The sequence below is a fragment of the Nycticebus coucang genome, chromosome 7 (assembly GCF_027406575.1).
Source record: "Nycticebus coucang isolate mNycCou1 chromosome 7, mNycCou1.pri, whole genome shotgun sequence".
NCBI classification, from domain to species: Eukaryota; Metazoa; Chordata; class Mammalia; order Primates; family Lorisidae; genus Nycticebus; species Nycticebus coucang.
Window position 1 is genome coordinate 116,930,794 of NC_069786.1, and position 144,179 is coordinate 117,074,972.

A 144,179-nucleotide genomic window follows, 5' to 3' on the forward strand; every position below is an offset into this window, starting at 1 on the left:
AAGCCCCATGATTGTGGGGCTCTCTCCTTGCTAGGACTCTTCAAGCCCTCCTGGCTGTGCCACTAATGGGCATTTGATGTACATGTGACTATTGGCATTCATTTTTTTTTACATCAGCTTTTCTCCTTGGGTCATGAGTGGATGCAGGGCAGGGAATGCAAGATAATTCCTCTGGAGGGAAGGAACGCTATAGTCCTCCCTTTCCAGCTGACAGCTTGCTCATGTTAAATGCTTAGTGAATGCTTATTGAATGAATAAAGAAAATCAGTGGTAAGGTGGCCAATCACAGAATTACAGCTCTTCTCAGAGCTGCGGCTACAGGTCTTGCCGTCCCTGGCCTGCGTCTGTCTGTGCTGTTGTGTGTTATCGAACCTTTTAGAGTTCACCCAGGTTGTCTGCAGCCTTTGGCTCCTGTGCCTTCTGAGGTGGGCAGGGTGGTTGATTAGGTCCTAAAATCAATCACCTTGTGATGCCCAAAGCCAGAAAGTCACTCCAAAGGTCTGACTCCAAGAAAGGTGCCTTTCCAATTTTACCTTTATTTCATAGTCCATTGGGGCTGCTGTCACCAAATGTCATGGACGGCGGGGCTGAGAAACAATAAAAATTTATTTCTCAAGATTCTGAAAGCTGGAAGTCATTTTATGAAAAAGATACCTGCACTTGAATGTTTATTGCAACACACTTCACAATTGCAAAGATGTGGAATCACCCCAAGTGCCCATCAATTCATGAGTAGATTAACAAAATGTAGTATATGGATGTATACCATGGAGTACTACTCAGCCCCGAAGAAGGATGAATTAGATGTATTGCAGCAATTTGGATGGTACTGGAGACTATTATCCTAAGCGAAGAATCTAAAGAAAAACAAACACCACATGTGCTCACTATTAAATTGGAACTAACTGATGAGCGCACATGTGCACAGAGGGAAGTAAAATAAAGTGGAATTCAACCAGAAGAGTGGGGGATGAGGGGATGGGTAAAAACCTATCTGATGGGTGTGATGAACACTATCAGGGTGATAGGCACAATTATAACCCTGACTCAAGCATAACAAAAGTGATCAACGTAACAAAAAACATTTGTACTTCTGTAATATTATAAAATTAAAAAAAATTCTGAAAGTCAGAAAGTCCAAGATCAAGGCAGATTTGGTGAGGACCCAGTTTCTGCATAGATGATACCTTCTGGCTGTGTCTTCATATGGTGGAAGGGGTGAGGGAGCTCTCTGGGGCCTCCTCCATAAGGGCACTAACCCCCTTCTTGAGGGGTCTGCCTCCCAAATCCCCACCTCCCAACATCATCACATTGAGGATTAGGTTTCAACGTATGAATTTCGGGCGGACACGAGCATTCAGATTATAGCACTGCAGTGCAGCTGGGAGCTTAAATCTCATACCCAGGTATTAAGATTTAATTGGTTGTGATCCCTCAAACTTCCCAGGTGGGTCCATCCTGCCACCCTGACTTACAGCCACTCCCTAGCCTCATGCAGTGGTGGCATGGGAGTGTGGGGGCTTTTGTGGGCTTAGGCTCTTCCACCCACTATGAGTATGATCCTGGATCAGTGATTTAACCTCTTTGAGCCTCACTTTTGTTGTCTGCAAAATAGGGGTAATGATATTACCCAGCCTCTTGGAAGGCTGAGAAGATTGAATGAGAGTGTGTGCAATGCTTGCTCTTCACGTGTCGTAAGTTCTCAGCAAATGGTAACTGCGGTGATAGTTGTTATTGGCTTACGACAGGTAGGTGTGAGGGTGGAGGGCAGCCTCTGGCACTGATGCCGGCCCTGTCTTGACTCACCTCTGTGTGGGTTTCACGTGGGTCTGGACCCAGCACATGCAAACACCACGTGCCAGCAGAAGGCAACATGGCTTTCCCTAGCCCCTGGGCTGCAGAGGTTTGGAACTGTAACAAATCATTTACCATTTAGGCAGGAGGAATGTAAAAGAAGGGGCTTGTGCATTTAACACACTTTTACTTTATTAAGAATCTTCACAATGTGAAATATGCTCATACAGCCACTTTCCGCGGCAGCTGCATTACCATTATTTTCTGCACTCTGAGGACAAAATGAGATTAGGTATGGGGAAGAGGCCAGGGTAGGGTGAGCGTTCAAGTGCTGGATTTAAATCCAATTCTGTAAGTTGAGCCTCTGTTAATTAAATATTATAGGATTTGGAGGCAAGGGCCTCTGTGGCTTAATCCAAGGTTTCTCCAACATCTGGGTCATTGGCAATGTCACTACAGCTTTTATTCTAACCTTATCAAGGGAATAGTCAGGGTGAGAGCTAATTCTTAATTCTCACAATTGCTTGCCTTTAGAGCACCAAATAGACCCTCCTGCCAGTGGACCTTTCGTGGTCACAGGAGACCTGAAATAGAAAAGGTTTAACCCTTTCTGATGATTAGACAAGGCATGGGAATACACATCCCTGGTATCTTTCTACTCTGTCCAGATGAATTTCAAACAGGATAGCTCAGAGGTCAAAGAAGGATGCACATTTAATTACTCATTGCAGCCACAATCTGCTCAGCCTGAGCAGGAAGCAGCACCACAGTCACCGGGCACATATTTATCAGGGTGTTACGTGCTAGGCCCTGTGAATAGAGCAGTGATAGAGAACTTGGCCCCTCCCACAGGAAATTCAGACCTTAGCATGCAAAAATCTGTAATAAAAGATAGTACTGTGATCAGAGCCTTAAGAAAGCAGGGTGGACACTATTCTTAGGCTGACCTAATAGCCATTCTCAGCCTCCTCCTTCTTTTCTTTGTCTACTCTAGAGGCCAGGGGAGTTAAATGTTCATTTCTTACCCTTCATCATAACTAGTTGTGGTCAAGATGCAGTTTGGAGTCATGAATTGTATGTAGAAGTCTGCTAGTGGGTTTTTTTTTATAGACAAAGTTTTGCTATGTTGCCCTCGGTAGAGTGCTGTGGTGTCACAGCTCACAGTAACTTCAAACTCTTGGGCTTAAGTGATTCTCTTGCCTCCGTCTCCCCAAGTAGCTGGGACTACAGGCGCCCACTGCAATGCCCAGCTATTTTTTTTGGTTGTAGTTGTCATTGTTGTTTGGTAGGCCTGGGCTGGATTCAAACCCACCTGCCAGCTCTGGTGTATGTGGCTGGTGCCTTAGCCACCTGAGCTACAGGCACCAAGCCTGCTAGTGGGTTTTGGGAAAACTTGTTCTCCTGACTGAAAAGGAGAAGCAGCTGGTCCTGCTTCTTCTCTTCTTGCCTGGACAACAGATATGATGGCTACATGTGTGGCAGCCATCCTGCAGCCATGAGGTTGGGAAGCAGGTTCACTAACAATCATCCCCAGGGGAGGACTCCTATTGCTTGGAGGACACAAAGACTGTCTCTATGCCAACCACTAGGACTAGGAATAGGAGTCCCAACATTTTTGCTAACTGCATCCTGGGCTGCAGGTTTAGCAGTTGCCTGAGTCCAGTGAGGCAAAACAAACACGTCGCAAATCACATGAGGTGAATTTATGACCTACAGACAGGCAGCAGAGGACAAAACACTGGGAGCTCATCCCCCAAGGCTCAAGAAAGATGTATGGAGCAGATGGAGTCTTGACTGTCTGTATCCCACTTACACGGAAGTTGAGGGACACAGAAAGACAGCCCAGCCTGGGTTGCATGACTCACAAAGCAAAGCTTGAATGACATCGACATCCTGCTTCCCAGGGTTGTCCTGGGCAGTTCCTCCCTCATTCAAGGTATGGCAGTCCCCAGAGGGAAAAGGACTGGACTTTTGAAGGTCCTCCCTGTCACAGGATTTGCATTCCCAGCACATAACTATGTTATTCTGAGAACTACATGCAAGGAGAGTGGGGAGGGGCTGGGCTGGCAAAGGCTGTCTGGGAACTGTCCAGTGGAAGTGACAAGTCTAAGACAAAGGCCACTGTAGAGGTGCCGTCCCTGACATTGTCAGGCCTGCGAATCAAAGCCGGCAGCTGCCTTCCTTCAGGCTGATTATTATGTGAGAAAAATGGTTTCCTATTTATCTAAGTGGCCATTAAGCCAGGTTTTTTATTCCCTGAGGCTAAATGATAGACACAGAAAGTACAGGTAAAGTGTCAGGGAGCTACTGAGGTGGGAGAGGCGAGTTGGCACAGGAAGGATCAGGCGCAGAAGAGGTGGTGGCATCTGGGTTGGGGCTCAGAAGACTTCAGGGTTAGCTAGGCGGAGGTGGGAGGAGAGCAAAGGCAGCCTGGGGAAGTGACAGAGGGCTAGGAAGGGAGGTGACTCAGTTCGCTCTCAAGTTGCAGAAACTAAACCCAAACCAGAGTGAACAACAAAGGGCCATTTATTTTACTCGTGTGATTGGGAAGCTCAAGAAGGGACTTGCTTCAGACATACCTGGACCAGGGAACATACATTTTATTGGCGGGAGTTTGTCTCTGCCCTTTGAGTGGCAGAGAAGATGGTGGCAGTGTCAGATTGGCATTCTTCCAGCTCAGAAACATCTGTCTAATGAGAAAGGTTGGACTCTTAATATCCCTACATCAGGCCTTGGCAAGACCACCATTGGCTTTGGTTGGGTCACTCCAGATCAATTCAATGCAGAGAGCCTGGGCAAGGTGTCCACTTTTGATGTCCCTACCATGTTTCACAGCCCCAAGGGGCCACAGAGAGTGATGGTGAATTCCCCAAGGGGTCAGGAGAAGACAGTGGGTAAAGCATGCCGGGTATAGACAGAAAACACAGTCTTCGATGAGCAGGTGATTCAGGTACAGCTAGAAAAGGGTGGGGTGGGGACTACTGGATACTTGTCCCAGGGTCCTCTGGTCTGCTGGAGCTGCCTCTTACTCTGGGCTGAAACACGGGAAATGGGAGCCAGGGCAGGGCTTGCCCTGCTGTGCAGTCAGCAGCCACCACAGGGGACACTGCAAGGTTCCTCACGAGGGCTGCTTCTGCCAGACAGTTCTCTCCCAATTATCACCCTTTTTTTCCTTCACCTGCCTGCCAGGTGGGCACATGACTATCTTCTTACTATTCGGGTTGATTTCTCTATTTTTCTCTCTCCCCTTTCCCCACTTCTTTGTCTCTCTCGTTAAAGCAAAGAACACAGCAGGAGAACTGGGAAAGCAGGCAATCCCAGGCTGGCCTCGCTATTTCTGGGCAGAAAGGGAACCACCTGCAGCGTAAGCATCCGTGTGCTCTGGCCTCCCACCCTGCTGTTGCTCACCGCCCCGCAGAAGGATCCCTCCCGGGGAGCCAGCCTCTCATATCCCCGAAGCCCTCCCTCCCCAAGGCTTCAACAAGGGAAACAAAACCGACCAGCCCAACACTTGCCAGGGACACTCAAGCTGAAGTAATCAGGTAAAGAATGTAGCTTCCTGCACTCCGGAGAGGCCCTTCACTCACATGCTGGCAGTCTTTGTTTCTGCTCAATCCCTGCTCCCTGCAACTCTGAGTCCTGTCCAGAAACCTCCTCCTTCCCGCATTCCTCCCACAGCTGTTGACCGAGCTTCCATTAGGTACCAGGCACCTTTTCTGGTTCCATTCTTTTGCCAAACAAAAGCTCCCTCAGAATGTTTGCCCGCCAAATGCAGCAGGCACCTCTTAGCTGCTTTTGGAGAGACACGGCTGAGTTTCTTGCCCCTTTCTCCCCTTCCTCCTGCCTTCTGAATCTAATCTTTTCCTTCTTTATTCTCTAATTCGTGTTCTTTTTTCTCTTTATGACCCCTGGATCCTTATTAGCCTTTGGGAAAAAAAAAATCCCTTTATATTTGTCTGTTTTTTCTTCCAAAAAATTTATTTTTGGTAGTGATGGGGTCCCAGTATGTTACCCAAGCTGGTCTCAAACTCGTGGTGATTGTCCTTGGCTTCCCAAAGTGCTAGGATTATAGGTGGAGCCATGGCACCCCACCTTGTTTTTTTTTTTGAGACACAGTCTTACTTTGTTGCCCTCAGTAGAGTGCTGTAGTGTCACAGCTCACAGCAACCTCCAACTCCTGGGCTTAGGTGGTTCTCTTGCCTCAGCCTCCTGAGTAGCTGGGATTACAGGTGCCTGCCTGTTGCAATTTGGCCAGGGCCAGGTTCGAACCCACCACCCTCGGTATATAGAGCCAGCGCCCTACCCACTGAGCCACAGGTACCTCCCTACCCCACTTTTTTTTTTTTAAATATATAAAAATCTTTTACTGATTGACACTTGCCTTCCTATGTATCTCTTGGTGCTTAGGCAACTACTTCTATTTGGAGAACAGCAAAGGTAGAAAGAACAGGCAATTTTGGAGCAAAAAGAGTTTTAAGTCCTGGCACCATCACTCACTATTGTGACCTTGGACAAGTTACTAAACTCTCTGAGGTTGTTTCTTCGTCTGTACAATGGGTATGATATTGTTACCTACCCTATAGGTCTTTTTTTTGGGATTAAATGAAGTGATTTGTAGGGAAAGTGTGATAACTGCTGACACACCCTATGTGGACATTTCATGTGCTTGGACCTCACGCACATGGACTGTGCCGATGGTAACTTTAGTCCTGACTGTAGCAAAGGGATGTTCCCACCTGTCCTGGGAACTGTTCTGTGTGTCCAGATTTCGAGATTTGGGGAATCCCATCATTTCCAGCACTTTCCATCCTTGCTCCAGAGGCAGATGTTAGATGTTGACTGAGCTGTTTTGGCATTAATTACTCCTTAACATTCAGGGTTTTATGTTTCACAATGTCTGCACAGGCTGGAATTTTAATCTCCCTTCTGCCACTCCTAGTCTTCTTTTGGAAGTGAACTGAAAGTCACATTTTTAAGATTCTGAATACGTGACCCAGTGAGCTATTTGGAGCATTGGTTTGCTGCTGTTTATAGGCCTGGACTGTTGGCCTGGCTTTACCTGCAGCTCTGAATGCACCCGCAGGGCCTGGGCCTCCCCAGAGTCGTCCTGGCTCTCTAAACTCTGGTTTTGTGTCTCTTGTGGTCTTGGTTCCTGATTTGGACTGGGCATGGCTCAGATTCCTTGGCTACTGACCTGTACATCCCATGACTCCTGTCCTGCCTCTCCTTCCACAAGCCAGTCAGTGACCATGCAGCCTTCTACCTAGCCCACGCCTTTCTGGAGCTTTCTAATGGGAAGGCTCTGATGTACCTATTCCTCTCTCTCTTTTTTTTTTGTAGAGACAGAGTCTCACTTTATGGCCCTCAGTAGAATGCCATGGCATCACACAGCTCACAGCAACCTCCAACTCCTGGGCCTAAGCAATTCTCTTGCCTCAGCCTCCCGAGTAGCTGGGACTACAGGCGCCCGCCACAACACCCGGCTATTTTTTGGTTGCAGTTCAGCCGGGGCCGGGTTTGAACCCACCACCCTCAGTTTATGGGGCCAGCGCCTTACTGACTGAGCCACAGGCGCTGCCCACCTATTCCTTTCTTAATGTTAAGCAGCACCACTCTCATTCTTTAAGTGGGAATGAATGAACTCTGACTGGATTCTCTGTGCTCTAGTGAGACTCACCTTATTTACCTGTATATAAAATACATTCCCACTGTCTCCCAAATATGTAAGATATATATGTATATAGATAATGTACATGTCATAATATGTTGTATAATACTATTTACATAACTTATACCTAATATATGTTGCATTATACAATATGTAACTGTTTATTATTAATATATATGCAAGTTTTCCCGTGACTCTAACACATTGGCATTAAGGATAGTTGAAAGGCTGAGAAAATAGGTAAAATAACGGGGAATGCTGCCCCCTCGTGGCAGAGCTTGGCAACATACATCTCGGTAAAGGTAAAAGTTTTATATCCTCTTTTTAATCAAAAATTAAACTAGAGACCATACAGATGAACATAAATTTTGTGTAATTTCCCTATGTTAATACATATTTAAATGTATTTTCACTGCAAACCGTATTCATAAATACTAAGTATTTTCTTCTTAGCCTTGTGATTTTATTCTTTTTAGGGATGATGGACTATCACTGTGTATCAAAAAAGGTTTTATAAAAAATGGATTTACAATATGTGTACTAGATTTATTTGAATAAAATAATATTCTCCCTTAAATTTTATGTATTTATTTATTTTTCAGAAAAACTTTCTGCCAAATTGACATGTCTCTTCTTCCCCTGGGCGTGTCCCCACCCTGGCTGACATGGCTTTGTTTCTGTTTTTTACTGGCTCTGAGAACTGCTCACTAGATGCTTCTGTGAAGTCAAGGGTTCAGAGCAGGCCACCTCCAGGTTGCTAGGGAGCTTCTCCTGGGATCCAGCAGGCAATTGGGCAGCTAGGGCTGGCTGTGGGATGTGAGGCCTGAGATGCTGGTAGGAGACTTAATGACCCTCTAGCTGTAAATTAGATGCAGGACACGGGAACAGTAGGGCGCTGTCAATTGTCCAGGGGCTTGGCCACATGGAAAATATTTAATCCCTACAACACCTTACAGGGGGTGGGCGGGCAGACTTTTTCTGAAAAGGACAAGAAAGTAAATATTTTAGACTATGAAGTCTCTGTTGCAACTACTCAGTTCTGCTGTTATAGTGCAAGTGAATGGTGTGACTGTGTTCCAGTGAAACTCATGAACATGAATATTTAGTTTTGTATAATTTTCATGTGTTACAAAATATTGTCATGCTTTTGATTTTCTTCAACAATTTTCCATTTTTTTTTATTGTTTGATATTCATTGAGGGTACAAAGAGTTAGGTTACATTGATTGCATTTTTCGAAGTCCCTATTATAATTGTGTCCTGCCCACTTCAATAATTTTTAAATGGAAAATCCTACATGCCTTGCTGACAGTACCAAGACAGGACACAAGCTTGGAAGTGGCCAGAGGGCCAGAGTTTGCTGACCCTTGAGTGCTCCATGATCCCTTTCTAGCTGATGGCAATTTTTTCTAACCAACATAAATAGATAACAGTTTCCTGTATAAAACACAGTTCATAACTGGTTAACATTTTTTGTCCATCTCAAACAGGCACATATTTATTTAGGTGTTTGGAACTGCTTGGCCTAGACTGGTCCTTTATTTTTTCCAAAGAATTTGTTGATTGAAAATTTTCTTTCAAAAGCAACCTTGAGTATGTTTTATATAGGTCTAATTGAGAACCTTTGAGGCCTCACTTAGTCACCTTTTTCCATGTATACACCTCTGTCCATTTTCTCCTTTGTTCTTCCTAATTAGCTGGTGGTATAATTAAACATTTCCTCATTTAGAGGTTTTGAGTCCTCACTGACACGCTTAATCACCTGTGGCCCTCCTGTGGCTACCTCTATTTCCTTTTGAGATGGAGTGCCCAGAACTGAAAGGCAGTCAAGGTCAGGCCATCCGCATTTGTATTACATACCAGCTCGCCATTACCATGGAGTTCACTCCTTAATACAGACTAATAGCTCATTCTCCTCACTGACCTCCAGCGAGCACCGAGCAACCATCTCCAGTACCGGCTTTGTGGTAATTTCAAGATCTTTTCTTTGGGAAGTTATAACTAATTCAGGGCCCATCAGTGATCATAAATAGTTTAAATTGCTCTTTTGAGTGTGAACTGCCTCTCAGGGGCCATTTAACTTACTGATTGTCCCCTGACTGTGCTTGTTCGATGCACAACCTCTGTCCCTGCTCTTATTAACTTTGTTCCCATAGCTCACTTTGGTCCAGTTGGGAGAGGTGGAACTTGTATGTGGGAATGAGCTTGTGCTCAGCTATTGACCTACCTAGCAATGCATTAGAGATGGATTTGATCTAATTTAAAGTTTTATATGCCCAAGGAGGCTGCCTCTGGAGGAATTTTGAGAGGCCAAACAAACTGATCCTGGAATTATGGTTAGAGGTGGTTTGCTTCTGTTCAGAGAAAATCCAGGAATTTTATTTTACCCGAAACTTTCTCAGTTTGGGGGTTTTACTGGGTTTTAATAATTTCCTACCTCTGGAGAACTTCTTTTTTTTTTTTTAATTTTTTTATTAAATCATAACTGTATACAATGATATGATTATGGGGCATCATACACTCACTTCATAAACCATTTGACACATTTTTATCACAGTGGTTAACATAGCCTTTCCGGCGTTATCTCAGTTACTGTGCCAAAACATTTACATTCTACATTTACCAAGTTTCGCAAATACCCCTGTAAGATGCACCACAGGTGTGATCCCACCGATTCCCCTCCCTCTACCCACCCACCCCCCTTTCCCACTTCCCCCTATTGTTAAGTTGTAGCTGGGTTATAGCTTTCATGTGAGAGTCCCAAATTAGTTTTATAGTAGGGCTGTGTACATTGGGTATTTTTTCTTCCATTCTTGGGATACTTTACTAAGAAGAATATGTTCCAGCTCCATCCATGTAAACATGAAAGAGGTAAAGTCTCCATCTTTCTTTAAGGCTGCATAGTATTCCATGGTATACATATACCACAATTTATTAATCCATTCGTGGATCGATGGGCACTTGGGCTTTTTCCATGACTTAGCTATTATGAATTGGGCTGCAATAAACATTCTGGTACAAATATCTTTGTTATGTTGTGATTTTTGGTCTTCTGGGTATATGCCCAGCAGAGGAATTACAGGGTTGAATGGCAGGTCTATTTTTAGATCTCTGAGTGTTCTCCATATATCTTTCCAAAAGGAATGTATTAATTTGCATTCCCACCAGCAGTGCAGAAGTGTTCCCTTTTCTCCGCATCCACGCCAACATCTCTGGTCTTGAGATTTTGTGATATAGGCTAGTTTCATTGGAGTTAGATGATATCTCAGAGTAGTTTTGATTTGCATTTCTCTGATGATTAAAGATGATGAGCATTTTTTCATATGTCTGAAGGCCGTGCGCCTGTCTTCTTCAGAGAAGTTTCTCTTCAAATCCCTTGCCCAGCCTGCAATGGGATCCCTTGTTTTTTTCTTGCTGATGCGTTTGAGTTCTCTGTGGATTCTGGTTATTAAACCTTTGTCAGAGTTATACCCTGCAAATATCTTCTCCCATTCTGAGGGCTGTCTGCTTGCTCTGCTTACTGTGTTCTTAGCTGTGCAGAAGCTTTTTAGTTTGATCAAGTCCCAGTAGTGTATTTTTGAAGCTGCTTCAATTGCCCGGGGGGTTCTCCTCATGAAATACTCACCCAGACCAATTTCTTCAAGGGTTTTCCCTGCATTCTCCTCTAGTATTTTTATAGTTTCATGTCTTAAGTTTAAATCTTTAATCCAATGAGAGTCTATCTTAGTTAATGGTGAAAGGTGTGGGTCCAATTTCAGTCTTCTGCAGGTTGCCAGCCAGGTCACCCAGCACCATTTGTTAAATAGGGAATCTTTTCCCCACTGAATGTTTTTAATTGGCTTGTCAAAAATCAAATAGCGGTAAGTAGCTGGATTCATCTCTTGGTTCTCTATTCTATTCCAGATATCTACTTCTCTGTTTTTGTGCCAATACCATGCTGTTTTGATCACTATCGATTTGTAGTAAAGTCTGAGGTCTGGTAGTGTGGTTCCTCCTGTTTTGTTTTTATTTCTGAGTAATGTCTTGGCTATTCGAGGTTTTTTCTGATTCCATATAAAACGAAGTAATGTTTTTTCAAGATCTTTAAAATATGACAGTGGAGCTTTAATAGGGAGTGCGTTGAAATTATATATTGCTTTGGGTAGTATGGACATTTTGATAATGTTGATTCTTCCTAGCCATGAGCATGGTATGTTTTTCCATTTGTTAACATTTTCAGCTATTTCTTTTCTTAGAGTTTCATAGTTCTCTTTATAGAGATCTTTCACGTCTTTTGTTAGGTAAATTCCCAAATATTTCATCTTCTTTGGCACTACTGTGAATGGGATAGAGTCCTTAACTGTTTTTTCAATTTGACTGTTGTTGGTGTATATAAAGGCTACCGATTTATGAATGTTGATTTTGTAACCTGAGATGCTGCTGTATTCCTTGATCACTTCTAGGAGTTTTGTAGTAGAGTCCCTAGTGTTTTCCAGATACACAATCATATCATCTGCGAAGAGCGAGAGTTTGATCTCTTCTGACCCTATATGGATACCCTTCATCGCCTTTTCTTCCCTAATTGCGGTGGCTAAAACTTCCATTACAATGTTGAAAAGCAATGGAGACAATGGGCAGCCTTGTCTGGTTCCTGATCTGAGTGGAAATGATTCCAATTTAACTCCATTCAATATGATATTGGCTGTGGGTTTGCTGTAGATAGCCTCTATCAGTTTAAGAAAAGTCCCTTCTAGACCAATTTTCTTGAGTGTTCTGATCATGAAGGGATGCTGGATATTATCAAAAGCTTTTTCTGCATCAATTGAGAGAATCATATGGTCTTTGTTTTTTAATTTGTTTATGTGCTGAATTACATTTATAGATTTACGTATATTGAACCAGCCTTGAGACCCTGGGATAAAACCAACTTGGTCATGATGTATAATTTGTTTGATGTGTTGTTGGATTCTGTTTGTTAGGATCTTGTTGAATATTTTTGCATCTATATTCATTAGTGATATTGGTCTATAATTTTCTTTTCTTGTTGGGTCTTTTCCTGGTTTGGGGATCAGGTGATATTTGCTTCATAGAACGTGTTGGGTAGTCTTCCTTCTTTTTCTACATTTTGGAACAGGTTGAGTAATATAGGTACTAATTCCTCTTTAAAGGTTTGGTAGAATTCTGACGTGAAACCATCTGGTCCCGGGCTTTTCTTTTTAGGGAGGTTTTGTATAGTTGATGCTATTTCTGAACTTGATATGGGTCTGTTCAACATTTCCACTTGATTCTGGTTAAGTCTTGGAAGGTGGAGTGCTTCCAAGTATCTGTCAATTTCCTTCAGATTTTCATATTTCTGAGAATAAAGTTTCTTGTAATATTCATTAAGGATTTTTTGGATTTCTGATGAGTCTGTGGTTATTTCGTCTTTGTTGTTTCTGATTGATGATATTAGAGATTTTACTCTTTTTTTCCTGATTAGGTTGGCCAGAGGTTTATCTATTTTATTGACCTTTTCAAAAAACCAGCTTTTTGATTTATTGATCTGTTGTATTATTCTTTTGTTTTCAATTTCATTTAATTCTGCTCTAATTTTGGTTATTTCTTTTCTTCTACTGGGTTTGGGGTTGGAATGTTCTTCCTTTTCCAGTTGCGTGAGATGTCCCATTAAGTGTTAACTTCCTCTCTTTCCGTTCTCTTGAGGAAGGCTTGCAGTGCTATAAATTTCCCTCTTAGAACTGCCTTTGCAGTGTCCCAGAGGTTCTGATAGCTTGTGTCTTCATTGTCATTTTGTTCCAAAAAATTGGTGATTTCTTTCTTAATCTCATCTCTGACCCAGCTATCATTCAGCATAAGGTTATTTAACTTCCATGTTTTTGTATGGGTATGCAGATTCCTGTTGTTACTCAATTCAAGTTTTATTCCATGATGGTCCGAGAAGATGCATGGAATAATTTCTATTCCTTTAAATTTACTGAGGTTAGACTTGTGATCTAAAATGTGATCAATTTTGGAGTAAGTTCCGTGGGCTGATGAGAAGTATGTGTATTCAGTTTTGTTGGGATGAAATGTTCTGTAGATGTCTGCTAAATCTAAATATTGGATGGTTAGGTTTAAATCTAAGATTTCTTTGCTCAGCTTCTTTCTGGAGGATCGATCCAACACTGCCAAGGGAGTGTTGAAATCTCCAACGATTATGGAGCTGGAGGAAATCAAGTTACTCATGTCTGTTAGAGTTTCTCTTATAAATTGAGGTGCATTCTGGTTGGGTGCATAGATATTAATAATTGAGATCTCGTCATATTGAGTATTACCCTTAACAAATATGAAGTGACCATTCTTGTCCTTCCTTACTTTTGATGGTTTAAAGCCTACTGTATCTGCAAATAAAATTGCACCACCTGCTTTTTTCTGATTACCATTTGCCTGAAATATGGATGACCATCCTTTCACCCTGAGTCTGTATTTGTCTTTTAAGTTGAGATGTGACTCTTGTATGCAACAAATATCTGGCTTGAGTTTTTGTATCCAGTCAGCTAACCTATGCCTCTTTAGAGGACAGTTTAAGCCATTCACATTGATGGAGAGTATTGATAAGTCTGGTGGAATTTTGGGTATCGAGTTTTTCCAAGGTCCAGTGGACATTTTTAATCCTTTCGCCAGTGTGGAAGTTGGAGTTTGATCCGAAGTTTCTGAGTGAGTTTACTTTTGTGGTATAGGATTGGGTTGGTCATTGTGGAGGATAGGTCTGAGAACATCCTGAAGAGCTGGTTTACTTATGGCAAATTTTTTCAACATATGAATGTCATTGAAGTATTTAATTTCTCCATCATAGATGAAACTCAGTTTAGCTGGATACAAGATCCTGGGTTGAAAGTTTTTTTGCTTTAGTAGATTAAAAGTTGATGACCAGCCTCTTCTTGCTTGAAAAGTTTCAGCAGAGAGATCTGCAGTTATTCTAATATTCTTACCTTTGTACGTTATAGTTTTCTTTCGCCGGGCTGCTTTGAGAATCTTCTCTTTCATGTTAACTTTAGTGAAACTAATTATGATATGTCTGGTGGAGAACTTCTGAGATAAGGTTCTGGCCAGTTGGCTAAACTGATTTTTTTTTTTTTTTTTTTTTTTTAGCTAACTCCAATTGGTAATTATTTGAGACATTTAAACGTGAATGAAGTAGGTAAAATTTGAATATAGGTTGCAATCAGATAATAATATTGTGTCAATGACAAATGTCCTGAATTTGATAGATGCCACTGCAGCTGCAGCTACAGAAGAGAATGTTCTCCTATTTCTAAGACACATGCTGAGGGATTCAGGGGCAAAGGGACATGATGTTGGCACCTTATTTCAAATGGTTCAGCAAAAAGAAGGAGAAGGAAGAGGAGGAGGATTAAAAATAATGTGTACAATAATGTACACTTAAGCACACACACACATATATGTAGAAAGATAAAGTAGATATGGCGAATATGCTAATAGTAAGTTACTCAAATAAAGGGTGAGAAAGGGTGAATCTAGGCAAAGAGTATATGGGGGTTCGTTTATAGTATTTTTGCAACTTTTTTGTTCGTTTGAAGTTCTTTGAAAATGCAAAGTTTCAGTAGCTGGGCAGGTGGATCAATAGTCCACCTGCTCTGTGGTAAGAGCCAACCCACACTCTGCTGGTCACTGCGTCTGAGACGTGCCCACTGCCGCTGGCCTGGCCCTCCCTTCCCCACAGAGCCCTGTGGTGTGTGCTTGGATTTAATCACTACTGGCCCTGACCCAGTGAATGCTCCTGCTCTTCTGGTCCCTGTCCCCTCTGGTCTGCCACAACCCAGTCAAGAAGTCATCAAACATGGGCTGAGCAGCAGGGTGGGCCAGCTGCCACGGCAGGATCAGGGGTGTGGGGAGTGAGCAGACGTCGTCTCCATCCTCCAGGAGCTATAATATAATGGGAAGGGTGGAACCAAACAGAGAATCGCAAAAGGCAGCAAAGTAGAAGTGCGGGTTTTCTTTTTCATTAAATCATAGCTGTGTACATTGATATGATCATGGGGCATCATTCACTAGCTTCACAGACCATTTACCAAGTTTCACATATACCCTTGTAAGATGCACCGCTGGTGTAATCCCACCAATCCCCTTCCCTCTACCCACTTCCCCCCTCCCTCCCCTCCCTTTCCCCCTTCCCCCTATTCTTAGGTTGTAACTGGGTTATAGCTTTCATGTGAAAACCCTAAATTAGTCTCATAGTAGGGCTGAGTACATTGGGTACTTTTTCTTCCATTCTTGAGATACTTTACTAAGAAGAATATGTTCCAGCTCCATCCATGTAAACATGAAAGAGGTACTAAGTCTCCATCTTTCTTTAAGGCTGCATAATATTCCATGGTGTACATATACCACAATTAATTAATCCATTCGTGGATCGATGGGCACCTGGGCTTCTTCCATGACTTAGCAATTATGAATTGGGCTGCAATAAACATTCTGGTACAAATATCTTTGTTATGATGTGATTTTTGGTCTTCTGGGTATATGCCCAGTAGAGGGATTACAGGATCGAATGGCAGATCTATTTTTGGATCTCTAAGTGTTCTCCATATCTCTTTCCGAAAGGAATGTATTAATTTGCATTCCCACCAGCAGTGCAAAAGTGTTTCCTTTTCTCCACATCCGCGCCAACATCTCTGGTCTTGGGATTTTGTGATATAGGCTAGTCTCACTGGAGTTAGATGGTATCTCAAAGTAGTTTTGATTTGCATTTCTCTGATGATTAAAGATGATGAGCATTTTTTCATGTCTGAAGGCCACGCGCCTGTCTTCTTCAGAGAAGTTTCTCTTCAAATCCCTTGCCCAGCCTGCGATGGGATCCCTTGTTCTATTCTTGCTAATGCATTTGAGTTCTCTGTGGATTCTGGTTATTAAACCTTTGTCGGAGACATAAACTGTAAATATCTTTTCCCATTCTGAGGGCTGTTTGCTTGCTTTACTTACTGTGTTCTTGGCTGTGCAGAAGCTTTTTAGTTTGATCAAGTCCCAGTAGTGTATTTTTGAAGCTGCTTCAATTGCCCGGAGGGTCCTCCTCATAAAATACTCGCCCAGCCCGATTTTTTCAAGGGTTTTCCCGAAGGGTCTAGCCCAGGGAGGTCCAACCTGTGGCCCATGGGCCACATGCTGATGTTGTGAGGACATGTTTTGCCTATCTGTGGTGTCCAACATCTTGAAAAGTATGCACAGTGCGTGCGACGCCTGTCAGCAGAGTGCTCTCTAAATCCATCCAAGTTGTAACAACAAAAGATACTGGATCTCCCTCTGTTTTTATGGCTGAGTAGTATTCCATGTGATACACATACCACAGTTCATGCGTCCATTCATGTGTTGATGGGCACTTGGGTTGTTTCCACATCCTTGCAATTGTAAATTGGGCTGCTGAGAGAAAAGCTCAGTTGAATTTTGGAAGTGGGGAGAGGGAGGGGGATGGCAGGTTCCCTCTCAGCAGGAACAATGTGAGGGTATATGGCACACTTTCTGTGTGAGGGATAGAGCTACTACTTACTTTGCCTTATAAATGCAAACAGTGTGGCCTAATTGTATAGATCCGCATACAATTGGAATTTTTTTTTTTTAAAATTCTTTTTTTTTTATTGTTGGGGATTCATTGAGGGTATAATAAGCCAGGTTTACAATTGGAATTTTTAAAAAAAGTATACATGGACCTTTTTTTTTTTCTTTTTTGCTAATTAACTTTCAGTTAGTGTTTTCGGATTTAACATGTGGCCCAAGACAACTCCTATTCTTCCAGTGTGCAGCAGAGAGAGAAAAAAAAAAAAAAAGCTTGGACACCTTGCAATCCATTTTGAGGCTCAGGGAACCCTCCCTAGCAGAAGTGGTGTTTGAGCCAGAGTTAGCATAGTAAGAGAGGGTGCAGGGGTGCTGGGGCCAAAGGGACCAGCCTGAGTGTGAGACTCGTGCTCGCTGTTGGTGGTGTTGAGAGAAGCCCAGCTTGATTGACAGGATCTCATAGGCTGCTTTGATGATCTATTTTTCTTTATTCTGAGAGCCATGGGAAAGGGTAGGAAGACTATCATAATAAGATTTGCATTTTTGAAAACAAGCCTTCCAGCTGCAGTGTAGAAAATGGATTGGAAAAAAGCATCAGCGGTGGTGGGAAGGGAAGCTAGGAGTCTGTCACAGTGTCCGGCCAGCAGTGATGCTAATTCCAGACCAAATGGGCTGATAGAACTGGGTACATTTCAGGGCTATGTAAGAGGTAGAGTTGCAGGACTTGGTGATTAATTAGACTACCCCATTCTGACACTCTCTTAATGAAAAATTTCTCTATTTTTCCTTTCCCATTGTGAACATGTGAGGACATGTTAGATCTGGTTGGGAAATAACTTTTTATTTTTTTTAAAACCACAAATATATTCATTTATAAGGTATTGACTGTCTTGCTTGTGTATGCCTGAGATGAATATTTTTCATATGAAGATGATGATGGTTTACCTTATCCAATACAGTTGTGCTAATTAGGAGTTAGGACCTACTCAACTCATCTCACACGTGCTGGAAATTTAAGCCGTGGGAGTTGGAAATTAATGTAGTTTTCAAATAACCCATTGCACTTGTGAAATTGCAATTAGACAATAGATTTGCATTGGAAGATACGTGTTTTGACAGGAAAGAGGCCCTCTGTGATGCAATCCCAAATGCTAACAAATAAATGCTGTTGTACTTTTCCACACCAAGGATGATTTGCAATAAGAGTAGTACATGGTTCTCTTTGATTTATGGTATCCTGTTAGCCGTGGAATTACTTAGCAAAATCAGTTTGGCTTGATGTAAGATTTTTTCCTTGCCTAGAGAAAATTTGAGCCTGAAGAAAAGAGGACATTAATTTAGGAATAGTGGAGTTATCATTGAGTTATCAAAATAAATCTGAGGACATAAATCAATTCTACTGCATGGAGAATGCTAAATCGATAAGTCCAGAAAGACTTTATTGATTCTACAGCCATCACTCAAGCCTTCTTCATTAGATCCCTCAGCCGTATGTTTAATTGAAATGATAATGTAGATAACGTGGGGTAAATCCACACATCCCGACTTTGATATGAGGTTGTTCAAGGTAATGAAAATAATTGGCCAGGCTTGGCTCTCTCCTTCAGAATCAGGAGGGCACAGGTGGCAAGACTTTACGTCACCTTCCTGTTTCCGGGAACTTCTGCTCTGGGCAGATGCCGGCTAGACAGTTTTAAGTCATTCCTTCTAATTTCAGTTTAAAAATCTGTGTGAACAAACTGATTATAATATTAAGGGAACATTTAAAAGTTACTCAGAGTATCACCCTAACATATTGGCAACTATTGCACTGATGGTAATTCCTTCCTTCCTTCCTTCCTTCCTTCCTTCCTTCCTTCCTTCCTTCCTTCCTTCCTTCCTTCCTTCCTTCCTTCCTTCCTTCCTTCCTCTCTCCCTCCTTCCTCTTTCTTTTTTTCTTCTTTTTTCGGGGGACATAGTCTCACTCTGTTGAGAGTACAATGGTGTCATCATAGCTCACTGCAGCCTCAAATTCCTTAAACGATCTGCCTGTGTTAGCCTCCCAAGTAGCTGGGACCAGGCCTCACTGATTTTTAACGTTTTTAGTGGGATAGGTTCTTGCTATGTTGCTCAGGCTGGTCTTCAATGCCTCCTGCCTTCCCCCCCCGCCCCCCCCCTCACCAAAGTGCTAGGATTACAGGTGTAAGCCACCATGCCTGGCCTTTTAGTATCTATTTTATGACGCACCTCTTTCACTTAAAAGATGGTGAGCATGGGCGGCGCCTGTGGCTCAGTGAGCAGGGCACTGGCCCCATATGCTGAGGGTGGTGGGTTCAAACCCAGCCCCGGCCAAACTGCAACAAAAAAATAGCCGGGCGTTGTGGCGGGCGCCTGTAGTCCCAGCTACTCGGGAGGCTGAGGCAGGAGAATTGCCTAAGCCCAGGAGTTGGAGGTTGCTGTGAGCTGTGTGACCCCACGGCACTCTACTGAGGGCCATAAAGTGAGACTCTGTCTCTACAAAAAAAAAAAAAGACTGTGAGCAATTGAGGGTAAGTAAACTTGTATTTTCTGCTTATTTTAAAACTTACCTATAGATACTTCCTCTTGTTCCATTTTTTTTTTACAGCTAAATCAGATATTTACTGTGTGCTAGTTGCTTTACATATATAAATCATATATTTAGTCTGAAGATAACCTTAAAATGTAAGTAAAATGATTATTCCCATGTTACTAGTGAGGACACTGAGGTTCAGGGACATTAAGCAATTTGCTCAGGTCATACAGCTGGTAAATAGATAAGTAAGATTTTAGACCTGATCTTATTTTTTTGAGACAGAGTCTCAAGCTGTTACCCAGAGTAGAGTGCCGCAGTGTCATGGCTCACAGCAACCTCTAACTCTTGGGCTCCAGCGATACTCTTGCCTCAGTTTTTCTATTTTTAGTAGAGACGGGTGTCTTGCTTGTGCTCAGGCTGGTCTCGAACCTGTGACCTCAAGCAATCCACCCACCTTGGCCTCCTGGAGTGCTAGGATTACAGGTGTGTGCCATCATGCCCAGCCATTTTTTATTTTTATTTTTTTAGAGACAGGATCTTACTCTATCTCCCAGTGGAGAAAAAATGATCTCCTGCCTCAGCTTCCCTAGTACTTAGGACTGTAGGTGCATACCATCATGCCTGGCTGCTTTAAAACAGTTTTTTCATAGAGATGGGGATCTCACTCTGTTGCCTGGGTTGGTCTCGAACTCCTGGCCTCAAGTAGTCCTTCCACCTCAGCCTCCCAAAGTGCTGAAATTATAGGTGTGAGCCACCATGCCCAGCCTCTACTTACTTCTTAGCATTTTCATGATGACCACTTCTTCCTCTTGTTGGGTGCTTAGAGGTTGATAATTTTTTGAAGTTGTAGGAAACATCATTAGGAGGATTTCCCCAAGTTGTGTGTGAGAGTAGCCATCCACTTCCACGCATCCCTGACCCAAGAGGGACGTGAGCCTTGTGGATGCGCCATGCCATCTTCTGAGTGCACCATGCGAGGCTCTTCAGGAACTCATGACTTTCAGGAACTTTGCTGTTTACATTTTCTCCTAAGCTATGGAGGCAGAGGAGTGGGAGCAAGATTTCATCAAACCATAAATTAAAGGCCTGGGTACCATTCTGTGCGACTGCCGACCTTGTCCTCCCTATTTTCAGGCAGGCAGAGTGTTGCACTCAAATGTGATCCAGAAATTATTATGTTTTTGCCCGCTTTTCCTAAACCAAGTATCCCCCACATGATTAGCACAAAATTATTGAGGTGTCCTCTAGCCCCCTGGCCAGCCATCTTCCTGTGATTTATCAGCTGACCATTGATTCCTGGTAGAAACAACCTGATGAGATCTTGGGCTCAGGCTATGCTCAGGGTTACTATGACTCTGCCAAGCTCAGTAACCCTACTCCTCAAATGGGTGGGAATCAGAACAAAACAAAATAGTTGTTTAGGTATAATTGTTGGACTAGGGAGACCACACAGATGGATTAACACTGACATTTAGGAGGAGCCTTCAAAAGCATCCAGAAGCTTCCCCAGAAGCTCTGACTGGTTTCTCCAGGTCTTAACCACCATTGTAAGTACTCAAGTTTGGGGCTCAGAATCGGGCAATTTCCCTAAGATCTAAAGCCCAGGTACGTGAATGTCTTTCAAAAAGTTGTAGCCCAGACAAGTTTTTTATTTTTTTTTTGAGACAAAGTCTTATTCTGTCGTCCTGGGTAGAGTGCTCTGGCGTCATGGTTCACAGCAACTTCAGTCTCCTGGGCTCAAGTCTTGCCTCAGCCTCCTGAGTTAGCTAGGACCACAAGTGCCTACCACAAAGCCCAGCTAGTTTTTCCTGCTTTTAGTAGAGACAGAGTTTTGCTCCTGCTCAGGCTGGTCTGGAACTCCTGAGCTTAAGCAAGCCACCTGCTTTGGCCTTCCAGAATGCTTGAATTACAGGTGTGAGCCACTGTGCCTAGCCTGGCCCCCACAAGTATGTTTTTGGGTAGACTTCAGTAGTATCCCAGAGCTGGCTCATACTAGCTCATCAGAGCTGATTGTGAAGTTTTCAGGAATTTTATGAACCAGTTGTTAAAAACAGCCATCGTTAGAAATTAAAGTTATATAAACTTAAATAACATTAAAAAAGGCAATAAACACACATAGCTCATCACTTCCTACTTATTCTTCATTTTACTATTCTCCATGGTCTTGAGGTTACTTATGTCTGTTCTACCAGCATGGTGGAAATAGTATATCACGGTGAGCCATTGCCATTTGTTCCCAACTCTGCACTCCATGACATCACGTTGGTAGCGTGGACTCAACCACAATGGGAAGAGTTACACCTTGGAAATCTGCGGATGCTACAACTTGGGTCTGATTTATTCTCTTGTGAATTGTCTGGACTTAAGAAAATGTGAATAATGCATATTTAAACATGTGTCACGTCTGTACCTATTATACTGTGACTAGTCCAGAAAATTGAGGAAATTCTCCCAATATTTGAATAGATCATCTGATACAGACAACATGCGTCTCCATTATTTCACTTTCTTTTTATTTGTTAAAAAGAAAAGGAAAATGTTCATATTCATGTTGTAACTACACTTGTTTGTCAATTGCAACCATAGATTGAGTACAGGTATGAAAGAATTTGGGAAAAATCAACAAAGTGTTGTGCCAGAACCTACTGGCTATGGAATTTATAATAAAGAGTATTGTATAATTTATTTGTAAATTGGGGTGCTGCACCTTGGCATATTCCTGCTGTTCTCGTGTCACTTAGAAGAGTTGGGGGATTTTCCTCTTCAATCTGTATACTTGAGAATATCACTTTTCCTTTTAATTTTGGCTTCTTTCAGTCATAGAGGACCCTATAAATGATCACATTCAGCCAGCTGGGGACATGTAAAGAGACGAACAAGGGCTCCCTGCAATGTGAGGCCTTCCACAGAGACAACTGAAACCTAAACAGAGGACAAAGGTAGTGGCGCTTTGTGTCATTTTAGGTCTCCTGTGTATGAAGGTCTTGTTCATCATAAAGAGACATGTTAGAATTTTTGCATTTGCATTTATCTAAGTAACAAAAGCCATAGACATTTACATACTTTATTATTTACAAAGCACATCCAAGTTTATTAGCGTCCTTTTCTTTTTTTGAGACAAAGTCTCAAGCTGTCGCCCTGGGTAGAGTGCCTTGGTGTCACAGCTCACAGCAACCTCAACTCTTGGGCTTAAGCGATTCAGTCCTCCCAAGTAGGTGGGACTACAGGTGCCCACCACAATGCTTGGCTATTTTGTTGTTGTTGTTGCAGTTGTCATTGTTGATTTTAGGTGGCCGGCGCCCTACTGACTGAGCTATGGGTGCTGCCCTATTAGCTTATTTCATACTTGCAAAGATTTCTCTGTTTCTAGCACTTCACATGCAGCTGCAAAAGTGAGCTATTTATCGCAGCCCCTTCCTGAGATACTAGCTGGCTCTCCAGGACATAGTGGCCGCTGGATGTGGTATTAAAGGCTCTTACTTGTGATTTTCTACCCTCTTTATTATATCCAATCTGCAGTGAATTCAGAGCAGAAAACAAAGCCCCCAAAGGGATTATTAATGGTTTGAGTGGAAAGAGTAATCCCACTCGCCAAAAGTAAGTATGATATAGTTATCTTTGAATCTAGGTCTTCCCAAAGGGCAGTGGGGGTGGAGGGAAAGCCAGAGGTCACAGAGGGGGAGACCAGTTGCCTCGGACATTGCGGAGCAGGTTCCTGACCGTTTTCTAAATTTGTACCTGTTCTAGCTTTTCTTATACGGCAGATTAACACAAACACATTGATGTTACGATGAAGGAAAACATCACCCAACCCAATTAGTTTGTTTTGTGGTTGTGATCCACATGGTAGCATGTAAGCCTTGTTCTGGAAAATTCTTCATAAAGTAAGGTATGAATTACGACAAAAGCATGTGGCGACTCCTTAGTAATAGTTCACGCCTGTTAACAACAATTAGGTGAGGTACTGCAGAGTTTCTGCGGCACACAGGGCCTTGGCTATTATTCAGTTAGTATGATTGATTTTTCAGAGCTATGTGGGGCCTCCCACACCTGAAAAATGGGCATTTGGGACTAAAAGAACTGATCTGATGGTCTCTGATGATCAAGCTAAACCAGGCTGTTATCAAAATTTAACTCAACTTTATGCTGCACGAGCTCAGATTGTCTACAATAGCATCCTTGGCACGCTAGGGAATGAAAAAATTCAATTTCAAAAGTAAATACAGTTAGAGAACAAAAACAGTTCAGAGGACAGCTTATACATATAACAAAGGCCCAACTAATTAGGGCCCAACTGAAGGTTGCAGAATTGAAGCCGTGGTTTATGTGGCCAAGGTTGCCAAATTTATTTCTCCAGCAAGATTTTCTTTTTTCTCTTTAGTTATTGATTACCTCTGCAAAGGAGAGAATATTGACATGTGCAGAAGACTGTAACGAGTTGAAATAGTTTTAGATAGAGTATTTTCAGCAGTCTCCGTGTTCAGATTTAAGTGGAACCACTGTGGGTTCTGAAATAGCCTCTGTAACCAGTTTCATCACAGACCTAATCATCCAAACATCATTTTCTGTAATTTGGCTGAAAAGCAGCAAGACAGCAAAAGCTTTGGTCCTTGAAAAGGATTTACCAGCCAGCCAGCTTATGGTTATTAAAGATGCTCTTACAACATCTCCTCCCCTGTCCCTTTGCTCCAACCATGATGAAATGAATCCAGAGGCTTGAATCAAGTATGGAGGTGGCAGGGGCATGCAAAGGACCAGACCGGATTCCTGGGGGAAAACAGGTGGGTTAAAACACCATTGAACAAGGCTTCACTGTCCTACATAAGTTCCAGTCTCAAAGGATTGAGAATTTGAAAACAGAGTCCCTTTTTTTCACAGGACATGCACCCTCAGGCCATATTACAGTGGAAAGAACTCAGCATAGGTTGGGGGAAGACCTGGCTCCTGGAGCTTCTCATTCACACGGGTCTTGGACAAGATCCTTAATGTGACCCTGGTTTGAGGCTGTGTTTGCTTTCAGCCCCTTGCACTCACCCCACCCCACCCATGTAAAAGCTTTCCATTTTTAAGATTCAGATTCTTTGAAGACTTTGCTCTCACATCAGGTTCTCTTAATTTTTTAGGCTTTGGATTTTTAGCAAACATTATGGTATTAGGAACTATATTGGGGATATTAAGGAAGGCCAGAAGTTTTTGGAATAAAAAACCCCAAATGTAAGGAAGGTCCTATCCTTCATTATCACAAATCAGCTTGCATTTCCATTGTGATTATTATAGCACTAAATTTAAAAAACAAAGCAGATGCAAAACTCACATGTTACCCAAGTGTCTGCCTTCTTCCTTTCCTCTAGTGCAGTGGTTCTCAGCCTTCCTAATGCCACAATGTATTGTCATTGTTAAAAAGGTGTCGTGACCCATAGGTTGAGAACCACTGCTCTAGCGCATTGCTCTTTGCCTGCACCTGTGGCACTGGCCTTGCCTTCCCGATTGCCTTGTGCTCCCCTCTGTGCTACGTCTCAGGACTGTTTCCCCCCCTCATTCACCTGCTTCATCCTCTCCTGGAAACCACCAGTCGTCTTCATTCCCCCCACATGCCAGGGACAAAGCCCAGGTGGGTGAGTCTGCACCAGAAGTCTGGAGATATCAGAGGGGTAGTTGTGGAGTAAGACAGGGGACAAGTGTCATTCAAACATCACTGTTCCTAGCAACTTATCAGTGAACCCCACTGTGGTGGTTGTGTGGTCACAGGGGGAAGAGAATGACCAAATGGGGGGACACTTAGCAGCTCCCCTTTCTTCCCTGCTCTTTCTGTGGTTGGAGGGAGAGGGGATTTCAGGACAGGCAAAGGGAAGGGAGGGAGCTGTAGAAAGCAAGTCACCTGTTCACAGGTTGCACGGAGCTGGTCTGTTAGCAATAGTCCCCAACTAGATGAAGACCTTTAAAAATGACTTTGGCTCCCAACATCTGGCTAAGACAACTGTGCTGCAACATGAATTCTGCTCGACTGGCTTGGTCCAGCCCCACATTTTCCTCTCGTTAGTTCTCTTACAGGTTTGTCTTTGTGAAAACTCTTTGGGGGTGTTTAACCACCTAGTGACAGATGTGGAGACTTAACAACTTTTAGGTCCTTGATTTTCTTGGTGGGATAAAGAGATTCATCTGCTTCAACTTGTCTTCAGATCCTGTTGAAACTCCTTTTTGTCACATCCCCCAGATCATAAGGAAAAGGCAGATTAACCTGATTATTGAGCCTATCAACTCAGTGCTCTTTGTTAAATGATCCCCACCATGGACCACAGAGCAGCGCTTTGCGGAGCTAGCTGGCTGCCTATTACAATGACTTCATTTAATATACTTGCCATCAGTGTCTTAATCCTCAGACAAGTATAACTCTGAGAATCCATGATTAGGCAACGTTGATGGTTAACAAAATTTTCTCATGCCCTGGGATTCATTTTCATTAAGAGTCTAAATTGATTAAAGAAAATTTTGACAAGTACACCTGATTGGCAAGAACTTTACAGATTTTCATGTTGAAGGCCTGTAATAAGTAAACCGATTAAGTGTTCAGCTTGATTTTGTACTTGGATTTTTGCTAGGATGCTTTTCCTATATGGTTTCTAATCTTCAGGTTCCTCTTCTGCCTTACCTGTACTGGGGACCTGTCAGTCAAACTGGTTAGATGCCCTCCACAACTGTGTCATTCTATTAGGGCTATAGACTATTCCTCAGAGGGGTGGTGTAAGGGATGGTTTTCTATCTTCCCTCCTGCGCCAGTCTGGGGTGGAGCGATGCTGGGTTCTTGGCAGTGCCCAGGGCTCTGGTCAGACTGGTGGATTCTGACCTGACTTCCAGCTCCCAACCCTCACTTGTCCCCTATGGGAAGGACTGCCCAACCCAGTGCCAGGCGCATGGTAAATACTCTATGGGTGTTTGAGGAATGATTGAAAGACTCAGGGGCCCAAGGGTCTTAGATTCCAAATGCACAACTTTTATCTTTCTTTTCTTGAAAGCTGTGTTCATCTGGGTCCTTGGAAAAGCAGATGTCAAGACAGGATTGAACAAGCAAGGATTTTGGTTGGGTGTAGTGGCTCACCTCTGCAATCCCAGAACTTTGGGAGGCTGAGGTGGGAAGATAGCTTGAGGCCAGGAGTTTGAGGCTGCAGTGAGTTGTGATTGTGCCCCTGCACTGCAGCCTGGTGATGGAGTGAGACATGGTCTTGAAAAAAAAAAAAAGCAAGGACTTTCTTAGCATAGATGCCTATGTGAGAGAAAATGGGGAGACAGCAAGTCTGGGAGCTGTCAGACTGTGATGCAAGACTGACCCCAGGGAAGGAAGGAAGAAGACAGGAAAGGCTGGGAGCAGCCTAGGCTCCTTGGAGGTAGACCAAGGTTCAGTCAGGCCACTGGAGAGTGCCAGAGCCAAAGTCAGCCCGGCCTCCCGTAGACCTGCCTAAGCATCTCTTCGGGTGGCTCTAGTTCTCAGGGTGCAGCATCTGAGGCCTTGGGGACTGGTGTACCCTGGAGTTGGAGGTCTGGGACGTGAGGCAACTCCCCCTGGCTGCCTCAGAGCCAGTGGCTGCAGCTAAGTCAAATGCCACTGCAAAAAGAAGCAGGGTCAAAGGAACATGACTAGAGTTACCTCAAAGAACGAGGCAATGCACGGACCAGCCACCTCCTCCCACAGAGGGGCACAGCTGGGAGCATTGTGTTGACCCAGCTTGGGAGAAAGGCAGTCCCAAGCATCAGTGTCAATTTCCCCCCAGATGCCCTTGCTGATCCAGGGACTGAAGGTATAAATAACCACAGCTGAACAGCGTTATCTTAAACAAAACTCTCACACCAAGTGGTTTCAACAGTGCCAGGGAGTGAGTGGGCAAAATTAGCTCTCAAGGTCCTGAGGGTGCTGTTTAGAAAGGATCTCCCTGGTGGGGTGTCCTGGGTGGGAAAAGGACAGGGGGTCCTGATGTGGAGGCTGGAAGTTGCAGTTGGAGAAGGCAGGACTGAAGCTTTCTCCCACTCACCCTCTGAATCAAAGATCCCGGGCTCTTCCTAAGTCATCCCTCTTCTTCCTTCTCCCCACTCTGTCTCCCCACGCAGGTCACCGGCCTGCTAGGGCTGCTTTCCTCATACACAAAGCTGACTGTACTGCTCTTTCTGCTGTGGACTCCTCAGTGGCTGCCCTGGTTTCAGGACAACGTCTGAACTCCAGCACAGTGCCTGAAGTTCTCCCTGACTTTCCTCCAAACACCACAGCCCTCGCCCCACTCCTGGGCTGTCACTGACAGAGCAGAACTCATGTCTCTGGAGGTCACTATCCTCACTGACTAGCCTCTGGGCTCTGCTCCCTGATTACTGCTCTGGCCAAGAGACGACAGCACAGTTGGTGTGAGTTTCTGACATTACTGCAGATTTACTGGGGGGAAAGCAGAGAGCTTAGAGCTTGGGTGGCCAGGGTGGCTGTAGGGGGAGCCACTCTGGTCATGGGGCCTCTCTTCCTAGCCCCCCAGTTGGTGGTCCTCATCAAGGATGATGGCCCCATCTCATCTCATTGCCCAGGAGCACCTGACAGTTTGCATACTGAGTCCTGCCTAGGACAGCTGTGCCCAGGAAAAGGCATTCCCCTTCTCTGTCTCAAGTCTGCCTGTTGAGTTTTAACATCCTGTTCTGGGATAACTGGCTTTGGGAAGGGCATGTCCTTTAAGTAGACCCCACACTGCCACTTAAAGTAATTTGCCTTATACTCTAATCAATAGTTCGACAACCTCCTGCATAGACTGTCTCAGGATCTCCTGTCCAGTCCCTCTATGCTCGCACTTCAGCCTGGGCCTGTTGAAATGCTGGCTGTGGGATTTTTGGTCCTAGTGATTCTGATTAAGTAGGTCTGAGGGGCTCTCTGGGGTTCTAATGTAGCTTCAGCCTCCAGTGTGGTTTCTCTAAGCTTGTGTGTCTGGCTCTGTGCTTGTATTTAGAAGGATGGACTGAGGTCAACAGGGCAAGGGCTTAGCTTCCAAAGAGAAATGTAGATGCCAAGGTCAGGAGTGAAGGACACTTACTCACAGAGGAAAGTGAGACTGCGGTGTCATATCCAAATTCGGGGAACTGGAGGAGATCTTGTTATCCGTTTACAGCTACCTCTTGGGTATCATACTTCACGTTTGGAATTTAAAGAATTTGTTTTGCAGACAAAGGAGATGGAATGACTTGGGGAATCAAAATCATGTCTAGGTTTGAGGGTTTTGCTCCAAATTTGATATTCTCTGCACTGAGAAGAGCCCTTCTTCTTGGATTAGATTGAATTTATTTGGTGCAAACACACATTCTCTAAATAACAGTGTAGGTTTACTTTCAGATACACTGCACAAAAGACTGACAATTACCAGGAACAGCAGAGACCTATATTGTAATCTCTGAAATGAAATTAATTAGTAAATTGCTACTGATTTTAAATGAGACATGCATTTATAGTTGGTGTAAATATAAAGCTGCTGAAATAAAAATTTACTGTTTTCACATTGGCATTTTACAATGAAATTTTTAATGAAAGGCAGATTGCTTTATGTAGAACATTTACTTAATTGTATTTGCTGTGGTGGGATTTTTATCTGAATTATCTGGCATGTGAAGGAAAGGAACTAGGTTTTGACTTGAGAAAAAAGAATAATGGGGAGGTTTTCTACAATAATTTCAATGGCTGTACAGAGAGGACTCATCAATTTTATTCTATATCCACTACACAGGGAATTAAAAAAACTGAACATGAGTGTACATCATAAATGTAGCAGTATGCTCTCTTGGAGATTAAACCTGTATTTTTTCCTCTGTTCTAGCAAGAGAGGGTTGGAAAGATAATCTTGGGGAGAATAAATCTTTCAGTCATTGAAAGTACCCCTCCCTCTCTTGCTCCCATTAAGAGTTCTGGGACTCCTGGAGACATGAAGAAAGGTGATGGGGAGTCCTATTTTCCAGAAAAGAGGGTGTGAACAGATATTTTGGGAACAGGGTCTGGGAGGAGAAAGTAATTAGGCCTGAGACAATGCTTTGGGAAGAGAAGGTGCTGGGGCTCTGGTCTGTGAGGCGGTGGAAGGGGAGTCCACCTGGACCTTGGATTCCAGATCCTGGCTTATCATCCTCCAAGCAGGGAGGATGGGAGCAGAGGGATGTTGTGTGATCATGGCCACACTGCCAGTCTCCACAGTGGAGCAGAGGACTCCACTTGGTACCAGTTTCTTGGCTTGTCCCTCCACCTGCTCAGGCTCTGCTCTGAGGCCTCTGAGGGGGGTTCCTGCAGGCAGTGGCACCCACTAAGCCACTCAGGGATGGAGGCTCCAGTGGCCATACTTTGGCGAGAGACTGAAGCATGAAAGTGCCCCCTGGGAAAATGTGGATGGGCAAAAGGCTGGACATGTCAGTTGCATACAGCTTAGTCGTGAGGAAGAATTTTCTGACAATGAGTGGGGTCAGTTATTGTGATAGATCAAGTGGATTTTCCTTAGGGACCTTTGAAACAGGAAAGTCTCATCTGTAGGGGGTGGATTTTGGATTTTGTGTGGTCTTGCCTGTTGGGGAATGGGGCACAGGGGACGGGGAAGGGAGGGCAGTCAAGGATAACAAAACAAGTTTATTTCCCACACTGGGATTATCTGTTTACTCATCTGCTGAAACCTGGATGGGTCCCCTCATTGTCTCCTCCCTCCTGGTTTGTTAGAAATGCCTCAGGACATATTAAAAAAAATACAGAAATCAGGTGCATTATCCTTTATGGTTGGTTTCATAAAAATTAATTACAGGAAAATATATGCTATGACTTATGCTTTCTATCCCGTGAAGAGAGGCATCTTTGCCTGACTTTCTCCTGTGAATAGCCTTGATGGTTCTCCTTTGTGTTGTAAAATGGTATTATAGCCATGCTAGATAGTGGCATCGCATGTTATTACAAGCCTGTTGAGGTTTGCATTTAAGCCCAGTTTGAGGGGATGTGGAGCTCAGCTTTTTCAATCATACAGGATTAAACTTGGCTTTCAAGTTTTTGTATAAAGCTAGTGCTAGCTGGTTAATGTGCATTCTGCCTAACAGTGCGAAGAAAAATCAATTCCATTCAGGGTACTCAGCCAACACGCACTGGCGCTGTTGGACCAGTTTTGTGGGAAGGAACAATGTCTTTCCTGAAGCACGGCTCATGCCCGGTTGGTCTGTATCGGTCTCATCCTGGCTGTCAAAATATTTTGAATATTGCAAGATATGACTTACATCTCTACTGTTTTGCACATGTAGGTTGGATCACCAAGCTGTAACCCAAGATATCTTGTCCAGCCATGAAAATACGCACTAACTGACATGTCTATAATTTATGGGCAACTGATGAAGTGGGGTGGATTTACAAGGTGCTTATCCCCACGCTTCATCAGATGAGGCAACGGAGCACTCAACAACTGAGTTGAAATAGTTGTTTTATCTACTATTCATTAAAAGTCCAATGGGCAGACTGCCACACCAGTGTTGATCATACCTGGGACCCTAGGTCAACAACATCCTCAGCTCATTGCCCGTAGCTCAGTGGTTAGGGCTCTGGCCACATACACTGGGGCAGGTGGGTTTGAACATGGCCCAGGTCTGCTAATCAATAACAACTACAACAAAAAAATAGATGGGCGGGTGCTGGTAGTCTCAGCTACTTGGGAGGCTGAGGCAAGAGAATCCCTTAAACCCTAGAGTTTGAGGTTGCTGTGAACTGTGACACTACCGGACTCTACAGAGGGTGATGTAGTGAGACTCTGTCTCAAAAAAAAAAAAAAAGAAAAATAACGTCCTTCACCTATGGCCGTTTCACCCTGGAGTCCAGTCTAGTGCACATGCTCCTTGGGTTCAGCCTCATTCTGACCTCCATGACTTTGTGACGGTTCAGTTTACAAGGTCAGCTTTCATGGAGTTGGGTGTGTACTTTTACATACGATCATGAAATTTGATCTCTTGGTCTCTTGGAGTCCTTTGTTCTGAATGGCACAGCCAGTCATATGCAGTAGACCAGTCCTGACCTACTATACCAAACATGTAATTATGACTTAATAGTAAGAAGGATAATTCCCATGTAGTGGTGTGGCAGCTATGTGTTGAACATAGGGCTGGGTGGTTTCACACATGGGATCTCATTTAGTGTTTAGAACAACAGCCTAGCCTGTAGGCATTATTTCCAACCTCTTATGAACATACTGTTGCAGGAAGAGGAGGCCCAATGGAGAGAAAGAGCTACCAAACACCATATTTAAGAGGAAAAAGGCTTTTAGCTGGCAGAGCTAATGGAATAGAAGAATTCGACATGGCTGCAGTCCCCGACAGTTCTTTCCAGTGAAAAAGCTCTTATCTCCAGTTAAAAAGTTCCAACACACAGGTATCTTTCTCAACGGTCAGTTTGAATCAAGTAGGACAAGCTGTTCCAGCCCCCACAGAACTACAGGATTGCACAGAAGTGGAAATTTCCAGGTCCCAGGAAGTTAAGTCTATAAATTCCTAAGAGCTGAGTCACCCTGGAGAGGACCCTGCAGTGTATCCTTTTGGTCTCCTTGAGAAAACCTCTGTTCTCCTAGACCTCACCCTTCCCAGGTATCCTCTCACAGTATAAACTGAGGGTCTGAAAGACTTAGGATCTTGTCCAAGTTTACTTGGCCCAGCTGTGTCCAGCACCAAAGCCCACAGTACATCCTTGCCACCATGTGGCCGCCTGGGAGACCCAATGGTCCCACCCGTCCAGTTCATTTTCTAAAATCAGGTCTGAGTAAGTGTTTCATGTGCTCTGACTTGGTATGCAGAGTTCATATTCCTTTAAAATTCCCCTGCTTGCTCCTCTAGTCAAGGTTATCTTGGGCGCAGAAAGTTCTTTAAATATTCCAACCACCTGTCACCCAAGGAATGTTCTGAACCCTGACAAGGGTGTTCCTGCCCTTGCATGAAATCGGCTCTATCTGGTTTATAATTAGAAGTGAAATGATTTTAAATGGCTTCCACTTGGCTTAGTTTTCAAAGCCCTTCCAGTTAACATAGAACTTCATTTAAACAGATAATCAGAGGCGGGGGCTGGAGAGCGCAGTGGGGCATGGAGTGGGGACATCTGCTCTGTGTAAGTCTGGGTCAGGTTGCCCTTCTCATCTGTGACCTCCTGTGGCTGGGAGGGACTCACCCAAAATGAAGATTTTGCAGGAGTATTAGAAGCTGGGATAGAATCAACTTGTGCAAAACACTAATTGGTTTGAATTCTTTCTTAACCTTCAATAATTATTTTGGGATTGATCTTATAATAAAAGCACATTTTGTAATGAAACTGTTTCCCTTTCCAGGGAAGAATATCTTGTATTGGTTACGAGTCCAAATAATTTGCCTTAAAAGGCTCTCACAGAGATAAGCCTGGTATGAGTCTAATGATTTTTCTTAATATGAATTATGCAGATTGGAGAATATGGAACACCACATTTATTCAACAAATTTCATTCCAACCTTTCCCTCCATATCTTCACCCCCCCAGCCTTTATTATTATTAATTTTTAATTCCAAAACTTGGTGGAAGTTGTGAGGGTGAAAAAGTTGTGCAAACTATAGGACCTTGGTCTGAAGTTTTCCTTGAAACTGTCATTGGGTTTCCAGAAGACTAATTATTCTAGATGTAGCTAGAATTTAAGGGCCCAGAGATAATCTTACTTCAGAAATACTTGAGTTCCTAACAAGGCTGCATGGAGCTGCAGGCTTCCCTATGTGAGGATTGGGGTTCCAATATGTGCTTGTGAGAGAGAAATTTTTCAGAACATTGATCTAAGGTTCTAACAACCCCTGTTTATGTAATTTTTTCCCTTCCTCAAACAAATCCAAATTTCTATCCATTCTTTACATGATGATTTTAGGCCCTGTCTTCTTCACAGATTTTTTTTCCTGCCAAGTGTGGTCTTCATTGATTGAGTTAATAAATCTCATTCATTTAAAGTTAATGTTTGGACAGGTAGCTACTCATGCAAGGGATTATTGGTCTAGTATGCTTTCAGGGGTGTCCAACCTGTGGCCTGTGGGCTGCATGCAGATTACCTGAGGATTTGTTTGCTTATTTGCAGGGGAGGATATCATGAAAATTATGCACAGACTTAAAAATTGTTTTTTGCTCATCAGCTTTTGTTAGTGTTTATGTGTTTAACATATGGCCCAAGACGTGGTACAGAGAAACCAAAAGGTTAGACATCCCTGTGGGGCCGCAGAGACCAAATTTATGATCCTTCCCTGAGCAGTATATAGTCTATGGGGACAGAAGTCAACTTTAGTGGGGATCGGAGGGATATAGATAAACATGCAGTTAATAATACTAGATGTGTTTTAAGGTAGAAAGCAATAAAATGTAAAGAAAGATGTATGGAAATGGCCCCTATGAAGGGCAGAGGACCTGTGAAAAGGTGCTGTCTAGTTTGAAGGTCCTTTGACATACATAATGTCAAAGGCTCCATCTGAGCCAGGAGAAATCTGCTTTGGACTTTTATTTCTCTTTCTTTCCTAGATGCTGGGAAGAGGCCTTTCATGGAGGATGTTGACAATAGTTTTCAAATGGGGGGAGGGGGAGCTTGGTGAGCCCCACCTATAGGTATATACCAGAAGGAGGATGCCCCATACTGGTTATGTCTTCCTGCTTAAGAAGATTCCAGAACCACTGAGCAGGGGCCATGGTCAGCAGAAACTTGTGACTGCTTTGTTTAATGTGTAAGTTTAAAGAAAATAAAATAGGGTGGCGCCTGTGGCTCAAGGAGTAGGGCGCTGGTCCCATATACTGGAGGTGGCAGGTTCAAACCTGGCCCCAGCCAAAAAAAACTGCCCCCCCCAAAAAAATCATAACAAAATTCCACAGAAATTTGCTTTTGTGTTTCTAAAAAAAGAGAAAGTCTATACAAAAATCAATAGACAAATGTTCATAGCAGTTTTATTCATAATAGCCAAAGACTGGAAATAAACTAGATGTTTCTTAATGGGTGAGTGGTTACTGTGGTACATCTGTACCACAGAATACTACTTGGCTATAAAAAGGAATGAATTATTGACACATAGAACAATGTGCCTAGTGAGAAGGTCAGTTGCATAGGTTAGCTGTTGTGTGATTCCATTTATACAAACTTCTTGAAATGAATCAGAGATGGAGAATCGATTGGGGTGGGAATCTGAAAGGGGAGTGAGGTGGGTGCATGTAATTGTAAGAGGGTAACAGTAGGGGGTCCTTGTAGTAAAGGGACTGTCTGTGTCTTGACTGTAGTGGTGGATATACTATCTACACATGTAATAAAACTGCACAAAACTAAACGCTCACACACATACAGAGGCACATGTAAAGATGGGAAAATCTGAATAAAGTGGTAGATTGATCAATGTCATTTTCCTGGTTGTGATATGGTACTGCTGTTTCACAATATAGCACAATTAGCAAAACTGGGTAAAGGGTGCATGAAATCTCTTTGTATTATTTCTTATAATTGCACGTGAATTTGTGATGATCTTAAAACAGCTTAATTTCAAAAGGGGGAGAAAAAGACACTTGAAGGCTTCCTTGAGCCTGGGCCTCGCCTCACATTTACCATATTTTCTACCTCCCCCTCCTCAAGGTTTCATCCTAGGGGTGGAGGGATTGAGGGAGAAGCCCGTAGTTTAAGTGAATGGGTTCAGTATTCCTGTCTCTGAGGCAGGAAAGAAGGCGGGGATGGAAGAGATTGGCCAGGTAAGGGTGGGAAGAGGACCAAGAGAAAAGGTGAGCAGGTGAGTCTGGGGGCCTCAGAAGGGGTAAGCGGGACCCCTGGTCAGATGGGCAGGAATGTGACCTAATCTTGGCCTAGAGACTATTACAGGAGGTGAGTCCTGGGGAGGTTCTGAGGACAGAGTTACTCCTGGGTAGGGGGTAGGCTGGCTCTGTGGAGGAGATGGGATGTCATTTGAACCCCGAAGTCCAGAATTAGGCACTTAAAGTCTAAAGCAGGGGTGTCCAACCATTTTTTTTTTTTGTCTTCCACACATTGAAAGAGCAAGAGTTGTCTTGGGCCACACATTAAATGCACAAACACTAATGAAAGCTGCTTAGCAAAAGAAAGGTCCTTTCTACTTTTTGTGATATCCTACACTACAGATAAGCAAAAAAAGTCCCTACACAATCAGCATGTAGCCCAAGGGCCAGTGTGGATGCCCCTACTCTAAAGGGAAAGGCCCAGGGGTAAAGACAGAGCAGGAAGGAATGGGAGAGGATGTGATATGAGAAGCAGTTGTGTTTGGTTGGGCAAGAAGGCTATGTTAACCAGTTTGAGGTAAGCATTCCAAATTATATATAAAATCAGCACATTGTACCCCATAAATGCATCAATGTACACAGTTGTGATTTAGTATAAAAATTAAGAGCAAAAAACAAAAAAAGAAGGGAAGGAGTGGGGGAAAGTGTGGAAAAGTAGTAGATGGGGACCAAATCAGGGTGGCTGCAGAGGCGGGGGTGCGGGGGTGTGTGTGTTGAAGGCTCCACAGGGGTGCACAGCTGGCTTTAGGGAGAATGGTGTGCAGCAGTGTAGAGAGGTCAGATGGGAAGAGACAGTTAGGAGAGAAATCAGGGAGATTTAATCTAGGGGAGAGAGACCGAGAAGGTGAGAGGGGGCGCAATGCAGTCTGAATGTATTAATCAGGATTAATTTCCTCTGCCTGCATCAGGAACTTCTGCATTTTAAGTTGATTTCTCTATTATGTAAAAAATGGCAGTAATAATCAAGAACTGGCAGGGTAGGTGCTAGGACAGCCCGTGAGGGGGGTCCTACTTTCACTATCTCTATTTTGCAGATGAAGAAAATGGGGCATAGGGAGGGTTAGCTGGTTGCTCAAAGTGACATAGTCAGTAGCAGAACCAGGTATCTGGTTCCCGAACCTGTGCTCTTCCCCACTGGTATAGACTGAATATTTTAGTCCTCTCAGAATTCACATGTTGAAACCCAATCCCTAATGTCTTAGTGTTTGGAGGGGGGCCTCTGGGAAGTGATCAGGCCATGTAAGGGGAGCCCTCATGAATGGCATTAATGTTCTTACAGGAGAGACCCCAGAGATCTCCCTGCCCCCTCTGCCATGAGAGACTCTGTGAGAAGACAGCCAGCCATGAGCCAGGAAGGGGGCCTCGCCCGACACTGAATCTGCTTACTCTTTGTTCTTGGAGCTCCCAGCCTCCTCAATCACGAGAAATAAGTGTTTAAGTCAACAGTCTATAATATTTTATTTATATCTGCCCAAATGGACTAAGGTACCCACTACGCTTGTGGTGGCACCAGGTATAAAGAGGGGAACACAGAAATATCTAGATCTGTGTGCTCACATGACTTCTTTTCTCCACATCGTTTTCCTTTCTCTTTGATTATATTGACCTTCTGTGGTGCTCCGTGGGAGACAGTAAAGAAGATTTGCTGAACTGATGCTTGCATGTAGGCTTAGCAGAGCACACGAGGTGCCCACAACCGGTCCTTTGCTTCATGGACAATTTCAAGCCTTGGCCTGGGGTGGGTACTGAGCATTGGCAATGCCAGGGGGCCGGAGGTGGTTCTGGGGCCTGTTCTTCAGATTTCTCAGTCGTCCAGGAAGTAGACTGTCCAAAGCCTGTGTTACCAAATGAAGCGAAGGAAGAAGGAAAAGCCAAGAGGTAGTCTGGTGGGGCCCAAAGCCTTGGGTAGCTCATGCCTGGCAAGGCCTGGATGGGGAGCTAGGAAGGTTGCCCTTTAATGTGGTTTCTGGAGAGTAGTAAGGTAGCTCTGGGCTCCAAGGACTGGGAGGTATAGCTCTAGAAGGCACAGAAGGGATTTTCTTTGTGGCCACATGTACTGGAAACAGTATTCTCTGTCTGCCATTGGTGTTTTGCAGAAAGCATAATTGAGGCCAAGTCCACGCCAGGGCTAAAGACCAAGAATGGAGTAATGTCTACAGAGAGAAGAGTAATTAGCAAATTCCTTAATTAGAGTTGGGTTCCTGTTTCTCCAGTCAATTCTAATCACTTGCTAGGTTTTAACTCAGCTCCTTTGGCCTGCATTGTGCAGACACAGAGCTCAGAACATCAGAACCCAATGATCTTGGATAAAGTAAGTAAGATCTGGTTTCCCCTTCTGTAAAAAGACTATCACAAAACTTATTTCCTGAAGCTATGAAAATGCAAAGAATTAATATGTGAAAATATTGGCAAGCTCTCAAGATTAGTCATTTGCTACCTTCATGATAATAATGCCTTGTTAGTCATTAATGCCGGTTAGTAAATGATTCTGTACTTAAATTTCAGGTTTCACTGAATCCCACTGATTGCCATTTCTCACCAAGGTGCCATTCGGCGCTGACACGTGTGATTGAAGCTTGAAGATTTACTTAGGCACCAAAAGATTGATCTTGACAAAATTAATGAAGTTTCTAAGTTTCTCCTGTTCAGTAGACATTAGCCATCATCCCTAGGATGTGACATCCTTTTCTTATTCTGATAGGAGTTCTAATTTAAATATATGTTTAGAAAATATCTGTTGAAAATCTGCAGTAAGTGGGGGAAATAATGGGCTCTCCCTGAATGAAAATCTCACGCTGGGCGGCGCCTGTGGCTCAGTCGGTAAGGCGCCGGCCCCATATACCGAGGGTGGCAGGTTCAAACCCGGCCCCAGCCAAACTGCAACCAAAAAATAGCCGGGCGTTGTGGCGGGCGCCTGTAGTCCCAGCTACTCGGAAGGCTGAGGCAAGAGAATTGCTTAAGCCCAGGAGTTGGAGGTTGCTGTGAGCTGTGTGAGGCCACGGCACTCTACCGAGGGCCATAAAGTGAGACTCTGTCTCTACAAAAAAAAAAAAAAAAAAAAAGAAAATCTCACGCTGATGTATTAATATATAGTGTCTACATTTTGGGTTGTTATTGAAAATTTTCATCTTCCATTCCCATTCCATATCTCCTTCTTTTTTTTTGAGACAGAGTCTCACTTTGCTGTCCTTGGTAGAGTGCCATGGCATCATCCTAGCTCACAGCAACTTCAAACAAGCTCAAGCTATCCCCCAGCCTCAGCCTCCCAAGTAACTGTGACTACAGGCGCCTGCCACAATGCCTGGACTAGTTTTAGAGATGGGATCTTGCTCTCGCTCAGGGTAGTCTCAAACTCATGAGCTCAAGCCATCGACCTACCTGGGGCTCCCAGAGTGCTGGGATTATAGGTCTATATCTCCTTCTTCTTCAATCCAGATTTAATTGTTAGACACCAAGCTCATCTGTAATTATTCTGTGCTAAAGATATAGGCAGGAATAAGGTGTAGTCCTGTCCTCAGGGAGCTCACAGTCAGGGAGAGAAGCAAACTGGAAAACAAATAATAGTAATGTAACAAGGGCCAGGTAAAGAGGCGACGTTTCCACAGGAAGGAGAAAGTACATACTGGTAATCCTAGAATTCACCCATCACTTATTATTTTTAGCAAAAAGGGATTATTTTTTACATATAATGTAAGTTTGATCCTTTTAATTTTAGAGATTAAGAAGTAATTTGGGTTTTTATTAGTTCTAGTCTCTTCCACTTTTCATCTTACAGTACTTCTTAATCCCTAATTTATATATTACAATGCAAAACATATCATGTCACCTCTCCCGCCCCCACACTCTCTAATGATTTTTCTATGTATTGTTTTTATTTGTCCATTGTAAATTTTTAATGTTTAAATCCTCTATGTTTCTTTAAAATCCAAACTTGCCCCATCAGATTTGCCAAACTTTGAAAGCTTGGCAATACTCTCATTGGCAAGGCTACAGGGAAGCAGGTATTCTTATTCATTGTCAGGGTGGGGGGAATGAAAAAACAGTATAATTTCTATGGAGGGGAATTTGCTAATGGCTGAGAAACTATGTACGCATTTATCCGTTGAGCTAGCAATTTGACTTATAGTAATTTATTCTGAACATATATTTTCAACAGTATGAAAACACAAGAATGTGAAATCATTTATTATGGTATCACTCGTAATAAAATCAATAGGAAACTACCTCAATGTCCAAGCATAAGAGACTGATTGATTAACTTATGGTACTCACAGACAATGGAGTACTACAAAGCTGAAAAAGAATCAAGATGGTATGTATAACTGATGTGGAGTCATTTCTAGGGATATTTTTTTTTTTTTGTAGAGACAGGGTCTCACTTTATGGCCCTTGGTAGAGTGCCATGGCCTCACACAGCTCACAGCAACCTCCAACTCCTGGGCTTAAGCAATTCTCTTGCCTCAGCCTCCCGAGTAGCTGGGACTACAGGTGCCCGCCACAACGCCCGGCTATTTTTTGGTTGCAGTTTGGCCGGGGCCAGGTTTGAACCCATCACCCTCGGTATATGGGGCCGGCGCCTTACCAACTGAGCCACAGGCGCCGCCCTCTAGGGATATTTTTAAGTGAAAAAGTGAAGTGCATAAGGACGTACATAGTATGCTACCTTTGTGTAAGAAAGACGGAAAAACAAGAAATCCCATGTTTGCTTATCTCTGCAAAAGAAACAGGCTAAATCCAGAGACGTTTGAATTTGGTTCCCTACAAGAGGTGCAGTGAATAGGGCAGGATACTATGGAAGGAATAATACTCTCTTTTTGCATAGTTTTGACCTTTAGAAGCATGTTCATGTTCTATGTTCAAAAGTAAAATTAATAAGGATGAAAAAGGGAAAAGTCCCTAAAACTGAAAGCAAAGTGAGACAAATCACCCAATTGCATTTCAAATGAATACCGTAAACATTTTTGAAGAGAAGGAAAGAGAGGATTAATCCCAGTAATTTATAAACACAGTATTTGACCATCTATTCTCAGTCTTAGGTAAAGGAGTAGATGGAATTGCACACAAATCCTGAACTTTGTTAAGTAGACTTGTTTTTTGTAGTGGCACAGAAAAGCAATTCTGAAACGATCTTACACTTGCAAGAATCAAAATGGAGTCACTTATGTTAAAACCCTGACAAGTGGAGCCAGCGAAGGCCATGAGGGTGTGTTCTCATGAATGCCTGATAACAAGAACTGTCACAAAGATTATCGCACCCTTGCGCAAAGTTCATAGACAACACTTCTGCAAGGATGTCTGTCCAGCAACTGCCTGTCCAACCCTGAATACCCTTGTTGTTGATCCTCATAGCCAAGGATAATTGACTCAAAACAATCCTCTTTTGACTTTAGAAACTTCCTGTTCCCTCAACTTTTGTGAATATACACACAGTTTACTGTGGCACATGTATTCCCACTGCAATGCTACTCCCAAATAAAATCATTTTCTGTCATAGCATCTCCTTCTCTGTCTGTTATTTAGTTTGACGTATGTATTATAGGATTGAGCAGACGAGTAAATGTGGTGTTGTTGGGAACCAGGGTTCTAAGAAAGAAGGGATGAAATATAGAATGGGGGAAAGGCAAGAAGGAGGCCCTGTTGGGATGGATTGAAATTTGAGATGTCAGTGTGTAACCATATTCTAAAACACGTATGCATGTGTGTATATAAATTTGTATGAATATGTATGCATAGATGTATATATGTACATTACCTAGCTTTGTCTACTGAAAGGGCCAAGAAAAACAGTAACACCCCAGGAGCAATGAACACACCGAGTACTCAGACTGTCTTCTTGAATTCCATTTCCCACTGAAAGGAATCAGAGCCCCTGAAAGAAACAGCTAATTCCAGGATGGGGACAGGGTTGGAGCAGGGCTTGTAAGTAACCAACTGTAATGTTTCCGGGGTATGTAGCAGATAAGCCAGTAACATTTTGTTGTACTAGAAATTAAGAAAGTGCTCAAAAAAGAGATGGGAGGCAGGATGTGGTGGCTCCCATGTGTAATCCTAGCACTCTGGGAGGCCAAGGCAGGAGGATTATTTGAGGCTAGGAGTTCAAGATTAGCCTGAGCAAGAGTGAGACCCCATCTTTACAAAACCCATAAAAATTAGCCAGGTATGGTGGCATGTGTCTGGGGTCCTAGCTACTAGGGAGCCGAGGCAAGAGGATCACTGGAGCCCAGGAACCTGAGGTTGCAGCAAGCTATGATGACCCTACTGAATTCTAGCCTGGGTGACCAAATTAGACTCAGTCTAATGGAATCATGCCACAAGGACATGAGAACCAGCTTGAAAGGTACCTACTGGCTAAATCTGGGACATTTTAAATAATTAAGTATAATAATGAATTATAAGCCATTCAATGTCAGAATTTATGAGTCATACTGATAATAAATGGATAAATATTTATTTACATGGGGTGAAGGGAAGGCTCTTGCCTACAGTGCAGTGTATGGCTATGTATGTATAAATGCCAACTGGTAAATTGGGAGGAGGTATTTTGCAACTGTTATGGCAAAGATCAAATAAGAATCATCAATGGATGCCAAATGAGGGGGGTATTTAGATAAAGAGCAGGATATTTTTTTGGTTTTAAAGTATCTCCTTATAGATTTTTAGTTCCAAGCGGAAAAAGTAACAATTATACTGTAGAGAATTTTGACCCCTTGACTGGGTGATCAAAATTTGTATGCATGAGACCAGGTGGACATTGTGTGCCTCCTGATACGGCCCCCAGAGAAGGACCCAATGGCATCTACGCAGTAATCCAACCAAGAATGTGCAACCCAAGTCAGGAGGAGACATTAGATAAACTCCGAATGAGAAGCATTCTGTTCAAAATGGAGCAGAGGAGAGCTCTAGACTTGAAAAATGTCATCATGGAGGACAAAGGCAGGCAGGCTATGGAAGCGCTCCAGACTGGCGAAGGATAAAGAGACATGGCAGCTGAACGCCATCTCTGAGCCGAGACTGCATTCTACACTGGAGGGAAAATGCTGGAAGGACATTATTGTGACAGTTGACAAAAAGGGAATGTGGACAGTAGATTATAGTATTATTTCAATATCAAATCTAGTGACGTTGATAATCATGCTATAGTTATGCAGGAGAATTTCTCTATTCATAGGAAATACATGACATATTTAGAAGGTAGAGGCCACGATGTATGCAGTTTTCTCTGTCATGGTTCAAGAGAAAAATATACACACATACATAAATGTATGTGCGTGTATATACATCTATGCATACATAGTCGTACAAATTTATATAATTATGTATATGTATATATGTAGAGAGAGAGTGATTGAGAGAGGGAGAAGAAACAAATACTAATGCAAATGGGCAAACTGTTAGTATTTGGTGGTTCCTTGTTAAAAGAAATACAGGCAGGGCGGTACCTGTAGCTCAAGCAACTAAGGTGCCAGCCACATACACCAGAGCTGGCGGGTTCGAATCCGGCCTGGGCCTGCCAAACAATGACAACTACAACCAAAAAATAGCCGGGCATTGTGGCAGGTGCCTGTAGTCCCAGCTACTCGGGAGGCTGAGGCAAGAGAATCGCTTACGCTCAGGACTTGGAGGTTGCCGTGAGCTGTGACGCCATAGAACTCTACCGAGGGCGATCACCTGAGGCTCTGTCTCAAAAAAAAAAAAAAAAAAGAAAGAAAAGAGAGAAATACAGGCATTCTTTTACTTGTTTTTTGTTCTTGCAAATTTTCTTTAAGTGTAAAATTATTTCCCCCCACCTCAAAAAAAATGCAATCCTGTAAGTCCTGCTGGTTCAGGAACATTTATCTGCCTACTCTTCTGTTCACTGGTTTTGGTTCTGGGACCATGGCTGATGTCTGACCACCTGTTAGAGAACAGATAACATCAGGAATTAAAAAAGCATTTTTTTGTACTGAAAAAATTCCCCCCCTTTTTTTGCAAATGAAATCTTATGTAGAGCCTCAGGTTGTGGAAGAGGTGACAGAGGTTGCTCAGATTGAAGAGAGTATGTGTGCTGGGGGCCTATCGGAGCCTGGTGCACTGTACTTCCCAGGCCAGCTGGCAACCCCGAGGCACCTCCAGGGAATAGAGTTCTTTTTTTTTTTTTGGCCAGGGCTGGGTTTGAACCTGCCACCTCTGGCATATGGGACCGCAGCCCTACTCCTTGAGCCACAGGCACCGCCCGGGGAATGGAGTTCTACAATTGCTGCTCTAAATTAAAATGGCCCTGGTGCAAGTGACTTTGGTAACACCTTAGAATGAAAATGCCTGTTCTGCGATTGGGTGAAAACCTCAGAATGACTTCAGAGAGGTGGACTTGTGCTTTTTGGACAGGGTCTAATATGTGCTTTCAGTGATAAACAACCGGTTTTTTTTTTCTTGCCTCTCCATGAGGCTGTTCTGTCCTTGCAAGGCCTGTGATTCTCACTTCACAGCTGTTCAGCAACAAGCCCCTATGGGTCAAGCCCAGTGTGTGATGGTTTCAAAGAGAGTTGAGTTGTTTCTGAAGAAGTGTGTAAGGATCAGACTTGAGTAAATAGAATCACATTTCTTGTTGCTGCGGCCTGATCATTTGGGATTAATTTTCAAACAGCCATGGTGCCTCGCTGGAGATGGGATTTGTATTTATCCAGCCGTCTTCTTTCCTTTCCTGTCAGGTAGTTAATAAGAGTCTTTAACATAATTGGTGGAGAGCAGCTTAGCATTTAAACAAATTCTTGGCAAACCCTTTTGAAAAGGGACTTAAACTCCCCAAGTTAACTGCTCTGAAAGCTGGAACTTTTATATATTTGTATCTATTTTGTAACTCAAACCCCAGTCGACCTGAAATAGAAGAGTATCATCTGCAGGGAGCCTTGGAATGTTGTTTGTAATCTTCGTAGTGACTTATCTTATTTTCTATAACACTTTTTGCAAAGACTCAAGGCCCTAACTGCTACCCACCCCATAGTTCTTTCCATCAGAAGACAGGACTCCCACACAGAGAAGGGTTGTAAAGTGGAGGACAGAGAGGGCCCTTGGCTTTTATCGCTGTTAATTGGTAGTGACTTCCTGGAGCCTTATGTTGAGAAGCTGTCTAGGGTAGCATGGGGTCTTGGTGAGAATAAATGCCGTGATTGATTTGTGATGTCTGCCTGGGGTGTGACAAGGGGATTTTATTGGGTGAATGCAGCACATGTGATGCTCCTGGCCTAAAAATAACTCTCAGGGGCTCTGGTTGGAAAGAACACACTGTCCTATTGACCATGCACACTGGTCTCTTTTATATACCTTCTTGCTAAACAAGAAACCCTGGCTGTCATACCCTAGATTAGATATGGGAAGAACTAGAAAGCCCTTGCTGAGGCTTTGGGTGTTCTTCCTGCACCTATTTCTGTCCAATGCAGCATAGGAGCCCTTAGTGCTGGGCATGGCAAAATCCAGTGTGCTCTGCCTCCCACCCGTACCTTGTTTGAGGTTTAACCGGTTGGCACATTCTTCTTGAAATGTCAGAATCCTAGTCTTTCTTTTTAAGATTTCAGAACCCTGGAATTTCTTATAGTTCTACAGACTCTTTGATATTTCCTTGTAATTTAAGTGCCAAGAAAAATCAACCCCGGCAAAACCCAACCTCTTTCAGCACGTACCTGAGACATAAGAAACAGAACAGAATTTAGAGACGATTCCTCCGTGAAGCTATGCCTACAGATGGGTGGAGATTTCTCTGCCCTTGAATATCACAGCATTTTGTACCTCTTAGGTTAACTACGTAGTGCTGTTTGGCTTCTTTTGTTGTTGAGTTCCCCTTCATCCACCTCCTCCCCATTAGATGATAAGAACCTTTCAATGAACATTTAATCAGCAAAAATGTTCAAAGGCCAATTATTATGTTTTCCTTTTCTTTTTTCCTTTTTTGTTTAATATTGTAAATCATGCAGTCCTTACAAAGGTAAAGATCAGATTTCTCTCATTTTTTGGTTAATTGAATGTACATTTTATTCTACCCTCTTAAGGATGTAAGAAATGTTACCTTTTTTTTTTTTCTTTTTGCAGTTTTGGCCGGGGCCAGGCTTAAACCCTCCACCCCTGGTATATGGGGCCCTCGTCCTACTCCTTGAGCCACAGGTGTGGGGAACTGAGAAGGCTGTCTGTGTTACCTTTTTCTAAATTTAACTTGTATCACATTCCAACTTCTCCATTCTTCTCAGACAATATTCAAGTTCGAAAATTATTGCTGGTCCTTCCTTCCATCCACCCCTCACACGCCTCGGATTATGCAAAGATCCTGGGTGTGCTACAGTAAGCAGAAAACTCAGGCACAGCTCTGGGGACCTCAGTCAGCTGTAGTCACCAATGACAAAGCCAAAGCCTACCAGGAATGTCCAGTGAGCCAGAAGGCTTTGCTGTTCAAGGGAATTCAATTGCAGCCTGACAGCCTGGTTCTGAGGGTCTGACGCAGCCACTGTCCTTTGAGGTCTTATGTTTTCCTTTTCTTCAACAGTGAAAAGACCCCTTCAAAGAGTTTCTGTGACATTAGCACATATCTGCAAGGTGAATTGTTTCAAAAAGAACTTGTTTTTGGAATTATTTTCAGAGTAAGAATAAAGAGGCTGAGCCAGGTAAATCAGGGCAATGGAATTGCAGCTTCCACCCTTCCTGGCCTTCTCCACTTCTCTGCGTGTTCGGATTTGAGTTACTTTTGAAAATCCTCAAAGACCAGTTTCCTGAAGCTGAATAGCTGGAGATGTTCTGCCGGGAGGCAGGGTATTAAAAGCAGCACTCAGAAGGGTTCAATGTATGTTTTATCCACAAACAGCCCTGACTGAGGAAGACTGTGTGAACGTTGTCAGATTTCCCAGTAATACACCCTTGGATTAGCCAGTGTGACCCTCCCTTCCCTGGAGCAGGTCCCCATCTATACAGTTCTTTTGGGCGAGACACTGTTTATTACATGGACACTTGCCTGCATGTGTCCTAATTTGGGGGCCAGAGAAGTAAACATGAGGTTGGAGGCAAAAATACCTCCACTGTAAGAAGTCAGGGCTGGGAGTGGGGCCCCAGAGAGGGGAGAACTAGGTGTGGGGAACTGAGAAGGGTGATTCAAGCAAGGCTATTTGGAGTGGAGGAGAGGCCTCATTTCTATTCTGAAAACTGTGTAAAATGGCTCTTTCCTGCCCCGCTCCTTCCTGCCTCCTTTCCTCTTTGTCAAGGAATCTGTGAAGATGTTGTAATTAAAAAGTTGAAAGTAGGAAAAGAAAACCCACCCCAAACTAAAATGACATCTATAGATGTCTCTTATTTCTTTGATTAAAATAAATTAAAAGAAATTGGGGAGTTTTCTTGTGATTCTTCTTCAACCTACTGTCCTGGTTTTATTCTTATCAGGTGCGTTGCCTTGACATGTCCTTAATTTGAGAAACTTTGAAGAGTAAAAGAGAATAATTTTATTGTTTATAGGAAATGTAAAAAAAAAAAATACAGCGCTGAGGTTTTCAATAATTTGAATCTGTGTAAATTATTGATAATAACCATCAGTCCCTAAATTCTGACATATAACTTAAAACTCATGCCTAAAAATACATGTTGCATTCCAGCCTGTGTCCTTAAAGTCACCTCCAGCCTGTCCCCCTCTCATACCAGGCTGTAGGCCCTGAAAGATGACCCCCTCCTACCCTATTTCAGGCACATGGCCTTCCCTTGTCACCTAATCATTGAGGGTGATGCAAATCTTCCTATTCTTTATCTTAGCCTCCTTTTTGTTTCCTTGAAAGGATTCACCAAAATTCATAATTATTTGGTTATTAGTTTTTGGATTCTCTAAAATGTAACCTCTTTGAACACTAGGACTACCCTGTTTCCCCGAAAATAAGACATCCTCCGAAAATAAGACCTACTTGCAGGAACGATAAGACGTCTCCTGAAAATAAGACCTAGTGCATCTTTGGGAGCACACCTTAAAATAAAACACTGTCTTATTTTCGGGGAAACAGGGTATGTCCATCTGCTTCCCACCACACTGTTGCCAGTGGCAAAACACTGGTTGAATAAAAGAATAAGCTTGTGACTTGTATAAAGTCCCCAAGTGGAGCTGGCAGGAACAAAACACCAGACACTTGCCAGCAGCGTCACTAGCAAACAAGGCTGCTGTCCAAGGGGTTTCTCTCAATGGCCTCCTTGCCCCGTTGGTGGCCAGGAGTAAGTCAGGAGGGGCTGATGTGGAAAACCCCAAGAAAAGCAGAGCTTCTTTCCACTGCTGATCGTGAGAAGACGTGGTTCACACCCCATAATAGCAGCGAGGAGTCAGCCTAGGTGTGAGCTTGAGACTGTGTCTTTTTCTGGCAAATGGTGGGGATGTGGGTCATAGTTATTACTTTTAAAATTAGAAAGAAATCTTTCTTGGAGTCTCCTGGAAAAAACGTGGCCTTTTAACAGCAGACGTTCAGTAATCATGGAAGGCGTCTTCTCAGCCAGGGTGGTGCTGGAGTGAGGAGGCACCCTGAGAGAGACAAGGGGCTCAGTGTCCTGGGGAACCGCCGTGTAAACAATTGTAACACAGAGTGACAAGCGCTACTGCAGAGGCAAGGGCGGGTAGCTGGGAGAGGCTGGGCCCCAGTGTGGGAGGGAGGTCACCCAAGACTTTCCTGAAGGGACAACCTTAGCTCGCTTCTCCCTGTTGGTTCCTTAAAAGAGGATTTGGTGACCTCTGCTGGGAGATGAGACCTCCAGCCTGCACTGGACAGTGGAGGAAAGCAGAGAGGAGGTTTGCACAGAGCTAAGAAGACTTTTTGAAGTAAAATACTGGCCTGAAGAGAGAACCTTGAGAGAGATTTGATAAAAGGTGGGAGGCTTGGAACAGTGGAAGTGAAAAATTACAGGGCCTAGACAGAGAAAGCTGGGGAAGGGGAAATGAGAGGGTTGCGGAAACAAAAAGAGAAAATAGGTTCTGTTGATTTCTGGGCTTTGGACGGGGCACTTCCATTTCCAAGAATTTGTTCTTTTTTTGTTTTTTGTTAATTTTCCAATATTTTATTAGGCAATTTTTCAAACATACGTTACAGTTGAAAGAATTATACAGTGATCACCCATACACCCACCACATACATTTTATAATTTTCTTCTTCTTTTTTACATGTAGGAAATCTGTTTGTAGGGAGGCCACAAATTTTGTGCCTCTCATCACAGTGACCCCAGATTCAGGTTGGGTGTGTTATAAACAGAGGAGCCAGCCATTCTTCAGGCCCCCTGCTCTGAGCACACGCTCTCCAAGAATTTATTCTAAGGGAACCAATTGTATATACACGCACAAAGATGTCTATTCCTTCGCTGAGGGTAACCAGTGACTAGCTAAACACTAGACTAGCTAAATACAAGGATCCACTGAATAATTTATGGTCTACCCAGAATATGAGGGGACCGTTAAGAATAATGATACAGTTTTTTATATTGATACGGGAAGTCATTTGAGAAATGTTGATAAGTAAAAAACTCAGTTACAAAGCAAGATTAAAAACATAAAGGTTTAGAAGTAAACACGAAATGCTCACAGTGGGGGAATTAAGAACAATAAGTTTTCTCTTTGCTCTTTTATGTGGTCCCCCAACCCCCAATGAGTAGGTATGAAATTTGCAACCAGCAAATCAGGGAAGTTATTTTGTTTTGAAAGAAAAAAATCCACTGGGTATTAAGAAGAGATGATTAGTAACTGTCGGAGAATACTATTACTCATTTCACAGATCCTCCAAGGAGATCCTCTGTAGGCAGGGGCTCTGGATCTTGTAGCTTTGACTGTGGGTGGGGAGACGGATGCTTCCTGGGTTTGCTCCCCAACAATGACCCAGGTAATGGGGAATGTGCTCCCCAATGTGCTTTGATACTGCAGAATAGACCTGGCAGGAGGAGGCACCTTCCACGCTACCTGAGCTAGTGGTTCTCCATGCTGGCTGCATAGTAGATTCTCTGGGGAGCCAAAAATAATTCCCACCCCTCAGATCAATGAGATCCCACTCTCTGGGGGTGAGGCCCAGGTAATGGGCCCTTGTGATGCTATTCTGCAGTCGAGGTTGAGTTTCTCCTAATTAGAAGAAATGAGGGAAAAACAAACAGACAGTATCAAAAAGGATCAGCATTTTAAAAACATTGAGCTTTGAAAAAAGGATTTCTTGGTCAAATATTTCTAGAACTTTCCTCCAGGAAAGTCTCTAATTACACGAGCCAGTAAAGGCTCTGGTAAATAATTTCTGTTTGATTTTTTTCAATTGGCTTTTCCAATGGTTTCTGATCATGGAAATTTTTGTCTAGGGCAACCCTTTATCTTGAGTTAGCCATGCCTGGAGTTTTTCTCACATACCACAGCATTTGGCCACCTTGTGGGGACATTTCTCTATAAGGACCCTAGGATACTGGTAAGACCAGCACAGATCCCTGGATGGAAACCCAGCAAGGGGAAGAGGAAGAGCTCCAATTCTGGAATGTGGAGCGACCCTCTTGTCCACTAGAGTGCCCTGACCTGGATGGGTGGGGAGGGGACACCCTGGCTATAGAGTCTGCTGTACTCAGCAGGAAAATAAGGTCCAAAAAGATTATTGAGCACCTTGTCCCACATCCGGAAGCTGGGCTAAAATCAAAACTTTCTGCTTCTCAGGCAGACCTCTCCCCTCTCCCTCACCAAGTAAAAGACGTTACTTCAGGCGTTTTATGATCTTTGAATACAGGAACACTGCCATGATTAATGGGAACTTTCTGCCTTCTTATCCCATTTTGTGTTCCTATCTCCATCTGCCAAAAAGACACCCAAAGCTCTAAGTATCATTTGGTTGTAAGGAATGTTTAGAATTGAAGAGCTGCTTTGACACAATTAAAAGCTTCCAGAAGGCCGTTATGGAGCCAATTATTTACTTAGCGATAGCAAGCTATTTAAATTTCATTATGGAGTAGAAAATAGGGAGATAAGAACAAAATATGGTCAGGCTGGCTGTGACCTCAAAACCCCTGCTCCTTTTATTCATAAAAGATAACAGAAGCAGAACATTCTGATTCAAGGATCGTTTTGCTAAACTGTGCATTCTCTTAAATGGAATTGTTTCTTAATCTCCTTGTGGGCTGCTAATGGGCCATTTATCAGGGTGTTCCAAGGCAAAGTGAATCTGGATGAAACGGGGCTACCGACTTAGGGAGAGGTGCCGCTGTGTTGTAGGTGCCTGGACAGTGACTCATTGACTCCCAGTTTTGAGCTAAATGAGATCACAGCTGTCAAGTCATAAACACCCCCTATCCCAACGCAAAGAAAGGATTGTTCGTGATCTCCATTTTCTGACTCCCTTTTCTATACATCACGTAATCGTTGAAACTCTCCTTCCTTTTCTCCAGGCCCCATTCAAGTCTCTTCTCTATGTTTATTTTAACCATAACATTTCTAATGACACAACTTTTCATTTTGTTTTTCATATGGGGGTAGGCGGGGCTGTGGGTATGTGTGGTGGGGGGAAGCTTCAGGAGATTGTCAAAAGAGGCCTTGCACATATATATATATACACACATATGTACATGTACATACGCACGATGTATGTTTAGACTAAGGTGTAATTTACACACAGCGAAATTCACCCTTCTTAGCAGTGTATCATTTTGTGAGTTGTGACAAATGGATTCAATTGTCTAACTACTACCAAAATCAAGACATGAAACGGTTCCACCACTCTATAAAATTTCCTTATGCCTATTTGTTGTCAATTCCTTTTTTCTATCTCCACCCCTGGTGACCACTGTCCAGTTTCTTGTCTCCATGGTTTTGCCTCTTCTAAAAAATCACACACTGTGTGGTTTTTGAGTCTCAGCATAATCCATTTGAGATTCGTGCATGTCGTTGTGTGTGTGTCTGAGTAGTTCATTCTGTTGTGCTACTGAGGAGTGTTTCGCTGGGGGGTGGTGGTTACAGCATGGTGTGTTTCTCCCTCCCCAGTTAAAGGACATTGGGGATGTTTCTAGCTCTTGGCAATTACAAATAAAGCCACTATAAATATTTACACACAGGTTTTTGTGTGGCTGTATGTTTTCATTTCTTTTGTGTAAATACTGCAGAATGGCATTGTTGGGTCATATGGTATTTTTTTATATTACTTGGTAAGAACTTCATGTTTAATTTCACAAGAAATTTATCTGTTTAACTTTATAAATAATATATGATTTTGATTTTAATTGTCCTTAACTTTATAAGGGCAGCATACTGAACTGGTCTTTGGAAGTTATTCTCCCCGCCCCACTTAGCGTCATATTGACAAGATTTATCCATATCGTGACACAGTTTATTCATCCCCCCTCCTGTGCATGGGCATTTTGTTTTTTCTAGGATACTATTATTGTTTTGCTTTACTACTGACATTATTGTATGTATGTCTTGTTGTATTAGGTATTGATTTATATGTCACAGTGGAATCCAAAACTTAGCGACTTAAAATAACACACATTTGTTATTTCATGGTTTCTGTGAATTAAGAGTCTGGGCACATGTCAGTGGGGTCCTCTGCTTCACAAAACTGCAGTCCAGGATTGTGTGTAATCTGAAGGCTTGACTGGGGAAGAACTCACTTTCAAACTCGGGATTGTTGGCAGAATTCAGGTCCTTTTAGATTGCCAGGCCCAGGGCCGCATTCTTTTGCTGGCTGTCTGCCAGAGGTCACCCTCAGTTTCTTGTCACATGGGCCAGGGTAGTAACTGTTTTGTCAAAGCCAGCAGGGGAGAGAGTCTATTAGTTTAACAAACATTACACTGTGTGATATAGAAGTGACACAGAAGCGACACCCATCACCTTTACCATATTCTTGGTTAGAAGCAAGTCATCAGTCTTGCCCAGTCATGGGGAGAAGGCTGCACAAGGGTATGAATACCAGAAAGCTGGGACGGTTGGGGGCCCTTTAGAGTTTGTCTGCCTCACTCACATGTATGTGATTTTCTCTTGCATTTATACCTGGAAGTAGAATTGCTGTGTCACTCTGTGCCTAAATAATGCTCTTAATGTTTTTTTTCTGGAATTAAAGCCAGGCCACCTTCCTTTTGATTAATATTTATGTAGTATCGCTCTTCCAATGTTTTGCTTTCAGCCTCTGCATATCCTTATGTTTTAAGTATTTTTTTTTTGTAAATAGCAGATATCAAAAGATTTAAAATAAATTCAATCTGTCAGTCCTGCCATTTTAAGTGGTGAGCTTAATACATCTACCTTTGTTATAATAAATGATATCCATGGATGTATTTTTATCATTCTATCTTGTTATTTCAGTTTGTGTCACTTTTTGAATGCTTTCTTCTGATTTTTCTTATTTTTATATGTATTTATAATGAAACATCTATGTTTCCCTAATTTTTCCTAATAAGGTAAAAGTTTAGGCTTCCTTGCTGCTCCCCCTATCTCGGCTTTTAATTCTGCATTGTCCTAGATGTAATTTCTCTTTTTCTTTGTCCTTAGCTTGCTTTTTTTTTTTTTTTAAAGCAATAGGAATTTATCAAGATACTTGATTGCCCTTGTTCTACAAATCTCTTATAAAACCACATGGATTTTCTCTTCCATAAAACTTAAACCAAAACTGTTTACAATGCACATCTTTCTGTAGCAAATCTTGTATGCTTGAGAGTTTTTTTATTTGACCCTAATAGTTGAGTGACAGGTTGAATATCAAATACATGCATTAGGTTCCAAATTCTGTTTCCTTCCATTCTGTGAAAACATTACTCCATTTTTTTTTTTTTTTGCATCCAATATTGCTGCTGTCAATCTAATTCTTGTTATTTTGTATGTGGTCCGCTCTTTTTACAATAGCTTTTAGAACTTAAAAAAAAATTTGTAAACTTTGTTATAATAAACCTAGGTATGCCTTTTTTCTCTAACTTGATCTCTGTATGTCATCTGATATTTCTTCTTCTTCTTTTTTTTCTCTTTCTTTTAATTAAACTCCTATATTTTGGGTGTTAGTACCTCTGCACCTATCTTCTCTATCTTGTAGCTTTTCTCTTCTATTTGTCTATTTCTTTGTTCTTTCCTTCTACCTTCAGGGATATATATTTTTTTATCTCGTATTCCAAATTACTAACTTGCTCTTTAGCAGTAACAATTCTGTTCTTTATTTCTATTATTATGTTTTTGTTACTAATATTTCTGGGTCTATTTGATTCTTTTCATGTTTTCTCATTTCCTATTAATTCTTCTATCTCTTCTTTTTTCAACTTTTTAAAATTTCAAATTAATATGAGGGTACAAATTTTTAGGTTACATTGTTCTCACTTCTAAGGTAAAGTCCAAGTTGTAGTTGACCCCTTCACCCAGGGGGTGTGCTGAATATCCTCACATTGTGCATATTAGGTGAGATCTTGCCAGTTGCCCTCCTCCCCCCACCCTTTCCCCTCTTCCTTGCTAGACTATATTTGTGTTTTATCATTTGTATGGGAATGTAGTTGTTTGTATGTTTATTCTATCTCTTAACACATTTATCAGGATGATTAAAAAATATTTGGTTCATCTGTTCTAATATTTCTGCTTCTGTTGGAATCTGTAATGCAGGAGGTTATTTTCATTTCAAAATGGCTGTGCTCCTCAATGTCTTGTTATTTTGTTTTGTGTTCTCATTTTTTCCCTGTGGTTCCCTAGACAGTATATTTGGGGAAAGGCAGATCCAGTGTTAGCTCCAGTGAATTCCCCACAGGGGGATAGGAGAGTTCCAGGGTAGAGAGCCCTGAAAATTATATGCAATGGGTCCTTATCACACAAAATATGCCCTCAGGTCAGGTCTTCATCCTGTCTTCCAGAGAGAAGGAGATTTGTAGGAGACACTCAGAATTGGGTGGTTTTAAATCTTGGTTGCGCCATCCAAATCACCTGGAAAGGTTTTAAAAGTCCTGATGCCCAGGCCGTGCCCCGGAGCAATTTCATTGGCATCTGTAGATGTGGACTCCAAATATCAGTACTTTTTTTTTTTTTTTTTTTTTTTTGAGACAGAGCCTCAAGCTGTTGCCCTGGGTAGAGTGCCGTAGCATCACAGTTCACAGCAACCTCCAACTCCTGGGCTCAAGCTATTCTCCTGCCTCCGCCTCCCAAGTAGCTGGGACTATAGGCGCCTGCCACAATGCCTGGCTATTTTTTGGTTACAGCCATCATTGTTATTTGGCAGGCCCGGGCTGGATTTGAACCTGCCAGCTCAGGTGTACGTGGCTGGTGCCTTAGCCTCTTGAGCCACAGGTGCTGAGCCCAAATATCAGTACTTTTAAAACTCCTCAGGAGATTTCCATGTGCAGTCAAGTTTGTGACCCATAATCAATAACGTATTGTAAAACTCTAGCCCTGGGTGTTTGTAGGAGAAAGGATGAGGAAGTAACTTCTGAAGGTCAGTTGGTGTGCCCTGGTTTTTGAGAACATCTAGACCAGATCTCTACATCCTGGCAGGTGAGATGCGGGCACAGCTCTCCCCAAGGTGATGGGGGGTGGTGTAGAGGAAGCAGAAGCAGAATTTTACCAATTCTTCTATTTTCCCATATCCTGCTGGGCTGCTTCCTGCCCCAGGACAAAGACACCTGTCTACAAACCCCAGGCCAAAACAACCCCAGTTAATTCAGGAGCTTCTTGAAATTTTTTCCATTTTTGCTTCTTTACTTTTTTAGTTTGTGTGGGGTTTTGGGGGGTAAGAAGTGGGATGAGTATATAGCAGGCATGTTAGTTCAGCATCTTAGCTTGAGCTGGAGCTTCTCAGGATGGAAACAGTGGATCAGAAGTGTTGGCATCACAGGGAGCTTGTGAGAATCACAGAGTCTCTGGCCCTACCCTGGACCTACAGAGTCACAATCCATAATGGAACAAGATCACCAACAAATTCTCGAACACATTTGAGATGCTGAACAAATACATATTTAAATGGAATGAGGCACATGTTTGACTATGTACCTCTAAGTTTGCTTGGTCATGTTGTCCCTATAAAATGTTGATTTTAGTTCTTTGATTTGAGCTTTCTCTGTCTTAGGCTAGACTTCAACAATGCTGGATTTGCCTACCCTGCAGATGGATTTTTTAAAACAAAACTCCTTAGTTTAAGAAAAATAGTTCTCTAGTAGCACCATCTATCTCTTGGCTGTTGCACTTGTTACTTGCAATTTTCCATTTCTGGTGTGGACACTCGGTTGATACCTGTCACGATATGGTAAGTTCTAGAAGGATCAGAAAGTATCTGACCTTGTTAGCTGTTGTCTCCCTGAAGTCCAGCCCAGATCGTGGCATACCTCAGATGCTTAATAATTTGATACTAATCAAATGAGAGAAATGATGTAAGTGTTTATATAAGTCTACTTAATTGATGGTTGTCTATTGAATGCTAATATGAATGAATACACCTGTAAAGTGTCCTTTTTCTGAGAAATATATATAGTTTTGGGGATATATTTCTTCTATCCTTATTGTTTCTGGTCATATATTAAATACAACTACTTGAATGTTTAGAGTCTTATGGTTAAGTTCAAAAAAACTTGAATGCATACTAGTATTTAAATAAATACTGATATTTAGAATTTATTAATTTATTATTTGATGTCTACATTTTCCCTGCTAAAACAAAACAAAGCAAAATATTGCCTTTGAGAAATTTCATATCTTCTTGGTATTCTTCTGAAAGAACTAATATAGTTATGCTATTAGAAGGAAAGCAAAGGAGTGAAGAGGTCATAGCAGGCACAGGGCAGATCCTATTTGGTCTGTTTCTGCTTTCAATCTTCTCTCATTTCTTCCCACTCCCATTTAGGCCCAGGCAGCAGCCCAGCCAATAATATCAAATCTATTCTTCCCCTTCTCTGTTCTCTCTGCCCAATATCCAGAAAGGCATTGACTGTGAAATAGTCTGACCTTTCCTCAGATTGGGAGAAGTGGGAAGGAAGTGTGCACTGGCATAAGAAAAGCATCAGACAAAAATATAATCCTTTTTCAAAAAATTATGTATTTGTCAAGAACATTTTCACCCAAATCTTTTTCAGAGTGATTCTGATGACTCTGAATTTGAAGATGATGGCTCTGAAAAAGTGTCAGATGAGGAAGGCTCCGAAAGAGAGTTGGAAGAAGATTCAGATGAAAAGGAAGAAGATGCATATGAAAAAGTGATGATGAGTCTGATGAAAAAGAGGATGAAGGAGATGGAGAAGAAAAAGGGCTTGAAGATGCTGATGAACAGGTGGAAGATGATGATGCAGATGAAAAGCTGTTTAAAAATTCAGATGACAAGGAATATGAAGAAGATGCAGATGGAAAGGGAGACGACCCAGATGAAAAGTTGTTTGAAGATGATGATTACAACGAGAAGTTGTTTGATGATTTCGATGAGAAACGGACTTTGGGTGGTTTGGGCAGTGTTAAGGAGGAAGGGGCCCTGTCCACAGACAGCAGCTTTGTCCTCAGTAGTGACGATATATAATCCCTTAAACTCGCTTTTTAGGGAGAGTCCTCCATCTACATTTACTTGCCTGTGCTTCAGGGTAATTACTAGGAGTGTTACCAGAACATGTGCATAGTGATAGGATGCCATCAGATTAATTAGTTGAAGTTTTGTCATTGTTACCTGTATCTAACGATTTTAAATATATGTTAATTGTTCAGTTAAAATGTCATAGTCATAATGCAAGTAAACTGGATACTTGTCCTTTTGTCAGATTTGTTAAATGCATGCAGAATAATATTTTTAAAAGTATTCTGATTGAGGATGGTGCCTGTGGCTCAAGGAGTAGGGTGCCGGCCCCATATCCCGGAGGTGGTGGGTTTAAACCCGGCCCTGGCCAAAAACTGCAAAAAGAAAAAAAAAGTATTCTGATTGAAATTTGTGATATTCAACAATAAAAATAAGTTGACAATATGCAGAAAAAATTATTTATTTTAGAGACGGGGTCTTGCTTTGTTGCCCCGGTGGTTATTAACTCCTGTGTTTAAGTGGTCTTCCTATCTCAGCCTCCTAAATAGATGGGATTACAGGGGTGCACTACTGTGCCCATCCAATTCTTCTTTTTTTTTTATTGTTGGGGATTCATTGAGGGTCCAAGAAACCAGGTCAGACTGATTGCATTTGTTAGGTAAAGTCCCTTTTACAATTGTGTCTTGCCCCCAAGAGGTGTGTCACACACCGAGATCCCATCCCCTCCCTCCTTCCCTCTCTCTTTTTATGTAGGGCATATAAACAGGTGTTTAAATAAATATTTAATTTGAATATTAAATTTTATTGGTAAAGATGGAACATGCATTCTATTATACTGGATGCTGATTTTTTTTTTTTTTTTATAATTATGGTTTCCAAAAGACATATGGTTCTTCCAAAACATGATTAAGCTTCTATAACTCTGAATGGGGATCCAAGTCTGCTTTCCCCTCTTCTTTCCCTCCCCCCAAGAAGTCTGGTTGTGTAGACAAAATAATTACATATGCCTAGCATTAGACAATTAAAAAAAATAGACTTTTCAAAGATCTTACTGAGCTTTTCAATGGAAAATGTATTTTGCTTTAAACTTAGCATAGCCTAAGACCAAAGTGTTGTCTATGACCAGGGAGAGTCTGACTGATCACTGTTAGAGAGCCAGTAGCACAGCACACATTTTTTGCTTGTCAAAGGTGATGAAAGATAGCAGAAGGGTAAAATCAAGCAACATAATGAGAATGACATAGAATTGATTTCGTTTTGGGCATTGCTGAGCTTTAGAGCAAAGTAATTCATTTCCAGTTTTTCATAAAATACTGAACTGTAAAGGGTAGAGAGTTTGTGAAAGTGTTTTCATTTTTTAATTCCTAAAATGTGGAATTTATTCAACAAGTAAATGTAGACTTTAACAAAACATTTGGGGAGGGGGGCTGAACTTTCATTTATTCTAATTAGTCCTCATATTCCAAAATCAGTTGCAAATTCTTCATTGCATTAGGGAAATGTAAAAAAGAAAAAGAAAACAAATTATTAAGTTCCAAATGAAAGCATTTCTTTATTCTTTCTAGAGAATAATTATTAAACACAATAAAAACCTAGTTGAATCTCATTTCTACACATCATTAAAGAGTTCTGGAGACAACAAACAATGACCTTTTGTTGATGAGACTGTAAAAATTATTAGTGCGGAAGAAATTATCATGGGTTCAAGGAGGACATTGTTACATTTCTACCTCCTCCTGCTCTGATCAGTTTTTTCTTTGCAGGGTTGGGGAAAATAACCAGATAAAAACTGGTTTCACCAGCAGAGGTCACCCTTTTTCCTTTGTCATTCCCAAGAAGTGGCTTAGTTGTGATTCCTCAGTCCAAGGAAAATGCAGTTTTCAGCTTGAAGCACAGCCAGAGGGCTGATGGAAATGTATACATCATTCACACCGGCTGCATTTTCTTACATTTGCACTGCGTAAACATATTACTTTACCTGGACTCTTGGATGGATAACTTGTATACATATTATAGGAACCATTAGTTATAAATGATAAGCCTGCTCTTTAGTTAATCCACTTCATCATGTAAGTATTAGTTTAATGCTTACTGGTGCTAGCTCAAATTCTGCCCAGTTCCCTGACTCATGGACCAATGCATATATTTTCATAACCCCCTGGAGGTGACTGGCAAAAGGCTTCAGAAAGAATCCCCTGGTGAGTTTCTGTAGGGAAAAAAGGAACATTGGCCAAGTGTAGAGCCCAGTACCAGGTACTGCACGGTAAGCCAGAGAGGTAGCAGCCCCAGTCCTGGTTTCTGCATTTAGGGGTGTTTTGAAAACGAATGCATGTGTTTATAGTTCATTTGAAACTCACATCGGATCACAGAATGAAGTTCTAAGTGAATTCTACCCTAGTGTCCAGAATATAGGTCAGTCCAGAAGGATTATCTCCACAAGGCCAAGGGTGAGTGAGAGAATTGCTCTGGTCCTGTCACCTGTGCCAGAGAAGGGGAAAAACACTTCATCACGTGTCTGGCCAAATCCAAAAAAGGATTTCAGGAAATAGGCATTTCTTGGAGTCCCTGGAAAAGTTAGGCTTAATGCTTTTGCAATGGTTAGTGATTTCTGAATTAAATTCCTTCCCTTCCCTTTCTTTTCTTCTTCTTCTTTTTTTTTTTTATCTGTACATGGAAGTTCTTATTGACATTTTAGAAGTTTAAGAATGTTGTGGATCTTGGAGATTCTCTGTGGCTGATGCTCTTTCCTTGGGCTCCAGATGGCACAATCTCAGTGTGCAGGGGGTGAGGTGACACTTCCTAGAGGACAGAGGTGCACTCCTCTCATCCAGGAAGCACAGTGGCTGAATGACCAGGACCACAGACCTCCAGTCGTGCTTGTGAGGACATGCACCCCAGAGAGGGGCATCTGTCAGTGTTCCTGACATCATCCTCTGGGCTCCCCTCTTTCTGGTTCCTGGGCCTTCCTCCCAGCTGCTTCTGTGCTGGGGCATTTGCCACCCAGCATGCCTTGCAGGAGTCTGCTGCTGCCAGCTGGGGCTGACATGCCAGAGAAAATGGTTAAATAGGGATTTTGCAAGCTGGTTGTTCAACTTTTGGTAGCTTGGAATCAGTCTTGGTGGGAGTATTTATAACATGGAAATTGGCAAACACTGCAAAGGCCTTTTTCCCCTTCCCCTTGTCAGCTTACCAGCACTCAGCTTATGGTCCTCCTTAGAACCAGCTGGAACACACCCACATCACCTCACTTTAAAAAAAGGAGAAACTTTGGACCTTTTGACGCAAATATTTACTAGGAAAGAAAGAGAAAGAGTAGTCTTGCTTTCTTCTCTTCCTCCTTCAAAAGCTTTGAAGCAAAAGTAATCTTTATCAAGTACAGATTTCTGCTTTTAATTTTAACCAGAGATTGTTCAAACGGGGCACATTGTCCTAGCTCTTAGGCACAGCCGGATTCCTTTCCCTATGCCCATGCTTGGCCTTGGTAATTTGCCCCCAAATTTCCTTTTAAAAATTCCTTTGTTTTCCTCATACTGCCAACTCTGGCTTCCTAAAGTCATCATCCCCTGACATCATCCCTAGCCTCAGACACAGACTCTTTGGTGGGCCTTTCTGGCCCCGGAAACCATTCCAGGTGTTCAGGCCTGCGTGGGCCGCCTGCTGCTCTTGGGGCTCTTTGTGAGAGGTGATGGCTGTTTCCTGTTTCTCCACAGCATCATCCTCAGACCCCCGCACAGGTCACGTCTGGGCCCCGTGGCCTTGCACCTGCACTGCTGCTGAGGCAAACATTCAGGAGCAGAGCAAAGTCGTCCCTTCACTGCCTCCCTCACCCTGACATTTCTCCACTCTGAGGAAGGACAGCTGAGGTGATCTGGTGGTGGCATGTGAGAGAAAGGACATGGGTCCCGGAACCAAAGGGCCAGAGATATTGTGAAGGAGTTGCCCGCTTCTGCTGGGATGGTGTCCTGTTTTCTGCCATAACCCCTTGCCTCCTTCTCATATCCTTATGTAACCTTAAGTACCTTCCTAAAGGGCCCTGTATCTGAATACAGTCACATCGGGGATCACTGCTTCTATGAGTACCTGGACACTGTGGGGATGGGGACACAATTCAGTCCATGACAAATGGGAACTGATTCAGTTTTAAATATATCTACAGAAAAAAGAAATATCCTCACAATTTCCTCTAATTCCCTTGTGCAGATTTCACAACCATCTCTTTAGGAGAGTCCCAGTGGTCTCAGTTCTGCTCTGTGCGGGAGCAAACCTATTCTTTCTCCCCCGGCTTCAGTGAGAAGGGCAGAGAGCTAATCCTCCTTCTGTCTATCTGTGGTTGCCATCCACGCTTATCTGTCAGCATTTCTCCACTCGGAGTTAATTTTTATTCATTCAAATTCAAATAATAAACCTGTGCAGTCATTTGAGGAGAGGTGCACACAGCCAAGGTCACAAATAAGGACGGGGCTTTGGAATTCTCAAAAGTGAGAACTTTTATTCCTTGGGAACACTCAGGAGACAGTCGGGTTTGAAAACCACTATTACTCTATCCCTTGCCCTTTTCTTCTTTTCCAACCAGTTCCTTCTCTAATTCCTGTTTCTCTCCCTGGTTGTTGAGGACATATAATAAATCAGGGCGGAAGGCAAGCAGCACATCTATTTGATGAGATTCCTCATCCCGGTTGTGAGTTTCTTCTTCAGAAATTAGGTTTCCTGCCCCTCTCTGGCTGGCAGGCTCTTGTGCTTGTGATTGTGACACGTGTTGGTACCCGGCTGCCAGGGAGTCACAGCATGAGGGGTGCACGGGGGAAATAAGGCCCAAGCCGAGAACACGTTATTCTTCTATGGACATCCACATTTGATGGGAAACTTCTGGAAGCAAGATGCCTGATGGAATCTGCGTCCTGTGGTGAGGATTCCAGGCAGGTCTGAGGGAGATATCCGTGGGTATGTGGGGACTTTCTCCCACTCACACCATCTGGACGAGCACTTGTCTCCACTCGGAGCAGCCCAGAGAGCTGGGGGCAGGGTGGGACTCAGCGTGAGGAGTGCTGCAGGTGTGACTCTGTGTCTGTGACACACGCACGCACACGTTCCCTGGTCTTTGTGTGTGTTGTATGCAGACTTGGGATCACACTGGCCATGTGAGGGCCCAGGTGCACAGGCTGGAAAGGAACTGGGCCTGGGCCATGTCAGGGGTGGGGCTGGCAGTTGGCATCCCGATGGTAGCCACCCTTCCCCTAGCAGAATGCTGACTCTCAGGACTTCAGGGCTGGGAGGCACCTTAGAAACCCCACAAGTGCAAGCCTTTCATTTCACAGATGAAGTCATCGAGGGCCCAGAGGGGTCCACCCTCTTTCCAAGCTTGTCAGAGGCACTTAAGAAATACACGTTGACTTGACATGACCCACTGGGAAATAGGTGTGACCAAACTCCCTCCATGGCCACTGGGTTAGGCTGCTGACAGCTGCAAGTGATTCTCCTTGGGTTGTTCTAAACCTGAATGCTTGGAGCAGTGGAGGGGTGTCAGGCTTTGGATGGTACCAGCCAAGCAGAGATTGAATCCTCCTTTCACAAACGCACTGGGGTTTGATAGGATGTCAGAGCTGGAAGGGACCTTGTGAACCATTAGGATCTACAACACTCTCACCTCCCAGGTTACAGTGAACAAACTGAGGCCCAGAGGTGGGAAGTGACCTGGCTTGCAGTTACTGGCCCAGTGGGGCCTTGAGCCCAGCATGAGACTTCCAGATTTGTGTTCTCCCAGCTGTGCCTTGGTGCCTCCCTTGGCAGCAAATTGTAAATCAGAGACTGACTGTATTGTTTGGATTCAGGGGATATGTGAAAGTGTAATGAGAAGGAGGAACAGGGAGGGACGCACACTAGGTGTGATGAGGCCCAGCCTGGTTTTCCTTTCTGCACCATCTTGTGACTTACAGTGGAGAGTTATTGTCCCACCAATCAGAAAGAACCATATAAATTAAAGCTGCAACAAACTGTCTGCTGAAGGTGTGAACAAGGCAGATAAATCCCTGGGAGCTTAGGAAACATCTGCTCTTTACCTTGAAGGCAGAAACTTCACTATGTAGCAGGAACATCCAGGACTGGAGTCTTCACTTATTCTGATGGGGTAGGTAATGACTGGGCCCAACCCTCAGATCACTCCACACTGAGGGAGATGCTGAGAACAACCAGTTGGCTTCTCTTCATGAGTCTCAAGTTTTCTTGCTTCTGCCATGCCTGTGTCCTTGTGCTGTTACGCAGTCATGGAGGATAATCTTGATGTGGTTGAGGTACTTCCAGCCCCAATGGTGGGTAGGTAAACTGAGTCAAGGGAGGAATGATAAGAAGGCTGCCAAGTAGGAGCCAGGAGTTGGGGCAAGTCACCAGATCTGGGTCAGAATCTCTGCTCAGAGTTCAGAGTCTGAGGGGGTGGGTTTGAGGTCCTCATGATGAAGGGCCAGACAGCAACAAAAAGTTGAGGTCAAAAATCCAGGAGATCTAAACTGGATTGCTAATCTGATATCAGAAATCTTGGACTCAAAGAATATAAAAAAGCATGATGATTTAGGCCTAACATGTAAAGTGCTGACTTCCAGAGAGAGGAAATGGTCTTAAACACAAGAGTGGCAGACAGATGACATCTTGCTTGGTGACCCCAAATGAGTGGTGATGGCAACATGAAGAGTGGTGTTTTGGAGGATCAGAAGAATCCTTGGCTGGGCTGAAGGGTACTGTGATCCCCTGAGGATGTCTTCCATAGACAGAGAAGAGTCCATATTCTAATACTATTTATTCTCCCCAGCTGTGGTTTGCTGGTTGTACCTGTGTGCCCTGTCCACCCATAACTTGTCAGTGTTCTGAACAAGTGCTGTGCTGCCTTGCCTGTCTGCATCCTAGAGAAGTGCCTTAGAGACGAGGAGCCTCTTTTCATTTACCCTCTGGGGTGGTGTCTGAGCCTTGTTCTCTTTGTACACTATTATGTTTGGTAGCAAAGGGTGTTGCATGTATGGGATGTCTTAAGTAGAAAATAAGAGGTAGTTTCAAAACCTAGAGGACACGTTGGGCATGGACCATTGATTTTGTTCCCATGTCTCGTGTTCTTTGGGGGAAGAGTGAGTATCATCAGTAAGGAAGCAAGGTGGTCCATACCCAGCTCCTTACTTTGGAACAATGGATTCTTACTTTTCCAGACTCTTAAGAAGTGAACATTTAATGGACAGTTTTTGAGTGAAATGAACTCTGCTAGGCACAGGAGACCATCACATCATGAGGTGAGTGTGACACAGACCCTGCATTTGATAGGCTTTTACTTTGGGGATTACATATGGCATTTGAGGTGAGGGGAGAGGCAGGCAAAAATGATCTGGTTCTTAAGTGATCCTTAAGTGGCTGGTGAGAAGGACCAGCACAGAGGATGATTTAGTTCTTTTGGTCGTAGCCATATGGACGAAGTTGTGCTTAGTTGGGGGTAGGGGGACCAGGGAGAGAAAAATCCATATTTCTTTTCTTTCCATTTTATCTGCACACATGATATTGATCAGAGTTGCAATTTTGAACTTTTTGATATTTCTCCAGGATCTGGTGTCAGAATCTACTCATCTAGGAAACATGTGTGTAGAGGTAACCATCTGGGAGTTAGGAAATCTTGGATTGGACTTGGGAGTTTCTCTAATTGCTTTATAGTATGACTTTGGGCAAATTACTTTGAACTTCAGCCTTTTTTTTTTTTTGTAGAGACAGAGTTTCACTTTATGGCCCTCGGTAGAGTGCCGTGGCATCACACAGCTCACAGCAACCTCCAACTCTTGGGCTTAAGCAATTCTCTTGCCTCAGCCTCCCGAGTAGCTGGGATTACAGGCGCCCGCCACAGCGCCCAGCTATTTTTTGGTTGCAGTTCAGCCGGGGCCGAGTTTGAACCCGCCACCCTCGGTGTATGGAGCCGGCACCTTACCAACTGAGCCACAGGTGCCGCCCTGAACTTCAGCCTTTTTTAAAAAAAATATTTTAAATCTGTAAGTTGGAGTAATAATGTCTGCTTTACCATCTAATAGGGTTAAAAGACATTAATACGTGAACATGTTTTATAAATTATAAAGCACCATAAAAATGTGAAAGTTTGTGATTATGTTATTTAACGTGAATAATTATTAGGCATAGAATGCATACCTATTGTATTAAAATATGAAAAATATGGCCTTGTTTGAATGGGATATTCATTCCATATTCCATCCACCAATCTGGAATCCATAATAGCTTCTCTCCATTCTTTGGTGATGCCAAGATTCCAATCAATCCATAGTGAAAACCTGTGAACTGTTTTAACCAAGGTAGAGAATTTTTCTCTCTCTTTCTGTGGGCTGGTTGCTTTGTGGGAAGAAGCAGCTTGCATTTTAAATGGGTTATCAAGTGAGGGGTGTAGTCATGGATTGGAAACCCCTGCAGAGTCAACTGAGCCTTAGTCTCTTGCTTACTTCATATTAACCATCTGGGTCAACTGGCCCAAAGGGTGATAGCTCACTCCAAGACAAGAACAGAGGTGGGTTGTTTGGACCTTTTTGAGACAGAGTCTCACTCTGGTGCTCTGGCTAGAGGACAGCAGCATCATCATAGCTCATTGCAACTTCAAGCTCCTGGGCTCAAGTAATCCTCTCACCTTAGCCTCCTGAGTAGCTGGGACTACAGGCGTACATCACCATGCCCAGATAATTCTTCTATTTTTTTGTAGAGACAGGATCTCACTCTTGCTCAGACTGGTCTCAAAGTCTTTGCCTTAAGCCATCTTCTTGCCTCAGCCTCCCCAAATATTGGTATTACAGGCACGTGCCACCATGTCTCTAAAGATTGCTGGGAGCATTCTTTATTCTAGCACCTGATCCTCTTCCTCACAATTTTGTCAGGACTCAGATTTTGTTGCTAGCAGACACCAGACCAAGGATTTTCACTGAAAATTCTTTTTCGCTTATTTGGGTAGAAGAAGGCATTGTCCCATTTGAGTTCATGGCTTTGCAATTTGGAGCAAATGAACTTGAGCTCAGAAGATCAAATGCTGTGCTAGCAACTTGTTTTAATTTCAATTCCTATAGTTAGGGGAAAAAAATTTCAAATGTCATTTGCTGTAATGATTAGCTCCAGTGAGGGATTCTATCTACGATTATTTGCTTCAAAGCTTTAATTGGCTGATGCCTGTATATTTGATCATTAACTAAATAGTCTCCTCTTGTCTACCATGTTAATGATATTGTTTAATAGAAATGAAGCTTCAATTTCTTCCTGGGCTAGGTTGCTATTTCTCTGGCACTAAGAAGTGTTGGTTTAAGATTTGCCACATATGAGACGTGGCAAAATTCCATTTTGGAAAGCTCTGAGCTTGGGGTTGCTCAAAAAGATGGGGCTGGAAAGAATATTCTTGGCCCAGCTGTGGGAAGCAGTTTGTTTAAATCAGAATGAACCAAAGAAATTGGCTCATGTGGAAACTCTATACCTGTACCACATGTTTTAGACACTTCTGAAAAAACAAACAGCTCCATATTTGCAATTACCAGGTCAAAAAGTCACATGTTGGCCCCAGTGCCAATTTAGCTAACTGAGTCCTTAAACAGTCAGCACTGATGTAGTTAAATAAAAGTGTGTTGTGGTCACTTACACAATCTCCACACCTGGAAAAAATAAAAATTAAAACAAGAAAGAAAGCAAAGTGAATTTGAAACCAGGCTGTAGTGACAATGCTGAGATTCTGAGCTCCTAAGCTGTCTCTACATTCCAGACTTGGAGGCCTGTTTGAAAAGCATGCATCTTTATGGGCGGAATCCCTTAATCCGTATCTCAGGGGCAAGATTAACACTGTGCAATACCCCACATGAACGTGGATTTCTGGAAATCTGTTCTCATGAAAAGTGTCCCACTGACCATGTCATCTTTTTCTTCCACCTCTGTCTTAAGCCAGCTGGTTTATCTCCTGAAATTCAATATACTCTCCCTATTTTTTCCCCAGATACATGTGCACAAAAGAGGCTAGGAAAAGAAACAGCTGTACCAATACCAGCAGGAGCTGCTGCAGCTACAGATTTGAGGCATGCACCTGCGTGGAGTTGGGTGACTGGAAATTTGTCAGGGAAGGGAGTATTGTGGAACATCAGGACTCTAATGTCAGAGGAATAGATGGCTCTGGGGGTGGCACGCTGGATACCCCACTGCTCACCTGGAGGTCATGGGATCACACATGCCTTGAATTAGTCAAAAGGATTCCAAGATGAGAGTTGGTCTTTTGTGAACGAAATGGTTAGCTGGCTATAACAGTTTCTAATAAACACATTGTCCACATCAATGACATCTATTCATCAAGCTGCAAGCAAGTGGAATCTCTGTAGTCTCTGTAGCCCTCCTGGCAGGAGCAGGGAGGATTGATGAGACTTAGAAGCATCCTGTTAAGACTTCATGTTATGGAAGTGAGCTGGAAGGTACTGGAGGGGTTGGAGCAGATGGGTGACTTGATCTGACATATGTTTTAATAGACTTACTCTGCTGTGTTGTGGATAGCAAGGGAGCAAGGTAACATGATCAAGGTAAAAGAAAAATGATAGAGTATGAGGGTATTGTTGAAGGTGGTGAGAAGCTGTTGGATTCAGGGTACATTTTGAAGGAAGAGCCAAAAGAATGTTCTTCTAATGGATTAGAATCAGAGTGTCAAGGAGAAGGAGTAGAGGATGCCCCTGAGTTTGGGGCTTCAGCAACTGAAGGGCAGAGTTTCCAGCAACTGGGATGGTAAAGGGTTTAGAGAGGAACAGATTTAGGCATGGGAGATGATGTCTGCATTGGTTATGTCTTTTAGACATTGAGTGGAAAGGATGAGTAGGCACTTGGATCTGTGAGTCTAGAGTTCAGAGAGAGGGTCTAGTGGAGATAGAAATTTGAAAATCATCAATGGATCTGCGAAGTTTAAAACAAAGTCATTCTACGGTGCATCTCACAAGGGTACATGTGAAATTTACTAGGTGTAGAACATAAATGTCTTAACACAATAACTAAGAAAATGCCGTGAAGGCCATGTTAAGCAGTTTGATGAAAGCATTTCAAATTTTATGTAAAACCAGCACATTGTACCCCATAATCGCATTAATGTACACAGCTATGATTTAATAAAAAAAAAAATAGAAAAAAAAAGAACAAAGTCACTGGGTAAGAACACCAAAAGAATGGGGCGCACAGAGGAGAATAGACCCAAATGCTGATCCCTGGGCCCTCCAGGAGGAGGAGACTGGGGAGAGCAGGAGGCATCCATGAAGGAAAATGAGAAGAAATGGCCATGAAATAGGAAGAAAATTGCAAGAGTGTGGCAACCTGAAAGCCAACCTGGAAGCCAAAAGTGAAGAGAGCATCTGTGCCCACTGATACGTAGGATGAGCACCGAATGCTGAGGGTTGGATTGAGCTGCATGGCCATCACTGGAGATTTGACAAGAGGAAGTTTGGTGGTGTGACGGGGGTAATCATCTGCTTGGAGGGTGTATGAAAAGATGAGAAAAGAGGATTTAGCAAAAAAGTATGGACAACTCTTGCAAGGAGTTGTCTTAGAATGTATAGGGCTGCAGACAAATAGGGTCGTAATTGGAGGGAAAGCAGACTGAGAAAAGCAATTTTTTAAGATGAGAGAAGTACTATGCCAATGGAAATAATCTGGGAAAGGAGGAAAATTTTGAGTGTGAGATAGAGGGCAGGTTGCTGGGACCATGTCCTTGAGTGGCAGCAGATGGAGAGGGTGGCCTTCTCTAGGAAGAAAATGGTCCACACCTGGGAAGCAGGGCAGGCAGAGAGTTTATGAGAACAGAGACTGGTGGGTGGGCAGAAGTGGAGGCTCCTTTGCTGGTGAGTGGGAGATGGCAGCAGTTCTTTTCAGAGTGCTTCTGTTTTGTGAGTGAGGCAGGCAGCCAGATGAAGTGTGTGGGAGCAAAGGCACAGGAGACCAGAGAGGGTGGATGACTGGGAAGGAACCAGGGCCAGAGTGAAGTGTGATGACCAGCAGCACGAGGACCTAGTTGAGGTCATGGGTACAAATCACAGGAGAATGATGGGGGGTGGGGAGGGAGTGGTTGTATCATCTTCTCCAGTTCCCTTATGCTGTAGGGTGCAGGCACAGTGTGGGGGGAGAGAGTTGCCATGAAATGTTACAAAACAGGAGAGGAGCACCTTGAAGATTTCCCTTTTTCACAGACAATTTTTTAAAAAAATTTTTTTCATGGTCAAAAAAATTGGTTATGGACTTACTAAACTATTTAACAAACAATGGGTTGTGAGCCACAGTTTGAAATCACTGATCTGAATGGCATATTAATTTTTCTACTAGGCTTTTCTACTAGGCTTCTCAGAAAATCCATCAGGAACTTGTGGAATACCCACGAGATTGCTAGTGCAGTTTTCAGGGCTGGGGGGAAACACAGAAGAGGGATATGCCATGGTTCCTTCCTTTGAGGGGATGAGTGGGTGAGGACCTAAGGTGCATTGGCTGGTAGATACATGAGCTATTGCTATCCCATTAAACACCTGGGTCAGATTTTATTGCTCAAAGATGGCACCATAGTATTGGAGGGATGCCGAGGGGGCCAAACACCACAGATGTTCACCTTAATGTAGGTCTTAGATCTACATGTAGATCTTCTCCACATGTGGTCCGATCACCTGACCCCAAGACTGTTGGGGTCATCAGCCCACATTGTTGGCTGATGCTGAATTTTTTGGTCAAACTCCATTCTCTAAGACATTTTTTAAAAAAAGCTTAGGTCTCATCAATTTTGTATTTATACAGTTGTCCTAGGTATCCTTGAGGAATTGGTTCCGGGAAGCCCTGAAGATACCAACATCCACAGATGCTTAAATCCCTTATGGAAAAATGGTATAGTATTTGCATCTAACCTATGTCCATCCTCTCTTATACTTTAAATCATCGCTAGGTTACTATACCTGATGCAATGTAAATGCTATATAAATAGTAGTTATGCTATATTTTTAACTTGTATTATTTTAATTGTTGTATTGTTATTTAAAATGTTTTCTTCCCAAATATTTTCCATCCCTAATTGGTTGAACCCAAGGATGCGGCCAATTCTATCTCTGGTTATTTTTTCTTTGAATAGAATGGGTAGAGGGAATGCCCTTTCTATTCAAGGGTGGGGACGGTGTGTTTTGGAGCCTAAGACATATATTTACTATGTGTAGATATAATTATGGTGCCAATTCTCTCAAATTTTGGTTCATTTCAAAACAAAAGGTCCTGCAGGAAGCAGTATGTAAGAGTCTTTAATGCAAAGAGAAAAGTATTTAATTTCTTCATCTTTTGTTACTATATTTGGTCTTTGAGTCCAAGGGACAATGAATTAGGACAAAGAGGTGGTCTATTCAAACCCATCTTCTAATCATATTTTAACTTAATATAAAAGAAGTTCAGTTTTCTGTGCAACAGTCATTGTTTATGGTTCCAGAAACATTATTTTCCTTCTCTGTTTATGGGTTGGATGCCTTGTGCTATCATACTTGTCATGGATGCTGTTGAGTTTGCCTTTCCAGGCAACAGTTAAACCAGCAGGAGACCACTTGTGTGCAATTTGTTGGAATGAAATCTACATTTTGGGATTAGATTACTTAGCAGTGTCATTTTGCGTTGAGTTGACTTTGTGGGTGGTCTCCAATAAACCCTGCATGTACAGCAAGTGTCAGCCCTGATTATCTCCAAGCAAGCTTGTAATGACTGCACAGCTTGGTATTTACAAGAAAAAAACAGCTTCCCTTACTTTTAATTCAGGGAATGGTGGGGCATGGGCGAACCCCCACAGACGGGTAGTAAAAGGCCCATTCAGGGGCTGTTCTTGGAGCAGTGCAACTTAATTTCTGCCCTCTCTGGAGATCAGGACAATAGCCACAAATGTCACTTGGAGCTCCCCGATTAGGACATTTCTCTTTACCAATGCCCAAAGGATTGGTGGAGGAGGATGGATCTAACAGTGTGAAATGAACTATAGGGTTGGATTGAGCATGAATAAGTCCAGTAAATAATAAGCAATACTCTTGGCCACCGCCATGGCATTCTGAGGGTGGTAATTCTCTAGGGCAGTGGCCCTCAGCCCGGCGTGGTTTGGCTCTCCAGGGGATATGTGACAATGTCTGGTGACATTTTTGGTTGTCACTGCTATTGGAGTTGCTACTTCAGCTAGTGGATAAAGGCCAGGGCTGTGGCCAACTATCCTGCAATACGCAGACTGCTCCCCCTCTGTAACAAGGAGATATTGGGTCCAAAGTGAGAAGTAGTGAGGTTGAGAGACCCGGCTCCAGGGTCCTGGTGAACTCTTGACCTTCCTAATCCTCTTCGTATTTTCCCTCAAATCCTCTGGTCCATTTTGAATCCTTACGCATCCCTGCTTGCCTGGGGCCCTCACAATACTGGAGCTCAAATATTACAGAGTCCTGCAGTGGGGACAATGTCAGCTTTGCAGCAGGACAGATCCAGGTTAAATCCAGCCTAATGCCTTCAGTTTGGGTAACTTTAAGACAAATTACTTAATCTCTCTAAGCTTCAATTTTTTTTTTATTTTATTTTTTAAATATCTGAGACAAAGGAGACTATAGTTCTTACCTGGCTGGATGGCAGCGAGGATTAAATTTATGTAAATTTATCAGTACTTGGTCTACTAGGTAATGGATACTTCAAAACATTTTTATCCTTGCTTGCAACTACCAAATGTTCAATTTTCCCACATTTAAAAATTATTCCAGCAATTTCCTTCCTTCCTTGCTTCCTTCCCTCCCTCCTTCCTTCCTTCCTTCCTTTTGAGACAGAGTACAGTGGCATCATCATACTCACAGCAACCTCGAACTCCTGGGCTCAAGTGAACCTCCTGCTTCAGCCTCCAGAATAGTTGGGATTACAGGTGCGTGCCATGACACCCAGCTAATTTTGCTATTTCTTTTTATTGTAGAAAATTTAAAGAAAAGATAAGCAAGCAGAAAGAACAAAACCTCCATCACTTGTATTCTTATTCCTCAGAGAAAATCACTGTTGAAGCATTTTGTGTGTTTCCAGACCTTTTGTGTGTGTGTGTTCTTGCTGTGGATACTGTTTAGCGCTTGCTTTTTACACTTGATGATGAATTAGGAACATTTCTCCATGTCAGTGAATATAGATTTACATCATCGGTGTCGTCGTTTTAAGAAGCTGCCTAGCGTTTTACTATATTGATAAACTACAATTTATTTAGTCAATCCCTTATATTCTCGGAGATTTAGATCACCAGGGTAAGTCTTTAAAGCCTAGAAAATGCCTTACTTAGGCTGTATGGACTTTATTGCTGGTAGCGCTAGAAAGCTGACCCCTCTCTATGTCTACTTGTTACTGTACAAACATACTCCGCGTAGTTAATTCAGAGAGGTGGCTCTCCCACAGGCTGTGTCTTGTCTGCCCCACGCTTTCTGGACTGCCTGTTCCTGCCCAGTGTGGCAGACAGCAGAGTTAGTGTTCTTTTATTTTTATGACAAGGCGTAACATAGTGGTGTGGAGTACAAGCTCTGGGATCAGACTCTCTAGGTTCAAATGCAGCTTCCCCACTTGGGCACATGACCTCATCTACTTGAGCCTTAGTTTTTAAGTCCATGAAACAAGGATGCCAATTGTCCCTGCATCACAGAGTTGTTCTGAGAATTAAACAAAGAAGGACACGTACAAGTTCTCCAATACATTTCAACTTGGATTAGGTGGAAATGAATGCCTGGCAATGTGAGCACTTCCTGGAAGCTTTCCTCCTCTTACTCAGAAGTCCCGCAGCTGTGTGTAAATCACTGCCTAATACTGTAAGCGCCCCTGCCCTGGAGCAGCAGCAGCAGCATGTGCAGTTTAAAGATACCTATCTGGATACTTTTTCTTCCATTCTTGGGATACTTTACTAAGAAGAATATGTTCTAGCTCCATCCATGTAAACATGAAAGAGGTAAAGTCTCCATCTTTCTTTAAGGCTGCATAATATTCCATGGTGTACATATACCACAGTTTATTAATCCATGAAACTAATTTATGGCTTTCACACGAAAGCTATAACCCATTACAACCTAAGAATAGGGGGAGGGGGGAAAGGGATGTGAGGGAGGGGGTAGGTGGGCAGAGGGAGGGGGATTGGTGGGATTACACCTGCGGTGCATCTTACAAGGGTATATGTGAAACTTAGTAAATGTGGAATGTAAATGTCTTAGCACAATAACTAAGAAAATGCCAGGAAGGCTATGTTAACCAGTGTGATGAAAATCTGTCAAACGGTCTATGAAACTAGTGCATGGTGCCCCAGGATCACATTAATGTACACAGCTATGATTTAATAATAAAAAAAAATAATAAAGCTGCCTATCTGCTGCCCTTTTGGGGGGTTTGTTTTTAGTTGCCGCCTATTACTTATAGTTGCTATAGTCAATAACCACAAACTTAGTTACTTAACACACTACAAATTTATAATCTTACAGTTATGTAAGTCAGAAGTCCAAAATCAGTTTTTCTGGGCTTAAACCAAGATGTTGTCAGGGCTGTGTTCCTCCTGGAGGCTTTAGGGGAGAATTCATTTCCTTGCCTTTCCCATCTCTGGAGGCTGCTGGCAGTCCTTGGCTTGTAGCCCCACGTCACTCTAACCTATGCTTCTATTGTCACTTCTCCTTCTTTGGCTCTGACCCTCCTGCCTCAGTCTTATAAGGATACCTGTGATTCCATGGGGTCCTCATTCTTTTTTTCTTTTTGAGACAGAGTCTCACTCTGTCACCCTGGGTAGAGTGCCATAGTGTCATAGCTCACACCAGCCTCAAACTCTTGGGCTCAAGCCATCCTCTTGCCTCAGCTTCCCAAGTAGCTGGAACTACAGGTACATGCCACCAGGACTGGCTAATTTTTTTCTCCCTGGCTTTCCCCCCCTGTTTTTAGTAGAGACAGGGTCTTGCTCTTACTCAGGGTAGTCTCCAACTCCTGAGCTCAAGGGATCCTCCTGCCTCGGCCACCCAGAGTGCTAGGATTATAGGCATGACCCACCACGTCCATCTTCTTCCACACATTCTTAAGCCTGTTTTTTATTTTAGTGTTTGAAAAGTTGCTCAGCATTATACAGCCCTTAGCCGACTGTAGAGAAAAAACTCACCTGAGACACCACTGTCATCCCTGACTAATTAAATGGCTTTGACTTTTTTCCATGTTCCCTTACAGTTTTTGTCCCCGTGAACATATAATTTAAAGAGTTGTAATCATAGTGTAGCTATCATTTTGTGTTCAGCATTTTCCACTTAGCATTAACTATATCATAAGCATTTTTCCATGTTGTTGCAGAGTCATGGTAATTATAATTTTTAATGATGGTGGAAGAATTCATCAAGAGGGGAGTAGATTTATTAACCATTGCTCTGTCTTGGGGCCTTGGTGACTCCTCTGGTCTGTTTCTCCTTTGAAGAGGTCCCGTAGATATCATGTCCACCTGCTTTCTGGTGGTGAAGGAGTGAAGGGAAACCAGCGGCGAAGAGGGTAGAGGGAGGGAGGCAGAGAAAAACCCACTAGGAGGGGCAGGCGGAGGGAATTTAAAAAGTCTGCTGCACACACATTCACAGTTAAGACTCCTAATGGCAAGAACTGGAGGGCGCCTGGCTGTTCCTCTCACTAATGGCTATTTTTGAGATGACAGCTCTTTGGAATCATCTTTTGTGCCTAGAATAAAGGTGGCTGTAGGCAACTGATTACACAAAAACAAGTTTATCCTATCAGTTTCACTTCCTTAGCCACCAGAATCAACTCCCAGATGCTATTCTAGATTCCATTAACATATGTACAATTTTTGTTAATCAAATATTTAGTGTTGATTAGAGCTGACATGATGACTCGAGAGGGTTTTAACACATTGACTGCCACACAAGGGAAAAACAATTTTTCCTTTGGACTCACACACTTCCCAAGGTATCCAAGGTGAAGAGATGTGTGAGTTATATACGCTTCATGAGGCTCTGGGCTCAAAACTAGCATGAGTGAAATACAATTTACATGGCAGTTAATGTGTTAACTATGACAGTGTTTCTTAAAGTTCTACAGTGCCAAGCCTACACCATGCTCTATAAAACAAAAGATTGCCTTGAAAAACAATATTTGGAAACAGCGATGCTGCCTGCTACATCCCTTTTTTGGATATTTGCAATGGTTATGCATATATTCAATGCTCTGAGAAGTCCTGCAGGGAGGAAAACTGCTTAACTTTGGTTGACCCAGAGTTTCCAAGGCCAAGGGGCCCTTTTATTGCTCTGCCAGTCAGAGCCTACTTAGGACAATGCAAGCCAGCTAGGTAATTCAGAGAGGACTGAAGATAGGAACCTAGTTGAAAAAGGTGATGTGACCCTGAGACTTACAACTGCAGGAAGTAGCTATGACCCTAGAACATGGCTGTAGAGTTACAGCACCTGGAAATGCACTTGTTTTTCCAATCTTAGGGGTAATTCACAGGGTGCTGAGACCACTGTGGGGGATGTGGAGTGTGATGGGAACTGCGAGGTGCCAAGCCCTGGTTGGGGTGAAGGAAGAGGCTTGGCCTTTGAGTGCGGATCTGTGGAGGGACCCTGGAACCCATTGCCTGTTTCCGCTCCTGGAGGGGTGGTGCTCTCTATGGTAGGCAGAATTTTGGTCCCATAGTATCTGCTCCTGGTATCATGCCCATGAATAAGTCATTTTTTTTTTTATTAAATCATAGCTGTGTACATTAATATATTCATGGGGCATCATTCACTAGCTTCACAGACCGTTTACCATGTTTCACATATACCCTTGTAAGATGCACCGCTGGTGTAATCCCACCAATCCCCTTCCCTCTACCCACCTAAATAAGTCATGTTATATGGAGAAAAGGACTTTGCAGATGTAATTAAGGTTACTAATCGGCTGACTTTCTGATAGGGAGAGTATTCTGGCTTTCCTGGCATGGACCCAATGTCACTACGTGAGCCTTGTAAGTGGGAAAGGAGAGCAGGACAGGGAGGCTGACAGCATGACGGGACTCAGTGCATTGGTGCTGGCTTTGAAGGTAGAGGGAGGGAACGTAAGCTGAGGAATGGGGGCAGCCTCAGAGACTGGAAAGGACCAGCTGACAACCAGTGAGGAAACTTAGGGACCTCAGTCCTACAGCCTCACAAAATTGAATTTTGCCCAACTGCCAAGAATGAGCCTGAGGCACGTTTCCCCCCAGTCCCTAGTTGTCCCCAGACTGTCCAGTACTGTGGTTTTGGTTTTGTGAGACTCTAAGCTGAAAACCCAACTGAGCCCACTGGACTCCTGACCTACAAAACCGTGAAATCATAAATGGGTGTTGCTGTAAGCCAGGGGTCCTCAAACTGCGGCCTGCGGGCCACATGAGGCGGTGTGATTGTATTTGTTTCTGTTTTGTTTTTTTACTTCAAAATAAGATATGTGCAGGGTGCATAGGAATTTTCATAGTTTTTTTTTTTTTTAAACTTTAGTCAGCCCTCCAACAGTCTGAGGGACAGTGAACTGGCCTCCTGTTTGAAAAGTTTGAGGACGCCTGCTGTAAGCCACTGAGCTTGTGGTAAATTGTATGGCACATACCTACCCAGCCTACCTACCACCTAATCACTCGCCTTTTTCTCCCACTTGCAGAATCAAACTGGAAGCCCATTGGCAAGAAGGTCTGAGAAATACAGTTTGTGGGGTCCCAGGTCCTCCATAATTCAGCCCAGAAGGTGGGGTTGGAAGGCCAAAGGCACATGAATGGGTCGCTGGCAGAGCATTTGTTAGCGTTTGGGGGGAAGAAATGAGGAAAACCACTTTGGGGAATTCTGCCTTACAATAGAGCAGAGTTGGACTTATTAAATGAGTACTTTGAGATCTTCCATAAAATGTGTGAAGATGATATATTTGTGCCAATTTTGTGAGGCTGCCAAAGGGGTGCAGTAGGGTGTTGTGGAGGGAGGTGTGGCCCTGCTGCTGACACCTTGGGTAGCTTTGAGTCCCTCCCCTGAACCCTGACCCACCCAAAGCCTTGCCTCTTCTTCTTGCTAATGTGGAGTGCAGGAAATTCAGAAAAGCACCTTCCAAGCCCTTTAAAGCTCTAAAGTTCTGTTACTTGGAGAATAAATACTCTTTGAACAATTGTAGATTCTGTTTAAATGATTGTAGTCATATCTGTGATTGATTAGATGCTGAATTCTTGATTAGCAACAGAACTCCCAGTCATGAGATTGTTGCTAAGGGAAATTATGATTTGGTTTGCAGTCATCTGCTTGCTAATATGGGGAAAATGGGTGGATTCAACAATGCGCGTCTCTGGCCCCGGTGACTCTGAGGGCCTCCAGTGTGGGCCGTCTTTAAGATTGATTTTTCCTTGATAGAAAACGGGTGGCAGTGTTACCTCTGTGCTGCTGCTATAGGAAAATCAGAGCGCTGAATTGTATAATCCTCAGCTTCAAGGGGCTTCTCATCTAGCTGAGGAGGCAAGATGAACATGAGGACATGATTGGATAGTGAGAGAAATGAACAGCTGCCTGTTTGAAATTACATTACAGGTTCACGTCCACTTCCTGTTCCTGCCATCACCGGGCTTTTTATAAAGGACGTCTTTCCTTTTCTCTTTCTGTGTCACAGAGAGAGGAATAAACCTCTGAGCAGCAGTGTTTGGAGCTGGCTTTTCCTGGCCTTTGCGTTCTTTCTCTGCTCTTCCTGGGAACTGCTCAGTGAAGCTGTGAGCGTCTTTCATGACAGTTTCCCGTAGGGTGTGAAACGTCGCTTGCCACCCACCTTGAGCAAGCTGTTTTTTTGAGGCATTTGAAAGTAAAACAAAGTACCCTGCCATTAATGGAAAGCTAGAATTTTCTGTCTGCTTTTTCTTCTGACAGGTTGGTTGATGCTGTCACCGGCTGCGTGTGCCTTTTCCAAATGCATCTATTTAGCTCGTTGTTCCTTGGTGGATTAATTCCTTATGCTCCTCTTTGACATGTTCTGTACTTGGCACCAACAAAGCAATGATGCCAGGCTCTCTAGACAGCCCTGTTCCGGGGGTGTTGCCCACAGTGTAGCAGTAACAGCCCTGCCTTCCAAGAATTGCACATCTACACAGGTGGCTTGAACCTTTATTTTGCACCTGGATGTTCAGGGTAAAGGAGATCTAACCTCTGAGCTTTAACCCTTTCTGATGTTAGAAGCCCTTAGGCATTGCACATTCAAAGTTTCCTGTCCTTTCCAGGACCAGGCCCACTGCTTCCTGATGATGGAATGGAACAATAGCCTGGAGTGGGGAGTGCTACCTGGGGTTGAGTTCTGATGTCAGCATTTCTCTGGACAAGTTTGCTCACCTCTCTGAGACTCAGTTTTCTCATATGTGAAGGGGGGTGAAAATAACCGGATAGGGTTTTGTGAGGATTACATTAAGTGATGCACCTTAGATGCTGAACACAGTATCTGGTATATGATAAGCATTGAATACAAGTTAGGTATCATTATCACCATCTTCATGATCATGATCATCATTACCATGACCAATCGTCCTCACCACCATTGCCACCATCATTGTTACCGTCATTTTTATCATCATTGCCATTGTCAGCACTATTATCATCATCATCATCATCATTGCCATTAGTAACAGTATCCTGCCCTCTTACATTTTCTCTGTAGCTGATATGTAGCAATATCTGGCCATAAGGCGGATCTCAGGCCCTGCTCTGCCCTAGCCTTGGTGACAGCCACAGCACCTGTGAGGAAGAGTGTGAGCCCCACCTCTCCAACCATGATACACGAGCTCTTCTTTCCCTCTTTGTAGTTCCCTACTTTCCTCATATTCTGCCTGGCATTGGCCAGAAGCTTCTCGAGGGAGGCTGGACTTCCTGTTCCCATCTCTGGCAAGGTCATCTGAGTCTTGCTGCTGCTGCCTGTTGGACTCCAAGAACTGGCTGCTTCTGAGCCTCTGCTTATTGCACACTTAGGCCAGGCTTGTATTGACTTCATTTCTGGGGATGCTGGTGGTAGGGAGTGTGAGGAATGTTGGGACTGATCAAGGAAAAAGGTATGTCTGTGATGTGGAAGTAGCACACGTAGCTCTGTCTGGGTGTAGGTTGGCAGGTTTGGGAAGTCTCTCTTAGCACAGGGCTATCCCGAGGCTGTGGCACCAAGGTCATGACACAGAAGGGCAGGAGGGCTGGGGAGCTCGAGGGGGGCTTAGCGGTCCACACGAAGGTGCTCAGCACCCTGGCAGGGAGCCTCTGGGTCAGAGAGCTCCACAGGGCAGGAGTGTCCAGGGTCTTCATGGCCCTGGGGTTTATCTTATCTCTGGTCAGCAGACATTGGGTACAGTTTTGCAGGCTACACAGTCAGGCTCTACAGTGGCTACTGTACAGTTATTTAGGCCATGCTGAAAACAATTGGATGTGTAAAAATTTGAATTTGGTATCAGAGGGCTTTTGAGCTAATGGGTCTCACTTGCTGTGACAACCTAGGGGCCCACATACAGAGGTTTTCTTTGACTCCCTTAGGTAACTCAGGTTCATTGGTCTGTACCTTGTGTGGCCCAGGCTCTAGGGTCAGCTTTGCTTCCTGGCCATTCTCATCTACCCATGTTTCCTATCCTTAAAAACATTATTAAATTGTCATTGTATGACAGGTGATGTCCTGTGCACTTTAAATATATCACCTTGGGCCAGGTGTGGTGGCTCATGCCTGTAATCCTAGCACTCTGGGAGACGGAGGCTGGTGGATTACTTGAGCTCAGGAGTTCGAGATCAGCCTGAGCAAGAGTGAGACCCTGTCTCTAAAAGAATAGCTGGGCATTGTGGCATCTATAGTCCCAGCTACTCGGGAGGCTGAAGCAAAAAAATCACTTCAGCTCAAGAGTTGAAGTTGCTGTGAGCTATGACATCATGGCACTCTACCAGGGTGACAAAGTGAGACTCTGTCTCAGAAAAAACAAACAAAAAAACCCCAAACTCATATATATATAAAACCTTATTTAATCCTCACAGTCCCATGAAGCAGACAATGCCATCACTTCCATTTCAGGCATAACAGAGTGGAGCCTTTGAGGAGGTCAGTAATTTGCACAAGGCCTGTCTCTTGGCCAGCACAGTGACTCAGTCTACTTAACCTTGTGGAGCCACAGGTCACGTGGCATGAAGATGCATTATAACTTTCTTCCCTGTAACCTGATGTTCTTTCTGGAGTTCTCTCACACAGCCTGGAGATAAAGAGAGGTCACGTCCACATCTCCCACCCGTGTTTTCTTGACCATTGTCCCTCCACGTTCTACAGGACTCCACTCTCTCCTCCCCCTTGCCAAAGTTCCCTCCATATTATTCTGAGATTTCTGTGGGTTTCACAGATTAGTCTGGTCAGCTATGGTGGAATGGCCATCCCAGAGAGATGCTCTCCTTTTGCTGGGAACTGTCCCTCCTGCCAGGCCTTGTCTAATTTGGGGTCACTGGCACTTCTGCATGCTACTCCTGCCCCTGTGTCCCCGCTTCCTCCATCTCCTGCCTTACACTGAAGTTGTTGCAGGTACATTGGAGCCCCAGAGTTCCCCAAGGCATGGGGTAGCCTGGGGATACTTGGCTGGTGAATCTGGTGTCAGACTGTGATGGATGCCAGATGGCCTGTCCCACAGAGCTCTGCTGTCTGCTGGCTTGGCCTGCTTGACTTCCTCTGAGTCCATCCCCAGAGGCCTGCAGTGTCACTATCAGAGGGGTTTCTGCCAGGATATGCTGATAGATCCTGTGTTTTCAAGAGAAGGAAAGTTTTGGTACAATAAGCACATAGTTCAGCCATGACACTGCTGTACGCCTTGGCAAAGTCCACCAGGAGTGCCAGTGCCAGACCACTAGTCACGAATGAGAGCCTGCTGGTCCTTCCTTCTAACACAGAAGCCAGAGTGATCTCATTTACACCTGAGTCAGGCCATGTCACTCCTTTGTCCAGAGTCTCCCTATTTCATCTCGTGGCACTGTACATGGTTCTATTCCTCCCCCACCTTAACCTTACCTCTTGCTGTTCACCTCAATCACTGCACCCCAACCCTGCTGGCCTCCTGGCTATGGCTGGAGCACACCATGCATGAGACTACCCCAGGGCCTTTGCACTTATGGTTCCTGCCGCCTGTGATGCTTTCCCACATTCGTCTGTGTGGCTCTTTCATTTCCTCAGGTCTTTGCTCAGAATTCATCTTCTCTGTGATGTCTCATTTAAATCCCCTCTCCCCTCCTCTAAAATTTTGTATCCCACTTCTCTGCTTTGTTTTTTCTCCTCACTCTATTATCACCAAATGTACTAAACATTTCACTTACTTAGAAAGTTCTGTCTGTCTGCCCCATCTCAATCCCAGCTCCACCACACAGGGACTTGGATTTATTCACAATGGGATCTCCAGCACCTGGACTAAGAAATTGGTGCATGGTAACCAATAAATATTTGTTGCATGAATGACTAAATTCGAGCAGAGTGCAAGGGAGCATGACAACGTGGACAGCATCCTTCCCTGTGCCAGCAGAATTCATGGGACTGTGGGGATGTTAGAGAGGGAGGGATTCAGTCACCATCTCAGTTACCTTGTTCAATCCCTCGGTTTTCCGGAATACCATCTGGAGTCTAGGAAGCGGAAACGACTTGTCTAAGTTCACAAGTTGACCCTTCCTACCCTCACTTCCTTCTGCAGGGCTTTTCCACCCACTATCAAACTCTGGAAGGATCTTTCTTCTAATGCTTCTCATTTCCCAAAAAGAAACTTTTTTTCTCTTGACCGCTAATATCGAACTTTCTTTTTTCCCTACCAGATGGAATATAAGTGAAAATATATTCTGAGAAATGAAGAGCACTATACCAATGGAAAACACCCTTTTTATCACTACTTGAAAGGTTAACGTCTAGCTAATCACAAATAGTCTCCAATATTGGGTTTTCTTATACTGCTGACTTTGTTCCTTTTCCTTCCAGCTTCTCCACTGTACAATGTCAAAGAAAACCAGCCACAGCAATAAACTCACAGCCCCTGTCACCTCCCCTTCTGTCTGGCAAGAAGTGGAGTGAAATCACAGGGTGTCAGGGAGGCTATAACATTTGAGCTGCTTTCTCTCAACTTTTGGGAGGGCTTCTCCTGGATGACAGGGGGACAAAGGAGTGCTAAGTAAATTACCATGCAAATTGCCATAGTTCAAACACTATGGCACCATTACAGCTCAATGAACTCCCTTTGAAAGGGAGCTGGAAAGCACCTTCCTGAGCTGAGCTGCTGAGCCACCTGAACAGCCCCATGTGCTTGACTGTAGGAGGCTCCTGTAAATCTGGGTGCACTTGGGCAGTGGCTAAAATATGATGACCCAGAAGAGCGTGCCTAAAGGTTTTCCCTTCCTGGTTGGACAGTCCTGAACAGTTCTGTAGTGTGACGCTGTATGTCTCAGAGGCACAGGCAACGCCCACAGTATTTAAGTGAGGACCTGGCTGCTGTGTTTGTCTTTCTTGTTCCTGTCTCTCTCCCTCCTTTTCTCCCCTGTTATTCCCAGGCCTCTTTCACCTTGGAGATCGGCATGCTGGGTACCTTAGTTCTGTTCCCTTGCCTGTGACCAGGAGGCATGACTTGAGGCATGATGTCTGTCCTGTAGGCAGACATCTCTGATTTCAGTGTTTTGGCTTGTTGCCTGCATTCTCACGGCTCCGTCTGCAGCAGTGAAGGCTGTTGCCCACATCTGGAGGTGGCAGCGGCTGTGGTTTCTGACTAGGGTGGACAGCCACAGATAATCAGTTTGCTCAGAGCTCTCAGTTTATCTTTTATTTGTAGGAACTGACTCCATGAGAGCACAACCCTATTTTTAAGGCCAAATAGAGGACTATTTGGAAAGTGCCTTGAGGAATTTCTGTTGTTGCAGAGAAGTTTCTAAGGAGCTATTAGAGTGGTAATTGTGCCACACTGGTGTGCCCTGAGAGGATCTTAGGTGTGCCATGAAAATTTTTAAAGATCATTAAGTAAATTATTTTTGAAAGAAGTTCCAAACGTAGTAAGTATATTATTTTTCTTAACTCTCTTTTTAGATCAACATAATTTAAGTGTGTTGTGGAAGTTTAAATATCGGTTCGAGTGTGCCGTGAGATAAAAAAGGCTGAAAACACTGGCATTAGAGATAGACCTGGTCTTGTTCTTCACACCTAACTTAATGTCTGTTGTGACATAATAGTCATTTACATTTGGAAGCTTTTTGTGTGTTAAAAATACTTCATGCCCACGGTTACCACACTGAGTTGAATGTTGAGCATGTTTTATCTCATTTAAACTGGACCACAAAGCTTTAAAAGTAGGTATAGTAGGAGTCCCCAGTGAAACAGAACCATTAGGGTATATGTGTGTGTGTTATATATCTACATTTATGTCTATATCATATTTTTCTTTCTTTTTTTATTGAGATAGAGTCTCATTTTGTCACCCTCTGTAGAGTGCTGTAGAGTCATAACTCACAGCAACCTTAAACTCTTGGGCCCAAGCGATTCTCTTGCCTCAGCCTCCCTAGTAGCTGGGACTACAGGCGCCTGCCACAACACCCAGCTATTTTTTTTCCATTTAGCAGTCCTGGGCCAGGTTCGAACTCACCAGCCTCAGAGCATGTGGCTGATGCCGTAACCACTAAGCAACGGGCCCCCAGCCTCATAGTTTTCTTTAAAGGAGTCTGCCCGTGCAATTGTTAGGGCTGGTGAGTCTGAAATGTTCTGGGCAGGCTAGCAGGCTGGAGATGCAGGGAAGAGTTGAAGTTGCTGCCAAGTCGCAGAATTCCTTCTTTCTTGGGACCCATCAGTTACTTTTCTCTTAAGGCCTGCAACAGATTGGACAATGTCCCCCACATTATGGAGAGTCTACTGATGTAATTGTGAACCTCATCTAAAAAACGCTCTCCTAATGATGTTTAGACTGGTATTTGACCAAATATCTGAGTACTGTGCCCTGGCCAAGTTGACATGTAAAATGAACCATCACAGTTAGTATCATTTCCTTTGTCGAGTGAGGAAAACAAGTCTCAGAGAAGTGAATTCATTTGCAGCAGTAGATTAAAATCATGGCCCTCAAATATGTCTCTGCCTTACTCCCCAGAACCTGTGGCTGTTACCTTATATGTCAAAAAGGAGTTTGTATGTTTGATGAACTGGAAAATCTAGAGGCAGGGACATGATCCTGGACCGCCCAGGTGAGTCCAAGGCAATCCAAGGGTCCTGATGTGTGGGGTGAAGGAGATCAGGGTAGAGGGGAAGGTGTGATGGTAAAGGCAGACATGAGTGACGCACTGTGGGAGACAGGAGGGGCTACAAGCCGGGGAACACAGGCGGTCACCAGAGCTCCAGAAGGAACTCGCCCTGCCCACACCCTGGTTTTAGCCAGTGAAGTTGATTTTGGACTTCTTGCCTCCAGAACAGAAAGAGAATACCTTTGCCCTGTGTTAAGCCACTGAGTTGGTGGTGATTCATTACAGAGGCCATGTGTACATGCCCCAGGCCGTGCAGTTAGTAAAGGGGAGAGGTGGAATTTGACTCCTTAGCCTCACACAGATAATGCAATTGGCATCATTGGCTCTGTCGATCTCTCCCAAATGACAGTACCTGAGCCCATCTATCCTCTCTGCTCCCACGGATCTTGTCCAAACTTTTAACCATGGGGCTACAACTTTATATTAACTTCTATAAGCGGGGGGACACTTAGTCAGATAGGAGCGAGGGACTGGGTATAGGAGGCCAAAGCGTAATGAAGACAAGGTCCCCTATTTATTGGGGTCCTGCTCCATAGCAGGCACTTTATAATCATGTTTAGTTCTCCCAACCTCCTTGGAAGGCAGATGCTTATCATCCCTATGTCATCGCCAAGGAAACTGAGACCAAGGTCACACAGCCAGTCAGTGACGGAGCTGGGGTTTCCACCTAGGTCAGTCTGAGCTGAGGCTTTGGATGCTGTGTTCACTACACTTGCTTTCTCCAGAATCTTTATCACAGCTCAGCGGCAGCAGCGGGAGAGGAAAATGTTGATGAAAATTAGAAAGCTGAAGACCTAGCCTCCCTGCATTTTCGCTCCCCTTTCAGAAACCCCCTCTCAGGTGTGCAGGTTCGAGTCCAAGGCCTAGGGCCCTGTAACATTGTCTACACCCTTCAGTGGGTCACTCACCTCTGGCCATGGAAGAACGTTCTGCTGGGCCGCCCTTGGCATCTGGTGACATCGCCCCTGGCTCCCTCCCCTCTCCCCCTGCTTCTTTCACTTTCCCATTAGCCTTGCTGCTCCTCCCCTTTTAGTTTTGGATTTTGGCCCCCTACAGAGGGAAGAAGGGGAGCAGAGGTTGAGCAATGCTTTCTTTAGAGATCTGGCCAGACTGCCTTTGCCCTTGTGGGTTAATGTGCCAGCTCCTAGGGGGCAGGCAGCCCTCAATCTGTCACCCCAGGGAGCTGGACATCCAGGGGACACCAGATGACTCCTGGCAACTAGCAGTGACTAGAGACATACGGCTGCTTCTGAGCTAAGCTTATGACTTAACAAAACAGGTTATCAACAACATTAGGCTAAAAATACCATATTTCTTTTTCAAATAACTTGTTTTGGCAGTTATAAATACACTATGAAGCAGCTTGGAATGTGGTCTAGCAGCTCTCAGACAACTGAATATTTCAGATGCGCACATTATTTTTTATGCAGAATCCAACATGCAATTTCCATCCAATTCTTCGCTCTCCTGAGTAATGAAGAGGAGATTGGGTGCAGATGAAACCAGTGAATAATTAGCTTAGTGCAGGGTTACAGCCTAGGTTTGCAAACGGAAAATCTTTGGAGTAGATGCTCCTGGAAGAAACATTCGGGGAAGTTTACTTTGCTTGCCGGGTACCCCTTTGCCCTTGGGTAGCAGAGAGCTGAAGTGCATGGTCATGACTCCTTCCCTCCTGTTTCCTGCCTCCCCTCGCCTTCTTCCCTCCTTTCCATCCCTCCTTTCTTCATCCACCCACCCCTTAAGCAATTATTGAGCACTAACCTTGTGTAGGACTCTTTGCTGTGTGCTGGGGTTATGACAAATGAAACCTACTTGTTTTACTGTCCCCCTCCCCCAGGGGGTTTGTGATTCACTGTGATGGTAATTAACAAGCAGACAGAAATAAGTGATTTAAAAATTCAATCCATGCTTTCAGAACTAACCAGGAGGGAAGGAGAGAGGTGGGGGTGGGGGTGTTTTCTCAGAGAAGGCAGGATGGCTTCTCTCCGGAGTGGCATTTTACCTGGGGCTGCAGGGAGGAGGAGCCTCCCTGAAGGGGAAGGTGAGGGATGTTTCGGGCAGAAGAACCAACCACATACAGGAAGGTCTGGGAGAGAGACTGGTCTGAGAAGCTGCCTTCATGCATTTGCTGACATTTCCGTAAATGCTGCAGGGGGTTGCTGCCTGCCCTGACTCCTCTACCTGTTTCTTCTCCCTCTCCCCCTCCCTCCCCTCCATGCCAACACCACGTGCCCACTGACGTCTCCACTCTGCATCCCACCACATCCACTCCGCCTCACTGTGCTCAGCGCTGAACCCACCACCTTCTCCCCAGTGATGTGCCAGGGAGAAAGCAGATCCCGGTTCTGATCAGCCCTCTGCGCCACCACGTTCCCCGTCACACTTGTCACACTAGTCACCATCGGTCTCCTGGCTTCACCATTAGGGTCCTTGCTGCTGGTCACCGGCCCAGCCACCAGCAGCCTGGGGCATTGACTCTTCCGCTCCTGCCCCTTCCTGCCTGTCACTCCTCTTCTCCATCCCGCCGGGCCTCTTCCTCTGCCTTCTCCTTATCACCACCATTGTATCCCTGCCCTGCTCTGTCCCCCTGGGATACCCAAGAACCTGACTGCACCACGTGTGACAGTAGAAGGAGCAGAACATGGACTTGAATTTGAGCACCAGCTGGGCCATTATTAGCTGAATGAACTTGGGAAATTCCCGTAACTTTTGGACTATAATTTCTGCTCCATGCTTATTATGAAGACTATGGAAAAGAGTGTGAAAGTGCTGGCTTTTGGGAGGGGCCTTGTGAAAAGGCAATTTCTCCTCTTTCCACTCCAGTGGGTGACTCACAGACAAAAAAATAAACACTGTCACCTGCACTCACAACCCCTCACTGCCAAGGACACTTCAAATGCTGTTTAAATTCGTGGTTAGTAACGCTTAATATTTTAAAAAATACACAAGTCATACATTAATGTATTTTTGTAAAAACACAGACAACAGATGAATGGAAGAATTTCCCTCAACAATGATCACCTTCCCACTTTCCAGTCCCAGTTTCTGCCTCAGTAGTAATTACTATTCAAAGTTAGTTTAGGGCCAGGTGTGGTGGTTCATACCTGTAATCCTACCACTTTGGGAGGGCAAGGCAGGAAGATCACTTGAGGATAGGAGTTCGAGACTAGCCCCGGCAATAGTGAGACCTCTGTGTTGACAAAAAATGAGAAAATTTAGCTAAGTGTGGCAGCGTGTGCCTGTAGTCCCAGCTACTTGGGAGGCTGAGGCAGAAGGATAGCATAAGCCCAGGAATTTGAGGTTTCTATGAGCTATGAGAATGCCACTGCACTCTAGCCTGGGCTAAAGAGAGACTCTCTCTCTCTTTTTTTTTTTTTGAAGCTTCATTTTAAACATTTATTATTGATATACTTCCATTATTAAACATTTTAGTATTCAAATTGTTTTTTTTTTGAGACAGAGCCTGAAGCTGTCACCCTGAGTAGAGTGCTATGGCATCACAGCTTACAGCAATCTCCAATTTCTGGGCTTAAGCAATTCTCTTGCCTCAGCTCCAGAGCAGCTGGGACTACAGGTGCCCGCCACGACACCAGGCTACTTTTTGGTTATAGTTGTCATTGTTGTTTGGTAGGCTCTGGCTGGATTCGAACCCACCAGCTCTGGTGTATGTGGCTGGCACCTTAGCTGCTTGAGCCACAGGCACCGAGCCTATTCAAATTGTTTTAATTTTGGATTCAGTACAGTGACAGTTTTTTTTTTTTTACTTATTTATTTATTTATTTATTCTTTTTATTATTAAATCATAGCTGTATACATTAATGCAATCATGGGGCATCATACACTGGTTTATATATAATTTGACATATTTTCATCACACTGGTTAACATAGCCTTCCTGGCATTTTCTTAGTTATTGTGTTAAGACATTTATATTCTACATTTAGTAAGTTTCACATGTACCCTTGTAAGATGCACCATAGGTGTAATCCTACCAATCACCCTCCCTCCGCCCATCCTCCCCTCTCCCTCCCCTCCCTCTCCCCCTTCCCCCTATTCTTAGGTTATAACTGGGTTATAGCTTTCATATGAAAGCTATAAATTAGTTTCATAGTAGGGCTGAGTACATTGGATACTTTTTCTTCCATTCTTGAGATACTTAGCTAAGAAGAATATGTTCCAGCTCCATCCATGTAAATATGAAAGAGGTAAAGCCTCCATCTTTCTTTAAGGCTGCATAATATTCCATAAGAAGCCCAAGTGCCCATCTACCCATGAATGGATTCTCTTTCTCTTTTTAAAGTTTAGTTTAGAATATAACTTTTTGAACTTTTGGAAATGCATTTGCATTTGTGGGTGTGGTTTTATTTTGTGTTTTTATTTTAAAAACTGCTATCATAATTAAAACACAGCTATAGTCCAGAAAGAAGGAGGGGAGAGGAGGGAAAGTGGAGGAGAGGAGGGAGAGTGGAGGAGAGGAGAGAGGGTGGAAGGAGGGAGGGTATTTGGTGGGACCTCACCTATTGTGCATAATGCAATGGTACATTTCAAAACTACTAAGAGTATAGTATAAATGCCTTAGCATGACAAGTATCAGTCTGATTTAAGCATTCTGCATTGTATATCAAATCAGCACATTGTACCCCATAATTGTACGTAGTTATGATCAAATTGAAAAACTTGCTATCATCATATGTGTGTAACTGTTATAATGCAAGTTGATATTTCACATAGTATGCTCTTTCCTGGATAGTCCATGTAAGGCTGTACTTTTTGTTTAGGAGCTGATATTTTCTTTATTTTTAAAGTTCGTTATGGAAAATTTAATATACTTGCAAAAGTAGACCAGCACATCATAAATGACCTTACATACCCACTATCTAGTTTCTATGGTTATCAACGATCCAATCTGGAACATCTCACCCTATTTACTTTCGCCTCCTTTGTTGTTTTAATGGGATCCTGATTCAAATAAATAATTTTTTAACTAGATAAAAGCTGATAGCAGGGAATTGTTAAAATTTTAAGCGCAACAATGATATTATGTTTTGTGTTTTTAATACCTCTTAACTTTTAGAGATGTACAATGAAATAATTATGAATGGAATGGAATGGTATGTCTGGGGTTTGTGTTAAGATTCACACATTGTAATTGATTGATATATCTCTTAAATCTCTTTTAACCTATAGATTCCCCCTCCATTTCTCTCTTTCTCTTTCTTGCCAATTTATTTGTTGGAAAGTTCCATATTTTTGCCTGCTGCACAGTAATTCCCCTCAGGGATCTCATGTGGTTTATTTTGTCATTCTCCTATTGACAAGCATCTGGATTATTCCATACTCTGTAGTGTAAGATCTTTGTGCATGGTCCCATCATTTCCCTAGGATGGCTACAAAGAGTGGATTTGCCAAGTTAAAAGGCACGCACATTGCATTCATTTGAGCTGCACAAAAGTCTTGTAAGTCAAAGATAATTGATAACTGGAGATTTCGTGTGTTTCAACCTGACACAGTTTAATTGAAACTACCAGATTGCCTGTAAACATACTATATCGATGTTATAGGGGTATCTATTTCCCTATACTATTGCCTCTGCTACAATAATCAGTGATTTAAATGTTCTGGGACTCCGAGGAGGGAAGAACATTTTCACTGCCTCTCAGGAGCTAAGTAGCAAAAACAGTCTTCTGGTGGGAACCAGATCTCCACATGACCCATACAAGATGGACAGGACTGCTGCTGGATGTGCCCAGAATGAAGCGGACCGACTTTGGTCAGGAGAGAGGCGTGGCTACATCTGCAGGTGGGCTCTTTCTTGCACTCCCTGGACTGAGCTATGACCCCTAAGGCAGGCTTATGCCTGGTGGACTGTGCAGCCTTCAGCGGAAGTCAATTGACTCCACAGTTTGTGCTACAGGGGTAGCACTCACTCCTGTTAAAGCCCTTGCATTGGCTGGTGAAGACAAACAACAGGGACTGAATGCTTGGAAGGAGAGGGGGCATTGCAATGGCTGGGTGCCTGCTATACCACCAGCCTTCCCTTTCAGGGTTTGAGAGTCTTCTTGAAACTGCTTCCCAGTTAAGAGGTCTATTAAGTGGGGCAGAACATGGGGGTTGCAGGTGTACGTAGAGAGTACCAGGCAAGATGGTAGAAGGGACACTGGATTAGAGGTCAGGAGACCTCGTTCTGAGACCCTGTTTTGCCCATGAGGGCAATGTGACTGGGCCATTCACTTCATCAGTCTATTCTGCTGGTGCTCCATCTGGGAAAGGGGACAAGAGGGCCTGTTCTACCCTCCTGCTCCCCCTCTGCCAGTGTTATCACAGTGACACAGAGTCTGCAAAGGCATTTTGAAGGCATCCGTGTGCACTGCAAAAGCAAGGCTCAGCATTCAAAACCCACAGACTGCAAACTAGAGAAATGCCCCCTTTCCCGGTAATTATTCAGTAATTATTCACATAAGAAGGATTTCATTGTTTTGTTTCATATATTCGTTGCACTTGATGGCCTTTTAATAGGGGCATTGAGTTTGTGTACAGAAAGGTTATTCATTTTAAGATTTCTGGGCCTTAATTGTTATTTGTTTTGCTTGGTTCCAGTGCACTATAAATTAGTGATATCGACAGAGCGTATTTGTCTTGGCACCGTGGTGTATTGTCTATAGTGAGCACTGTTTGGCCTGGCACCGGCCTGGATCTCCCCATCTGTTTCTGGTGTTTACATTGTTAAAGATACGATAGACACATAGGACACGGCCACATGCAGAGAGGGAACTTTTTTCCACTCCAGTGCATCAAACAAGGTCTGAGCCTGTAATAAGCACAGCCCTAAATTACACTTGAGCCCGCTAACGTCCAGGCCCAGCTTCAGCCCCTGCAATGCCGGATTGATTGCTTGAGCCCTGGGGTATTCACTCCCAGGAATGCTTTTAGTGGGCTCAACAGCTCAGTCTTGACAAACTCATTTTTGCCTTGCATTTGAAAAGGGGGAATTGTACAAACTGCATTTCAATTGGTATTTCTGAAGGGCTCAAAAAACCAGGGAAAGGAAGGATAAGCCAACAGTCTTAAAGGATCCCAATACCCTGTCCTTCAGGCCAATCTGTCCTGGAGGCCAGAGACCTGGGCATTGGAGGGGGTGGAGGACTGGTGGTTTTTGTCAGCTCTGCTTTTGCAAGCCCAGTCTGTCTGCAGTGGAGGGAGAGATTATCTGTGGATGGACAAAGAATCCCCAAGCATTCTCCCACTTGTGGTCGCCCACAATCCACTAAAGCAGGGACCCACATCTTTTTGTGAGGGAAGATCTTAAATTTTTCTCAACACAAGGGAGACAACGGAAGTGGGTGGGCATTTGGAGTCTGTAGAGAGCAAAGGCTTTGAGGAGAGAGGGGTTGGAACAATGTCCTCTTTACACCCTCTGAGTGAATCTGTGTGTGTACTATCTATGTAAGGAGGGGTGGGGGAGAGAGAGGAGGATGGCTGTACACAGCTCTGACACTGTGGATGGAGGCGGCCAGGAGCCTTGATTTAGCACAGGGCAAGGCTTGGACACCTGATGTCACATCGTTACTTTCAATCTAGGAACATCCTTCTGTGTCCACTTCAGGTGTTGCTCTTGTGTCAGAGCAAAACCTGTCCTCTGTAGCTGAACTCTTATCTCCTTTTAATCCCCAGAAATGAAGGAGCTGGGAGGTTGGGTGGTTTTTGTTGTTTCCTGGGTATTCAGGAGGGCACTGAGGTCTGGGGTTTTCAGAACTTGGAAAGGAGAAAACACCTTTACACACTCCCTTCCACTGAAGTGGAAAACAATTCTACCTGTTCCTCTTGCCTTACATATTCATCCTTTTCTAATCTGGAGCTTATTGGGTAGGTCCAGCTCCCTGGGAGGATGGCGAATTACGTGAAATGCCTTGATGTTGCAGGCGTGTTCAAATGTCTGCTTCTGCCCACAGAAAAACACCTGAATTCCCTAATCCAGGCCAGAAGCACAGTTTCCTAAACACCCTCCCCCATTCCTCTCTGCAATCTATTTTCTATACTGCAGGTGAGATACTTTCTAGACCATGTGTGGAAGGACAGCACATGGTCTATTGATTGGTGTTTCATTCTGGCTGTTTTTCCCCTGATCACTATAACTCCTACCACGTGTCCCCCTGTGAAGGAGGTAACCAGACTTTGTTCTCAGTCCAAGAGAGGTTTCCTTCTGGGAAGAAAGTGGGAGTTACTTGGAGAGAAGAAAGCACCTTTCTTAGGTTTTCTTTCCAAAAGCTCAAACTTCTTGAGAGGGCTCTGCTAGGAAGGAGCATGGAAGGGGAAGAAGGGAGGGAGGCCCAGCCAGGGTCTAGCTGTGCAGGGTTACACCCTGTCGTTTCTGGTCTGCTGCTTCCTTTTCTGGACACTTAGATGCCCCCTCATTATTCGTCAAAATGCAGTTCAGGGGTGACCTGAGGAACTTGCGCCTGACTCTTCCTTCCAGGAGTTGTTGATGCCCTTGTGAACATGTGTCACACCCTGCCTCTCTCCATCCCAGCTCGGACCACACTGGGCTGGAATTGCCTGTAACACACCTGTAATGCCCCCCAGGGCCTCCGTCTTGTGGATCTTTGATTGGTGTGTGGCATCTGGCATGCAGGGCCTGGCAGGTGTAGGGCAGCCAGGCAGTCAGGCTGGGCTTGCCCAGTGACCAGCTGCTCTTGCCATCCCCTCTTCTGGGCTGGCCCCAGTGCTGACAATTCTCTGTTCTGTGACGTTGAGTAAGATCCCTTAACTCACCTGTCCAGTGAGGGGGTCGGGCTGGATAATCTCCCAAACCCTTTATGGGGCTAGTTCTCCAAGGAAGGAGGATCTGGGACCTTGATCAAATGAATATGGCCACACTCACTCTTCCTTTTTAATTCCACCATCCTCTCCACCATAGCTGTGATTTCTGGTGGGGTGCAGTGGTCAGGCAAGGGCCTGGGTAAATCTATTCCCCAGAGATTCAGAACTTCCCTTTTAAACTGGACATCCTCCAGCAATTTGTACCTCAGTAAATGCATCACCATCCATCTGGTTCTGGAAGACAAGTGCCCAGGAGCTGTCCTGTCAACAGCTGGCTTGTGCCCATCTCATCTACCACCTGCTCCTAGTTAGCTTCTAAACAGCTCTTGAATCCAACTCTTTCCATTTCCACCCCCTACCCCATCACACTGCCTGCGCACCCCCTCCATCTTTCTTCTGCTTCCATCATTTTGCATCTGGACTACTGTAAGTGCCAGCTAACTGGTCTCTGCACACCTGCTCTTCCTCTCACCCTCCCATTTAGACTCCACACAGCAGCTCAAGTGATCTCAAAATTCAAATCTGACTCTGACACTCTTTCTCTTAAAACCCTTTGATGGCTTCCCATAGTTCTTAGGAAAAAGATCAAAGTCTACCCCTAGCCTACAACCCCCTGCCTGCCTCTTCAGCCTCTTCCCACACCAGGTCTCTTCAGGGCTCACTTACCCAATCTGAATTTCAGGCTCCTTCTCTGCCTGCCCCAGGACACCCTGTCACAGGGCTTTTGCACATGCTCACCACATGTCACAGTTGAACTTTATAGTTGCAAATGCAATTATTTGATTAATATGTGTTTCCTTTAGATTGCTAGACCCAGGAAGGCAGGACTGTGTCTATTTTTGCTTGCCATTGTATCTCTTTGCCTATCACGGTGTTTGATACTCAGCAAACATTTGTTGAATAAAGTAATGAAGAAAGGAAGGATGAGGGTAAACACATCTTGTCAACATTTGTACACTCCCTTTATTGAACATAACTAGTTTTTTTTTTTTTTTTTTGAGACAGAGTCTCACTTTGTCTTCTTTGGTTGAGTGCTATGGCGTCACAGCTCACAGCAACCTCCAACTCCTGGACTTAGGTGATTCTCTGGCCTCAGCCTCCCGAGTAGCTGGGACTAGTGGCATCTGCCACAATACCCAGCTATTTTTTGTTGCAGTTTGGCTGGGACTGGGTTTGAACCCGCCACCCTCGGTATACGGGGCTGGCGCCCTACTCACTGAGCCACAGGCACAGCCCAACATATCTAGCTTTGGATACTAATAGGCAACCACTAACATCTAACAAGGAGAAATTTTACTTGGGAAACATTGTTTTGTGCATTTTATTAATCCAAATTTTAATATTCAAAGGAGACTAAAGATTTGCTCCATTGTAAAAGGTCCCAGGTGACTTTAAAAATTAGTTCTAATAAAATGATGAATGGCGCTTCACTTCATTAACAAATGATCATTAATTTTAATTCCTGTGTCTGACATCTGCTCCTGATCTTTGTCCTTTCAAGTGTAATTAAAATAATTGTAAATATGCAATCATCATTGAAAGTTACAGGTGATTGTACTGGGTGGCAGTCACTCTCCAGCCAGGGAAACTGCGTTTCCTTGAGGGTGGATCCGCTCCAGCGATATAGCTGTCAGAATGGGGGAAATGACTTGGGATTGAGAGAAGAGGGTGGGGAGGGTCTGTGTGGGAGGTGAACATTCAAAGCAGTGGCTTGAAGATGGATTCTGTCTGAGATGAGCATGAACTGGCTCTCCAAAGGGCAACTCCGCAGCTGTGGCTTCTTTGCTTTTTGTCTGTGTGTGTCTTTAGGTGGATACTCAGAAAATGGGAGGATTTCAAGGAGATAGAAGAGATTTCCTTCTCATTCACACACCCAAAGGAGTCTAACCATATATGTCCGAGATTCCTGTAAGAAACAAAATGTTCCTTCTTACAGTTAGAAGACTATAGATTAAAGTGCCTTTGGAGGTGAAGATATTTGAATATCTGCTAAAGTTTCTTCCTTCCTTCTGTCTCTTTCTCTCTTTCTTTCCCTCTTTATTCATGTTTTTGAGACAGAGTCTTACTCTGTCACTCTGGCTAGAGTGCTATGGCATCATAGCTCACAGCAGCCTCAAACTCCTGGGCTCAAGTGATTCTCTTGCCTCAGCCTCCCGACTAGCTGGGACTGTAGATGGCAGCCTAAACACCTGGCTAGTTTTTCTTTTCCTTTTCTTTTTTGCGATTTTTTTTTTTTTGGCTGCGGCTGGGTTTGAACCTGCCACCTCCGGCATATGGGGCCGGCACCCTACCCCTTTGAGCCACAGACGCTGCCCTCTTTTCTTTTCTTTTTTTTTTTTTAGTAGAGACAGATCTCCCTCTTGCTCAGCCTGGTCTCAAACTGAGCTCAAGTAATCCACCCTCCTTGGCCTCCCAAAGTGCTAGGATTACAGGTGTGAGCCACCCTCCAGGCTTCTACTAAAGTTTGAATGACTGACATGAGCTCGTTTTCTGAAAGGAAGCTTCAACATCACAAGATCCTAGGTGCCTAAACTAAGGAAAAAGACATAGAAGGGGAGGCTTGACAATACTCTGCTACTTGGGCATCCTCAGAATTCTTATGTTTTACACCTTAATATGCCTTCATCAGACCAACACTGGAGCCCCTGGGCCTGAAGCAGACGGGAAGAGGTTACCTCTGGGGTGAGAAGCTTGTCTTCAAAGCTGTCCTAGGTTCAGTCCTAGGCTGACACATGGGAAACCCACCGATGGTGAGTTTCTCTGTGTCTGTGGGACGCAGGAGAAACTTGCCTCCATCAGCTGGGTCAGAAACCCCAGCACAGCCACTCCCTTATTAAACCTCTCGTATCTCTTTCCGGGAGAAACAGGCTGTATTGTGAACGAAATAAAATTTTTACTACACTGGGGAAAACTATGCAAGTGAAGTGTTTTCCATATACCTGGGTCTGAATTGTTACAGGGAAATTTTATTGTAATAGGGCCCGTGATCTCAGAAACCAGGTTTCTATCCAGAGGCTATTCTGCTTTTATAACCATATCAAATCAGTGGAACATACAAGCTTATGATGATTTTGTTTCTTGGATCTGTCGTGTTTATGAACCCAGTGTCTGTGCTTAACACGGGTTCAGCCATGACATTGTTATCAGGAGAAAGGAATGGGCATCTTTCTTCTTCTCTCCTTCCCTTCACCCCTTCTCTCAACCAAAGGAAGGGTTTAAGAGTTTTCTGGGGAGAGGAGAGTGTGTGCTGGTGACGCTGGTCAGGGTGGAGAAAAGTCCTGCACTCCTGTCACTTGTCCGTTTTCCCTTCTCCCCATGCTTTTTGGGGTAGTGGTGGTGAATTCGAGAAATGACTCCCCTGGTCACAGCCCACATGCAAGCAGAAGATGTGGCTAAGGTGCTGTAAAAACTGTGAAGTGCAGATTTGCTGCAGAGGAGTTGGTTTGAATGATTAGAGGCCACAAGCATCTTTTCTGTTTCCTCCTTGGGACTCTTCCCTGTTGAACATAGGGAAGCTGTAACTTTCCTTGACTTCAAGTGCCCATTCGAAAGGAAGCAACTTAGTTATTTTCTTCTTCCAAGGTGTGACTGTCTCCATCAATCACTTTGCAAATCTCTAATCTTAATGTTTAAGATAATTCCCTTGGACATCTCTTGGCATGCTGTGTTTGATGGAAAGGGACAATTATTTCTAGCTTTAAAATTGGCTGAATCTGAACCTGTATTTGAATCTTCCTTTAACGCCAACACCTTGTAATAGATGAGGCACTTTTTTTTACTGTTGGTGGGAGGAAAGAAAATTCTATATGTAGAAAGTTACATGCTAGGTGGAGAAATAACTATATTTTTCTTTGCAAAATTGTGTCCTACAGTAGTATATTTAGCTGTATGTTCTGGAAAAAGGAAAACAGTTTTTCCACAAAAAGTCAAGTGGGAGAATGAAAACGCCGCCCCCTGGAGCTAATCGCTGTTGATATTCTCCTAGACTTTTTCCCTAAGTCAGTATCTGGGTATTTATCAAAATTTATCTCATATGACTCTTACTATTATTTTATAAGCCATTTTTTTTTGCTTACCAATATTCTGTGAATATGTTTCCATGACAACGCATAAGAATCTACACCTTATTTTTTTAATGGCTTCATCACAGATTCTAGTTGTGCAGATGTAGATTAATTTATTTAACATATTCTCCATTGATGTAAATTAACGTTGTTTTTTATTTTTTATTATTAAATCACAGCTGTGTACATTAATGCGATCATGGGGCACCATACATTGGTTTTATAGACCGTTTGACACATTATCATCACACTGGTTAACATGGTCTTCCTGGCCTTTTCTTAGTCATTGTGTTAAGACATTTACATTCTACATTTACTAAGTTTCACATACACCCTTGTAACCTGCACCGCATGTTTTTTATTTTTTGCTGTTCTATTAACTCTGTGTAGCCATTTCTACATCTTTTAAAAATTTGTCTAATTAAGTTTATAGAATGAATCTTAGAATTCCTAAGATACCCTTGATAGAGTCAAGGGTATCCACTTGAAGTATATATATGCCTGTAACAAAAATTCAAAGGAAGTGCTCCTCCAACCTCAGCCTTTGTCTTCCCCATAGATAATGTTGTATACTTACATGTGTCTTGTTAACCTGTGGGTTTACTAAAGATTAATGAGACAGAAGAAAGATAAGGGTCCATTCCATAGCAACAGCAAAGAACTTCTATCAGGTATTTTTTTCCTGATTCTTCTCCTATTTCCCCATTCCTCCCCTTTTGTATCATTCAGATACTCCTTTGAGTCTCTTTTACCTCCTATATTATGCATAGGATGTTTACTCTTTCATTTGGAAACTGGTTGTCAACCTTTCATTCATTGAAAAATACCCATTGAGGGGCGCCTGTGGCTCAAAGGAGTAGGGTGCTGACCCATATGGCAGAGGTGGCGGGTTCAAACCCAGTCCTGGCCAGAAACTACAAAACAAACAAACAAACCATTAAGGGCCACTAGGTCATGTCCTGTTCTATGCTTAGGTGTCCACAGGAACCAAAGAGACCTGGTCCCCTGAAGCTTAGGAGAGAAAGAGAGAGAGAAAGGGAGAGAGACTGACTTGGGCTAAAAGATCTACTCGTTTATTCCTGAACTTCTGCTATATTATTTTATTTATTATACCTTTATAGTACATTTTAATGTGGGCAGGGCAAGACTCTTAGAACTATTTTTAAGGGGGTGGATCAGTGGAACAATTAGACAGAGATATGGGACAAATATCAAGAGAAGAGGTAAAACCTAGAGGGATTGCTAGAGGGACTAGGAAACTCCTTTTTGATTGGAAAAGGTTTTGATACCCAGGGACTTTCCCCTCTTCATGGGAAGTAATGCTAACTTCACATATAGGAAACCTGGGGCATCCTAAGGTTCAGTCAAAGCCATTTGCTCCTGTCTTGTGTTTAAAAAGAATTGGGCAGACAACAGCACTGTTCCTGTGGCTGAAAAGATCGGTCCCTGGAGTGGAGCAATGACTTTAGCCTGTGTAATAATCAAATCAAGTTGCAACATCCTCAGTGTAGTTCATTGGTGCGAAATTGATCTTGATGAGAAGGGAAAAAACCCATCAATTTACTCAGGCACGGTCAACCTCATTCCCTTGAATATAACCCAACTATGAAATGCTCACATTTCTTAAGCAGAGTTTCCTTTTATTTGGATTCCTAACAAGTTATATTTCCTTTTAAAACTCAAATAAATAGTGACTTTTTTTTCGTGGCTGTTTTTGGTGAATAACTTATGATGAAGATTTTTTTTTCCATGTTTGAGTTCTAACCTACTACTTCCCAGTACTTCCCAGACTAAGTAGAAATTGATTTCAGAAAGTCAAAGGATACAATTCTGTTGAACGGTTTTCATTTTAAAATGATAGTGTAGTACTAAATGAGGACATTAGAATAAACATCATGAAGTCCTGGCTGTGAGCATCAGTAGTGTTTTTTTAATAGCTATTAGAATTATTGAGTTTTCCATTTTATAATATCATTTGTGATTATGCTAGAGTGAGCAGAAAAGATGAGGCTATGGTAATATAGATTATTTTTTGATGAATTAAAGAGGCATACATGATTCAGAATCGAAGATTTTGGTCTTAGTTCTAGCACTAATCGCTGCTAGCTGTGTTGTCTCAGTATGCCATTTCTTTTCTGTGAGTCTCAGTTATTTTGTCTTTAAAATAGGGAAAATAAGACTCGCTTTCCTTATATTTTGGATTGTTCTGTGGACTGAGAAAGATGATGCAGGGGAAGCTGTTTTATAAAAGGCAAAGCATAATCAATATACTGTTCAGAGATTGTGTCTATAAGATGCCAAACGAATACCTAGGAATAGAAAATGTTGGTCAAATTTCCCTCTGAGTGGTATATTGTAAATAACTCATTTATCCACTAATTAATTTTTGGACTTGATTAAAACAGTCCCAATACACTCTATCATTTTTAGTGATGGTCATTTTATGAGCAAATCTAGGCCTTCTTTGTATGTTTTTTTTTTTCTTCCCCTAAAAACAATCAATTACTCTTTGGTACCTGGGCATGGAAGACCAGAAGGTATACTCTAGACATCAGTGGTTCCTAAATCTGCATCGCCATCAGACTCACAGGCTACTTAAAAAAATGCTGATTCCAAGTTCTCACTCTAGATCTACTAAATCAGAATTCTCAGAGGCAGGGGCCTCCAAATCTGTGTTTGTAGCCAGATTTGTGTTTTAGCCAGTGCTTTAGATGCATGGCTGGGTTCAGGGCTGTGCATGGTAGCAGGTGTCAGGGGCGAAGGTTCTATCTACCTCTTGCTCTGTCAGGCACTCTTCGAGACTCTCTCTGGGCCTCCTTTTCCTTAACAGTGAAATCTCTGTGTTTTTAAACTGCCATCAAACTCCGGGGGAGAAGAACTTCAGATACTCTGTAAACAATAAAGCATTTATACCGCAATTTATTAATCCATTCGTGGATCGATGGGCACTTGGGCTTTTTCCATGACTTTGCAATTATAAATTGGGCTGCAATAAACATTCTGGTACAAATATCTTTGTTATGATGTGATTTTTGGTCTTCTGGATGTATGCCTCATGGAATATTATGCAGCCTTAAAGAAAGATGAAGACTTTACCTCTTTCATGTTTACATGGATGGAGCTGGAACATATTCTTCTTAGTAAAGTATCTCAAGAATGGAAGAAAAAGTATTCAATGTACTCAGCCCTACTATGAAACTAATTTATGGCATTCACATGAAAGCTATAACCCAGTTATCACCTAAGAATAGGGGGAAGGGGGAGAGGGAGAGGAGGGAGGGGGGGAAGGTGGGCGGAGGGAGGGTGATTGGTGGGATTACACCTATGGTGCATCTTACAAGGGTACATGTGAAACTCAGTAAATGTAGAATGTAAATGTCTTAACACAATAACTAAGAAAATGCCAGGAAGGCTATGTTAAAAAAAAAAATCAATAAAGCATTTAAAAACTATTATGAAGATTAAACTGAGAACCCCTCATTGCTTTATTTGTTTAATATTCTGGGATTCGGAAAGTCTGTTTGAAAGGAGTCCTATGTCTAAGGAAGTTTGGAACCCACTAAGAATCCATGACCTCTATATTACCTTCAAGCTCTGACAATCTTTGCTTATGTAGCTATAGTTATAATGCTCTCAGAGAAAGGTGGTATAAAACTTTCTTTTGTTTTATGTTCTGATTATTAAAAAGTCAGCACAAATTTCAGCCACGTTGAGAGACCAGCTCTGAGGATAATTTGGATCTTCAAAGAACACTCCTCTGGCTCCTTGAAAAAGTTGTCTTAAATTCTACATTTACTAAGATTCACATGTACCCTTGTAAGATGCACCGCAGGTGTAATCCCACCTATCACCCTCCCTCCGCTCATCTTCCCCCCTCCCTCCCCTCCCTCCCCTCCCTCTTCCCATTCCCCATATTCTTAGGTTATAACTGGGTTATAGCTTTCATATGAAAGCCAAAAATTAGTTTCATAGTAGGGCTGAGTACATTGGATACTTTTTCTTCCATGTCAAAATGTTTATAAAACCAATGTATGGTGCCCCATGATCGCATTAATGTACACAGCTATGATTTAATATTAATTAAAAAAAGAAAAAGTTGTGTTAAAGCAATTAAATGTTATTTGAAGGAAAGAAAAAGCACAAGCTGACTACTGAATTACCAGAATAGTGTTAAAAAAGAACCCCCAAACAATCCTTACCTTGGGATCAAAGCCAGAGAGAGGCAGAGTGACTGTTTGCAGGGGATGGGGGAGAGGGGAAGAAAGGGAGGTATTGGAATGGGTTTGGCTCAATTAAAGATGTGAATGTGCAATTTGGGGATAGTCTCTGAATGCAGAACAATGGCTGGCAACAGAAACATGAATGGCCCCATGAGAAGTCTCGAGAAGCACTGGATTATGCATATCTGTTCAGACGGGGGCCAAATAAAGGAACAAAACAAACAAGTGGACGTAATTGTATGCCATTCCAGGGAGCCGCAGACCACTCGGCATCTGGTGTGTGGAGATTCCGGAGTGCATGGGAGATCTCATTTGGAATGACTATTCTTGTTCCAGAGACCTGGGAGCCAGATGAGGACGGGCCTGACTGAACGATGAGGTGAATTGTACTCTATGTTTTGATGCAGAACAGTATTTCTCAGCTTCATTGCCCAAGTTATTCACCAAACTTGGCTCCAAAAGACTTTTCTGGTTTCCAAAACTCAAATCTCTCCCACAAAGGATGAAGATGTGCCATTACTGAAGGTATTTTAAAAGCACTGCAGACTCTGGAGAGGCTCCCCAGAAAGGAGGTGCAAAATTCTTCAGAGTAACAGACACGAAGTATGTGGGGTCCCTAGGTCCCAAGTGTAGATCAACCCACCGGGGGGTGTGATGCTTTGTGCTGGCCGTGTCCTGCCTGGGGAGCTTTTGGAGAGTGAGGAAGACGGGGCTGCAGGAGTGGGGGGCCCTGTGACAGGGAGCCGCGTCATAGACTGTGGGGCGTTCTGACTTAGACGCCAGAATCACAAAGCACCATGTCCTCTGGGTACAGGGAATCTATGTCTTGGAGAAACAGGACATAGATATGATAAAACCTAACTCTACGAGGCAACATTGCTAAGCGTGTTAGTTCATCAGTGCTGGGCCACGTTAGAAGAAGGAGCAGAAAGAGAAATTTTCTCATACATCTGGGAAACAATGGAAGCAAAATGGATTTTTTAAAAAAAACTTCAGGACTTTTCACAGCTTTTGCTATTCTAGGAAGGGATATCATATGCAGCATTTTTCAAGTGCATATACTCACGGAACTAATGTTCTGTGGAACACAAAGAAAAGAAACCCAGGTCAAGCAATCTCAGGTACCTTAATCTGTTTCCTCATCTTAGAAGCCAGATTATAGACCCCAAGAGAGAAAATGCTTTTCCCGGGATCACGCAGATAGTTTTTGGCTCATTCTGGATGAGAACCCAGCGTGTCATGAGCAAAGCCACAGGCCTCAGGAACCCAGGCATATCTTTTTGTATTACATCACATCACATTTGTCATCGTCCCTTTGTGTGCTATTCTACAGTAACCCTGAGACCAGGAGAGGGGCCATCAGGCATTTTCAGGTTTTATCCTGTTGTGTTATACTTCCATGTTGGCCCTTGATTAACGCGGCATCCTTGTCTCCCAGTGGCAGATAATATTATTTGGCTCATAGTTCTTTTTTCTTTCCTGCACTTGCCATGGTGGGTGGAGTGTGCTTTTCCAGCCCACTGATGCTGAGCTTGTCCATGTGCAATGGGCTGAATCATGTGCCCCTAAAAATTCACATGTTGAAGTCCTAATGCCCAGAATCTTAGAATGTGACTGAATGTGGAGGTGTTTTAAAGAGCTAATTAAGTTAAAATGTCGTCATTAGGGTGGGCCTTAATCCAGTAAGACTGGTGTCCTCACAAGGAGAGGAAATTTGGACTGGCTTGTGTGGAGGAGAGACCACGTGAAGATATAGGGAGAAGACAGTCTCCTGCAAGCCACGGGGGGAGTCTCAGAAGAAACCAAACCTGCCGGCACATTGATTTTCGACTTGCACCTTCCAGAATTTGTGATAAAACAAATTTCTGGTGTTTAAATTACCCAGCATGTGGTACTTTGCTGTGGCCGTCCTAGCAGACTTAGAGAATATGCCATGTGACTTGCGTTGGCCCCAGGTGTGTGGGTGGAAGTGCCAGCTCTGGGCCCAGCCCTTAGGAGGATTGCTTGTTACCACTCAGCCCTCTCATGCTCCCGCTATGCCTTATAAGAAGAGCATGCCCTAGACGGCTGCTGACCTCAGAGGAGAGCCATGTGGAGCAGAGTAGACTCAAACCCAACTTGTAGGTTAAAGCAGAGCCATTCCAGCAAACTTTATGACATCTCCCTGAAATTGTGGGGCTGTTCCTTATGCAGCAGTTTTAACCAATAGTTGACTAATTCATCCCTCTGCTCAGTTGTAAGGTCCTTAGGACAAGACTCACTTGTGCAAGATTGTATTCCCAGTTCCTAGCCCTTTGTTCTGCATGTAATACGTTCTCAGTCAATGCTTTTAGGATTTATAAACAAAGAAGGATGAGTCCAGGAAAGTTTTTGAGCAGTTAGATGTGAGTTTAGAGCAGCTGAATTTGGCAGTGATATGTAGGACATATTAGGGAGAGGATTACTTGTTAAGAGATGATTATCTAGAAAGAAAGTAAAGAAGACGCGGACCAAGGTGTGGGGTAGATTCAGGTCCCATGGAGTTTGACGCTTAGATCATTTGGGAGGTCCTCTTTAAGGGGGGAGGTCAGTGAATACGAAATTATGAATATAAAATTGAGGAAAGGTCCTTGGAAGAGGCCTGTGGAAGTTGGGGACCCTGAAGCTTAAGGCTCATTAGATTCATGGATAAATCCACCTCTGCCAAGGGGCCACATTAACAGCTACTGTCTGTGTGAAAAAACATTATCTGTACAGCATAGTACTGGATGTTTTATATTTATTATCTTATTTGTTAACCAAATAATTAAATGCTAGGTCCTATAAGAGGCAAACCATAAAATCTCAAGGACTTAACACATGACATCTGTTATACATCTAAACTCCCCAAAATTCATATGTTGAATTCCTACCACCCAATAGCACAGAGTGCGACCTTTTTTGGAAGTAGGGTTATTGCAGATATGATTAGTTAAGATAAGGTCATTGGGTGGTCCCTAATTTAATCGGATTGGTGTCCTTACAAGGAAGGAAAATTCACACACAGACACGCATACACACCTGCTATCATGGGAAGATGAAGGCAAGAGATTGGGCAATGCTTCCACTAGCTATGAAATGCTGAAGATTGCCAGCAAACCGCCGGAGGTTAGGGAAGAGGCCTGGGACAAATTCTTCCTCACACTCTCAGAAGGAACCAACTCTGCTGACACATTGATCTTGACAATAAACTCACCGTCTCATAGTTCTGGGAGGTAGAAGTCCAGGAACAACTTATGGTGCTTTGCTACAGCAGCCTAGAAAACTAGTAAACATGCAAAATGGTGTTCATGATTAGTAAGTAGATGGCTGTCAACCAAGGCATCATCAGGAACTCAGGCCCTTTGCATCTTGTGGTTCTGCCATCTTCAACATGTGACTTCTGAGATCTCTGGGTGGGTCGATTAGAAGACAATAGTGTGGCGGGTGCCTGTAGTCCCAGCTACTTGGGAGGCTGAGGCAGGAGAATCGCTTGGGCCCAGGAGTTGGAGGTTGCTGTGAGCTGTGTGAGGCCGCGGCACTCTACCGAGGGCCATAAAGTGAGACTCTGTCTCTACAAAAAAAAAAAAAGAAGATAATAGAAACGGAACAGTATGGAAGGTCACAAGTGAAGGGGTCACATCTGGAAGCAGTATATACCACCTCTCCTCACATTCCTTTGGTTAGAACTCAGTCACATGGGCACAGCTAAAGCAAAGGGAGCTGGGAAGCATAGTTTTATTGTAGAAGCAGAAATGGATTTGCACATCAGCTTGGTTCAGCCTTATCGCATAACTCTCTCCCAAAGCCAGGACCCAGGGGAGGATGGAGTGTCAGCCCTATGTGGTCTACCCCTCATCTGCCACATCACCCATCTTCCAAAGTGATTTGACTGTCATGACTTAAGTGAGGATCGTATAGGTGCTCAGATAAACCACTGCACAGAGAGCATGTCTCCTTCTAAAACAATAATCACCTTCCCTGCCCTGCTGGTGCCCTGATTGAGAAATTGCACTGATTTCTACACCCAGAGAACCTAATGCTGCTTCTGTTTCTGACTTGAGTTTATTTGGTGACAATTGATTGGGCCTCAGATGTGGTTAGGAGCTTAGCAAAGCATCAGATCATTATGGCTGAAATGAACTGAATATTGGCTAAAGGAACAGCCTAGAAACACACTTGGAAAGAGTGGCTATTATTATTTTTAATGTTAGTGGCCTGATTTAATTTTCTTTGCCAAAAAAAAAAACATGACTCCAACAGTAGCTCCAACTTTGACTCCTTTACTTTCCCCTTATATTGAAAAACGTTGACTCTACCTCAGCCCCATTTGAACCCAGGGCAATTTTAAGGTTCTATTCTCTCATTTAACAAAGAGGTAAATTTAGTTGGAGTATTGTCCAGCCATCTCTAATGGATGGTATGTGTTTGAAGAAAGGGAATATTCCTCTGCGTTTGCTCTCCCTGACATTGGGTAATACTCATCTTTGTTTTCTTCCTGTACGATTCTCCTCAGTGTCTGTTATCTCTCAGGAACACCCACCTTGTCAAGGGCTATTGCCTTGTTAGCAAATAGGTTTTAATTCTCTTAAGGTGAAACATTTCCCTCATTTACTTTTTATTCAAGCATTTATAGAAGGCCTGCTAGTGCCAGATCCCCAGGGTGCCAAAGTGAATAAGATAGTCTCTGTCTTCCAGAAACCCAGTGTCGAGTGGGGTTTGTCCTATTGTTACAGGAACTTGTACCGAGTGTTGTGGGAAGCCTGGTGATTGTGTTTCAGGGGACAGCTTAACACATTGACTGAAAAGACTGAATACAGTTTTGATATTCTTAAAAGCCTACAAGGTGTATTTCTAGTCATACACATAAATAGAAATAATTTTCTTGGCTGTTGTAAAAGGTGGTCAAACAGGAAGTGAAGATGGGTTAATCTGGAAAGTAGCATGTTACTTGTCAGTGATGAGGAGTAAATCAATAACTTTTACTTCATTAGACAGCAGCTCTGTTTAAAACAAACTGTTGAAATACATTAGGGAAGTACCTACCAGAAAACAGTCTATGTATCCTGTCTTTTCCTTCCCTCTTTCCCTTCCTTCCTTTTTCCTTTCCTTCCCATTTCCTTTTCTCATTCCTTCTGTCCTTCCTCCTTTCTTTCTTTCCTTATTTCTTCCCCCTTTTATTCCTTCTTTCCTTCCATCTCTCCCTCCCTCTCTTTTTTCCTCCCTCCTTAATTTAAGATTTATCAAAACCCTGCCTTTTATTGGAAGAGGCTGTGAGGGAGGGTGAGGGGATGCGGAGGTGGGTAGGGCTCAGCCACCTCCTGTTACCATCTAACAGGAGACACGGGTGGAAATCCAAGTCTCTGTCATCAAGGCAGATTTCTTGAGTGTATATCATACCCTTTATCAACTTTTCCCAGCCAGTCTTTCAGGAAGGATATGAAAAATGAGGGATTACTTTATCCACTTCATTTTATCTCCGCACATTTATGTTCAGAACAACCTCTCTAGACAGTATGTTATTCAAGAATTGGCTTTTTGTTGATGTGATAAAACTCAGTCATTCAACTCATCGGGAGAACTCACTTCCTTTGTTGTATATTGCAGGGATCAGCAAACTATGGCCATCTGTTTTTGTACGGCCCATGGGCAAAGAAAAGATTTAACATTTTTAAATGGTTGGGAAAAAAACAAAGGAAGAATATTTTGTGACATGAGAAAATTACATGAAATCCAAACTTCTGTGTCCATAAATAAAGTTTTATTGGAACACAGCCATGCTCATTAATTTACATATTGTTCATGGCTGTTTTTTCAACAGTGGCAGATTGAATAGTTATGATAGAGACGATATGGACCAGAAATAAAGCTGAAAATATTTACTCTCTGATCCTTTAAAAAGACTGGTTAACTCCCAATATATTGTTTTATTTGCTAGTGGAGAAGGGCTTAAAAACGGTATCTTAACACCTGACTCTAGAATCACGTCTAGGGAGAGAATTGTTTTTATTTAGAAAAATGTTTCTAATGGGCCATTTGGGTATGAAAGGATAGGCCCCAGGCTAGACTTGGGTTAGCACCCAGCTGCTCTTCATTAAAATGGAGGATGTTCTCCACACATTCTTGTCCAGGTAGAAAGAAGCTGGTCCCTGTACTAAGACATACATAAGATTGAATCCCAGCTCTGTGTGACTTTGAGCTAATCGTCTAACATTTCTGAGCTCTTTATCTGTAGTAAGAGAACAAAAATCAAATTTACCTCTCAGGTTTGTGTGAGGATAAAATGAATTAATGTTTATAAAGTACTTAGCATAGAGCCTGGCACATGATAAACTTGTGATCTCTTGTAGCTGTGAATTATGATTATGATTATTATCTTTTAAGGTAAATTAAATGAAATAATGTGTGTGAAGTGTCTAGAATTCTGGATTGCAAAGTCAATTTCATAATCCAATGGAAGATCCCACAATGGCCAATTCTTCTTCTTTCTTTTGAGACAGAGTCTCACTCTGTTGCCCTAGATAGAGTGCTGTGGCATCATCACAGCTCACAGCAACCTCAAACTTTTGGGCTCAGATGATCCTCTTGCCTCAGCCTCCCAAGTAGCTGGGACTAAGGTGTACATCACTATGTTTTTCTATTTTTAGTAGAGATGGGGTCTCATTCTTCCTCAGGCTGGTCTTGAATGCCTGAGCTCAAGCAATCCACCCTTGGCCTCCCAGAATGTTAGGATTATGGGCATGAGCCACTGCACCTGGCCAGCCAATTCTTCCTAGACTCAGGGCTGTGTCCCTGTCTGACTTACAACGTCAGAGAGGTAACAACATACATTTGAAGTTACAACTGATAACACGGACACTTGGAGGGGCTGAGTTATGTGGCTCTTGGTTGTGAAGGCTGAGAGTGGTTACTAATAGGATTTTAATATAAGCAGTATCATTTCATAGAGCTGACCATGATTAGAAGCTTCTTGTCTTCTCAGGGGTTTAAACAGAGAGAAATGGGTTAGAAGTGTGGTGCAAGGTATGCTATTTAGAAAGAATCTAGTGATAGTGATAATTATGGCTATTAGATAAATTTTTCAAGAAAGTAAGGAATTCCCAGGAAATGGGAATATTTTACCTCATACAGCAGAGGCCAGCAGACACTATGGAGTGTTTGTAGATGATGATGAGGAGTTTAGAGCTTTTATCCTCATCAAAAGTTTTTTGGGCCGCGCCTGTGGCTCAAGGAGTCTGGTCCCCCACATACCTGGGGTGGAGGGTTCAAACCTGGCCCCGGCCAAAACTGCAAAAAGAAAAAAGTTCATCAGCTATTCATTCAGAATGAGCACTATTGTCTGGCTGAGAGGGTACCTTTGTGTTAAATTAAATGAGTGGATACCTTTTTTTGTATGTGAGTAGTTGTTATGAGCTCTGATTCTGGAGCCAAAATGACCAGCCAGACTTAAATCTTTGCTCCTGCCCACAGGACTTGGGCAAGTTATTTCACCTCTCTGTGCCTCAGTTGTCTCATCTGTAAATCAGGAATAATGATAGCCCATCCAGCCTGCCGTGATCCCCACGTGTGCACACCAAGTGTAGTTCCATCATATATGGGACCAGGGTTTCCTGTGTGACCAGTGGGGCCCAGTAGAAGTGGCGGCGGGTCACTTTTAACATTGGGTCATAAAGGACACTGCAGATTCAATTTTGTTCTCTTCTCTGTCTTCCTTTTTCTTTCTTGGTTCTCTCTCAAATCACTTGCTCTGCGGGAAGCCATGTGTCATGTCACAAGGACACTCAGGCAGCCTGCCGAGAGGCCCATGTAGTAAGAAACCGAGGTCTGCTAACCACTACCTGAGTGAGCTTGGAAGTGGGTCCTCTATCCCCGCGTGACTACAGCCCTGGCTGACAGTTTGATTATATCCTCATGAGACGCCCGGAGCTGGAACTACCAGCTAAGTCTCTCCCAAGTTACTGACCCTCAGAAACTGTGAGATAATAAATGTTTGTGGTTTTAAGTGAATATATTTTGGGGGTAATTTGTTATGCAGCCTAGATAACTAATATAGTGCCTTAATATTTATAAGGCTCTAGAGCAAGACCTGCCACATAGGAAACATATAGTCATCTGGAAAGACAACCATAAGAGGGACATTATGGGTGACGGTAGCCAACCCCTCTGGTTGGTCAAAACGCAGAGAGTCAAGTCTTGGCTCTTTTAATCAAGGACTTCTGTTTTCCTTGAGGCAATCTTGCCTGTTTCCATTAAAATCTAAAATAGGGAGGAGACTCTGATTTATATTTTCTGCAGAAAAGAAGAGAGATTGAAATGGTAAGTGCCAAAGAAATTAAAAGTCATTTTGGTTTTTCAATTCATTACCTCTGAGAAAAAAAAAAATTCAAGCCCATCTTCATTACTAGCACTCTGTTTTAGTGCTGATGATAATTGCAAAGGCAGTATTTTAAATTAGAATGTATAAGACCACATGTAATTAACCTGTACAGAAGGGCTGAGACTTCATATTAGACTATTAAATCAATCCCAGCAGAATCACTAACGTTGAGCAATTGATTTGAAAATACTGTATGGGCAGAGTAAAGAAGCTGGATGCTAATTACCATCAACGAGAATTTAGTACACTTCTTAGATGTAGTTAGAGTGGCAGGCTCTTTCCTCTGGCCCTTAACCCACTCAAAGCTGAGAATTCAAATTAGTTCCAATTGAAAACCTAAAACAATCTGGAGTTTAAGGCAAGAGAGGAATTTTCTGCCACTCTGAGTGTGGTGGCCGTAAGGGGACTCTCACGCCAGCTGGGTGCTGTGGTTCTGGTGGACTTAGCTTGTGTGGGATCTTGGTGAGAAGTCCCGGGAGGGTCTGGTTGCAGTGTTTCCTCAGGTGGCAGGCATGAGTTGTTCCCTCTAACTGAATCTAGTCTCTGATTTCCCTAGAGTAATATGATTTTAACCAGGCAGAGACCAAACTGCATTTCCCAGACTTTCTTGCAGTGAGGTATGGCCAAGTCCTCTCTATGACAATGTGAGGGAAAGTGATGTGTGCCACCACCAGGTGAGAACTGTAAAAGAATGGCTGTGTACCTTGTGATTTTCTTCCCACTCTTTCCCTTTGCTGGCTGATGGCAAATGATAACATGGCCTGAGAGCCACAGGATGGACAGAGTCTGGGCTTCTGAATCACCATGTGGATAAAGGCCAATGTTAACCAGATTCCCATTCCTGGGCCTGTCATGTAAACAGGAAATGTTTTGTGTTTTACAACACTATACATTTAGGGACTGTTTTTTAAATAACTCTTTAGCTTTCCCCTAAGAACATTTACACGTATCATCTCATTTAATCTGCATAACAACACCATTAAGGGTACCATTAGTATTCTATTTCACAGATTAAACAGTAAAGGCTGAGTACATTAATAACTGGTCTGAAGACACTCGGAAAGACCTGGGATTACTTTAGCCTGGTACTGGGGAAGTGATTAAGAAGTCTAAGATGTTGTCTTTGAGCTCCAGGAAAGGTTAGGTTATAAAGGGCCATTTTCTTTGACCCAGAACAGGGCACTGATTATTTGCAGCTGTTATCCATTCTCACTTAGTGCCTATGCTATACTGTTGTTAAATATTTTGAATATTACCCCTGCTTAATTAAAAACATGGTGGCTAGTGCCTCTCCTCTGTGGCTCTCAAGGTTCTATGGGGCTCCAGAGTGAAGAGGATGCCACTGTGAAAAGTTATTCTGGTTCTTTCAATGTGCCACATGGGAGCAAATGCTTCTGGGTGTTCTGGCTTCAGTGAGTTAAATTGTGTATTTTTGGGAGTGGGGCAGGGTGGAGTCAAGAGGGCGGCATGGTCTGAATGTTAGTGTTCCTCCTAAATTCATGTGTTATAATTTAAAACCCAATGTGATAGAATTAAGAGGCAAGGCCTTTTCTTTTTGGGAAGTGCCTTCGTGAATGGAATTAATGCCTGCTTCAAGAAGGTTGAAGGGAGCTGTCTTGCCTCTTCTGCTGCGTAAGGACTCAGCAACAAAGCACCGTCTTTGAAGCAGAGATTCCTGGCTAGATACTGAATCTGCTGGTGCCTTGATCTTGGACTTCCCAGCCTCCAGAACTGTGAGAAATAAATTTCTGTTGTTTGCAAATTGCCTAGCCTAAGGCATTTGCTGTAACAGTGCTAATAGACTAAGACAGAGGGAAAGACAGAGTTGGTCTTATGCTGCTTTGGTTTGCGTTTACTTAGTCCTAATTAGGTTAAACTCAAATCATGAATCAACATGGGCCCATTCCTCATGTCTCAGTCACATTCTTTGTCCTGAGACAAGGATTTATGCGAAGTGGCCAGTAAGGGTGGGCCCCAAGGAAAAACAGTAAGGGGGTGGGGAAGCAGGACAGGGGACAGGAGTAGGGTGACATTTCAGGTGAGGTTCTGGCCTCAGCATAATCTGTGAAGTGATCTGAAGTAAAATTCACCCCACAGAGTTTGCCCCAACTCAAGGTAAGGGTGCTGGGCTTTCATAGGCTTTCACAGCCAGGTGTTGGCTATGGGCAGCCCCCTGTAAAACTCTAGGTAGTACGGGGGTCTCTAAGTGTGTGGCCAAAGTGGCTCTAAGTAGCCCAAAGGCAGTCACCTGCAGGTGCAGCCTACCAAAGCACATGGACGCTAGGGGTGTGTGTGTGTGGGGGGCACACAGAACCCCTGTAGGATCTGAGGGCACGTGGGGGGAGCCAGCAGGTGTTGTGCCTCAGGAGAAGGTCCCTTCCCGCAGAGGCCTGACTTCTCTTCTTGCCCAATTCCCTGTGCTTCTCTGTGCTCCAGCCAAAGGCATCTCTATCCCATTATCTGCTTTTATTTTCCCTTTATACTTTCAGTTCCTTTGCTGGGAGTGACTCCCCCACGCCTCTCTTCACTAAGCTTTCACATCCTCCTTGCTTGTTCAGAGGCTGTCTTTGCAAAAATCCCCCCCTTTTTTCACCTTCTCAGTCAGAAGCATCCTCCCATCTGCATTCTGCAACACTGTGTATATTCTAGTGGCTTCACTACTCACTGCAACACCACAGCTGTGTGTTCCCTGTCCTTCCTCTCACCATGCACACAGGAGTACATTTGACAGGAGAGTGCAGGCCTGAGAGAAAGCAGATGGCAATGGGTGGTGAAAGTCTTGGAGACAGGACTGCATACCTCAGGTTGCCATCCTATTTAGGACCTTGGGGCCAATCAGGCAAAATAGCCTCTTTGGGTGGATGCTGCACAGAGCAAGTTGCATGACTAGACCAGGGGTGGCTGGTTACCTTTGTGCAGGGTACAACCTTTCCAACTGTACACTGCGTGTACCTGGCACACACTTCCTTGTACCCCTGGAGGAATTAGGGACACATGTGGTTGAATTGTAGAGGAATTAGGGACACAAGTGGTTGAACTGTAGAGGAATTAGGGACACAAGTGGTTGAACTGTAGAGGAAAGGAACTGTAGCTTGGTTCCCAGGAGATGGCCAGGTGATTGTTAGCACAGCATAAAGTTCAGACAAGTAAGTTTAAACTCATCCTAGAAAAAGTGCCACATATCTCATTGCTGAAATCACTGCAGTCACTTCTGAGGTACTCCCCTGGGGAAGCTGGGCACCAATGCCAGTGCAATTTTGGAACTCTTTTTCTGGAATGGCCATCAGAGCTGTCATTGTACTTATGTGGAAAGGGTGGCATTATCTGAGGAAGAGATGGCTCTGCATTGGGGCAATCCCTTCTGATAGCATGGTGGCAGATTTTAGAATTTGCCACATACTTTTTGATGCTTCTCCAATTGTGATATGAGACAAATTCTCCTCCCCTTAAATCTTGGTGTTCTCAGTGATCTTGTAACCATTAGAATGCTGTGGAAGTGACACGCATGACTTCTGAGGTTAGGGAAGAAGAGGCTGTGTAGCTTCTGTTTTTGCTTCTTGAAACACTTCCTCTGGGAAACTCCATCTCAGAACCCAGATACCATGCTGTGAGAAGTCCAGACCACATGGAGAGACCCTATTGTTGCCGGAATTTCTCTGTGTCGGGTTCTTTTGGTCTTGGGGTTCAAAGAATGAAACCACAGACCACTCGGATCAGCAACAGGACAAAGTTTATTGACAAGGAAAGACTAATAGAAAGATTGATAAGCAAAGGAGGGGGAACAGAACTTCTAGCATCGGAGGAGGGGAACCCAAGCGGACCTCCCCAGCTCCTCCCTAGTCTTCATTCTAAGGGTTTAAATTCTATCCTGCAGGTGGGGGTTTTGGGGAAGTATGCCACATTGGCCAAAAGTTCAAAAAAGTGGGCAGAAAATAGTCCTAAAATTAGCACAGGAATATAGTCCTTATAGCTTTTGCCCAAGGCAAGGGATTAGGGTGTGTGCTCCCTGTTCAAGGAGGAACCACCCAGATCCTTTCAGGCTGCTCTGTTCATGACCTTGCTAGAATGTGGCCTGGAAAGGGTTATGCCTAGAAAGTGGGGGGTGTGTGTGTGTGTGTGTGTGTGTGTGTGTCTCTGTCCAGCCTTGAGCAGGGGAACCCTGTATCACCATGTTCATGCTTGCTGCAGGCAATGGCCCCAGCTGAGCTCCCAGCTGACAGCCAGTACCCATTGCCTGCTGTGTGTGTGTGTGTGTGTGTGTGTGTGTAAGCACATACAGTGAGAATAAGATGGAGCCTGCCAGGCTAAGGCAGACACCATACGGCTGGTGTGGTCAGTTGAGGTCCTGCCTGACCTTCACCCCCTGTCTCCCATTCTTACTGTTTTGTAAATTTAGCTCCCACCCTAAAGATGCCTATCTTGAGTAGTTTAGGTGGATTGATTTAGGGATTAACTTTTGAATTGCAATGTTATTTTGGATCATTAGTTATACAGATTATTGTTTACTATGGAGCATGGGTTTGGCTGATTATTGTTTAAAGTAAGGGTTAACATGGCCTTGATTTTGAATTCAAATGTATTAAACTGTAATTTTGAAAACAGAAGAACAGAACAGTCTTGGAGAGGCTACACTCACTGTTCTCCAGAATTTCAGCCTTCTGACAAATAAATTTTGGTGGACCAATCCCGGTCTCTGCATATTGGCTGACAGGGACAGGAGGCTGGATCCTCTTTGGTAACATGTGTACTATCCTGGATGTCCAGCCCAGTTGGGCCTTCAGATGACTGCAGTCCAGCTACTATCTGACTACAGCTGCATGAGAGATCTTCAGCCAATCTTTTCCCCAATTCATGATCTACAAAATCATGAACAAAAAAGCCACTGAGTTTTGGAATGACTTGTTATGCAGAATAGGTGCAGAAGTTGCCTCTCTGTATCCCCTTGCATAAATAAGTTAAAATCTGAACTTTGGAGTTTTAGGGGGATAGAATCAGCCTTGTGCTACTTGGATTGGAGGGTATTTAGGATTAATTAATGTAGGAAAATGATGCACTGTACATGAGGAGTTTAGAATCAAAGTCTTAGGGTGTAACAAAATGTTATTATACTTTACTTTGGCAAGTGTTTTGTATTGAGATCTGAGTGCAGAGAATACAAATTTTCAACAAAACTTCCTGGAATTGCCTCACTAGTTCTGTCTTTTTTTTTTTTTTGAGACAGAGTCTCACTATGTTGCCTTGGGTAGAGTGCTGTGGTGTCACAGCTCACAGCAACCTCAAACTCTTGGGCATAGTGATTCTCTTCCTTCAGCCTCTGAAGTAGCTGGGACTACAGGCGCCTGCCACAAAGCCTGGCTATTTTTTTGGTTGTAGTTGTCATCATTGTTTGGCAGGCCGGGCTGGCACCCTAGCTGCTGAGCTATAGGCGCTGAGCTGGTTCTCCTGTGTTTTTGCCTAGATATTTTCTTATTTATGTATTTTGTGACATTTCACAAACATTTGGGGCTGTGAAGTCTGGGAAGGTTAATGGGTTAACTTTAGAGGTCACCATTGCTTGTATTGTCAGTAAGAAAAGCAGCTCTTTTAATAAGACTTAAAATGCCTTTTGATTATTTGCAGTTGGTTAAAGCCACCAGGGGAATATTGCATACCAATGCCATGTTAAAGAAAAAAAAAAAAAGGAACGCAAAATAAGATCTCTAAGATTTTTAATAGAGTCTGACACTACTGTTTTTGAAACTTCTTGGCCAAGACCCCACTGAGTTGTGCTACGTGGAGTCGGTGCCATATTTAGTTTATCATCCAGAAACCTTTCATGAAACTTGGAGATTTGGAGGAAGACAAAAAGAGAACCCGATCCAAAGCCTTCAGTAAGCCCAACCATTATAGTCATAATGGTTGGGGTAGGATTAGAGAAATTTAGTTTTCTTCCTGTATTTGTCTGAAATTGATAACTGAAAGTAGGATTTAGGGATTCCAAGAGATTATCACCCAAACAGAATTCATATTCACTTTTGTACAAATAAGTCCACTTTAGGAAATTGATGAAACCCATTGCAGTTAATATTCTGTGGGCCCACAGATTTAGGTATTTGGCATAGTTCTTGCATTGAAGTCACGGTTATTACTGTTTTTTAACTAGCTGCTAAATGAGGGAGCCTGTTCATATCTGGCTGATTTAACATGTTATTTTTTTTTGGTGGGGGGGAGGTAAGAGTCACTGGTCACTACAGATCCAGTATTTTCACTTAGGGACAGTCATGACTCATAGGTTGTCTCAGACTGATTCATTGAGCACCATTCTTCAATTTCTAGGTTGCACTGTGGTTTTACATGTTTCAGAAGACTCGTCCTCCTGCGTGTTAATCTATGCAGAGAAATCAAAGCAAGGAATGTAGAAATTCAGCAGAGAAATAGAATATACACACAGAGTAGCAGTTCCATCTGTGTTTTTGTTCCTTATCACCCCAGGGCTGCAGAGTGTATAGGTCCCATCCTTGGCAACAGGCAAATTTGGTCAAGTTTGAACCCTGCCTGGGCCAGCTAAACAACAATGACAACTCCAACAAAAAAATAGCCAGGTGTTGTGGAGGTGCCTGTGGTCCCAGCTACTGGGGAGGCTGAGGCAAGAGAATCGCTTAAGCCCAAGAGTTTGAGGTTGCTGTGAGCTGTGACGCCACGGCACCCTACTGAGGGTAACATAGTGACATAGTGTTTTTTGACTCAAAAAAACAAACAAACAAAAGAATGGACTCCTAGGTATGTCTTGCATAAATTAGACTTTACAGTTTTGTAAAGTATCCTTTTGAGCAGCTGTTCTCATCCTGTGGGTCCTGACCCCTTTGGGGGTCTCCTGCATATCAGATATTTACATTACGATTCATAACAGTAGCAAAATTACCGTTATGAAGTAGCAACGAAAATAATTTAATGGTTGGGGGTCACCACAACATGAGGAACTGTATTAAAGGGTCGCGGCATCGGGAAGGTTGAGAACCACTGCTTTAGAGGATAGATGTCTTGGTAAAAGATATGAGCTGGTATCAATTTGGGACCAAGCATGAGAGAGGTGTTCAGATGGTGAGGAGGGCTACCACTCAGTCCATCCAGGTGGATATGTGTCCTGCTGGTAGGAGCCCTGAAGTGGGGCTTTCCAGATTCCTGAACTCCCTTCCGTTCTTCCCTGAAATTCTAGCCTTATTATTTGGCAGTGATAATTGCCTTTGGTAAACTGTGTTACCTGAATTTTTTATTATGGCTCTGGGTTATACCATGTTAAGAGTGCCATATTCTTGCATTAGCTATAGGGCACATTGAAGAAGGAATCATATGTGCCTGGTGGCACCATGGTTGCATAAAGGACATTTGGTTTGTGAGTCTACTTAGCCATTTAGCTGTGGTGGCATGAAGTTGGGATGAAGGACACACATAGGGAGCCATGATCAAGATTCACAGAAGTCTGTGAGGGTAAGAAGCCTGAAGGGTAAGAAGGTTTGAGAAAGAGAGTGGGAGAAGGGGGAGATGGTCTCAGTGAGGAGTGGTTTGCACTTTACACTGAATTATTTTTTTGTTTTGAGAGACAGAGTCTTACTTTATCACCCTTGGTAGAGTGCCGTGGCATCACACAGCTCACAGCAACCTTCAACTTCTGGGCTTAGGTGATTCCCTTGCATTCGCCTCCCAAGTACCTGGGACCACGGTGCCTGCCACAACACCTGGCTATTTTTTTGTTGTTGTTGTTGCTGTTGTTGCAGTTTGGCTAGGGCCAGGTTTGAACCTGCCACTCTTGGTATATGGGGCCGGCGCCCTACCCACTGAGCCACAGGTGCTGCCCTACACTGAATGGATTGAGGGCAGTTTCTTATATCTCCTTGGTGTATTGGCCATCTGAGTCTTTACTCTTATCAGAGGATGAAAGGCTGTGTCTCGTTGGAAAAGATTTCCAGGCACAGTGGACTTGGGGAAGGCATTTAAGTGAGGGTCAAGGGCCCGTGCTCCACCTGTTCTTGTCTTTACTGGCACAGGGAGTCTCCTGGGAGTTCTTGAAGTGCAGCCCAGGGCCCTGAAGCCTGCTGTCTCTTCATGAGGACTGTTTGTGACTCTATTGGAGAAAGGAGACAGAAGCTTTGAGGCCAACAGATCTGTGCGGGATACTGGATTATCAGGCCCGAGTGGAAGGGAGCTCAGCCTGGCCCTTTCTGCCATCCCAGGGCTTCGCAGAGGGGCAATAGGCCTCAGGCATGTGGAGGGCACAGGCATGCAGGACTCTTTAACCTCTCTGCTGGCTGTGGTCTCATTAAAACCACACACTCTTCTTCCTTGAGGGGCAGCCCAACTGAACACCATGGAGAAGAGGTGTGGTCTGTGTGTGCACGTGTGCTGTGATAATTTCTACAGATTCTCTAAGCTCATTTAAAATCTTAAGAAGATTCCTCAAAGCCTTCCCGAAGGTCAATTTCTTTTGGAGTTGTTCTATATGAAGGTTATTTACACAGAATTTGCTGGAGGAAAAATTATTGCTTATCCAACAGAAAGTAAATCTACTTTTCTAGTGTTTTTTGTTCTTTTCCTTTCTTTTTCTTCTCAAAAGCATTTAAGACAACTCAGCATCCATCTTTATGGAATCTGGTCTGGGCTCTGATGCCTCATGTCCCTGAGTGCAGTGGCTTCTAAACCTTCTAAATCCCTCATGCCCTGGGCTAAGCACGTTTTCATTTGTTGGTCTGTCCACTGGGGACTCACAGGACATTTTATTGTAAGTAATGTCAGATGAGATCCAGGGTGATTCACCAACTGTAAATCAATGCCTTACAGCTTTGGGAGTATTCTTCCTTGACTTTTCTTGTGGAATTATGCAGTTTAGTCCCTATGGGTATGGTTTAGCAATACTTCAAACTAGAAATGAAAAAATGTCATCGAAAGTAATCCCCAAGGCAAGTCCATACTTTCTCGAACATCTCTGTTAGTAAAAAGGATAAGATCTAGTTTTCTCCCTCCCCCAATAAATAAACACCAGATCTATTTCTTCCCACTCCAATTTGGGAGAGAAGAAAGTATTACAATTTTAGGTTGGGGTTATGCCTATTTGTCTCTGAAAGCTCCTGGAACCCACCGTGTCATGGTTAAAGTCCACAAGATTTGTTAAGCAACTGCTCTGTGCCCCACCCTGTGCTAGGCACCAGGCATGCGCTGCTGCTCAGGATATACCTCTGTCTTGGGGGAAAAAAGTTCTGCTTTGAGAGAGAGGCAGGTAGAGAATTAATCAAGGAATGGAATTGCAAGGGCTCCAAGGGAGATATTTATATATTATAGATACATATATACTGCAGGAGTAAGAAAAGAAAATCCTTCGGCCAGGTGTGTGGGGGAGGTGAGGGGAGAGATTAAGGGTAGGGAGGAGATTTTACCCCTTCCAGGACATTTGACAATGTCTGGAGACATTTTTGATTATCACAGTCAGGGTAGGGGAGTTTGGCATCTAGGGGCCAGAGATGCGGCTGAGCAGACTGTGACACACAGGACACCCTCCTTGGAGGAAAGGTTATCTGGCCCCAAATGTCAAGAAAGCCAAAGTTAGGCAGGGCATGGTGGCTCTTGCCTGTAATCCTAGCACTCTGGCAGGCTGAGGTGGGCAGATTGCTTGAGCTCAGGAGTTCAAGACCAGTCTGAGCAAGAGTAAGATCTAGTATCTATTAGAAATAGAAAAACTGAGGCAAGAGATCTCTTGAGACCAAGAGTTGAGGTAGCTGTGTGTTATCATGATGCCATGGCACTCTACCCAGGCTGACAGAGTAAGTCTCTGTCAAAAAAAAAAATAAGAAAGTCAAAGTTGAGAAATAGTGCTGTAGAATGATGTTTGAGGTGAGCCTTGAAGATGACTGGAGTCTGCAAGGCAACAAATACGGGTGGCTCTTCTGTCCAGTGGCTTCACTCCATCATGAGTTTTAGGGGCTCAAGAGGGAGCAAAACCAGGGAGAGATGAGGCTCTGGGTTGGAGGGTCAGCTTGCAGTGGTGGTGTTCTTGGGTGGCTCACGGTTGGCTTCAGGTGGTTCCTACAGCCACTATGGTGCAAACCAGAGGTAGCTGACAAGGTGAATGACATTATCTCCTTTGGGGAGAAGTTCATAAGGGAGAATTGAAGGGAGTGGGGGGTCAAGGCACCAGGAAGGCTGCACAGGAAAGAGCAGGGAAGACAATTCCCATAATAAGTGAATTAATTTGGGCTTGTGGTTTATAATAGTATGTGAGGCAGCCAGACCATTACATATGAATACTCAGAGCTAGAGACTTAGCTCCCTGCCAATAAACTTGTTCTACCCCCAAACCTGGAGAAGGACTAAGCTATACCATTGACTCCACAAAATGTCTTTGGATTACTGGCAGAAAAATGTTAAGTGAAGCGAAACAATATTATCTGCATGGACCCTTTGATAACCCTGTGAGGTTGGCCAATAGAGGTGACACTACACTTAAATATAATGGTAAAATAAATGACAGACTCAGAGCATCTGAGGGTGTGGCCCTGATCAGAAGTGTCACCAACTGGGAGAGGAGAGAAGCCAGAATCCTGTTTTGGCTGGTTTGCAGGAAGTGTCTGCAGTCCTTGGTCAGCCCTGTCCTTTATCCATTGGCCTGCTCTGCTCATCTACATTGGCCATTGTTTGTTATGTTTTTCTGTTTTCCCCATGTCTTAGTTGGTTTTCTGTTACTATAACTGAATGCCTGAAACTGAATAACTTATAAACAGTGGAAGTTTATTTGGCTCATGGTTCTGGAGGCTGGGAAGTCCAAGATGGAGGGCATCTGGTGAGGACCTTCTTGCTGGGTCATAACACAGTGGAAAGCATCAATGGTGAGCGTGTGACACAGAAAAGAAATTGGAGTGAACTCATCCTTTTCATCAAGAGCCCCCTCCTTTCATAACTAACCCTCTTTGGCGATAATGGCAATTATCTCTTCATGAGGGCAGAGTCCTAGTCCCTATGACCTAATCACCTCTGAAAGGTGCAGCCACTTAAAACTGTGATAATGGTGATTAAAAATTTCAACATGAATTTGGAGAGGATATTCAAACCATATCACCCTAACATGCAGTAATCATCACAATAAGAATATTCCAAGGGCCAGGCTCAGTGGCTCATGCCTATAATCCCAGCACTCTGGGAGGCCAAGGCATTGGATTGCTTGAGCACTCTGGATTGCTTGAGCTCAGGAGTTTGAGACCAGCCTGAGCAAGAACAAGAGCAAGACCCCATCTCTACTAAAAATAGAACTAGCTGGCATCGTGGTGGGTGCCTATAGTCCAGCTACATGGGAGGCTGAAGCAGGAGAATTGCTTGAACCAGGAGTTTGAGGTTGCTGTGAGCTAAGCTGATGCCACAGCAGCACTCTACCCAGGATAACAGAGTGAGACTTTTTTCAAAAAAAAAAAAAGGAAAGGAAAGAACATTCTAAGGTATAAGAAGAGTAGGATCTCCCACACCACCTCATTCAAAGACAATTGTTTGGTTTTGTTTCCTGCCATTATCCACACAGAGCCATAGTTGCAAAAATGACATAACTGCCATTGAGTCCTTTCTCACATATTATGAAGTACCTACCCATGTTCTTACATAAACCTCATCAATCATTTTAATGAGTCCATATTATCCATCATGGTGATGTGCCATGATTTACCTATCAATTCCCCCTTTTGGGCCATTTCAGAGGTTTTTGGAGTTTCAGTATCACACACAAATAACATTGTAGTGAGCATCTTTGTATGAATAGATTTTTTTTTTTTTGCTTCCTTTCCATGATTTCTGTAGGATACATTTCCAACAGTAGGATTAAAGTGTCAAAAGGTATAAATATCTTCACAGATCCTGATATATATTGTCAAAATGCTTTCCAGCAGAGTGTAGCAATTTATGTACCTGATATGAATAAATGAGTGTAGCAGGCTAGCAAAATACTGTTAGCATTGAATATTATTATTTTTAAACTTCTTTTGCTGGTTTAATAAATATGCAATGATTCTGGTTACCCCTGAGTTATATGCCTAGCAATAATTCTGGTTACCCCTGAGTAATATGCCTAGCACTGTGCTTGGCACATGGTAGTTGTCGCTGGTGTTTCCCTGCAGCTTATGATATTTAGCCTGATCCTTGGACTACAGACTAGATCTTCTGTCTGTCCTATATGGCCTCTGGCCTGACCTTGATTGCCATCAGTCTCTAATGAGTACCTGACCTTGGCTTGGTCCAGCTTAACGACAATATTGAACATCTCAGATTGAGCCTGCATGTGGCGTAGTGGGGAAAAGACTTCCCATATTCATCTGTTGGCTCCTCAACTTATAACTGGATGACCGTCAATAAGTTATTTAATTTCTCTAAACCTGGGATTAATTGAGATAATGTATGTTAAGCAAGTAACACTGTGCCTGATAAGTAATGTAGTTAGTCTTAACAATAATAATTGTTTTTAATAATTCATATCAACCTCTGAGGTAGGTGCTGATATTATCCTTATTTTGAAGATGGAATATTCAGGCTCCAAGAGGTTTAGTACTTTGCCTGATAAGTGCAACCTAATGCAGTTTGACTCTGGCCCTTCCACTTTTGGGCACAGGTCCCAGTGAATCATGAAAACTGTTTCTGTAACAAGACAGCTAGCACTAGCTTACTCACACATGGTGGTACCTGCAAACTACACACATAGCCCTCTAAACTTAAATGAGTCCTAGACTGCCCTCATCAGAATTCCAAAAACACCAGCAGCTGCTCCATCTCCGTCCAATCTGTGGGGACCTACGGTGGAGGAAGAGTCAGCATGGAAAAAGAGATGAATCATAACTAATTGTGGTTAAAATGACTTACTTCTGAAAAACTTACAAAGAAAGAAACAAACCTATGACCACGTGAACTTATTTCTCGGGGCCCTGAAGCTGAAGGCTCATTAGCTTCGTGGTAAATTGGCCACTGGCATGAACTCATGACGAACAGTTCACCGGGAATAGGATGGCTAGTTACTTTTGATCCCTTGTTGCTTTTTCTTGAGTTAGGAGTTTATCATTAGCATATAGTTTCAGTCTGAGAGTTACTGCCAGAGTGAAATTACTCTAATTAAGAGGAAAAGAAAAATATGTTGTTAGTCATTAATTTTTCTTGATTAGAGGGCGACCCAGTTTGAGGTTAAACGAAGAGGACTAAAGTAGTAATTTAGCATTCTGGGGGGTTTGTGGAGACTTTTGCAAGCTGGAGAAGCAACAGCTGGATTCCAGGGTTGCTGTCTGATTTCATAAAAAGGTGCACAAGAGATCGACAGGAATGGTGTGCTCATTTTTAGAAGGGAAAAAAGTGAGAATAGGAGTGGGGCACAGGACTATAATACCAATGCTGCACATATGTCTCAATAAGCAGATGAAAGCTTTTTCTGTCTTAAATGTGAAAATACTATATATTCTTTATTTGAGGATCCTGGCTTTTTTACCTGTCAATTTCTGACACCCACAACACTTAATATATGTCAAAATGGGCACAGTATTTCAGCTCTCTTACTTAATAAAGTGCACATTATTTTAAGGTTTCTGCAATGAAAGTGAAACGTAATTTAGTGCAAAGAGCACAGACTTGGAGCCAGAAGACCTGGATGTGAGTTCTCCTTCTGCCTTGGCTAGACTTGTGACTTTGAAGTTAATCTTTTTGAATTCTCCGAATTTGTTTCCCTGTGGTAGATGGTAAATATCATCACCCATATTACAAACCTAGTTTGAGGAATCAAGAAAGATAATGTAACATATAGAATAGTAACATGATAGACGAATATTATTGTGATATCATTGAGTTCTCAGATCACTTATAAATTGGGACTTCAGATAATATCTTTGGGAAGGGCAGGGAAGGAAAAAGTGAAAGCCTTGTGTTGCCTTCGAGACCATAGGGACCATTATTATTATTATTTGAAGAGCCTCATTGAGGTATAATTGAAAGACAAAAATTGAATATATTCAAGGTATACAATGTGATGTTTTGACATACAATCATTGTGAAATGATTTCCATAATCAAATTGTTTGACATAGTCATATTCTTAAGATCTAGTCTCTGAGCAAATTTCAAGTATTCCATATGGTATTATTAGATAATAGTAACCATGTTGTACATTAGGTATCCAGAAATTATTCATCTCAATTGCAATTTTGTACCATTGTTTCTCTTACCCTGAGACCTCTGGCAACCACCATTCTAATCTCTGCTTCTATAAGTCAATATTTTTAGATTCCCAAACAGAAATGAGGTCTTTCTGTGCCTGGGTTATTTTACTTATGCCCTCCAGGTTTGTCCATATTGTTGCATATGGCAGGATTTATTTCTTTTAGAAAGATGAATAGTACTTGCAATACACACACACACAATTTGTTTATTCATCTAGTGATCACTTAAGTTGCAAGGTCTTGAGTATTCTGAATTATGCTGCAGTAAATATGGGAGTGCAGAGATTTCCTTCAAAAATGTACTGATTTTGGGTGACGCCTGTGGCTCAAGGAGTAGGGCGCCGGTCCCATATGCCGGAGGTGGGTTCAAACCCAGCCCCGGCCAAAAAAAAAAAAAAAACCAAAAATATACTGATTTCATTTGTTTTAAATACATAGTGGTGAGACTGCTGGATCATTTTGTAGTGCTGTTTTTAATATTTTGAGGAACCTCCACACTGTTTTTCATAATGGCTGCACCAATTTACATTCCCACAAATGGTGCGCAAATGTTCTCTTTTCTCTACATCCTCACCAATACTTGTTACCTTTTTACTTTTTGATAATAGCCATTGTAATAGGTGTGAAGTAGTATCTTATAGCTTTAATTTGTGTTTCTCTGATGATTAGTGTTATTGAGCATTTTTTCCCACAATCTCTTGGCCATTTGCATGTCTTCTTTAGAAAAATGATTATTTTAGCCCATTTTAAAATTAGGTTTATTTATTTTAACTATTGAGTTGTATGAGCTCCTTATATATCTTGGATATTATTAATCCCTTAACTGGATATGCATGGTTTGCAAATGTTTTCTTCCATTCCATGGGTTGACTTTCATTTTGCTATGCAGAAACTTTTTAGTTTGATGTAGTCCCTTTTGTTCATTTTTGATTTTGTTTCCTGTGCTTTTGATATCATAACCAAAGATAGCATTGCTGAGATTAGTGTCATGGAGATTTCCCCTAATGTTTTCTTCTAGGAGACATACAGTTTTAGGTATTATGTTTAAATCTTTAATCCATTTTGAGTTTCTTTTTTGTGTTTTGTGTAAAAAGAAGACCATATTTTTTTTTCTTTTACATGTGGATATTCAGTTTTCTCAATACAATTTACTGAAGATACGATCCTTTTTCTATTGAATAATCTTGGCACTTTTGTCAATGATGAATACACTGTGAATGAATGGGGTTTATTTCTGGTCTTCCCATTTTTTTTTTGAGACAGGCTTACTTACTCTGTTGTCCAGGCTGAAGAACAATGGTACATTCATAGTTCACTGTAACCTTGAACTCCTGGGCTCAAGTGATCCTCCTCTCTCAGCCTCCTGATTAGTTAGGGCGACAAGCATGTATCACCAGGGCCATGTAATTAAAAAATTTTAAAATATTTTGTAGAGATGGGGTCTCACTATATTTCCCAGGCTGACCTCAAACTCCTAGGCTTGAGGTGATCATCCCACCTCACGCTCATAAAGTGCTGTGGTTGCAGGCATGAACCACCCTTCCAGGCCTGGGCTTTCTATCTTAGTGAATTGGTCTGTGTGTCTTTTTTTATGCCACTACCACACAGTTTTGATTAGTATAGATCTGGAATATAATTTGAAATCAAGAAGTGTTTTGTCTTTTAGCCTTTATACTAGAGATGTAAGTAAATTAGTATATACTATCAGTATATAATTTAAATATCTGAGTTTTTAAGTATATTGTCAGTATAGAATTTAAGTATCTGATTTTTACTATATATTTGCTTTTACCAGTTAGTTTCATATTTTCATATGTTTTTATGCAACATATGACATATATTTACATTTATATTTATGTAACATTATGTCTGTTGCTAATTAGTATTCTTTTCTTTCAGCTTGAATAATTCCCTTAACGTTCTTATGAGGCAGGTCTAGTGGTGATAAACTCCTTCAGCTTTTGTTTGTCTGGAAAAGATTTGTCTTACCTTCATTTCTAAAGGACAACTTTGCAGGTGAAGTATTCTTGATGGGTAGATTATTCTATTTATTTTATTTTATTTCTTTTTATTCTGTTTTCTTTTTTTATCATCTAATTGGATATTTTTAAATGACCTGTCTTCAAATTCAGATTCCTTCTTTTGCTTGATGAAGTACACTGTTGATGCTACTGCACTTTTCATTTCATTCATTGTTTACTTCAGCTCCAGAATTTTGATTATTTTTTGATTATTTTTATCTCAAACCTAAACTTTTAGGTTTGTTTGTATACCTTCCCCCTGATATTTATTGTTTATTAGTGCTCTCTTATGTCTTGCCAAGCCTTTGAATTCTTTGTATATTTCCATTTTCTTGAAGTTAGTTAATGAAAAATTATTGTTTTTCTTTGGTGGTGACATATTTCCATGTTTTTTCATGTTTCTTGTTGCCTTGCATTGATGTCTGTGCATCTGATGGAGCAGTTACCTCTTCCAAGCTTTACAGACTAGTTCAATAGGGAAAGACCTTAACCTATGGATGGGTGTGAGGACCCTGGATGGGCCGGGTATGGCGGTTCTAGCTCCAGATCCAGCTCCAGCTCTAGCTCCAGGGCACAGTGGTGTAGTGTATACGTAGCAATGCCAGCTCAGATCAGCATTGGTGAAGATTCTAAGGGTCCTTAGAAGACAAGGATGTGGGTATCTACAGCTGCAGTGAGAGCTACTGGGGTCTTTTGTGTTGGAAATTGTTGGTGGGTAGACTGTAATTTCTCAGTATCACTGCTGATCACTTTTTCTCTCATGGAGAAAGAAAGCTGTGGCTGAGGGGATTCCTCTTGGCATTAGGCCTGGCTCACAAGTGGGCTTGTGGTGGGGGTGTCACTGGTGTCTGATGTGTGGTACCTGTGGAGCAGCCACAGAGCTGGGGTCTGGCATGCATGGATATGTGGACTGATATGGGCTCCAGAGTCTGGAATGTGGGCACATGTAGGGTTATCACTGTGCCAGAGATTGGGGAATGGAAATGCCTGCTGCAGTTGGTACTCTGCCATCGATAGTGCTGGTGCTCAGAGAGCAGCCACAGGGCTGGGACCTGGAGTGTGTGCATGTGTTTAGTGACAGTGGCTCCAGGGTCTGGAGTGTGGGAAAATGTAGGGTTATCACTATGCCAGGGATTGGGCATAGACACATCTACTGCAGTAGTAGCTCTGGATTGATGCTGATATTCACAGAGCAGCCACAGAGCCAGGGTCTGGAATGCTGGCATACCTGCACTGACAGTGGCCCTAGGGTCTGGAGCAGGGTTAGCTCATAGCAGTTGTGGCTCTGGTTTCTGAGGCTCAGGTGTATGTGGTACAGTCATTGAGCTGGTAGCTGGAGTTGTGGGCACTAATAGTGGCTGCAGCTCTGGGCCCAGGCTGCAGTCAGTGTTAGGGAGGTTGTGGCCCCACTCCTAGGTGCTACAACTGTGGCTTCTTCTTGGTGGGGGCACACTCCTTCCTATCAAAGGAGACTGGTGTAGTGGTAATGGTTATTGGTTACCTTGATAGTGAAAGCTGCCAGTGTCCTCTGCAGAGCAAGCCACTGTCAACCATGGTGGCTGGTACTGATGGTCTGCACCCTTCTTCTTTATTCCTACATGTCTCCACCTGTCTCAAGTATGCCGATCTCTCCGGTGATTCTTTCTGTGTGGCTGGTCTTAACTTTTTGCTCCACTGTGCTTCTGTAGGTTCTTAGTTGAAACTTTGAGCTCTCTCAAGCCTGCTTTCCTTTGTGGATAGCTGTCTAATTGTTTTTTGTAGGGGAATGAAGGTGACTACTACTCTGCGATCTTGGTGCCACCCCTCTTAGGATCATTCATCTTTAGTTAATGTGGAGTACCCTCTTTGTCACTGCAATTAGGCTGCATGTAGCGCTTTTGTATGGGTTGCCTGTTTTATCTCTTCACTATCTTCCTTCTCCTTTTTCTTAACTACAACATCCCACCTTCCAAAGAAGAAATTCTCTATATTCAGTGATTCCAGGGACACTGCCTCTATTCTTGGCCATAGCAGCGGACACAGAATCCAAGACTAGCCAATCACAATGTTTGCCCCGGGGATGACCAAATGAGTCAATTAGAATGCTTTTCTGTGACTCTTAAGTGGATACCAGGTAGGATAGCCCTTTCTTCTGGGATTGGTCAAATAAATAATCACGTGCTTCTCAATGCAAAGAGAAAAAGCAGACAACATTGTTGGAGACTCTGCTGTCTCTGTGAATTAGCTCTACCACATTACAAAGAGTCAAAGAAAGCAAGGGACAGGCATCTCTTACTCCTCAAATCACATGATATTGTGGTTGGCTTGTGAAAATGGGCAACAGTAATTTCTCAGCATCTTGCAGCTCTTCTGTCTTCTTCACACAGACTCTTTTTATTTACATGAAAAAGGAAGCAATAGAAAGGTTTGTTGGAAGAGAGGGAGTTGGTAGCTTGATCCAGATTTAGTCCCTCACTGAAGTCCATCCATGCTATGCCCACAGAAATGCCATAATATACCTCAGAATAATGAAGGAAACTTACGTTTTAAATAAGTTCTTCCCATGATTATCCATTTAGTCAATGTTAACTGAGTGCCTACCACATTCAGGTCCTTTCCCAAGGACTGGAGATAGAACAATGAATAAAATGGATAACCCCCCACTTGGCAAGAGGCAGAGAAAATTAATTATTAAATAATCTGTTTTAGATTGTGATAAATTCTATGGATAAGATTAAGTAGGGAAGGGACATACAGTGTGTGTGTGTGTGTGTGTGTGTGTGTGTGTGTGGTTTGGAGAGTTGCAGTTTCATATGGGGTAGTTAGGGAAGGCCTCACTGAGAGGGTAACATTTGTATAAAGAATTGAGGAGACGACATAGAGGCCCAACTGGTGTCCGGGGAAGTATGTACAGAGGGAACAGCCAGCAGAAAGGTCCTAAAGCAATTTGCCTGGTATGTTCAGGGAATGGGGACAAGGCAGGAAGGTGGTAAGCGAGGTCAGTGATTGGGTAAGTGGTGCAGGTCTTTGTGAGCCTTCTGGGAACACTTGAGCTTTTACTCTGAGTGAGGTGGGAAGCCTGGGGAGCTGCTGGGCAAGCTCAGGCTGGCTCTTTGGTGAGGTATTCTGAAGCACGTGGCCATCTACAGTCCCTGCTAATCTAAGCCACCTCCCCTACATAGTCAAGGTGGGTGTGCAGGGAGACAGTGTGTGGAGAATTCCCAGGGTAGACGTGATGGCTATCAGGTACTCTCTTTAAAGCATGTTTGAAGGAGAAACAGCCAGACATTGATGAGAGGGGGAGAGAAGGAAGAGGCAGCTCTGAGGGGCTTTATGCTTCCCACCTGCACCCACAAGTTTTCCAAGGGCTGGTCCAGGAGCCTTCTTCGATCATTTGGCTTTTCAGAAGTCCTTACGCTATATACAACATTGCCTGGTGCAGAGTAGCTCCTGAGAGATCAGTGTTGAAGGATGCGTAACTGAAACCCAATTTGGCAGCTTCTTTCCTGAGCTTCCAGTCACACCAGGCACCCCTGTTCCCTTCCTCTCCCGAGGAACTGAATCACTAACTCCAGCTAATCTGAGGACAGCTGGAAGAGGAGTGAGGTCTCTAAGACCGCACCTGAGTACTAGGAGCGTGTGGTAGTGGTTACTATGCCCATTTTCACTTTGAATCTGAGTATCTGTTGCTACCTGTAAACTTCTAAGTTTCATTTTAAGGGCGATGTTGCAGGAGTTACAAGATGGGGTGGCCTCTCTGGGCTGTAGGAATAAGCTCCCCAGGTCTCCCCAGGGACCACACACCTTCTTCTTTGATCTGCTCAGGCCTCCTTGGTCTCAGAGACCGCACGTTTTGGAGACATGTAACTTCATAATTTTTTAATGGTCCATGGCTGAGTTTAAAGAAGAGGTAGTAAAATTTTTTAATTTGTAAAATTAAAAATTTGTATTTTTTATTTATGTAAAATTTTTTATTTATGATTTTGTAAAATTTTTTATTTATGATTTTGTAAAATTTTTTATTTATGATTTTCTGAATTCAGTCTTCACAAATACTGGCAATGTATTAAATTTTTTTATAAAAAGTTTTTTTTATAAAAATAAAATTTTTTATTTATGATTTTCTGAATTCAGTCTTCACAAATACTGGCAATGTATTAAAATAGCCTCACTATTTTAATACATTAGTTAAAATGTTTCCCCTAAAGGGGAAGCAGCAAATGGCATCTGGGAGCTGCTTAGTCCTCAGTAAGCGCATTCCTGAAATTGTATTATGACTTACAGTTGAAAGGCTAAATGGCATGCATTCAACTTGTAATTCGCATATAGATTTCAATTTAGCTGGAGAAAGTTTTGTTTTCCTGGTCTCTTCTTAATTAGTAATTTGATGTAAGTTTAATTAACATTGCCTAGTGATTGTTTTTGCCTCCTTTTGCTTCCTCCATTCTTCAACCTATTAGTTTTGAAACTTGAAGTAGCTATCTTCAGTGGATAAATAATAGTTTCTTTTCCTTGAAGACAATTTTTCAGTGGGAAAGATTATAATTCACAGTTATTTGCAATTGGCATTGACCGGTAGAATAGAGGCCAGAGTTGCAGCAGAGGTTGTTGAGGGCGGGAGCTGCTTTGGTCCCTCAAGACCCCTGCCCTTGTACCCATTGTTGCAAACACAGGGTCAGACCGACTCACTGAACCAAAGTTTCAATTCAGTGTGCAGACCTAAAAATTTTCCTGGCATATTTTGAAACCTGAGCTGCCCTTTGCAAAGGAGGTCTTGCATTTATTTATTTATTTTTTAAAAGGAAAAACTGAGTATCTATAGGGCCTGGAAATGATGAATCATTTTAGAGAGATTCTATGTGACAAGAGAAAAAGACAATGTCATGCATTCAACTTTAAAAAAAAAAAAAGCTTTTCAGAAATGTGGAGAGAAGCCCAATCATAGAAACAATCCCTAGCTGGTATTCTTTGCAATGAAGAGCATTCAAAAACAGAAACCTAGGACAAACTCATTAGCCTTGATTATCAGTTTCTGAAAACACGAACCACAATATAGCAAAAGTGTTGGAAGAAAAGCAACTCCTAAGTGGAAGGTAACAGGCTGTCCCTGTTGTCCAGTCTCTTAGGGACGATTCCCAGAAGACTTCCTTGAGGAAGTGAAGGACAACGTTCATTTGAGCCTGGACTCACATAGCTGCTTCATTTATGACTCTTATTCTTTTCCTTTTCCTCTCCTCTCCTCTCCTTTCCCCTCCCCTTCCCTCCATCCTCTCAATCTTTCTCTTTCTCTCCCTCCTTCCATCCCTCCCTCCCTTTCTTTTTTCTTTTCTTTCTTTTTGAGGCAGTCTCACTCAGTTGTCTGGGCTAGAGTGCAGTGACTCACTGCAACCTCAAACTGTGAACTTAAGTGATCATCCTGCCTCAGCTTCCCTAGTACCTGTAAGGCGTGTGCCACTATACTCCACTAATTTTTTTCTTTATTAAATCATAGCTGTGTACATTAATGCGATCATGGGGCACCATACACTGGTTTTATAGACCATTTGACACATTTTCATCACACTGGTTAACATAGCCTTCCTGGCACTTTCTTAGTTATTGTGTTAAGACATTTACATTCTACATTTACTAAGTTTCACATATACCCTTGTAAGATGCACCGCAGGTGTAATCCCACCCATCACCCTCCCTCCGCCCATCTCCCCCATCCCTCCCCTCCCTTTCCCCCTTCCCCCTATTCTTAGGTTATAACTGGGTTATAGCTTTCATGTGAAAGCCATAAATTAGTTTCATTGTAGGGCTGAGTACATTGGATACTTTTTCTTCCATTCTTGAGATACTTTACTAAGAAGAATGTGTTCCAGCTCCATCCATGTAAACATGAAAGAGGTAAAGTCTCCATCTTTCTTTAAGGCTGCATAATATTCCATGGTGTACATATACCACAATTTATTAATCCATTCATGGATCGATGGGCACTTGGGATTTTTCTATGACTTAGCAATTATGAATTGGGCTGCAATAAACATTCTGGTACAGATATCTTTGTTATGATGTGATTTTTGGTCTTCTGGGTATATGCCTAGTAGAGGAATTATAGGATTGAATGACAGATCTATTTTTAGATCTCTAAGTGTTCTCCAAACATCTTTCTAAAAGGAATGTATTAATTTGCATTCCCACCAGCAGTGGAGAAGTGTTTCCTTTTCTCCACATCCACGCCAACATCTCTTGTCTTGGGATTTTGTGATATAGGCTAAACTTACTGGTATACTCCACTAATTTTTAAAAATATTTTGTACAGATAGGGTCTTGCTGTGTTGTTCAGGCTGGTCTTGAACTCTTAGCATCCCTCCACCTCAGCTTCCCAAAGAATTGGGATTACAGGCATGAGCTACTGTACATAGCCATTATTGATTCTTGTATACCCTAGCAGGTCTTATAATTTTTTGGTGGAGAGCTGTGATTTGGGTGGGAATTCTGGCTTCATCACTAACAGATCATATGATCTTGTACATTGCTGAGCACTAGTTCCGATTTTCTTTCTGAGCTCTCTCTCCTTCACTGCTATTGGTAAGTAAACAAACTTGGGGGGCCCTTGCCACTATTTTTTATCTTCTCCATATATTTAGTCTTTTCTTTCTAAAAGTGAGCAAAAGGTCCAAGGTGGGCACCATTGTATTTACGGTGTGCGTGTGAGTGTGTGTGTGTGTGTGTGGGGATTCTGTATGTGCCTTTCTTTCCCCAGAAAATGGGTGAGAATAAGGGGCCAGATCCAAGTTCTATTGTTTTAAATGCCAGAAAAGGCAAATTGAATCAAAGATCAAAGTAGGCTTTTCATGGCCTTTTCCTTTCCATGTCTGCTCTGAAAGTTCCCAATTTCCAAGACATACTCTGGGGGAGACTGAATTGTAGTGGTCTCCATCCTATTTCAAAAAATAACAAGCGAAAGGAAAAAAGCAAGTAGAGGGTAAGCACAACCAGGGCTGCCCTGCTTGGCCCGAGTCTCTCTGCTGTCTCCTGTCCTCTGTTCCCGGGACGGCTTTCTCCAGGCCTGGCAGTGGGAGTGTGGGATGCAGGTGCTCGAAGCCTTTATATTAAAAAGCTTAGCTTTGTCCTTTGAAGGTGGGAAACAGTTTCAAAAGGAATCATATTTTTGTCAGAATCAGACTGGAGAGGCTGCCGCCTGATCGGAACTTTAGAATTTCAGAGTCGAATGGATCTTGTCCAATTTCACTTTTTTTTCTAAAGGAGGAATGGGAAGCCCAGGGAGATAAAATGTTTTCCTGTGTGTCTCCCAGCACCCTTATGCAAAGGCTTTGAGGGAATGGAGGAAGAGAGGATCCAAAGCGGGAGCCACAGGGAACAGAGGGAGGCAGACTCAGCCGCATGGCGCGTCTCTCCTTGACAAGGACGGGACTGCCATTGTTTCATTCACACATCATCTTGCATATGGGAAAAGTTTTCAAAAGCCAGATTTGATGGTGCATTGCTGAATATTCATTGCCGATACAGTGGATGCCTACTATCTATATGGTGTGATGGAAAAAGTTCTGGGGCTGGGAGTGGCTGGGGAAGGCTCAGAAGACCTGGTCTGGTCCCAGGTGTGTGCTGATGCAGTCACTTCTCTCTTCAGGGCCACTAAATCTTCATTTGTACTGTGAAGTGTTGGACTGGATAACCTCTAAATTCTATTATCACACTAACATTCTGGAATGCCATGATTGTATGAGCAGCATGTGTTAGGACACAGTTTCTGCAATGCGTGACAGAAATAAAAAAACATAATTGGTTTAAAGGAAGCAGACCTGTATTTCTCTCCCAAGGTAAAAGGTGGAGCTGACAGGTGGTTCTGGTCTTTGGTCATCAGGGCCCAGCTGCTTCTGCACTGCTGTTCTGGCCTCAGAGTGCCCTCTCATCTTCACAGTCCATGATGTCACCATGGCCATGAGCTGAGCAGCAGGATGAAGGAAGGAGAAAGGAGAGGGAGAGCCCTTCTCTTTGTGAGCAGAGCTTAAAAGTTACACTTGTCACTTCTGCTCAAGCCTCTTGGCTAGAACTTACTCAAATGGCCATGTCTGGACATAAGGGGGGGCTTAGAAATGTAAACTTTATTCTGGCTGCTGTGTGCCAGACTGTAAGTTCTAACTCTATAGGAGAAGAGGAAATAGACACTGGAACAATGATCAGTCTTTGTCATGCAAGTCAACTTAAGTCACCCTTAAGACAATCTCTGCCACTGGTCAGTGAGTCGGGGGTGTTTCTGAGAGCCAACTTGGGGGAATGGCAGTGGGTCTTGGAGAACATGTTGATAAAACCCTGTTATTCAAGAGAGTGGGAAACAGTGGGAAACAAACTTTTGGGAATCGGTCCAGTTCCTGATGTCCCCCTTTCTCTGAGCTCAATATGGCAGGTGATGGCAACCACTTTTGTCCCCCCACCCATCAGTGGCCACAGACTAAAACAGGTATGGACGCCTGAGCTGTGCTGGGATGTTGCGTTCTCTCCTCTGGACACTTGGAACTGTGACTAAGAGAGTCACATGGACTTGGGGCCATTTGCTTGACTGTGGGTATGATAGACTGAAAAGTGGCGCCACCTTTTGTAACGAGTGTGGGAAATCAGAGAAAGCTGGTCCTCAGACTGAGAAGGATGAGGCAGGTGTTCAGAGAGATCAGTCCACAAATGCCGCTGGGGAATGGGGTCTGCCTGGTTCCTGATGGCTCTACCAACCAAGATTTCATTTCCCACAGGCTAAGATACATTTAAATCCATTAAAGCTCTTAAAAAATATATACTATGTATATACAGGGTGGCATTATGTCCACCCTGTATAGACAGAGCTGCTTGTTTTTTTTTTAAAGAATTCCTAATCTGACCAGTTCAGGCTTTTTTTCTTAAAAACAGATCTTAACATGAAAGCTATAACCCAGTTACAACCTTAGAATAGGGAGAAGGGGGAAAGGGAGGGGACGGAGGGGGGAGGTAGGTGGAGGGAGGGGTATTAATGGGATTACACCTGCTGTGCATCTTACAAGGGTATATGTGAATCCTAGTAAATGTGGAATGTAAAGGTCTTAGCAAAATAACTAAGAAAATGCCACGAAAGCTATATTAACTAGTGTGATGAAAATGTGTCAAACGATCTATGAACCAAGTGTATTGTGCCCCATGATCATACTAATGTACACAGCTATGATTTAATAAAAATAAATAAAAAAACAACAAAAAAAAACAGATCTTAAAAATCTCATGTACCATCTTAACAGCTAATGACTTGCAAATTCCAATTTTCTGCTTGTCACTAAAAGTGACAACTCAGAAGAGACTATAGAAATTGATTCATCTACCCAACTTATCCTAAGTGGAGAAGCTAAATAGGTCAGTCAGTGGAAACCAAAACCACAGTGTCATTTTCCAAATAAAACAGCAAGAAATCCTCCTAGGAAGGGGTGAAATGCAGTGCGGTGGTTCAGAAGGGGTATTGACAACAGCTCATCTTTACTTTTGGATATCTTCCTGTAACTGAAATGAACATGTGGATTGGGAAAAGGTCATAAATTGGCATTGGAGGACAGTACCGCTAGACATTTATGAGTTGACTTCAAAGGAAAAAATAGATAGGAGAGTCATTGACTTGTGTAAATAAAATTTAAGACCGGTGATTCTGATGAGAAAGTCCATGCTGTAGATCTCATCATATGAAATATTAAATCTACTAAGAGGAATATATTAGAGTAATTTCAATTAAGTGGAACCTAATTTATCAGAGCTTTCAATTATTATTATTCTTAAACCTACTTACATCAAGGATGTAATAAAACAAATCAAATCCTAGGGATTGTCCTTGCTTTAGGTGTTTTTAATTTTTTTAACCTCTGATATTTGTCTAGAACAGTAATTTTCACTTGGTGTGCGTGGCCCACTAGTAAGCCATGAGAGGATCTTAGGTGTGCTGCGAAAATTTTAAACATCACTAATGAAGTTCTTTTCTTTCTTTTTTTTATTGAATCATAGCTGTGTACATTAATGCAATTATGGGGTACAATGTGCTGGTTTTATATATAATTTGAAATACTTGCATCAAAGTGGTTAACATAGCCTTCACCGCATTTTCTTAGTTATTGTGTTAAGACATTTATATTCTACATTTAGTAGATGTAACTTGTACCCCTGTAAAATGCACTGCAGGTGTGGTCCCACCAATTACTCTCTCTCCACCCATCCTTCCCCCTCCCGTCCCCTCCCTCTCCTCTTTCCCCTTCTTCTTGGGCTATAGTTGAGTTATAGCTTTCATATGAAAGTGTGGGTGTTTATAAATTGGTTTCATTGTAGGTCTGAGTACATTGGATATTTTTTCTTCCATTCTTGAGATACTTTGCTAAGAAGAATGTGTTCTAGCTCCATCCATGTAAACATGAAAGAGGTAAAGTCTCCATCTTTTTTAAGGCTATATAATATTCCATGGTGTACATATACCACAATTTATTCATCCATTAATGGATGAAATTATTTTTGAAAGAAGTTCAAAGCACAGTACATGGTTTTTTACCCTTTTTTTGGGATCAACATAATTTAAATGCACTGCATATAGGTTCAAGTATGCCATGAGATTAAAAAATGTTGAAATACACTGGTCTGGAACCATAGAATTGGTTAAATAATTGGGTTTTAGAGCTAGTAAGACTTGTAGGCCAAGTACCATGGTTTTCACCCTTGGCTAGGCACTGTGGCTGTCTGGGGAGATTTTAAGAAACCAAATATACAGCGGGTGCCCAATGCTGATTAAAGCAGAACCTCTGAGGGTGGGACTGACCTGGGCACCTGCATTTCTAAAAAAATTTTAACTGAATCTAATGCAAAGTCAAGTTTGAAAACTAGGGATTTCCTACAGCTGTCTCAAGAAGCGAAGTGATTGGCCCAAATAGCCAGCTGGTGACAGAATGAGGCCCATTCTAGGACTTTCCCAGCCAGTGCAGTCCCCATCACAGTGTGCCACACAGGTTCCCAGTGGCACAGAGCCACCATGTACCACCCACTGGGAGGAGCCAGTGCTACCCTGACTTGTATGTGCTTGCCAGCATCTGGAGATCTGAAGTGTAGTTTCTGCTTAGCAGGTCTTAGGGTAAGTGGAGAATTTGCATCTCCTAACATTTCTAACAAATTCTCATGGTGCTGCTGGTCCAAGCACTGTACCACATGTTGAAAACCTCTGTTCTAAGTTACTAAGGGTCCTCCTTACCCACAGAGCACCTGCCTAGCACCCAGGTGGTAGATTTGGGCTCTTTTCCTCCTCAGTCAAGGACATCATTGCTGTGTATTGGGGTATCTCCTTGTTTTCCCCAAAGCTATTCTGTTCACTCAGAACCTAAGATACATCCAAAGACAAACTGTCCTTTTCTATGCTAAGAATTTGCCAGTCCTGGGGCGGCACCTGTGGCTCAGTGAGTAGGGCACCGGCCCCATATGCCGAGGGTGGCGGGTTCAAACCCAGCCCTGGCCAAACTGCAACAAAAAATAGCCGGGCGTTGTGGCGGGCGCCTGTAGTCCCAGCTGCTTGGGAGGCTGAGGCAAGAGAATCGCGTAAGCCCAAGAGTTAGAGGTTGCTGTGAGCTGTGTGACGCCACGGCACTCTACCCGAGGGCGGTACAGTGAGACTCTGTCTCTACAAAAAAATAAAAAAAGAATTTGCCAGTCCTTGTGCTTTGCTGAATAGCAACATTTGGCTGCATCCTGAGCAGGTCAGCTTTTCTTTGCTTTTATTTCTTTTTTGGTTTCTCCCCAGGAGAATGAAAGATGTGCTTCATAATGGGCAACACCAAGGAGGTTAAAGTTCATTGACAGGGAGCATTCATTAGGTGGGATGAGTGTCTGAGCTCCGCTTATCAGCCTGCACGTGTGGCTAGAGATGGAAAAACTGACAGGCGGTAGAATGAAACCCGGGTACCTGAGCAAATCCAGGCCTAATCCCCTCCCATAAAACAAAGTGAAACAAAGTGAAAACGGTTGAAATCTGAAAGCAGATGGCTGAGTTCCTCCATATTGGGCTATAAAGGCAGACTTTTGTGATAGCGTATTTATGGATTTGGGGAAACCTGACAAGGTGTTGCTATAAACGCCAAGAAATACACAGAACAGTGATTTTGTTATTGGAACACATCTCGTAATGACTGCAGCTAGGACAGGGAAGAGAATTGCTTTGTGTGTGTGTATGTGTTTGCACGAGCATGTGTGTGGGAGGTGTATTAGCTGTGTTCATGCTGCTGTGAGCAAGATTGGGGGGATGCAGGAGAACAGGCTGCTAAGGGAGACCTCTGCAGGGGCCGAATCAGGGATAAGTGGGCCAGTTGGTCACAGAGGGGTTCTATGTGGGGGGTTGGGAGTGGGGGCAGGGAAGTTTGGGTCATAGCTTTGGTGCTTAACTTAAAAAAGCTGCTTGAAACAAAGCTGAGTCCAAAGAGGGGCTGACAGAAGCGGGCGTGTGTGTACCTGGCCATTCCTGACCCAGGTGGCCCCTTTCCTCTGTGAGGCACAATCCCTTGGGTTATGCATCACCCATGTTAGAGCACTGCTGCCTTCTTTGTATAGGTTTTCCACCATGATTAATATCTTTCACTGGTCAGCTGATTATTCCTGATCTTTTAAGTTTCTGTCTTTGCTCCTGGTCTGACCCAGGGAGAGTCTATACCCGTGATAGATAAAAAGAATTTCTTACTATACAAAGGAGTAGCTAATGGGACTTTTGAAAGCTATTCTCTCTGGAGAAAAAAGTACCATATGGGCTATTTGGAAATCCATTTTTAAAATCCAAAGAGCTTTCCTAATTGCAGTCCTGAAACAATCCTGCAGAGCTGTGTGGTTTGGGGGAGGCTGAGGCTTTTGTCTGCAACTCCGAGGAACATGTGCTCTCTGTTTCAAAGTGGGTGAACCAAGCAGGAAGATTTTCAATTGTCGTTTAAACCGAGTGGACCCTTCGGATTTTCCTGGAGCTTGTCAGAATTCTATTTCTGGGAAACTGCATTATGATAGAGAGAGACAAGGGGGTGGGGGGTGAGGAATAAGAATGAGAAACATGCAAAGGGAAAACAGATGTCTCCGAGTACTGTGCAGAGCTCTCTCTCTCTCATCTGCAGTGTTTGGGTAAACACGGCCAAGACTGGAGAAGCAGCTTTGGACATGAACTGTACATATAAACAAGGAGGAACCAGTGGCCCTGGAGGTCCACCGCGGGAGTGTCCACACCTGCCAAGCCTGAGTCTTCTGACGGCAACCGTGGGCTGCCGACACGCCTGGGACAGGGCTAGCATTGGGCCTTCCTGACAGGGGGAAGGAGCAGAGGGCCCCTGCTTCTCACCTGACCCCTCACCACATTTTTCAGCCTTCCTAAAATTTGCTGGTGTAGGTTGGACCTTTGGAACAAGGAGCACTAGGGCAACTCCTTCCCTTAGTCTACCTTTCTTGGCTTCCACTATTGAAATTTGTAGCTCTGGTATCTTATCCCTTTGGTGTCTGTTTCTGGCAAATGACCAAAGTCGGTTCAATGAAGCTGTCGGTATCTATCAATACGAACCAGTCCTTCCAAACATGCAGTCCCTGGCCAGCAGCATCAGCACCACTTGGGAACTTAGAGAAGTGAACATTTTCAGGTCCCACACCTGATCTACTGACTCGAAACTCCAAGAGTGGGGTCCAGGAACTCGAGATGCAACACGTCTTCAGATGAGGGCTGCTGAAGTTTGAGAACCACCTGTACAGATTTTTAGGTGCAATACTTGCCCAGGAGCAGAGGAAATGATACGTGGACAGATAGGAATTTTCTAATAGGAATTTGGGGCACTGTAGCAGGTCAGTGGAGGAGACGAAATTTAGGGGAGCAGCTGGGCTCCTTCTTACCCCTTAGATTACTCCATATTTTGCCCATGTGTTACAGCAACTTAGGGGTCATCTTTAGTGGAGCTGGCTTGGGGCAGGGTGTTGCTCCTGGTACAGGGTCATTATATCCTTGAGAGGGGTTGCTGGTGGTGATTTGGCTGGCTCACCCCACCACCAGTACCCTTCCTGTCTTTCCTCTTCCTTCTCTAGTGGGGTTTGGATGTGTCTTTCTTGGGGCTGTTGTCTTTAGAATTGTCCTCACCTCCATGCTCATGCGTCCCAGGATGCACACATGCAGACGCATTATACCTGTGCACACCACACACACCCACACTGTCCTGCACACACTCACGCTCTCTTACACACACTCAGCCACACACAATGTCAAGGATACACAGGGCATCCCACATGCTTTTACTTTCTTCTCTCCTGGGAAATGAGCCCTAGAGAAGCAGGCAGTAGAATTTCTTTGATGAAAACTCTAAAATATTGCTCGTGGAGTCTCTTTCCACATGTGTTGGCTATAGAATTTCCAATTGCAGATTAAATAGTGCATGTGTCTACTTCAATTAACTCCTCCTTACCCTCCATTTTCAAGTCGACCGTAGTGTGTGACTGATTTCCCTCCACTTGCTGCCTGGATGCTGATGGGAGATGTAACATGGCGCATTTAGCAGCATCTGTGGCTTGGACACCTCTCACCCACGGTGATCTCTCCCTTCCTTGGGACCTGGGATTTGAGTTTGGCTTTTTGTTTGCAAGGGTCACACTTCTCTTGGGTCACCCACACATTCTGGGCCTTTGTATAGGTGTAACTGGAGGACACTGACTACAACCTCTCCATTCTTCACCCTTCTTCCTGGAAGAAGAGAAGAAGATTTAATCCTGACCTGTCTAGAATAATCTATCATGGTAATGAAGGGGTAGTTTGGCATCCAAAATGGAGCTGAGAAGAAACCAGATTGCATTTCTCTTTGGATAATGTTGAGGAAAGATTAAGAACTTTAACCGGTCCTCTCCTGTGTCATAATTCCCTTTTGCAGTTTGTCCTGATCGGAGCTCACTGCACCTCCAACCGCTGGCCTCAAGCAGTCCTCTCTCTTTGGCTTCCCAAAGTGCTGGGATTGTAGGACTGAGCCTGGACTTTTATGCTTGCTGTTGAGTTCCTTTTATATTTTGGCTATTAACCCCTTGTCAGATGTATGGTTATAAATATTTTCTCCCCTTCTTAGGTTGTTTTTTCTCCCTGCTGATTGTTTCCTTTGGTCTGTAGAAACTTTTCATTTGATACAACCCACTTGTTTATTTTTGCTTTTGGACTCATATCCCAAAAATCATTGCCCAGTTCAATGTCAAGAATCTTTTTTCTTATTTTTGTTTAGTAGTTTTACAATATCAGGTCTTGTATTTAAGTCTTTAATAGATTTTGAGTTGATTTTTAAGCATCATGTGAGGTAAGTATCCAATTTCATTCTTCTGCATGTGGAGATCCAGTTTTCCCAACATCATTTATTGAAGAAATTGTCCCTTTCACATTATGCATTTCTGGACCCTTTGCAGATCAGTGGACTATACAAGTGTGGATTTATTTCTGGGCTCTCCATTCTATTTTATGGATCTATATATCTAGTTTTCACATCGGTTCCATGCTGTTTGGATTATTATAGCTTTATAGTGTATGTTGAACTCAGGTAGTACGATGTTTCCCCAGCTTTTGTTCTTTTTTACCCCATATAGCTTTGGCCATTTGGGGTTCACATGAGTATTTGCAGTTCCACACTAATTTTAGATTTTTAAAATATCATTTTTGAGTGTACGAATTTAGTGTCATTAAATACATTCACCATATGTGCAACCATCAAGGCTATCCATTTCCAGAACTTTTAAATCATCCCCAGTAGAAACTATGTTTGTCATTCTCCCTCCTCCTGGGCCGTGGTAACCTCTATTCCACTTTCTACCTTTATGAATTTGCCTGTTCTAGGTACCTCATATACGTGAAATCAGAGAAGACAATTTCTTTTTGTATTTCACTTGGTGTAAAGTCCTCAAGGCTAACCTATGTTGTAGCACATATCATATCAGAATTTCATTCCTTTTTAAGGCTGAATAATATTCCATTGTACTCATATGCTGTTGGTGGACATTTATGTCACTTATACCTCTTGGCTACTGTGAATAGTGCAGCTGTGAACACTACTGTACAAGACACACAACTTCTAATCCATGTCAGTCTCCTCTCCCTGACTTACGTGTAGGCATATCCACCACAGTGCCTAGCCCGGCTCTTTGCCTGTGGATGTACGTGGAGACTCACTGGGCAGGGGGAGCTTCGTAGAGACCCTCCCCTCCCCTCCGCTGAGGATTGGCAGGCTGTCTAGTTCAGTTATAAAGGAGAAGAACTGGCTTTGGAAACTGTCTATTCACATCAACTCTTCAATTTCTGAAATGCCTCAATCATCTTTCTCAGGGTTGGATCCAATTTCTCCCCAGTCTGAGGCAGTTTTTTTTCTACTCAGCACTGCAGCAGTGAGCAAGTGAATTGGCAGGACCAGAGCCAGCTGGGGAGTTTATCTGTGTTGTTGTGTACAGATGCCCATGCACCCGACATAAGGTGGGGAGTTAGAGTTGATGTTACCTCTGTGCCAGCTGAGGGCCCCTGCCAGACTAAGTAGCTGACATCTACTCAGCACCTACTTAGTTTCAAGTGGTTTCCCAGCAGTCTACCTAGGCTGTATCCTTTAATCTTCCCCATATCCCCATGATGTAAGTATTGTTCCTTCTATTTTACAGATGGATAAACTGAGGCTTACCTAAATTAAACACCTCACCCAAGTTGAGTGGTATGACTAGGACTTGAACTCTTCCCCAAGCTTTTGCCATTTCTGCTCAGCCACACTTACAAACACCCGAAGTGTGAATGGCAGCCTTGGATTGCTGACTAACCCACCATTACCCATCTGCAAGGGGGCCTCCAGGAGTCAGCAGCTCCCTCCCCTTCACCCAGACTTCACTGGAAACTCTGGAGCAACTTGAGAAAGGCACCTGTCAGAGGCATCTTCCCCCTACATACCATATAATGCTTAATACACAGTAGGCCCTCACTAAGTTCACAACAAATTGAGTTGCAAACCACAACAAGGGGAAGTCATTTTGATTAGGTAATTTCTTTTGGAGGAGGACCAGGTTGGGGGAGAGATGATTTATAAAATAATTTACCCTGGCTATCATCCCGACTTTGTTTCTTACTTTTCATCTCTGTCTGGACCTTACATGAGTAGATGTTATTGTCCTCCATAAGTTAGAATCCAGTCAAAGCACTGGAAAACTCAGCCCTTTGATATCCTGTCTCAAGTGGACCACAATTGTGAGAATTGCTTTTTTGATAGGCTATTGTGGATAGGTAAGAAGAGGCTGGGGCTCAGGTAGGGTGGCAGTAATGCTTCTGGAATTTTAATGGAGATCTGCTTTGAATGCTTGGTACTTATTCATGAGAACTCTTTTACACAGAATCACACTTTCCTCACAAATGAACACATTTATATGACGGTATTCACGCAATTTGGGGAAAAAATTGCAGCCTGCAATGCTTCTCTTCCTTTTGTGCCTGGCATCTCGGAGTATTTTCTTTCCTCCCCCAATATTAATGAAAAAGAAATCAAACTTTTGTAGGCTTCACTTAGTTCCTGACTTTCAATCAGATAAATTTGTGATCTGAATATTTCCTTCTCCTCTTTCAGTATTCATGAAAGATCGCTGTGGCTGGGCTGATGGATTTAATCATTTGGGTAGTTCAGGAAAGACAGATTTATTCCTTGGGAGTTGAGTGTAACTTACAACCTACATATTTCTTGCCCCTCACCTGATTTCTCCATCATTTTTTCTGTCTTTGAATTTAGAGAGCATCATTCTTTTTTTTTCTGGTTTGTTGTTAGTACAAAGCGAAGGAGTTTGGGTTTAAAATATTGATCTAGCTTCTCCCACAGAGAGTTTGGTCTCTGAGTTTTGCAGTTGGGCATGGCTGATTGAAAGTGGTCTGGGTTGAATTTGCTTAATAGGATGTTCTGTTCCCTCCTGAGTCAATTTTTATCCACTTTATCAAGTTACTTATTGATTACAGTTCTTGTCACATGCACATTAGTTTGCCGGGAAACTTAAAGATACGTTTTAGTTTTTGCTTAGAGTAGGCTAGGAATGTCTTGGAGTGTAGTTCACTGGGAATCCCGGAAACTTATCTCTTACGCATTTGGCTCAGAAATGCAAGAATGACTTTGGTCATATTGAATAGGAACACAGAGAGGAATTTTAGATTTTTTTTTCTATTTACTTTATTTTCTGGGAATGCATAGAAGCAATCTCATTCTTGAACCCAAGGAAAGAAAAGGAAGTACTGGGTCAGAAATTTTGGACTGGAAAATGGAAATGAAACAGTAATAAGACAAACTATCTGGTCAAGTCTAGGAGAGAATGAGGCTAGGTGTTTTCATGCCTAAAAAGAAAGTGATTTGGAGAAAGGGAGGAAAATAAGCTTTTTGCTTCTGTACATTGGGCCTGGCCAGCTTTTCAAGTGTCTTTGCTCTCTTTAATTTGAAATCAGCTTTAGAAAAATCCATCATGAAAGGCATGGACTCTAATGAGC

The 144,179-nt window shown here is 43.1% G+C and overlaps 1 non-coding gene across 1 annotated transcript; it reads right to left on the bottom strand.

Moving 5' to 3' along the window:
* Nucleotides 1–48,445: 48,445 nt before the first annotated feature.
* On the bottom strand, nt 48,446–48,578 carry LOC128591079 (small nucleolar RNA SNORA11). The gene has a single exon (XR_008381513.1). It is a non-coding gene; the product is annotated as a small nucleolar RNA SNORA11 (small nucleolar RNA).
* Between the last annotated feature and the right edge of the window lie 95,601 nt (nt 48,579–144,179).